This window comes from Tasmannia lanceolata, unplaced genomic scaffold (assembly GCF_043159265.1).
Source record: "Tasmannia lanceolata isolate RefF3 unplaced genomic scaffold, GAP_Taslan_0.1 ptg000013l, whole genome shotgun sequence".
Taxonomy (NCBI): Eukaryota; Viridiplantae; Streptophyta; class Magnoliopsida; order Canellales; family Winteraceae; genus Tasmannia; species Tasmannia lanceolata.
The window spans coordinates 13,186,680-13,330,858 of NW_027518690.1; the positions used below are offsets into that span (position 1 = coordinate 13,186,680).

General features: G+C 38.5%; 7 protein-coding genes across 14 annotated transcripts; 5 read left to right on the forward strand and 2 right to left on the reverse strand.

Annotated features, from left to right (window-relative positions):
* The first annotated feature begins 14,369 nt into the window (after positions 1 to 14,369).
* Positions 14,370 to 16,852, forward strand: LOC143889834 (SWI/SNF complex component SNF12 homolog). Its single transcript, XM_077394198.1, has 2 exons — positions 14,370 to 16,283; positions 16,464 to 16,852. Exons 1-2 carry the CDS (start codon positions 14,776 to 14,778, stop codon positions 16,534 to 16,536), a joined length of 1,581 nt encoding a protein of 526 aa, XP_077250313.1. The 5' UTR covers positions 14,370 to 14,775; the 3' UTR covers positions 16,537 to 16,852.
* A 10,779-nt stretch (positions 16,853 to 27,631) lies between these two features.
* LOC143889836 (3beta-hydroxysteroid-dehydrogenase/decarboxylase-like) lies at positions 27,632 to 41,329 on the reverse strand. Of its 3 annotated transcripts, none has more exons than XM_077394203.1 (13): positions 41,175 to 41,329; positions 40,736 to 40,990; positions 34,767 to 34,856; positions 34,517 to 34,650; positions 34,227 to 34,397; positions 32,330 to 32,455; positions 31,766 to 31,845; positions 30,709 to 30,907; positions 29,991 to 30,108; positions 29,554 to 29,728; positions 28,840 to 28,996; positions 28,343 to 28,409; positions 27,632 to 28,187 (listed from the first exon to the last, which is right to left on the reverse strand). In XM_077394203.1, the coding sequence occupies exons 2-13, from the start codon at positions 40,968 to 40,970 to the stop codon at positions 28,033 to 28,035; spliced, it is 1,707 nt and encodes a 568-aa protein (XP_077250318.1). In that variant the 5' UTR covers positions 40,971 to 40,990; positions 41,175 to 41,329; the 3' UTR covers positions 27,632 to 28,032. The 3 variants fall into 3 exon arrangements, with proteins under 3 accessions (XP_077250318.1, XP_077250316.1, XP_077250317.1); XM_077394201.1 differs by having other exon boundaries at positions 41,165 to 41,318; XM_077394202.1 differs by having other exon boundaries at positions 41,071 to 41,222.
* A 3,286-nt stretch (positions 41,330 to 44,615) lies between these two features.
* Positions 44,616 to 69,528, forward strand: LOC143889835 (P-loop containing nucleoside triphosphate hydrolases superfamily protein). Of its 2 annotated transcripts, none has more exons than XM_077394200.1 (13): positions 44,616 to 45,027; positions 57,350 to 57,488; positions 58,058 to 58,525; positions 62,646 to 62,893; positions 63,946 to 64,073; positions 64,188 to 64,306; positions 64,386 to 64,478; positions 65,850 to 65,951; positions 66,055 to 66,157; positions 67,324 to 67,407; positions 67,484 to 67,579; positions 67,710 to 67,844; positions 68,921 to 69,528. In XM_077394200.1, exons 1-12 carry the CDS (start codon positions 44,774 to 44,776, stop codon positions 67,796 to 67,798), a joined length of 1,923 nt encoding a protein of 640 aa, XP_077250315.1. In that variant the 5' UTR covers positions 44,616 to 44,773; the 3' UTR covers positions 67,799 to 67,844; positions 68,921 to 69,528. The 2 variants fall into 2 exon arrangements, with proteins under 2 accessions (XP_077250315.1, XP_077250314.1); XM_077394199.1 differs by having other exon boundaries at positions 44,627 to 45,027; positions 67,717 to 67,844.
* On the forward strand, positions 50,582 to 53,636 carry LOC143889837 (uncharacterized). The gene is made up of 4 exons (XM_077394204.1): positions 50,582 to 50,749; positions 50,826 to 50,956; positions 51,042 to 51,117; positions 51,185 to 53,636. The coding sequence occupies exons 1-4, from the start codon at positions 50,587 to 50,589 to the stop codon at positions 52,072 to 52,074; spliced, it is 1,260 nt and encodes a 419-aa protein (XP_077250319.1). The 5' UTR covers positions 50,582 to 50,586; the 3' UTR covers positions 52,075 to 53,636.
* Positions 69,529 to 74,704: 5,176 nt separating the features above from the next.
* Positions 74,705 to 101,273, forward strand: TAF15 (TBP-associated factor 15). Of its 4 annotated transcripts, none has more exons than XM_077394205.1 (9): positions 74,721 to 74,840; positions 75,001 to 75,037; positions 84,574 to 84,748; positions 84,914 to 85,299; positions 85,424 to 85,618; positions 94,230 to 94,313; positions 99,861 to 99,942; positions 100,023 to 100,149; positions 100,859 to 101,273. In XM_077394205.1, exons 3-9 carry the CDS (start codon positions 84,629 to 84,631, stop codon positions 101,095 to 101,097), a joined length of 1,233 nt encoding a protein of 410 aa, XP_077250320.1. In that variant the 5' UTR covers positions 74,721 to 74,840; positions 75,001 to 75,037; positions 84,574 to 84,628; the 3' UTR covers positions 101,098 to 101,273. The 4 variants fall into 4 exon arrangements, with proteins under 4 accessions (XP_077250321.1, XP_077250320.1, XP_077250322.1 ...); XM_077394207.1 differs by having other exon boundaries at positions 74,740 to 74,840; positions 75,006 to 75,037; XM_077394206.1 differs by lacking the exon at positions 75,001 to 75,037 and having other exon boundaries at positions 74,705 to 74,840.
* Positions 101,274 to 107,297: 6,024 nt separating this feature from the next.
* Positions 107,298 to 114,274, forward strand: LOC143890980 (putative disease resistance protein RGA4). The gene is made up of 3 exons (XM_077395644.1): positions 107,298 to 110,747; positions 113,239 to 113,333; positions 114,131 to 114,274. The coding sequence occupies exon 1, from the start codon at positions 107,336 to 107,338 to the stop codon at positions 110,723 to 110,725; it is 3,390 nt and encodes a 1,129-aa protein (XP_077251759.1). The 5' UTR covers positions 107,298 to 107,335; the 3' UTR covers positions 110,726 to 110,747; positions 113,239 to 113,333; positions 114,131 to 114,274.
* Positions 114,275 to 117,583: 3,309 nt separating this feature from the next.
* LOC143889839 (sulfite oxidase-like) lies at positions 117,584 to 136,635 on the reverse strand. Of its 2 annotated transcripts, none has more exons than XM_077394210.1 (12): positions 136,443 to 136,635; positions 133,459 to 133,574; positions 133,302 to 133,364; positions 133,184 to 133,220; positions 132,918 to 132,999; positions 131,145 to 131,263; positions 130,844 to 130,939; positions 124,265 to 124,375; positions 123,482 to 123,583; positions 119,744 to 119,791; positions 119,353 to 119,529; positions 117,584 to 118,047 (listed from the first exon to the last, which is right to left on the reverse strand). In XM_077394210.1, the coding sequence occupies exons 1-12, from the start codon at positions 136,515 to 136,517 to the stop codon at positions 117,919 to 117,921; spliced, it is 1,155 nt and encodes a 384-aa protein (XP_077250325.1). In that variant the 5' UTR covers positions 136,518 to 136,635; the 3' UTR covers positions 117,584 to 117,918. The 2 variants fall into 2 exon arrangements, with proteins under 2 accessions (XP_077250325.1, XP_077250324.1); XM_077394209.1 differs by having other exon boundaries at positions 117,592 to 118,047; positions 119,314 to 119,529; positions 136,443 to 136,630.
* Positions 136,636 to 144,179: the final 7,544 nt, after the last annotated feature.

A 144,179-nucleotide genomic window follows, 5' to 3' on the forward strand; every position in this document is an offset into this window, starting at 1 on the left:
ACATTGTCTCCAACGATTGTCATTGTTAGGCACCGACATTCAATAATCTAGGGATACTTAAATTCTTGCCGATTTTACTTGTAGGGTAGAGAGTTATGCCTAAGTCACCTTCACCATTGGTTTTTTCTTTGTCTTTCTCGTCATTAGCTATCGGAGTTCAAACCTCGAGATAGGTGTTTCGCTCACCTTCACAGTTGATTTTGTTAGTCATGTAAAGAGGGCAGAGATGGTATTGAAATATGCACTCAAAATCGATATTTCAATACCCCCCTTCCCCTTGCACAATTGGCAAAATTGACGATCTCCGACAACCACGAAGGGGGCATCAAGTATTCTCTTTCAAAATGCCTATGGTTGAGGAGGAAGCGAAAAACGATTTGATGGTTTGACAGATTGGCAAAACCGAATATGGTCATTAGGTTCTACCCCTTCCACATATTTCCTTCGCACATTCCAACATGTAGAAGCCAAAGTATTTTTTTCATCCTGTTGAATTAAACGCAAACAGTAACAACAACAAGCTATGGCTGGAATAATGTTAATATAAATTCAAAAGACAACTCAAAGAGAAACTCTGGTTGCGGAAGAGATTGAGACGGGAAACCCCCATCTCAAAAGAAACATAGAGGGTGATCTACATCAATTTTAACAAAAGGTTATGAGAGGAAATTCTGTAAGACGTATGTGGATATGAAAGAGGAAGACAATACGAGGGAACCGGCATTAGACCTGCCAAAAAGTGACCCGGTCCTGCGAGTCCACCCAGCCTGCCCGTAATTTATGGGTTCAGCTCACTAAATCATGACCCATTGAAAATTTGGCCAGGCCCGAACCAACCCATAAAAACTGGCCCGGGTCGGGTGGATCTGCGAGTGCCCGTAAAAACCCAAATGTTTGAGATTTTACATTGTGTAAGCCCTTATAGTACCATAATTTTTAGAGAGTACTGTACTGACCACACCATTGGATGATCTAAACCATCCATGTGATGGAACACACCGTAAATAGGTCACCCACCAAAAGTCATTTCCATAGGATGATCCTAGCCTTCCAATCAATAGAGGTTTCCATAAATAATAATATGCATTTCCTCCATAGATCAGAGGGCTGGGATCATCATACGGAAATGATTTTTTGGACACAACCTATGTACATTATGGTGCATCACATGGATGGCTTGGATCATCCTATTATTGTGAGGGAATAAAAACAGCAAAAACAAAAAAAACGGGTAACCCGCAGGTCCACCTGCCCGGTACGGGTGGGGTCGGGGTGCACCAAATTTCGACCTGTCAAATTCCGGGTCATTTTTTGCCCGACCCGTGGGGTGAAACCCGGCCCTGCCCACCGTTTGCCAGTTCTGGCATATAGACAATAACGTACAACATTTCTGTAAGAACCGGTAAAAAAATATATATATATAAATATAAAAATGGCCTCATAGGTGGGTAATCATCGGCCATTACTCATTTTCCCCAAGTTAATCGGGCATGAGGACATCTGGCATAATGGGGCGTACACGATTCGAACCCAAGTCTAAGCTAAGATTGAACGGCTTCCTACCACTAAGCCACCGCCCCAGATGTCAACAAAAACGGAATAGATATATATATATGTTAAAAATTTCCAATAGTCACTATTCACAATAGTCACTATGCGAGATTACTATGCAGAAATACTATGCAAGTTCACTATTGAGATACACTATTTAAAAGTATTATTCACAGTAGGACCCACCGAGTACTATTTACAAACGAGTCCCACCATCAGTAGGTCCCACATCAGCGGGCCCCACACCCGCAGGTCCCACATCAGCGGGCCCCACATCAGCGGGCCCCACACAAGTAGGTCCCACACAAGTAGGTCCCACACAAGCGGGCCCCACGACCAGCGGGTCCTACCACCAGCGGGACCCATCCCTAGTGGAAACGAAAATATCATCGCACCGACGAAAATAATAATAAAAAAATGCAAAAATACTATTGACCGACAAAATTAATAATAAAAAAATATTATTAACTATGCAAAATACTGTTAACCGACGAAAATAATAATTTAAAATAGTAAATAGTTTTTACTATGCAAAAGTACTATGCAAAAATACTATTGACCGACAGAAATAATAATTTAAAATAGTAAATAGTCTTTACTATGCAAAAAGTACTATGCAAAAAAATGTCTATAAATAGAGGAGGAGGAGGAGAAGAAAAGGAGAAGAGAAGAGAAGAGAAGAGAAGAGAGAGAGAGAGGAAGAGAAGAGAAGAAAGAGAAAGAGGAAGAGAGAGAGAAGAAGGAAAAAGAAAATCCACTACCAAGTAAGTCTTTTATAATAGTCTCTCTTTCATGGTTGGTTCTACCACCTAAATTATTTAATGATCTCTTTCAATGGTTGGTTCTACCACCTAAATTATTTAATGATCTCTTTCATGGTTGGTTCTACCACCTACCTATATTTTATTTGAAGTAATGGTTGGTTTTACCACCTATATGGATAAAGTAATGGTTGGTTCTACCACCTATTTACTTAACGGTGAAATACTAGCATAGTAACCGTAAAGTAAACTTTATCAACTTATGGTGAAATGAATAGTGACATGATGGGGCCCACATAAATAGTGACATGATGGGGCCCACATAAATAGTGACATGCGGGGCCCACATAAATAGTGACATGATGGGGCCCACATGAATAGTAGCATGTGGGGCCCACATGAATAGTGAACACAGGGAACCTTATTTTAGGACATAAATGGACACAGAAAGGACAAGTGTTGTCTGTGTGATATTAAAAGGACCTAGACTAAAATAAGTTGACCTATTTCACTTATTTGCCTACAGGAGCCATCTCGTCCTACTGCGACTATAAGAAAAGGCAGGTGACAGCTAGACCTTGTCTTGTAATGGTGTTCAATATAATTGTCTATGCAATGTAGCTCTGCTTATAAATTGCCTGATAAATACCTGCTTAGTGAATTTATACTCGCTTGCCTGGAATCAAATGAATTGAAATGAATGCTGGAATCAAATGAATTGAAATGAATGCAGGAAGAAAGGCAAAGGTAAGTAATTGCATACATGTTGCATACATGGGGGAAAGTGAAGGGGAACTTAAGGGTGTGGTGGAATCATCCTGGGACCTAAGGTCCAAAGGCCAACGCGAGAAGCGTGTACTGCCTTTCGTTGGCAAACCAACCAAAAAGGGAAAGTATCCCCGAGGGATAGTATCCCCGGCTCGGCAAAATGCGAGACCGTAATCCAAGTCCATAACGTCACTACCTTCAGACAGGGGTAGTGGTTAGCCGTGCGGCAAGGACACCGGCAGAAAAAAATAAAATAAAATGAAAAAGTCAGAAAAGAACTGACAGAAAAATAATTGGGGGAAAAGCCGGATGTACCTGGGGAATGTGCTGTCTCATAATTATTGCATGCATAGCATACATTGAAATTATTGTCATTCCTTTTATTTATATTGCCATGGGCATTGTAATCTTTATTATATTGTTTCTAGACATTATTGAGGATGTGGATTATATTGTATGCACTGTTATTATTGTCTCTTTTACTTTGCTCGGTCTTTGGATGACCCTGCTTTGACGTTGATTCCTCCACCACAGGGGTTGAGGCATTAGATGGCGGAGCATTTGCAAATGAAGGAACCATGGGATAAGGGACTGTGTGATCAGAGAGTTCGTTCCTGGAGTCCTTGCATTTTGACGTCTTACGTCATGTATCATTTTTAAGTTGTAATAAGATTCTATCGGGATCGTCGTTGATGCTTGTATAAAAAAAAAATAAAAATATTTCCATGATTTTTACTTTCTTTTGCTCGTAGCGACACGACGGAAATCGGGTCGTTACAGTTGTGGTATCAGAGCCCGGGTTTACGGAAACCCTGGTGCTTGTGGGTTGTGTCGTTAAGTAGGGTTAGATAGCTAATAGGTGACATATGATGTGTCACATTTCAAGGGTAAACTGGAAAAAAAAAAAAAATTGATAGTGGTCCACCATCAAAGAACTTGTGCCCCCACTGTGGAAGGATTCACGTTGGGCAATGCTGGAGAAGAAGGGATTGCCCTAAGGCACCAGCCTTCATCCAAAACCGCCCACCTCCGCCACAATATCAACCGGTGCAAACAATCAGCAGAACCAGGGAAGAAGAAATCAGTACCGCCCTCTGACCCAAGATAAGAACGCACAGCCAGGAACTGAAAAGCGTTTCTTCGCCCTAATCAACGAGGTACAGGATGGGGCCTAATCAACGATGACAACGAGGTACAGGATGGGGCAACAGAAGGTCAGAAAACTTATTTATAAATTATGGATTATGGGAAACAAGGGAATTCATAGGAGTAAAATGTCTGCCTAGAATAGAAGATTAGTAGTATTTAAGAGGCAGTGCAGATTATAATGGATTTCACAAGACGTTGATTTCTAATCAAAATTAAGATTTACAAAGTAAAGGAGATGATCTTAAATTATCATGTGTCGAGATTCTGATTATCAAGATATCTAGGTTATGGGCGTAGGAATTTCGGGGACGAAATTTTTTTTAAGGGGGGTAGAATGTAAGAACCGGTAAAAAAATATATATATATAAATATAAAAATGGCCTCATAGGTGGGTAATCATCGGCCATTACTCATTTTCCCCAAGTTAATCGGGCATGAGGACATCTGGCATAATGGGGCGTACACGATTCGAACCCAAGTCTAAGCTAAGATTGAACGGCTTCCTACCACTAAGCCACCGCCCCAGATGTCAACAAAAACGGAATAGATATATATATATGTTAAAAATTTCCAATAGTCACTATTCACAATAGTCACTATGCGAGATTACTATGCAGAAATACTATGCAAGTTCACTATTGAGATACACTATTTAAAAGTATTATTCACAGTAGGACCCACCGAGTACTATTTACAAACGAGTCCCACCATCAGTAGGTCCCACATCAGCGGGCCCCACACCCGCAGGTCCCACATCAGCGGGCCCCACATCAGCGGGCCCCACACAAGTAGGTCCCACACAAGTAGGTCCCACACAAGCGGGCCCCACGACCAGCGGGTCCTACCACCAGCGGGACCCATCCCTAGTGGAAACGAAAATATCATCGCACCGACGAAAATAATAATAAAAAAATGCAAAAATACTATTGACCGACAAAATTAATAATAAAAAAATATTATTAACTATGCAAAATACTGTTAACCGACGAAAATAATAATTTAAAATAGTAAATAGTTTTTACTATGCAAAAGTACTATGCAAAAATACTATTGACCGACAGAAATAATAATTTAAAATAGTAAATAGTCTTTACTATGCAAAAAGTACTATGCAAAAAAATGTCTATAAATAGAGGAGGAGGAGGAGAAGAAAAGGAGAAGAGAAGAGAAGAGAAGAGAAGAGAGAGAGAGAGAGGAAGAGAAGAGAAGAAAGAGAAAGAGGAAGAGAGAGAGAGAAGAAGGAAAAAGAAAATCCACTACCAAGTAAGTCTTTTATAATAGTCTCTCTTTCATGGTTGGTTCTACCACCTAAATTATTTAATGATCTCTTTCAATGGTTGGTTCTACCACCTAAATTATTTAATGATCTCTTTCATGGTTGGTTCTACCACCTACCTATATTTTATTTGAAGTAATGGTTGGTTTTACCACCTATATGGATAAAGTAATGGTTGGTTCTACCACCTATTTACTTAACGGTGAAATACTAGCATAGTAACCGTAAAGTAAACTTTATCAACTTATGGTGAAATGAATAGTGACATGATGGGGCCCACATAAATAGTGACATGATGGGGCCCACATAAATAGTGACATGCGGGGCCCACATAAATAGTGACATGATGGGGCCCACATGAATAGTAGCATGTGGGGCCCACATGAATAGTGAACACAGGGAACCTTATTTTAGGACATAAATGGACACAGAAAGGACAAGTGTTGTCTGTGTGATATTAAAAGGACCTAGACTAAAATAAGTTGACCTATTTCACTTATTTGCCTACAGGAGCCATCTCGTCCTACTGCGACTATAAGAAAAGGCAGGTGACAGCTAGACCTTGTCTTGTAATGGTGTTCAATATAATTGTCTATGCAATGTAGCTCTGCTTATAAATTGCCTGATAAATACCTGCTTAGTGAATTTATACTCGCTTGCCTGGAATCAAATGAATTGAAATGAATGCTGGAATCAAATGAATTGAAATGAATGCAGGAAGAAAGGCAAAGGTAAGTAATTGCATACATGTTGCATACATGGGGGAAAGTGAAGGGGAACTTAAGGGTGTGGTGGAATCATCCTGGGACCTAAGGTCCAAAGGCCAACGCGAGAAGCGTGTACTGCCTTTCGTTGGCAAACCAACCAAAAAGGGAAAGTATCCCCGAGGGATAGTATCCCCGGCTCGGCAAAATGCGAGACCGTAATCCAAGTCCATAACGTCACTACCTTCAGACAGGGGTAGTGGTTAGCCGTGCGGCAAGGACACCGGCAGAAAAAAATAAAATAAAATGAAAAAGTCAGAAAAGAACTGACAGAAAAATAATTGGGGGAAAAGCCGGATGTACCTGGGGAATGTGCTGTCTCATAATTATTGCATGCATAGCATACATTGAAATTATTGTCATTCCTTTTATTTATATTGCCATGGGCATTGTAATCTTTATTATATTGTTTCTAGACATTATTGAGGATGTGGATTATATTGTATGCACTGTTATTATTGTCTCTTTTACTTTGCTCGGTCTTTGGATGACCCTGCTTTGACGTTGATTCCTCCACCACAGGGGTTGAGGCATTAGATGGCGGAGCATTTGCAAATGAAGGAACCATGGGATAAGGGACTGTGTGATCAGAGAGTTCGTTCCTGGAGTCCTTGCATTTTGACGTCTTACGTCATGTATCATTTTTAAGTTGTAATAAGATTCTATCGGGATCGTCGTTGATGCTTGTATAAAAAAAAAATAAAAATATTTCCATGATTTTTACTTTCTTTTGCTCGTAGCGACACGACGGAAATCGGGTCGTTACAATTTCAAATAGATTAATCACCATAGTCTCCATCAACTGTATAGCTCCTGTATGATGATTGTTGGGTTTTTTTAATAGAAAAGATATGTATTAATGAGATAGAAAAAAGGGAGACAGCCCGTGCCCAAGATGGTCAGAGCAAGGCAGCACTACATAACAAGGACACGAAGAATGCGCTATTGCATGGTGATTATATCTACCATAAAAAGGGAAGTGATATTTTCGCCCATTTCGATTACTAGGGACACCCAGTGCCAGTGTATCAATGACTAAAGGGGGCTAATGTACTTTACGTCAAAAGAATCAAGTGGGTTTGATTGCCACGTACACTGGCGCTGGGTGTCCCTGGTGATCAAAAGGGGTGTAAATATCACCTCCCCTTAAAAAAGGTGTATGGTGATTATTGGGTTAGGTGCCTTGTTTTCTACATACGTAGGAAGAGAGGACTTTTCCCTTTTATAGGCTTCCTAGCATGACTAGAGTCGAAGAGGAACTTAGCTAAGGTAAAAGTGACTTGAATTTTATAGGAAGTTTTTAAACTGTGATTTAGAATTCAGACCCATCAAATTGGTGCCCCTTTCCATTGAAAAACTATAATATCACAATTTAAGGGCATGTTTGGATATAGGGAAGATAAAATTGTGGGAAATACTTTTATAATTCTTTCGATGATTTTTTCTGATTTTTTGTTCTTATCTTTAAATTTTCTAGAATTTTAAAATATATTGTTTGGGAGTAAAGTTGTGTTTTACAGAAACCCATGTTTTGTTTTCTAGGAACCCATGAATTTCTTTAACCAAACCTTTAAACCCATGGTTTCCTCGGTTGCCGATGACGCTAAGCAGTAACAGTAACAGGAGCCAACATTTTTTTCTTCTTCATCAGACGGGAATCACCATCTCCTCTCTTCGCAATTATGATCATCCTAGAAAACACACATATGGAGATCTCAAAACACATCTTCCAACCCTTTTGAAGAGATTTGAAGGACGACGCCAAAATGCTTTTTATTTCATATAGTCCTTGTTCCTTCAATAGCAACTCCATCAACGTTGCAGAGTTTAATAGTAGCCACTTCTTACATGTGTTACATAGCCAAGTTATAGGTACGTCTCCCTTAATCCCATGTTTAATTCACTTCAACTAAATCCTTTTGGTAAAGCCGATTGCTATAAATGGTGGGCCAGAACATAAAAGCAAACCCGTACAAGCATGCTACAAAAGGTCCATAGAATAGAAGTTCAAAGCCATAGAAAATAGTAAAATTGGGTGTGAAGAGAAACCCACCTCTTAAAGAAGACGGGCCTTTTGTGCGGGTTCTTCTGAAGTGGAAGCAACTTCTATCTCTGCAGAAACTTTGGAAATAGACATCATGTGTGATGGTTTTTCTCTAGGATCCATGGTGCAAAATGAAGGTTTTTCATCCCAAGCGTCCCATCAAAAGATGGGTATTCTGGAGTCGAAGCAGGTTTTGTTTTTTAAATGATTGGAAGTAGCTTATATTTCTGTAGAAACTTTGGAAATGGAAGCCACATAAGGAGGGTTTTTCATCCAACAACAAAAGGAAGACACAAAAATACCTACGCAAAAAAGAAGAAAAGATGAAGACAAATAGAAATCGATGCATCATCACCTATGGCCCCACCAAAGATGTCTGCAAAGAAAATAGTGAGGTGAGGAAGAAGCTAAGAAAGGGAACAAAGAATCATGCCCGAAAAATAGGCATTATACATTATGAGAAAGAAAAATTGAAGGTCTACTTAGGTTTTCTTCTCTCCATATCTTTTGCGGAAAGTTTAATGCGAGAACTCTAAATTCTGAACTAATAATCCCATCCAAACATTGAAAAACTTCCCATTTTGCATGTTTGGACCTTGGGGAAAAAACCATCTTCCCATGGTGTCCATTTTCAAAGTTTATACAAAAACAAGCTACTTCCACTTGCACAAAAAGAACATCTGCCCCCATATTCTCTTCAAACAGCTTGGAAGATGTGTTTTGAGTTCTTCTTATGTTTTTTCTCTAGGATGATCATAATTGTAAAGAGGGAATACGGCAATGCCCGTTGATGTGTTGGACGTTTCCACATATTTGAGTTTCCAAATATGGAGTTTCTATTTAAGATTGGAATTCTAGAATATCATTGAATGTTCTAGAGTTGCCAAACTAAGGTTGTGGCTTTGCATTCAAGCAACCTTTCATCGTGTTTTAGCAATACTTCATGTTTAGCAATATTTGGAAAAGAAAGTGACTCAAATTACACTTTTTATATTCATGGAAAAGAGCCAAAATGAATTGGGCGAATTTAGGAAGTTTTATGGGGACTTTTACCTATATAAGGAGACCCTTGGTCCCTCTTTTCATTAGCACAAACAAGTGAGCTCTTCCCTTGAGAGAATTCACTAAAAGTAAGGCTTCCCATTAAGCTTAGTGGTGAGGAAGAAAAGAGAAGAGCTAAGGGGTGTTAATGAGCCTATTCGGTGCTCGGAAAAGCTACAAGGATCGTCGGAGTACACACATCTAAGGAGAAGCCATGGCACAAGGTAATTCTAACCCATCTCATTAGTATTGAATTTTTCTTTGTTTTCAATGCCAAAGATCCAATGGGATCATTCAAGTAATGTTTTAAATAACAAGATGAAGAAGACAAAGATGTCAGCTCCTATTGCTGCTTGGCGTCGCCAGCAAGTGAGGAAACCAGGAGTTCAAGTTTGGTTAAAGAAATTATTGGTTTCTCGAAAATGGAACATAACTCCCAAACAATGTATTTTAAAATTTTAAAAACCCAAGGATGTAAACCAAACATTAGAAAAAAAAAAGCCAAGAAAAAAGTTCATAAAAGTATTTTCCATAATTTTCTTTTTCCACATATCAAAGCATGTTTAGGAAAAAATATTTTCGGTGGAAATTTTTGTACCTAAAATTTATTTTTGTTTCCAGAGATAAGATTGAAATGATAAATTTAAGTGATAACAATATAAATCACATGTCCCTCTAAATAAAATCTTCACTGCGGTGGTTTAAGTTACAGTTTTCCATGTGTAATCAAACACCGGAAAAGAAGGATATTTTGGAAAATCTTTATTTTCCAAAAACTTTGTTTTGCAGGATTTTTTGGGAAAGCTCTGAAAGGAAAATGTTTCTAAATCTGATACTTTTTGGGAAATGATTTATGCGCTCCAGTGTTTTGATAAACATGCGCTCCACTTGTTTGTCGTGTAGTATTTTAAGGGATGTCAGAGGATATTACGGTTCTCAAAAAGCTCTTATAACCCTTTTAAATACTACACGACAAACAAGTGGAGCACATGTTTATCAAAACATTGTAGTACTGAAATCATTTCCCTACTTTTTTTAGGGAAGTGATAAATGTGCCCCAATTCATTACTTGGGACACCTAGCTGCAGTGTATCTATGCCCGCAGAGGGGCTGATGTACTTCACATGGGAAGGATTCGACTAACCTGATTGCCATGTACACTGCAATTGGGTGTCCGAAGTGATGAAAAGGGGCGCATTTATCACTTCCCATTTTTTACACACTGAAAAACTTATCTTAAATCAAACCCATTCAATTTTTACTTATCCGGATTGCAAGAAGTACTGGGAAAAGTTACGAAAGGATTTTTTTTTCCAAAATTTCCTACTTTTTAACACACGAAAAATATAAATTTGACCTTCAAATTATGATAGTATCCCTTTAAATTAACCATAATCGATAACTTCCTTCTAAATCACGGAAAGAAAAAAATTTCCAAATAAAAATAAATAAATTCCGTCACAAATATTTTTCTTGCAATCCAAACAAGGCCTTAGAGAAACCTTCTATTTATCATATTATCCCTATAAATTAACCATAATCATGTAATTTCCTTCTAAACCATGGAATGAAAAAAAATTTCCAAAAAAATTTCTTTTCTTGCAATCCAAACCAAGCAAGGGTAAAACAGAAACAAATAAAGCATTTCTGTAACTTCCCATGAGCCTAAAAAGTAACCTATTTCTCGCCATTGGAAAAGAATTCTAAATCCGAAAACGTTCGCAACGAACTCCAATCGTTACATCAAAATCATAAGTTTTTTTTAAATTTGTTTCTCTCTCACTCTCTCAATGGAATCCGAAAATCCAACACTACATTGGTCCTTGAAAATGATGAGTTTTTTTTTCCAATCAAACCCTAGATTATAACCTCCGTTTCTATGTTTGTAAAATCCTCCATCTTTTCTCACTGAAACGGTTCCATCAAGGGTTTTAGCTCTCTTTAGGTTTTCACACGGACTGATGGTTCGCATTAAAGCAGAAAGTGCTTTAAATGAGATTAGGGTTTTGGGTTGGGAATGCTATCTAGTTTTTATATGTTAGGGTTTTGGATCTAGGGTTTGCTTCAAAACAGAAAGTGCATTAAATAAGATTAGGGTTTTGGGTTGGGAATACTCTGTAGTTTGTTGATGTTTGGATCCTGTAACGACCCAATTCCCGTGACCGGATCGCTACAAGCAAACACCTGTCAAAATACTCATAAATTTTTTTTGTTTAAACAACCATCGCTCTTATTCTATTTCCGAAATGTTTCCTTACAATAACATAAACATTTCAATAATTTATTCAACCAAATAGAGTCCAACTAGGCCATCTAAATTAAAACCGAGACATCGACGAAAAGTATCGTCTTCTCAGCTTATTCGCTCTCACCATCATATCTTCTAGACATCCTCGTGCACAAACGCACTCTCGTTAGGGTTCTCTAGTCCTGGGGAGAAAAATATGGTCAGCAGGATGATAGAAACTAAACCAGAATGAGAGTTCAATTTAAAACAACAGATCAAGATCCATATATAATAAATAAGACAGTTATAATTTTTCAGAATAATGTTTTACAACTGAATCTTCTACAACTGAATAGAAAAATCATTTTAAAATGAACAATGTACTAATAACTGAAAGAGAAAAATTCAATAACAATAGGAACAATTATAAATCTACCACATTCTTATCATAACAATTTCATTTAAACCCAGGGCACTCCAGCTCCCACTAGCTTGTTGCTCTTGCCGGCACGGCCGACTCCCCGTGGACTTATTACGGTAGATCATACCGCCTAAGGACTCTTGGTCTCCGCAGGATTCCGACATCAACTAGGAGTTGCACGGTTTCTCCTAAGTTGTATACCTTTAATTACGGGGATAACTCAAGGTTTCCCATCACCCTTTCCCATTTCCTCTTTGGATATTTCTTATATTTCCATACTGCTTCCCAGTTATTCCATCTGATTGATAAATACAATTAAACTGATAATTCTTTATTAGAAATCAGATTCCATTTTCACATGTAATATAAGAGACAAAATTTCATTTATCGTAGAATAACTTAGAAAACCATAAAAATTTAAATACTTCACCATTCTTGTTGCATGAATTGAAAGCCATACGAGCAAAGTTAGCTATCACCTGCCTTAATCTTACAAACGCAATAGGATGAGATGGCTCTTGTTAGAGAGTAGAGTGCAACGATCCTGAAGTCACATAGTTGAGTGTAGAGAATGACAGTTTAGACTAGGTTCAAGTTGCTAAAAATTTGTACACTAATTAATCTTGATCCTGTCCCGTAGTGGGACTCACGCATACTCTTAATTACACCATATTGCTGCCTTGTTCGAGCATACTGTCACACTAAAAAACACTAATAGCTGCCCTGTTTAAGGGCATAAAACTCGTACATCAAAACATCATATTGCTCACCCATACTGTTGTCCCGTTTTAGGCATAGAAATACAGTCATGAAAGACTCTATCGCTGCCCTGTTTTTGGGCCGGAAAATATACACATCAAATACCTTATTGCTGTCCTGTTTTGGGGTTACAAAACACACACTACAAATCATTATGTTGCTGTCCTACTTTGGGACGGAAAACACATACGCAAAAAATTAAGTTGTTGTCCCATTTTGGGATGGAAAATACATACGCGAAAACATTAAGTTGCTGTCCCATTTTGGGACGGAAAAATACATACGCGAAAACATTAAGTTGCTGTCCCATTTTGGGACGGAAAATACATACGCGAAAACATTAAGTTGATGTCCCGTTTTGGGACGGAAAAAACATACGCGAAAACATTAAGTTGCTATCCCATCTTGGGACGGAAAATCCATACGCGAAAATATTAAGTTGTTGTCCTGTTTTGGGACGGAAAATACATATGCGAAAACATTAAGTTGCTGTCCTGTTTTGCAACAGAAAATACATACACGAAAACATTAAGTTGTTGTCCCTTTTTGGGACGGAAAATACATACGCGAAGACATTAAGTTGCTGTCCTGTTTTGGGACCGAGAACAACATACAAAACAACGCTTAATTTGGTCCATTTTGGGACCAAGAATAACACACAAAAGCAGTGTTAAATCTGGTCCGTTTCGGGACCAAGGAAAACTACCCATTACATCGTTAAATCTAGTCCATTTTGGGAACAAGAGAAAACACAATAAGACAAGGAAGGTAATAAGGGTACTTACTTATTTAGTCACGAAAAGTACAAGGAAGTGAATTCTTCTGTTAAGGATCTACAAGACTTCTCTTTCTTCTCGAGTGGGGTGTGGGTTTTTTTTTTTTTTTTTTTTGCATGATATGGGGGATTCACCTATATTCCTTCCTTTTTGTAACTACAAGATCTTTTCCATAAAGTAATTTGCTACTAATTAGGGAATTTGAATTTGAAGTGAATCAATCTATCCCACCAAAAGAGTTTATCAATAAAGGTAAGTTGCCTAATCTTATAACTACAAGATCTTTTCCATAAAGTAATTTGCTACTAATTAGGGGATTTGAATTTTAAGTGAATCAATTTATCCCATCAAAAGAGTTTAGCAATAAAGGTAAGTTGCCAAATCTTATAACTACAAGATCTTTTCCACAAAGTAATTTGCTACTAATTAGGGAATTTGAATTTTAAGTGAATGAATCTATCCCACCAAAAGAGGTGTGCAAGATCTCTCTCAAAAGTGGAGATCAAATCTCCAACCTATCTTATTTATCTCATCATTTCTTTATATTTTACTAGATTTTCATTTAATGAAGGTAGGTTTCCCCTAATATGACCTTTTTTCTTATTTAATATGTTTCAAATGATTTCTTATTCCGCGGAAAACTTAATCCCCAAGCTACCGAGACAAGTATGTAATAGATTAATAAGAGCCATTGATGTTTAGACCGATTGATCTAAGTAGATCAAGGATGAATAAGACAATTTCGGGATCAAGGGTTGGTCTAAAGTGGATCTCGATCTCGATCCTCGATATACGATCTAAAGGTCTAAAATTCAAAATTTAAGGGAACGAGAGAAAGGGTCAAAAAGTGGTCGTTACATATCGAGGGTTTGCTTCAAAGCGGAAAGTGCTCGAAATGAGATTAGGGTTTTGGGTTTTGAATGCTCTGTAGTTTGTAGATGTTAGGGTTTTGGATCGAGGGTTTGCTCCAAAACAGAAAGGGCTTTAACTGAGATTAGGGTTTTGGGTTGGGAATGCTCTGTAGTTTGTAGATGTTAGGGTTTTGGATCGAGGTTTTGCTTCAAAACAGCAAGGGTTTTAACTGAGATTAGGGTTTTGGGTTGTGAATGCTATCTAGTTTTTATATGTTAGGGTTTTGGATCGAGGTTTTGCTTCAAAACAGAAAGGGCTGTAACTGAGATTAGGGTTTTGGGCTGGGAATGCTCTGTAGTTTGTAGATGTCGGTCTGTTAGATATCAATGGCGGCCAATAACAATATTCAGGGCAGAACTGTTGGGGGTAATTCTCCTCTGGGTAATGCCAGTATGGTTTCACCCTCTATGAGCCAGTTATCTCATCTTCAATCTCAATCACAAGGTCAGCCTCAAAGCACTTCTCACTTTCAATCTCAGTTTCAGGCTCCTTTCCAATCCCAATCAGCACATGCTCAATTTCAAGCTCAGTTACAGGCTCAAACCCAAACCCTAAACCTAACCCCTGGGCATGGGCACATTGTTGCCTCATCACCATCCCTCTCCACACCTAGCACTGCAAGTGCGAAACGCATTCCACAGAAACCCCCACCACGGCCCTCCGGCCTTGTCAATACCAGCACAGCTTCTCTCTTCAAAACCACTGAATTAACCCCGGCCGCACGGAGGAAGAAGCGAAAGCTTCCCGAGAAGCAGCTTCCTGATAGGGTGGCCGCACTTCTGCCAGAATCTGCCTTATATACACAGTTGCTAGAGTTTGAGGCTAGGGTTGACGCAGCTCTTTCAAGAAAGAAAATCGACATACAAGAGTCTTTGAAGAACCCACCTTGTATTCAGAAAACCCTTCGAATCTACGTTTTCAATACTTTCTCTAACCAGACTCGCACAATTCCCGAAAAGCAGAACTCAGAACCCCCATCTTGGTGTCTGAAAATAATTGGCCGGTTAATGGAAGATGTTGCTGATCATGATCCTTCAGGAGGGATTCCGAAACCAAGTCCTTTATACCCGAAATTCTCTTCTTTCTTCAAGAGGATTATCGTCACACTTGACCCGATTTTGTATCCTGAAAACCCTACAATTATATGGGAGAATGCTCGCTCATCAGCACCACATGAGGGGTTCGAGATTAAAAGAAAAGGTGATAAGGAATTCACTGTGACTATACGTCTTGAAATGAATTATGTTCCTGAGAAATTCAAATTGTCACCTGCTTTGATTGAAGTTCTTGGCATCGAGTTTGATACACGCCCTAGAATCATAGCTGCGATTTGGCACTATGTGAAGGCAAGGAAATTGCAAAACCCCGCGGATCCTTCATATTTTGTTTGCGACCAACCTCTACGTAAAGTGTTTGGAGAAGAGAAGATGAAGTTTTCCATGGTTTCGCACAAAATCTCTCAGCATTTGTTTCCTCCTGTACCAATACATTTGGAGCATAAGATCACGCTGTCGGGGAGCAGTCCAGTTGGCAATTCCTGCTATGATGTACTAGTTGATGTACCTTTCCCATTACAGAAAGAAATGTCAGTCTTCCTTTCTAATACAGAGAAACACAAAGAGATTGATGCCTGTGATGAAGCAATTAGTATTGCTATAAAAAAGATTCATGAACATCGTAGGAGGAGAGCCTTCTTTCTTGGGTTTAGTCAGTCTCCAGTTGAGTTTATTAATGCCTTGATTGGTTCACAAAGTAGGGACCTGAAACTTGTTGCTGGTGAGGCAAGTCGTAATTCTGAAAAAGAACGCCGTTCAGACTTTTACAACCAACCATGGTAAGCCTCTCTATTTCTTCAACTTTAATGTATCCTAGTAATGATTTTATTTATTTATTTGTTTGTTTGTTTTTGTTTTTGTTCCTTTTGTTTTAACCTGGCTTGGTTGGGGAAATGCGATAGGTCCTTCATATGGATGCTGTTACTAACAAAGTTTCCTTTCTTGCTGGACTTTAATAGGGTTGAAGATGCTGTCATTCGTTATCTGAACCGCAAGCCAACTACAGGAAATGATGCTCCTGGGAGCACATGAATAGTGGGTTGTTGGATTTCGTAGATGTGGAAATTAGTACTTATTCTTACTTCCCAGCACTCATCCATATAACTTTTAGTTTGTGGTCTCAAGCAATGTTGCATCTGTTTTTACTTTTTAGAATATTCGATGGGGAGGAATTATGGGCAGTGTATGGAAAATCAATTTCTGACTAACTCAGTTAGGTTACATTTTTCTCAATTGAGATTTGTTTCAGAGTCATGGTCTGATTCAGTCAGCCGACATATATTTTCATAATATATTTTTTGCAAAATTTGAGGGCTGAAATGATATACAGATTTACCTGTGATGGCGATATTCATTGCTACATTGGAGTTCTGGGACGTGGTAAGCAATCTTACTCACAAATCTTGAAAAAATACAGTATGTGGCTGTTCCTAATTTTTATGCTTTTCTTCAATGAAACTGTTATGCACATCCACAGACATGAGGTGTACTCGGGCATTGTTGCCTGTACTTATCTTCATCTTGTGTGGAAGTCATTCACATGATCTTATATGATTATATACTTTACTTATGCATTTTTTTTCATGGAGTTATGTGTTTTATTTTCATGTAAAAACCCATGTAGGTACCATTTACGCTGAAATTAGATTAAGGTAAAATGTTGAATAATTGAACAAACTAGGGAAGAAGATATAACACATTAAATAGAATTTCATATGAATGTAATGGAGAACCACAATGGATAAGAACATGGGCTCCTGAAAATAGGCCTTCTGTAGAGGTAGAGAAATGTGTAATATGTGCATCAAAGCATCAGATAATGTACACATTACAAATTAAATGTCTGAAGTCTTAACAGTTCCACAAAAATTTGAAGGTAGTGACTGAGAGGGAAAGCAAGCCAAGTTATGGATACAGCACATTGGATGCATGGCAGAAATAACGCTCATGAAGATCTCATCAAATGACGCAATGCTTAAGACCTGATTTTCTCACTAACATTATGTATATTCTTAATGCAATACAAAAAAATCCAGTACTCTTCATCATGGACATTGATTAGGATGCAATTCTAGATCTGTTAAACATACACATTCGATGATCTTGCATTGTTACCTTTTGAAAATACCCAACAATAGATTCTTGTGGTTGATGATGACAACCTATGTCATCCGTATGAAGGTGATTGTAATCCTTTATTTAGTGACTTTGATGGGAAGCTATCCTCTTTATTGGCATGGATTATAATAAACTTCCCCACATGCACACTTGATTATCTTGTGTTGAGGCTATTTTAAAGACTGTTATTATCATTATCTCATTGTGATTGATGAGAGTGTTGGGCCTCACGATGGAGGTGTTAGGCCATTTATTATGGGTATAATTGGTGCAGTTTAGAGGGGAATTTTTTATCCAATGGATTGGGAATCATGCATTCGGACTTCATGGATTTGCATTGTTGACTTGACCTTTTTGGGAGCTGACCTATGTTGATGGACAGTCAATGTTTCCATATCCTTATTCACTTGATCACTTCATTATTTCCCTCAATAATCCATCAAACATCATGAAATCAAGGTCTATAGTAGGAGATCGCCACTACAAATGGAACCAGTATGGAATTTACCGGAGCACAAATATTCACAACGGATTGGGGCTCAGATAATCAGTGAGGCTGAAGGTAGGCGAACGGTGGCATTTGGTCGGGGTTTGTAGGGAGTTCGAGGATGACCCTATACTGGTGGTGGAAGAAGCTATAAGAGAGTGGGATTTCTGGCCTTTTTCAGATGGAAAGAACGTACAAAAGCTTGTAGGTAGATCGAAAGGATCAGGACCATAATTCCTCCCAAGGAAGGTGATGACATGGGAACCGTTGGATGAGAGTGAAAGTCTGTAGCCGTCACAAATTCCTCATCAGTTATCTTGATATCAACCCCTAGCTATTAGGATATATGAACTTTGATCGCCATAAGATTCCAATTGAGAACTAGTTGGCAGCATCACATGCATTAGCAAAAGTTCGGCAAATTTATCTGATATACCGGCCTACATTTTCCTCTCAAATAATAATAAAAAAGAAATTAATTTCTAGGATAATAAATCCCAAGACATTGGATTTATCAGTATCATCTGTAGGCCAATGCACTTGAAATCCTTGCTTTCCAACTGTGGCCTCTCGTAGTACCATATTGGTCATTCTCAAGGTTGATCTTTCTTCCCCTTCAATATATTCATGACCCGATATGTATACTTACAAAAAGCCTTCTTATCTAGCTTGATTTCATTTTTGTTAGACTTTGGTGTGGCCTTTCAGTAATTTTACATGAACAAATTTTGTAAACTCATTTATGTGGATATTCATTTTACTTATTTGCATTGATTGTTATTTATGACCTTTGTTGTCCTAATCAAATATAATATGTGCATAAACACATAAGAACTATGATGAATATTGAATGGCTATCCTACAATCCCAAGATCAGTGAAGGGATAGAGAGGAGAGGGGTTTATGTTGGGGGGAGGGGGGGGAGTGGGGGCAAAAAAGATGTCTGCTAAAGGAAATTGGGGATCCTGGCTGCAAAGAAGAGCATGAACCTCTTTCGGAAAGTGAACTTCTAGATAGGGTGTCTTTAAAGGTTGAGTTTAGTAGAATGATTTAAGAGGAACTTACATGGAGGCAATGATCCAGAGTCAAATGGTTGATGGAAGGGGATAGGAACATTGCTTATTTCTATGGTATTGCTAGTGCCAGGAGAAGAAAACAAAATTCATTTGTTGGTGATTAACGGGAGCGATAACAGAGGATAAGGATAACATCATCAAGGAGTTTATCTCCTTTTTATCAGAAGCTTTATCATGCGGACTATAGAGTGATGTGATCTAGGGAGGGAGAAATAGAAGATAGAGGGGGAAACGGGAGAAGAAGAGGAAGAGAAGAAAAATAGAAGAAGAGAAGAAGATAAAGGGAAGAAGAAGAGGGACAGGGGAGAAACTCGAGAAACTCTGTCTCAATTCATTAATTCATCATCAAAATCTAAAAACCCTAATACATGAGGCCTATATATAGGCAACTAAAATAACCTGGAAATAAAATAACATGGAAAATGAAATCCCCGAAAAACGAAAACAAGGAAATAAAAATCCTAGAAACTAAATGACATGGAAATAAAAATCCTAAAAGTTCTAATGGGCAAATATGCCACTTATTGGGCTACTATACGCATCATAGGTGACAAAGCTCCGTGTCCCCGTGGCTTCTGCTTGGCATTTTCCCACAGGTTCTGGGAGTTCATTAAAGGATATCTTTCTTTGATGAATTTACTGAAGGCTTACAGTTAGATGGGAGCATTGGGCCTTCTTTTATTTTGATTATCCCCCAAAAGGATGATGCTGATAGACTTGGTAAATGTTAACTACCATCCCATCAGTATCGTAGGGAGCATATATTAGTGTTTTGCCATTTTGGAAAATAGACTGTGAAAGGTCTTAGGGGGATTTGTTTCAAAAAAGCAGTGTGTTTTCATTGTCGTCAGACATATCTTAGATGGTGCTTTGTTGCTAGTGAATGCATTGTCTATTACAACAAAAGCATAATGAAAGGCGTGTTGTGTAAAATTGATATGGAAAAGGTTTAAGATAAGATGGAACAGAGCTGCCTTAGACTGTATTATGAGCATGATGGGCTTTGGTTTGCGATGGAGAGATGGATGAGTAGTTGCATCTTCTTTACTTGGTGCTCGGCGGCAGTTGCGTCTCCTTTACTTCGTGCTCGGTGTTATTCAATCGGTCGCCCAAGGTTTTCTCAAGACGTCTAGAGGTATTCATCTGGGCCCACTCTATGCTTTCCTATTCTACTTTAGCAGAAACATTAAGCAAGCTTTTGGATAATGAGAGGAGTCTTAAGTTGATTGAGGGCTTGAGGATACTGGAAATTTTCATCTACAACATGCAGATGATACTTTATTGCCTTTTCTTTTTGGGTCAATGTGTTAAGTTGTCTAAATCAGTCTCGATAGGGATTAATTTAGAAGAGACTGGCTTTGCTAGAACTTTGGGATGCAGTCTGGGTTTTTTTTACTCAACTTATGTTTGGGATTGCCGTTATACTTTGGTTGACCTTCAAAGAACTCGCGGGACCCATTGATTGGAAGAGTGGAGAGGAGGTTTTCTACGTGGAAGAAGAATTTGCTTTCTCTTGGAGGGCGTATTACACTAGTTAAGGTGATTTTTGCTAATCTTCCGTCGTATTACTTCTCCTTGTTTTGCTGCTCTGTATTTATAAATTATATATTGGATAAAATTCAGAAGAATTTTTTGTAGAATGACTTAGAGGATATAGTCCACTTAGTATGTTGGGAAGAGGTGCGTCACCCAAAAAATGAAGCGGGGATTGGTATACACAAACCTCAAATATGTCAACAATGCGTTGCTTGCTAAGTGGCTTTGGAGATTTGGAGAGGAAACCAACCTGATTTGGAGGGAGGTGATTGTGGAGTATGGGTCAGATTTTGGGGGATGGACGTCCTTGGATAACTTCATTTGGAAAGGCATTATCATCGAGGAGGTTATCTCCTTTTATCAGAAGCTTTATCATGCGGACTATAGAGTGATGTGATCCAGGGAGGGAGAAATAGAAGATAGAGGGGAAAACGGGAGAAGAAGAGGAAGAGAAGAAAAATAGAAGAAGAGAAAGGGAAGAAGCGGGATAGGGGAGAAACTCTGTCTCAATTTATGAATTCATCATCAAATCTAAAAACCCTAATACAATGAGGCCTATATATAGGCAATTAAAATAGGGAAATGATATGAAGCGGGATAGGGGAGAAACTCTGTCTCAATTTATGAATTCATCATCAAATCTAAAAACCCTAATACAATGAGGCCTATATATAGGCAATTAAAATAGGGAAATGATATTTCCACTACCGTATTTGATGATCGCACTCCTCACTTTATTAAAAAGTACGGTATGGCCCGCACCATAGGATGATCCAAACCGTCCATTAGATGGGCCACAACCTAAATAGGTTGTGCCCCAATAATTATTTCCATAGGTTGATCCTAACCCTCCCATCTATATAGGGACTGAATATTAGAGGGTTGATCCTAACCCTCCGATCTAATATTCAGTCCCTATATAGCTATGAGGGTTAGGATCAACCTATGGAAATGATTTTTGGGGGCACAACCTATTTAGGCTGTGGCCCATCTAATGGACGGTTTGGATCATCCTATGGTTCGGGCCATACCGTACTTTTTAATAAAGTGAGGAGTGCGACCATCAAAATACGGTAGTGGAAATATCATTTCCCTTAAAATAACATGGAAAATAAAATCCCCTAAAAACTAAAACATGGAAATAAAAATCCTAGAAACTAAATGACATGGAAATAAAAATCCTAAAAGTTCTAATGGGCAAATATGCTACTTATTGGGCCTACAATGCGCATCATAGAGTATAGACACCATGCGCTCCTTGAGATCGACTTCTTCAAATTGGAGGTGGCGGCTTGTTGCGATCTTGAGAGACAGTTTAATGAGGTGGAAGCTAGAGTGACTCTTTTTTCCCTCCTCAGAGGTGACAAAGCTCCGTGTCCCGATGGCCTCTGCTTGGCATTTTTCCACAGGTGCTGGGAGTTCATTAAAGGTGACAGTATGTCTTTCTTTGATGAATTTACTGAAAGCTTACAGTTAGATGGGGGCATTGGGCCTCCTTTTATTTTGATTATCCCCCAAAAGGATGATGCTGATAGACTTGGGTAAATGGTAACTAGCATCCCATCAGTCTCGTAGGAAGGAGATATTAGATTTTGCCATTTTGGAAAATAGACTGTGAAAGGTCTTTGGGGGATTTGTTTCAAAAAAGCAGTGTGTGTTCATTGTCGTTAGACATATCTTAGATGGTGCTTTGGTTGCTAGTGAATGCATTGTCTATTACAACAAAAGCATAATCAAAGGCGTGTTGTGTAAGATTGATATGGAAAAGGTTTAACATATGGTGGAACGGAGCTGCCTAGACCATATTATGAGCATGATGGGCTTTGGTTTGCGATGGAGAGATAGACGAGTAGTTGCGTCTTCTTTACTTGGTGCTCGGCGGCAGTTGCATATCCTTACTTTGTGCTTGGTGTTATTCAATCGGTTGCCTCAAGGTTTTCTCTAAGACATTTAGAGGTATTCGCTACTCTCTGCTTTCCTTTTCTACTTTAGCGGAAACATTAAGCAAGCTTTTGGATAATGACCGGAGTCTTAAGTTGATTAAGGGATTGACTGATTGAGGGTACTGAAAATTTTCATCTACAGTATGCAGATGATACTTTATTGCTCTTTTTTGGGTCAATGTGTTAAATTCTCTAAATCAGTCTCGATAGGGATTAATTTAGAAGAGACTGGCTTTGCTAGAACTTTGGGATGCAGTCTGGGTTTTTTTTACTCAACTCATGTTTGGGATTGCCGTTATGCTTTGGTTGACCTTCGAAAACTTGTGGGATCCATTGATTGGAAGAGTGAAGAGGAGGTTATCTACCTGGAAGAAGAATTTGCTTTCTCTTGGAGGGCGTATTACACTAGTTAAGGTGATTTTTGCTAATCTTCCGTCGTATTACTTCTCCTTGTTTTGCTGCTCTGTATCTATAAATTATAGATTGGATAAAATTCAGAAGAATTTTTTGTAGAATGGCTTAGAGGATATAGTCCACCTAGTACGTTGGGAAGACGTGGGTGACCCAAAAAATAAAGTGGGGATTGGCATACACAAACCTCAAATATGTCAACAATGCGCTGCTCGGTAAGTGGCTTTGGAGATTTGGAGAGGAAACCAACCTGATTTGGAGGGAAGTGATTGTGGAGTATGGGTCGGATTTTGGGGGATGTACGTCCTTGGATAACTTCATTTGGAAAAGCATTACGGTATGGAGGGACATTACTAAGATCTAGCCCCAGTTCTAGAGAGGTAACCGGTTCATAGTTGGGAATGGTAGTAGAATCATATTCTGGATAGATCGATCATTGTTTTGGATCTAATGCTCTTCGGGAGGAATTTTCTGATTAAGTCAGGATTGCTCTAATTGTTTTGCCACCGTGAAAGATCACTTTGTTAAGCAGAATAACACGGCGGTTTGGAACCTTCACTACGATATGATTTTTTTTTAGAGAGATTGATAGAGTTGGCCTTGTTTAACATCAAAGAAAAGGCAAGGACTATAGGATTTGGTTGTGAGAGTCGGATGAGTTGTTATTGGTTTGAGCCTTCGATCGTTGCTTCGTTTCTTCTGCTTACGCCTCTCCCACTTGTAAAGCTTGGAAGATTCTTGCACCTCAGGATTTATGTTCTGATGGACCACTTCTTGAACAAGATCTTAATTGTGGTTCATCTGCATAGTTGTTAGCGTCTGATTTTTTATCATTGCGCCTTGTGTGTGGCAGGCGGTGAATCTGTGAATCACATCTTCATTCAGTACTGTATCGCTGACAAGGTTTGGTCTTTTTTTTTGAGTGATTTTGGGATTTCTTGGGTTTTTCCTTGCCACATTGTAGAGTTGTTCGAGCAATGGTCATTTGTCCCTTGGCCGGTCAGAGTCCGAATTTTGTGGGATCTTGCTTTGACGATGATTGTTTGGGAAGAGAAAAATACAGGCGTGTGAGGGTGCCTCAAAGATGTAGCCCATCCTCCACCCAATTCATCTCACGATTGTCTAGTGGGCAGCCATTCTTCCCGAATTTAGCAGATTTTTTGTGTTTTACTTCAAAGATGTTGGGATGAGGTTCAGTTTAGCAAAGCTCTGTCGGATACCCCACACCACAACCCATCTCGTGGTTTCCCAAAACTGAACATTGATGCGTTCAGTCCTTGAAATCTAGGTCCGGCTGGTGTTGGTGGTTTACGATAATATGGCGGAAGTGCTAGCTCTCCCAACGGGTATACGTTTGATTGAGCAGGAGCTGCTGGACACCCATGTTTGGTTGCACGAGGGTGGCTCGGAGAGTAGTAGAATAAGAAGTCAAAAGGAAGGAGACCACATTTGGTTTCTCTAGAAGAATAGTGGAATAGTGGTACCATTCAAAAAAATAAAATAAAAAATAGTGGAATAGTGGTAACTATTGTTTGGTTGCGTGGCAGTTCTCTCGAAGAGTAGTGGTGTCATTACCAAAAAAAAAAGAGTGAAGAGAGATAGGGAACAGTGAGAAAGAAGATAGAAAAGACAAGACCTTTTCCACTATTCTTCTACTAAAAATTGATCATTTTGGTAGAATTTGGCTGGAAGATGAGTAGAGGGGATATTAGTGCCACATGGACGCCACATGTGCAAAAAAGAATGATGATGTCTGGAACATGTTGGGGGAGTGAAACGGAACTTCAATGCAACTAAACAAGGAATCGACATTTATTGGCATTTGAAATTCCAATGAATGCCGAGCATTTGTGCAACTAAATGTTATGGTTGAAGAAGGGAGAGGGGTATCCCTCCTAGTTGGCTGATGCCATTGAGAAGAAATGGGATATAGTGGAGGGATACTAAATGTTCTTTCTGGCGGTCTGTTAACTCATGAAGCAAATGCTCTTGTTCATTTGGTGTTGCTACGTGGAGTTAGAAATGTAGTTACACCTTGATAGGGGGACGTTTGTTTTCATATCTGTTTGTTTGCTTTTTTATTCTCTTCAATTTGTATAAACCATCTCAGTCTTCCTCTTTTTGTATGAACCTTCTTGGTCTTCCTTTTTATTAATGCTGAGAAAAAAAATTGAGGCTAGTCCGATAGTCAAAAGTACCAAGTAATTGCATCTTCACAATATGGCATTTTTAGTAAGGTACTTGCTAAGGCCCTTGTAGTCTAATATGGACTGCCCTTGCACTATGGATTATTGAACAATATTCCTACTTTGTTTTTGCACTGTGCATATTATGTATATTCTCTCTTCTTCTTTTTTTAATTATATCATATGCTTTTAGGAACCATGGCTTTTATAGGTATGGGGTTGAGTTTCAACAATGAATCTCAGCACAAAACAGGGCACTGTCAATTCAAAACACAGTTAAGACTTCACTAATCTGAATGTTCACATGGATTAAAACTCCACAATCATAGGCAATCTGATGCCATTTTGGAGGAGAGTACTTAGCAATGTGCGCTTTTATGTCACATCTTGCAGTGTTTTTAGTGGCGTACTTGATTTCTAGAGTTGTTCCGCAATCGTTTTTTTATTTTGGGTCAGTTCAGGACTCGCAATCGGTTTTCAAAATCCAAATTAAACTAGGCCTAACTGTAAAATGTATCGATTGTTTGAATATTTTGAGAGGGAAATGATATTTCAACCTTGTTTATTTTTTCCAAGAAATGACTGGCCATTCCCTTTTAGTTGCTCCCCCCCTTGAAGATAACTTCATGACTTCATTTTCAGGAAAAGACAAACAAAAAGGGGGTAGAAATATCATTCTCCCTTTTGAGAAAAGCTTATAAGTAGAAAAGGGGTTTTAGGATAAGGTAAGTAGTAGATACGTGAAAGATGATCTGAGTCTTTAGGAAGAAGTGAAACTTTATTATGGTAAATAGAGGCATTCCTTCAAGGATTAACAGTAAAACAAGCTTATCTTGGTAATTTTGCCACCATTACAAAGATAACCCTCAACCCTTTTCTGTTCTTTTCATTTTTAACGCTTTTCATACCATTGGGGCGTTTTGTACTGTTGCTAGTGGAGCTTGTATAGGGCATTACCAGATTACCTGTTATCCACTGTTTGTAGTGCCATTTAAATTTAGGATTGCTAAGCTCTTGACTTTAAATATTGAAGACCTAAGGTGGGCCTGGTGGGTGGATGTTCTGGATTGACCCACGGTGGGCTCACTGTAAAAGTGTTATCCCTAACCGCGATGCCGAATTGAAAAAATCACACCAACTAGACGGTTCAAAATTCCTAATCATCTACACTCAAAAAAGACTTTTCATATGATGTTAGGATCATCTGACCACCATGTGTTTATGGCCAAAATCAATGGTCTCGTCTCGATAGAAACCGTTGAGTGATAAATTCTAGTTTGAATATGATCCAAATTGCATTCCAAAATTGAATTTCAAACAATGATCACTCTCCAATGGTGGAAGTTGAAGATCAGCACATGAGAGCATACCCATAAAAAGTTATGTAAATAATTTTGTCAACCGATTATACCATGTCCTTGGACAACAAATTTCATGATCTGATGACTACCACAAAGGAAGATGAGGGTTCGAGGCTACACATCCGTGTTCATCAAGCTGTCGATTACTGTATGTTTGAATGGAACAGATGAACAATTGACGACTCATTTGCTGTTTAGTCTGATAACATCTTGGTATATAGTGGTAGTAAGAGTGACCATTTAGCGCATTTGCAGCAAGTCATATAGGTTCTCCTCAATGAGAAGCTCTACACTAACATAAAGAAGTGCTCATCCTTACATGGCAATGTCGTGTCTTTAGGTTATGTTATTTCAGTTAAAGGGTTAAAGGCCGATCCTTAAAAGGTGAAAGCCATCACCGAGTGACCAATCCCATAATACTTTAGTAATGTCTGTAGCTTTCATTGGACCAATCTCATAATATTTTAGTGATGTGTGTAGCTTTCATTGACTCGCTACTTTTATTGGCAATTTACTTAGGGATTTAGCACCATCATGAGTCCTATTACAGAGTGCCTTAAGATATTACTTCCAAATAGACTGAGGCAGCAAGTCATATATTTGACAAGATCAAGCAGTTGATGACCAAGGTGCCAGTCCTTGTGTTACCAAATTTTGAAAAGATATTTTTAAAGGAATATGATCCATCTCATGCAGGGGCTGGTATTGTTTTGAGCCAGGAGAGCAGACTCAGAGCACTCTTCAACGAGAAGCATTATGAGTGAAAATGCCTATGTTTTGGGTAGTATTATCGGCCTCCTTATAAAATCAACTTCTTGATCAGGTACATAGTGCAGAAAGTTTCCCGTGCTACAGCTCCAAGCAGTAAGTCAAGAAGTTTACAGCAAGAAACTGCAGTAACTGTCTGTTTTATTTTGATACCACTAACTTTTGTGATGTGTGAATTTTTTCTTGCAAATTTCAAGTCGAACAGCAAACGTTAAGCTGCTCAGAAACCCATAACATGCCATTGGTTGTCATCAAAATTAACATAGCAACAAAACCACATAAAGGTGTATGCGTTGATATGTTTTAACACTGTTTACAAAATAACCGCTTCAATAAAATTTAAAACAAATGACGCCTCAATTTCAAACTAGTATAACAAGCAACGAAAGAATGGTTCTCTGTGTTGGCTTGCACCAAAAAAAAATCCAGTCTCTTAAAGACCAGCCAACACATATTGGATTTAGTGTGATATGCATGAGTCAACCAGACCCATACGTAATATTGGGTCATACATTACCATGGTATCCCATAATGATATCTTAAACATAGGCAAAACCACCCGAAAATCACCATATGGAAACAGGGTTTGCGTGATAGGACTAGATGTCCGATGGGAAATGAGAATCAATTAGAAAATTCAGGCTAATGCATTGCTGAAGATTGCTTGGATGTCAGGAATTTACCAGCGATTTCTGCCTTCAACTTCAATGCGAAAGAAAAGACTTCGAGGACTAGACCATCGATTTGTTCCTCTCTTTTATCATATGCATAGAAAGATATAAAGGCAAAGGGCAATCCTGCATTGTAAGTATAGCATGACTCAGTTTAAAGAAGCTAAAGCTGATGTGTAAGATGAAAGTTCCAAGTGGAAGAAGGGCTAGGGCTAATGCCCTGGTGATAGACATTATGTAAGAAAAAGGAAGAGTGTAATAGGAAGGGAGATGATTCAAACCTATTAGAAATATACTGTGCAGTGACATGCGCATTAGTAAGTTCACAATCAACAGGGAGATAACAACCTGGTGATTCAACAGTTACAGAAGAATATCAATAAATAATCGAAGCAGCCCATAAAACGAAAGCATGGGTCCATGTTGCAATGATTTAGACACGGCCAGCATCAGAGCAAGTTTGTACAGTTAATGGTAGTATTGAAGAAATTATTGAATATATATTAGTTAATAAAATCATGAGTTATACAAATAGAATATAAACAAGAAAAGATAAATTAAGGTTTATAATTTATTCCTAATAGCTTTGTCAATGCATCAGATGAGCACGTCGAAGAAGTGTGTTCAATGTTGAAATTTTTAAAAATAGGTGTCCTTGTTACATAGATTAACATGTTCTACACACACAGATGTATTGATAAATAATTATTAATTAGTGATAATTAAAAGATATGGGGTATAGATGATAAGTGGACATGAAAACATGCAATGGCAATACCTTGAAGAATAGTGGCCAGTCCTTCCCCTGGCAAAGTGATTTTAGAACACCCACTGTGGAATTGTATGTAAATCCCATTGACAAAGCAACACGATGCATCTTCTCTTCTGAAAACTTAAAAGATGAAGCAGGAATTTTCTCGAGTTTATAGCCAAATCTGCACAAATACTTTTCTGTTTGGATCACGTTTGAACGACGATCATGACAAAATAAAATGTCAAGGATTAGTGGTGGTATATAAAAACTTGGCATCAGGCCAACTTGACCACTTTGGCCCCAAAGTCATGGACCATACATTGGCCCCCGCAAGATTGCCACTTTTAAGGTGTCTTGGAGCACTTAATAAGCCAATGATTAATTGGCTGACTTTCTAATAAACTGACCTCTATGGCTACCCAACCTTTAGAAATCAACCTAGCCCAATATCAAAGAAGCAACTCTTCCTGCTCGGTGACATTGTCACACCGCTCAAATATTTAAATTTAGACTTAAGAAGTAGATATCATATACCTACCACTTCATTTTATTTTTTCATATTTTTTCCATTTTTTATGGTTTTGACCATTTTCCATCAATGTGGCCAAGTTACCGCATTTTGAAAAATTCAGTGAATTTGAATGCGGAAATCAGCAAGTCAATTTCACATTGCATTCAAGTTTTTAAACATGAGTCAGTTAATGAAATTTTAACTGCAGAGAAGAAGAGTCGGCATACATTTGTGCAGGTAGAATACTGTGGATGAACAAGAACAGTGTTGCCATCAGGAGAAGCTTTGAAATGGCAGTGATCATAGTATAGCCAGATGTAAAGAAGTGATGGTAGACAGAAATCAAGACTGATAATGTTGTGAGCGTCTGCTTTGTATCTTTCCAGAGAAGTGTGTCCGCAACTGCAAAACAGCGTAAGCACCACTTTAATAATTATAAATGAGAGGGATGCTAGATTCACAGGCACCTTTGCAAAAAAAGGAGCAAAGGGCGCCCTTATTGGTCAAATAACATTAAAGATGGCACAGAAAATTACAATCACAACTGCCTTTAATGATATTTGATCAATAGGGGCGCCCTTTGCTCCCTTTTTTCAAGGGCACATGTGAATCTAGCATTCCTCTATAAATGAATACAGACAGCATATGAATCATTGATCCATACCCTTCCCGCTTCCAAGATATATGGAAGCTTTAGATTGTCGATCTGCTCCTACACTTCTTTTAGTGTGCTGATCAGCCCTCAGATATGAGTAGGACTCTATTGTCCTTTTTAGACCCTCCTACAATCATTATTACAGGACAGTTAAAAATCATAATATTAAAATCCATATCTACTCATCATAGGCATGGACGCCTATGCCACGGTCAGACCTGGTGATCTTGAAAAACTCAACAGGCCAACACATACGTACGCGAGTATGATATTTTATAATAGGGAAATTATATCAACACAACCATATTTTGATATTTTCACAAACCATCCTGTCTTTTAGTATTTAAAAAGATGTCAAAATGTTATTAAATTTCCCAAAAAGCTCTCAGGAACCAATTAAAGAAAAAAAGACAGCTGGGTTTGTGCAAATATCAAAATATGGTTGTGCTGATAATCCCAAAAAGCTCTCAGGAGCCAATTAAAGAAAAAAAGACCGCTGGGTTTGTGCAAATATCAAAATATGGTTGTTCTGATAATATTTCCCTTATTTTATAGCTATTAGTACATAGAAATATATGATATAAAACTACTTGGCTAGAGGAATAGCCTTACATTAAAGTGCATAAATGGTATATGAATAATATCAGAAAAAGGAAAATTGATGCTAGCAATTATTAAATAGCTAGCAATTTTAGCCTATCGTCGGCGAGTACTGATAGAAACAAACCTTAAGTGATACAATGGGTGTATAGCCGAGCCTTTCCTTGGCTTTTGAACAATTAAAAGTCCTGTTAGATGAAAGAAGTCTGATTCTTGATGGTGTTAGTTGAGGTACAGGCATTCCATATGGGGCTAGCAACCTATATGTCAACTCCACTATATGGACAATTGGCATCATAAAAGAGGCAGGGATTTTGATTCTTGGCCTGCATATAAGAGTCAAGTTGGCCACGAAGATGAAGGGCATTCAGTAGCATACAATATAGCAACCTCGTTATTACCAAAATACAGAAGAAATAAACTATCAATTCATTCCAAAAGGACAGATGATCTATTTTATTTATTATGCAATGCAGAATTTGCAGACTAGTTGAGGCTCATTTCAGTGTTCAAGACATCAACTAAGAACTATCTAACTCAAACCAGTATCTCATCTGATCAATACCAAATGAAAGGACAAAGTAATTAATTCTATTATGTTAAATAAATTTAGGCCCTTTTCATTTTAGATTGTGAAAACCGATTGTGGGCCCCAAACCGATTATTGGACCCCAAATTCGGTTTGGACCCCAAATTCGGTTTGGGCCCCACAATCGGTTGCAACAAATCTAAAACGAACATGGCCTTAGTATGATATATACAACTGAGTCAGTATTAAAAATTGCTAAACAGCACATATGGACAATTACTAAATGCCTTCACAGAAGAAAATGAATTCAGAATCAAGAAATTACGTAACAACCTCTCATAGTAGCACATATGGACAATTACTAGATGTTTTCACAAAAAGAAAAGCATGCAGAATCAAGGAATTACATAACTACCTCTCATAGCTTTATCAGACAAAATAATCAATTATTTGTGCGTGTGTGTGTGTGTGTTTGGGGGGGGGGGACTATTTGTGAGCTTGAGCTCATATAGCTTATACAAGCTAGAGTGCCACAAAAACATGGGTCCCACATTACTAGATGCCTTATTAAAAATTGCTAAAAAGCACATATGAACAATTACTAGATGCCTTCATGAAAGTAAATGAATGCAGAATCAAGAAATTACATAACTACCTCTCGTATCCAAGACCCTCGAGAATCAGTGACATGAACTCCCAAAACTTTTTTGGTTCCATATTGGTAATCAAATATGCCTGCATAATAAGCACGCTATAAAGCTAGTTAATAGAACAAAACATTTGAAAATTGAAAACCCTTGAAAGTGGCTTTTAGTTTCCAAATTCTGAGCTCAACTTGGCCATAAAATTAGCCAAACTAATGATGGAAGCAGTGGAGATGAACTAACTATTGAGAGTGTGGTCAGCTTTCAAAATGCGTATGCAGATCAAAACACGGTTGAAGCAAATCCTACTCGACTCGGCACAACACGGTCGAGTACTTGGTTGAGGGCGGCTGAGTACTTGGTTGATGCGGTCATAACTCGGGAGAGTGAAAGAAGTTTTGATTGACTTTGTAGGGCAAAATGCAAATTTGGACAAGAAAATGGCCAAGGTAAAAGGGAGTTGACTTGGGGGAGTCCCTGATGACGCGGGGGAGTTTTGAAAGTATGGGCCAAACCAGTCAATTAGTGAGTTCCTAAAACACTAAACAGAACCTGAAAGCAATAGAAACCAGTACCTGCCCTGCTGCTTTCTTGGCACTGTCACCATCCGAGGCTAAAACTTGCTCAGCACATATATGGGCATGTGCCACATTTTCGACATATGTGAAATCATACAAATTATTGCCATCACCAATAATAAACTGGAAAAGAGAAATAAACATTAAGTGAAAATCAGTCACTTATACAGCCATTATGTGTGCATTACGTTTAATGGAAGTAAGGAAGCATGGATCAACTACAAAATGAAAGGAAAAGAAAAGTGATGAATAAGGACTCAAAGAACAACTTTATAATAAGCAATAAGCAGCTGATGCTCAATAAAAATGACATGAGCTCATATCTCAGTTGGAAGGCACTTTATGAGGTAACCATAATGTTGAGGATTCGATCCCAGCTTACCTACCCGAAAAGGACAAAAGCAGCATATGTTACTTTGTTTCCGTTTTCCGGAGGATTTTTTTCGTGGCTACAAAGAAGTTAAAGTTGGCTGTGTGAATCTTTAACCATCTTTTCTTTTTGTCCCAGAAAAAGAAAAGAAAAAGCATGCGAGCTTCTTAGAGGATGGAAAAGATTTCATGATGGAAACGAATGATTCCAATGAGCTCCAATGCTGATTCTTACTGGGTAAGCTTGATCATCCTAAATTCTCTATGTTTTTCTTGATTTTTTCTTTCTCAATTATTGGTTTTTCATGTCTGCTTGTGATTTTGTGAACTTATCGTAAAATCATTCGCAAGGACGATTATCATTTCTTAGTAAGTTCTTTGTCTTGGGATTCAATTTGAGATCAGTCTTTTCGTATCTATACTTTACTCGGTACAAGCAACGTCTGGTTTCCCATCGCCACTGATTTTGGTTTGGATCTGATTGTTCTGTACTTTCTGTTCAGGGTTTGCAAAGACTTGGCAGTGGCTTTGAGGCCTTATCTTCTTTGCAGCTTTCCACTTTCTACCTGTACATGATTGCAATGTATGGTATAGTAAGCAAATAAAAGCAGCCTTTCAAAAGTTTGCTCTTTAAGGCAGCTTCAAATCAAATCTAATTTCGCCTCACCTTCTTCTAAATCCAGTTCAGTTTCTTCATCTCAAAGTTTGAAGAATGTTGTCATTCACTCAATCATTTCAACAGAAGCTACAGCAGAAGCTTTGTCACTACGGAGTGGATTGAAGCTTATAGACTACCACTATTTCATCATTCAGAAGAAAAAAAGACTACCACTATGTCCAACACGGATTTGGGGATGCACTAGTAAACATAATTGCTAAAATAAGCATACTTTTTTAGTGCAATCACAAGCTGGAAAAGGGTAGCAGCAATATCAGGTAGTGAGGAGGTGTCTCTTCTCTTCTCACAATAGATTTTTTCTATAGATTATAGGACCTACTCCAGGGCCTGAACACCCATGACTTGCCAATTAGTGCATGAACTCCCTAGAGTCTAGGTCACAATTTGAACGACCAATATGAAATTTTGCTTTTGAAAATGTGGTTTTCCCGACAAAAAGGAAAGGTCGAAGTCATGATAAAAAGAAATGGAAGGTTTTCTTCAACCAAGGATTGACTTGTGTGAACCAACAACAGATCATTTTGGAATCTTTCGTCCGAAACAGGGACGTACATTGGGTATGCTTGTTTTGGGGTGTCCGAAACTGATCCATTTTGGCCAAAACTTGAGACCTTTCTTTCAGGCCCAATCAATTGAGTAATTAAAGCACAGTAGTACAAAATTAAAGCATATGAGACAACCGAAGGTTCTAATTGTTAATCAAAAGGAACATTATTTTCGATACAGTATATGTAAATGAAACTCGGAATTATATTCAAACATACGCACAAGAAAAGAGCAACTGAGCAAGACAGAAAACATGTCAGATGAAAACAGATAGTAACCGCAGTCAAAATACATTTATACCTTAGACTTCCCAGCCCTTGCGGCAGAAATCAGAGATGGCACCATCAACTTATCACCAGGACCAAAAATGCTACTAGGACGTATACAACATGTTAAAAGCCCATTCGTACCATTTGCCTTTATGACCAATGCTTCTGCCTCAGCCTTAGTTTGTGAATAGGAATCATTGTACTGAAAAACAGTTGACATCGAACAAAAGCCAAACTAAGGATGAAAATGTCATGACATAGTCTCTAGAAATAATCACACATATGAGAGATCTTAAGAAATAATCTATTCCAAATCAAGACCTTATTTGGGTAGGGCATCGACTCATCCCCATTATATATTCCATGAATGCCATCGAAAACCACGCCAGGAGAGCTAGTATAAATAAGTCTCTTTACTTTGTACTCAATGCAGGCATCAATAACATTCTTAGTTCCTGTAAAACCACAGCAACACGAAAGAACATCAAAACAGTCAAGAAATTAGAACATTTTCTTAAAAATGCATTGATAAGTGAATCTTATTTCGTCATTTACAGGCACAATACTCTACCTTCAACATTGACTGAATGATGAAGCTGGTAATTATTGATGGATGAATCAGGAGCTGCCATGTGGAAAACAGCCTGTGCACCTTTAAATGCTGCAGAATAGAAGAAATATGTTTAAAAAAAGATCAGACAAAGTAAGAGACAGTGTTCCATTGTATCAATAGGTGGTACTCGTAACCATGAAAGACCACACACACCAGAATGTTCCATTACATCATCTTATATTACGTGAAGAGAAATGAAAGGAGTATATACACATCTTGTCAACATGACTATTTTATATAAAGGGTATTTTACAGTCGTGGTCTATGTTGGAAATTTGTGGAATGTTTCTTTTGCAATGCATTGATATTTGGATCATGGATAACAAAGAAAACACATGTAAGAGGTTCTTCTTTTTCGCAGGCTTTGGGCTTAGATGGACTCTCTCCAAATCGCTGCTGGGAAGAGTAAGGAGGAGCTAGCCTTGGAGCATCTCATTATTCGATGGAGAAGCCTTGAGCTTCTCACCTATTTGAAGTTCAAAGGTTCCTCCACTTCTTGCTCTTAGGTGAAAAGTATGAGCGCTATAGGCCCTCTCTCTCTTATTTGTAGGGAAGCCCTAAGAGTCAGGCTATGAAGAGGGGTCTACTTGGATTAAGAAACTCATGGGATTTGTCCAATACTTCAACAACCTTATACGCAAGGTAATGCCCTGTAACACTATGCTCCTAAGAGACTGTTCACACCAAGGCTAGTCATTAATTATTAATCCAATTTTATCAAATATGTTTATATTGTGGTCTCTCTCCTCTCACCTTAAAAGCTTTTGCTCAATATTTAACTACCGGGCCTACACAGAAAAACCATGCATTCCAAGTTAATTCAATTCTCTTTGACAGATGAAACCATTTGTTAGATTTTACAATATGAATATATAAATATATAATACCTTTGGAAATGTATATCACTGGAAAACAGTAAATCAAATTAAATCAACTGGAATACACTTACAAAGGCAAAAAATTATTTAAGGAGATTCTATTTTGATAATTTATGCTCTAAGTACAATCTAGATGTGTACCCAAAACACGATATTTTCCTTCTTTAGGATCACACTTCCGGGGCATGACAAGAGATGAATCAATCTTTTTCCTTAGTCGGTACAGAATTCTTCAAGTAGCTTACACAAATATAAGAAGCTTAGCCACTAGGAAGTATCAACACACAAAGAAAATGAGTAGATCAACATTGTTTTTATTCGGAATAGGGCAGAATGGCAGATAGCATTTTAGTGTCGACAAAGAAAATGATCCATCTCATCTATTAATTAGGAGCAAAACAAGTGCATGAAAGAAATTTATACCTCTCTTTGTGATAAGATCCCCAATTGAATAAGACAAGGAAGATGACATATTCTATTAAATATAGCTGAAAGTTACATAAAACGTTCTCTTTGAGGGGAACGATTCCTCCAATTCACCTTTCGGCTATATAAGATTTGAATAATGGCTAAGAATGGTTAGGTGGTAAACTGATAGTAATTAGGAGGGAGATTAGGAGAGAATCTATCTAGTAGTTAATTTGAATTTGAATAAAGAGAGGATAATATAATAAAGAGAGTATGATAGGAAGCTGAGAGAGAAGTAATCTCTCTATTCCACCTCCTAATTACAAGCCATTATTCAAATTAACTACTAGAGTCATAGTTGTCAACCCGTGACTCGACTCGTGACTCGATTTCTTAATTTTATGACTCGTGACTCGACTTGACTCATGACTCGTAAGAGTTTTTTATAAGAACGGAAATTCAGTTGAAAAAATATAATTATATATCAAAAGATAAAGTATGTAAAAAGTATAACTCAATAGCACATAGATAAAGCACTAAGCCACAAATATAAATAAGTATATGCTTGTAACTTGTACGCACAGAAATAATTAAGTTCTGGTTGAAACTTAATCCTGGGTGAAAACCCTTGCTTTTAGATTTGTACCCGCCCATGATTTATGGTATGGTTGGAGATTTATGGTATGATTGGAAGGAGATTTGTGGTGGTTCAAGCCAATAACCCAAGATTGTCCAAGACTTAGGAGCCTCCCACACATGGTTTTTTGAAGCTAAACTTTGATGGGTCTAACATGGGGAACCCTTGTCCTGCGGGAATTGAGGGAGTCTTGGGGGATGAATTTGAAGCTATGAAATGGGCCTTTGCGGGTCCCATGGGAATCGTAGACACTAATGAAGCTGAAGTGTGTTCTATCTACCAAGGAATAAGGTATCTTGAGAATGAAGATTTGAATAAGATAGTGGTAGAAGGAGACTCGCACAATGTGATAAAGTGGCTTAGTGGCTCTCATTCCTTCCATTGGAGATTTGCCTCTTTCTTCAACGAGATCCAAGACAGGGTGGGGGATGCATTGATTTCTTTCCATCATGTTAGGAGGTCGGCTAGTGGTGTGGCAGATAGTTTTGTTAGAGATGGTGTCTCTAGGGAGAGGATTGAGCCATTTGATTTCGTTCCTCCCTGACCCTTGCAGTGGGGCTTGTTCTTGACTTTCTTTTTCTTTTTCTGCTTCTTTATTTTTATAGACCCCAGTCTGTTTTTGTATTTCATGCAATTGCCTACCAATAAAAAAATTAAGTTATAAGTTCCAACTTCCTAGTTTTCAACCATCAAAACAAGAAAGCCTAAGTCCAACGACTCGACTTGACTCGTAAGAGTCTTATTTTTCGAATCGACTAATAGCGACTCGTAAGAGTCTTCAACATAGGTAAGCTACTCATGCGACTCGACTTGAAAGCCCAGCAACTCGACTCAACTCGAGAGTTGACTCCTACGGCCCGTAAGAGTTTGACAACTCATGCATTAACCTTGTCTGGTCATTTCCCTTCGATAAGAAATGTTACGTTCCATTGGAGATGAAGACGAGAGAGAGAGAGAGAAGAGAAAAACGAGTGAATGAGTCTCACCGCACGCACTGTTTATTATATATATATATATATGTGTGTGTGTGTGTGTGTGCATGGGAAAAGACAGAACTGACCCTATAAAGGGGGGTGCGCACATACATAGCCTTATTCAACACTCCCCCTCAAGCTGGAGTTTGTATATCATACATTCCTAGCTTGTTACATAAATCGATCAATCGAGCTCTACTCAATGGTTTTGTAAACATGTTCGCTATTTGATTATTTGACCTTGTAAAAATAGTGCAAATCTCCCCTTCTTGGATCCGATGACGAATAAAGTGACAATCAACCTCTATATGTTTTGTCCGCTCGTGAAAGACTGGATTCATGGCTACATGAATGGCGGACTTGTTATCACAGAAAAGCGACGCAGGAGATGTGTAGGGCAACCCAATCTCTAACATGAATGACCTCAACCAGATCAACTCGCAACTTGTATAGGCCATGGCTCTGTACTAAGCTTCTGCACTTGACCGTGATACAACTTCCTGTTTCTTGCTTTTCCAAGACACTGGGTTACCTCCAACAAAAGTACAATAGCCATTTGTAGACCTCCTATCTGCAGGAGATCCCGCTCAACCTGCAACTGAATATCCCTCAATCCTCATGTGATTATGTTTTCTGAAGAGGAGACCTTTACTAGGAGCTTTCTTCAGATATTTCACTATCTGAATAACTGTCGAACAATGAGATATAAATAAGCACCAACACCATGAGCAAACATGATTATCATAAGAAAAACACTAAACAATTCCCGGAACCAACTACAAGATGAAAATCATCAACAAAAGGGTATCTAGAACATGAATGGGACGGGATGGAAGTTTAGTGACTGAATTTAATAGATATGGGGACAAAAATTGATATGAAAAAGGACAAAGAGACAACAAATTGATGTTAGGGTTGGTTTAGGGGGTTGCGGCAATGGTAGGGACAGCAAAATGATGCTAGAGTTAGGTTTTAGAAGGTTGCGACAAAGGGAGGAGCAGTAAGGGAGGTCTGTAAAAAAAAAAAAAAAGGGTAGGTTTAGGGTTAGGGTCTGTAGGTTTAGGGTTTGTATTATGTACCTTTGATCTTCATGGCTTTGATACCATGTTACGTTCCATTGGAGATGAAGACGATGGAGATTGAGATAGAGATAGAGAAGAGAAAAATGAGTGAATGAGTCTCACGCCATGCGCTGTTTTTTATTGATACGTATGTGTGTATATGTGTATACATGGGAAAAGACAGAGCTGCCCCTATAAAGGGGGGTGCGCACATACACAGCCTTATTCAACGAGAAATAATTGTTGTGTTTTACAATGATGCCCTAGACTAAATTTCTTATCGCAATTGTAGCATTTACCTTATCTCGATTGGTGTTTTGATGATTACTTGATCCAGTTGTAGTCTGCATATCTTGGTGCCATGGTCGTAGTGTGATGACGTTGTGCCGCCAGCTTCTCCTCTTGAAATCGAGCAAGGGCAAAGACGTTCATCAAGGTACTCCGACGTAGCACTTGAACCTCATGACGGATGTCCTCTCTAAGGCCACTAAGAAGTAGCTCTTGAAGAAGGATTCCATGAGCCCATAGGTGCAGTTGGCAAGTCTTTAAAACTGGAGTTGATATTCTTGAACGATGGTCATTTGAAAGAGCCAAATCAATGATCCGGTGAAATCTTCAAATTGGCTTAGTCCAAAACGAACACATAGAACCTTGACAAATTCAGGCTAGGATGATGTGCCTTCATCTTCCCGTACCATTGGTACCATTGGATGGCCTCCTTCTCCAGATGGACGGATGCAATTTGTACTCGGCCTCCCTCTTGTATCTGATTAAATGAGAAATAATTCCCTACCATGTAGATCTAGTCGGTTGGATGATGCCCATTGAACTTCGGAAGGTCAATCTTGGGTGGGCATGGACGTCCATGTTGGTGAAAAGTGTCTTAATATCGTGGGGTTGGCAGCGGAGGCTGTGATTGAGGTTGGGGGCTTGATTGTCATGATCGGTTCTTTATCAAACCAATCTTCTCTTGCATTGATGATGCTACTTGATCAAATCGCTCATGAATCGTTGTTAACTCAGCAAAACCTTCATGTGATCAACCTCCTTTGAAAGCTCTGCATCAGTAACCTCTGATACAAGATGATAAGATACCCAATTGAACAAGACAAGGAATATGATGTATTTTATAAAATATAGCTAGAAATTACATAAAACGTTCTCTTCAAGGGGAATGATTCCTCCAATTCACATTTCGGTTATATAAGATTTCTCATGATGGCTCTCTTCTCTCTCTGCTTCCTATTTATCCTTTCCTTATTCAAATTCAAATTCAAATTCAAATTGACTACTAGAGAGATTCTCATAACCTCCATCCTAATTACCATCACTTTACCACCTTACCATTCTTAGTCATTATTCACAGACAAATTAACTAATAAAGAGATTCTCTCCTACCCTACCTCCTAATTACAAGCCATTATTCAAATTCAAATTAACTATTAGAGATATTTTATCCTAATCTCCCTCCCAATCCCTATTAGTTCATCAACCTACCGTTATCAACTATTATTCAAATTCATAAAATTTAGATCTAACAAGTTGAGATGACTGGGTTGTCGCTACATGGACGGCTAAGATTAATCATGCATGGATCCTGCCTGGGTGTGTATCACTTTGCCTTTTCCAACATGTGAATCTACATTGAATGCATCACATCAACAAAATCTAATGGCAAGGAATCCAAAATATTTTTATCAATCAACCCATATCCTTAAAATTCTACCCGCTATCAATAACAAATCAAACAACACTTGGGAATGGAACTCAACAATACAAATAACATGCAATTACAAACAATCAAACACGCACCCCAATGTAAATTCCAACAAATACTCAAGTTCCAAATAAGTAACTATCCATCTAATGACAAAATTAGTAAATTCCAACAAATACTCAAGTAATTAATTATCCATCTAATGACAAAATTAGCAAATGGGCAATGAGATTTATTCAGTTAGGAGATAACCTTGAACTACTTGGGCCTTGTTTCGCAGATCGGCAGAGACATAGAGAGCTCGGCCTGATCGAAGAGCGTGCCCTAGGTCACTATCCTCTTCGTTGGGATCGAGTTTGATGGTGGGGCCCAAATCGGCGATTCGAACAGACCATTTTCCAGATCGAATGAGCATTTCCACTAAATGTCGTGCTGCAAAACCCCTTCCTCCTGTCACCACACACCATCTCTCTTCTTCCTCCACCATTTCTGCTACAAACCCTAACCCTAGAAGAGAAAAAACGGCACCAAAATTTCAAGAATAGCCGAAAATAAACTCAGGTAACGAATAAAAACGAAAGACATACTTATTTTTTGAGCTGATTGAAACCTAGCGATTAACTGATTCGTAGAATTTGTTCTATGAATCTGGGAAATTGAAAATGAAGCTGATATTCACACCTTTTTTCACCTTTTGTTTTTAAAAAATCCTTCTTCTGTTGCTATGGTGTTCTCGTGCGCCTATCGAATCTGTTGGTTCACAACTTCACATCAACTGAAATATATTAGCTTATTTATGCGGCCTCTATTTTTCATAGTCGCGCCCCTCTCTATGTTGTCTAACGATATGAAAGACTAATTTGGAACTTTCGCACTTCCTTTTCAAAAAGCGTAATGACATATTTGCCCACCATTTAGCCCCCCCTACTACAGTGTATTTATGAATTATGACTACTCTTTTACACTAGAGAGGGTCGTCCTACTTCCCCTACACACTGGAGAGAGCTGTCCTAATATGTCACCTCCCTCGGAAGTAATATATTCACGCCCTTTTATTCTCCGGCCCATGGCCCCCTCCAGCGTATTTATGAGTTATAAATTATAACCAAGGTTTTAAATTTCGTCCAGTCAAGACCGAGACCGAAATGGCCCGGAATTGAAATTGGCGAATTGTACCAAATTTCGTTAATTTCGGCAAAATTTTAAAAAAATATATATTAATTTTTTATTACTTTATGAAATTTCCGCCTAAAAATTCAAAATTTCATGGCCCATTACCAAATTTCCTCTGAAATTTCGGTTTCAGTGGGTCTGAAATTACCCCCGAAACCGAAATTTAAAACCTTGATTATAACTACTCTTTTTACACTGCAAGAGGGTGGCTCAGGAAGAAAAGGGGCGAATATATCATTTCCTTTTAAAACAATACAGTGGGATGATCCGGACCGTGCATATATTGGGCCCCTACATAAATAGGTCGTGCCTCAAAAGTCATCCCCATAGGTTGATCCTAACCCTCCAATTTGTAGAAAGGCGAATATATCATTTCTCTTTATAAAATACAGTGGCCCCCACTCTGTTCAATGATCCAGACCAGACATTTGTTGAACCCAGTGTAAATAGGTCCTGCCCCGAAAATCATCTCCACCAGATGATCCTAACCCTCGGATCTGTCAACTTGGTTAAGTTACCAATCGGAGGGTTATGATCATGCGTTGGAGATGATTTTCGGAGCACAGGACCCATTTACGTTGGTGTCAAACAAATCAATGGCTTGGATCATGGAACAATGCGGGCCCCACAGCCCCCACTATAATTTTTTTTGCACATACGTATATATGTGTCTGCAAACTGAAAAGGGAAATGATATGTTCATCCATTTTCTTCACGGAACCGAAATTTCAGTTGAAATCCTGAAATTTCAGCCGAAATTTCGTAAAGAGGTGCGAAATGTCATTTTTTTTGGGCGAAATTTCGGCAGAAATTTTGTAAAGGAATAAAAAATTAATATTGTTAATGGAATTTCACAGAAATTACCGAAATTTTGTGCATTTCGGGAATTTCGGATTTCGCTCATTTCAGTTCAGTCAAAATTAAAACCATGGTCATAAATACCCTGGAGGGGGGTGTCCCTGAGAAGAAATGGGGACGAATATAGACAAAAGTACAAAACCCTTTTTTTCTTCGTTGTAATTTTGTGAAACAAAATAGGGCATTATAGTAAATAAACAGTCGATCCCCTTGATTTTAAACCCTTTTCTTTCGTGGCGGGAAAACACAAACAACAGTTCCACATAAGCTAAAATCAGCAGTTTAGAAAGTAAAAGGACGAGGAAGAAAGGAGGAAAGGTGTGGACGAAAACCTAAACAGACTCCAATCTCTCGTATTCGGAGCGATCTCGCCATTGAAAAAGGGGATTTCTCATCCGCCCTAGTCCTAGGTCTCCGCCTTGTTGGATTCCTCGATTCCCATTCCCATGACGCCATTGATTCCGCCTTCATTCATCCAATCATTAGGGAAATCATGTCAAAGATCGACACAGCTCATCAAGTGGATACGCGAATTTTGGAATCCGGGATTTCTTCAAAATTGTAGCTAAGAGACAAGAAAAGAGGCGGGCTAGCCGTCGTTTCTGACTTCTCGTCCGTCTTTCCGTCAGCAAGAAAGTAACAGATCCTCCCATATTTCCAAGTTTTAGAAATCTTGGGATGCAAAAGAGATTTTTAAAACCTGAATTTCTCACTTAAAATCCAAGAAACGTTGTGAGGACAGCGGTAGTAGCATGATCATGAACCCTCTTTTACACTGTTTTCAAACTAAAAACCTGGATTCTAAAATCCGTGTATCCAAACGGTCCCTAAGTCTTTAAAACTTGTAACCTTGATCAACCATGATCCTTCTTATCTTACTTGTAACTTTAACTTATATAAACCCTCCCTCTACATCCTATACCCTCCTCGTTTGCTTCCAATAACACCTTCGTGTTTACTTCCTATGATGCTTCCCACACACTTACTCTCGGCTTTCACACCATTTTCTTGGTGAGAAATTAGAGAAGATTTCACTAATCTTTGAATTTCTTTGATGATTACAATCAACCCTAATGGGTGTTTATACAGAACACTCAAAGGGATAAACATAGCATGAGATTAACATAATAATAGAAAGTGATAATAAGGGCCCGTTTGGATACCCCTTGGACTTGGATTTGGAGGTGAATTTGGATTTCCAAAATCCATTGATTTGAAATCAAGAATTTTAAAATTCACAAATTTATAAATAATGCAGTTTGGATGACCACGTATAGATTTGGATTTCAAAACTAAATTATTTTTTTTTTGTTTGGACGCTCCTTGGATTTGAATTTGAAATCTAACAAAACGAAAAAGCCCTAAAATACTTGATATAGGGGCATTTCAGCCATTTTCCATGATCCAGGGGTATTCTAGTCATTTTACCCTATATGTGGGTATTTTGATAATTTTTTATGTCATAAGGTGTTTTAGTCATTTTCCATGACTCAGGGTATTTGGTCATTTTCACCCGGTATAAGTGTATTCCGGTCATTTTGCATGATACGGGGGTATTCTAGTCATTTTACCTAATATGACGTATTTTTATCATTTTTATCTCATGAGGGTATTTTTAGTCATTTTTCATGAGCCATAGGTCATTTTTACTTGATATGAGGGTATTGTGATAATTTCCCATGATCTTGAGGTATTTTAGTCACTTTACCCTATATGAGGTTATTTTGATGTCATAAGGGTATTTTAGTCATTTTGCACGACTCGGGGTATTTTGTCATTTTTACCTGGTACAGGAGTATTTATAGTCATTTTACATCTCTGCTGCACTCATCTATGCACATGCTACTTTTTGGTGGCCTAGCATTTTGAGCCGTACAGCATGACTGGCCTCATAGGGTGATCCCAACCCTCCAATTTGTAGAAAGGTGAATATATCATTTATCTTTATAAATATAGTGGGCCCCACTTTTTTCGATGATCCACACCAGACATTTGTTGGGCACCAACGTAAATGGGTGTATTCATTTGTTGTGCCCAACAAATGAATGGCTTGGATCATGGGACAATGCGGACCCCACTATATTTGTTTTGCCAGCAAAGGGACCCCACTATAAACAGTCAATCCCCTTGATCATAAACCCTTTTCTCGTGGCGGGAAAACACAAATAACATTTCCACAGAAGCCAAAATCAGCAGTTTTGCAGAAGAAGAAGAAGCGAAATAAGCAAAAGTAAAAGACGAGGAAGAAAGAGGGAGATTATGGAGAAAGAAGTGTGTTGGAGAAAAGGTCTGGACGAAAACCTAAATAGACTCCAATCTCTCGTATTCAGAGCCGATCTCGCCATTGAAAAAGGGGATTTCTCCGCTGCCCTAGTCCTAGGCCTTCGCCTTATCGGATTCCTCGATTCCCATTCCCATGACGCCATTGATTCCGCCTTCATTCATCCAATCCGTAGGGAAATCATGTCGAAGATCGACACAGCTCGTCGTTCCCTTGCTCCAGATTCCGATCGGTACGTCTCCATCTCGGAATTTGCTTCTATTTCTTTTCTTTTCTTTTTCCTTTTTTTGCTTTTGTATCTGTTTACTTTATCATTTATAGAGAAATCAGAAGTTTAAGCATTAATTGGAATTTAGTTCATCATATCTGGATGTGTTTGCAATGTATGTATGAGTTTGGGTGTGGCAAAATAGCCAAAATGGCCTATTACCCACAATCAGGGTTTTAAATTTCGGCTTTAGTTTTGGTTGACACGAAAACAGAAACATTTTGGTTTCGGTGGAAATCTTGTAAAATCAAGGAAATGTATGGAAACATATGCACATGATGAAATTTTAAGATAACATGTTGGAAAATGCTTGAATAAGCACAAATACATACTTAGAAACCATCACATAAGCAAGAATGCCATACATAATGGCTTAATCTAGGGGTACAACTCGGGTTGGGTTGAGGCCAACCCGAACCCGACCCGAGGAAACATTTACTCAACCCGAACCCGACCCGAACTCAACTCGGGTTGGGAAAATCAACCCGAACCCGACCCGGCTTCTTTTTCCCTGGGTTGAACCATGGTTTTAAATTTCGGCCGAAATATTTCGGTTTCGCTAGAAAACGAAACGAAAAGAACATAGAGTCGGAAAAGTGCAAAATTTCGCCGAAACGTTTCGGTGAAATTACCGAAAATTCCAAAATTTCGGCTTGAATTTCGTTTCCACACCGAAATAGTAAAAAGAAACCCTTTTTAATTTGAAATTTCATCAAAATTTCAACGAAATCTAGTGAGATCACGGGCCATATAGAAAAAGCCTCATAAAATTTCAAAATCTTTGAAGAAATGTCACATTTCATCAGAAATTATGACAAAAAAACCAAAGAGGCCAAAAAAAAGTGAAAAAAGGGGAAGACTGAGGGAATCTAACCTGACCTTGCATGTGAATTTGTGATTTCTTGCCTATAAAATTACATCACCTCCATCTGCCTTTCATCATCTTCCCAACAAAGCTAAAGTATAGCTTCTTCATCTTCCCAACAAACCCAAAGCAAGCTTCAGCCTCAAGCTCCTGTAGCTTTAAGTAGGTTATGTTTCTAGGGCTTTGCTTCTTCATTTTCCTGGAGGGTTGCAAGATTGAGCCGAAGCCACGGAGCTTGAGCCGAAGCCACGGTTTGTAGGGCTTTGCTTCTTCATCTTCCCGGAGTTTCATTTGCAGAGGTAAATGGTAAGAAAGTAAATGGGTTATGTTTCTACTTTCTACTTTTCTAGGGCTCTGCTTTTTGGGTTAGCAAAAACCAGTGTTTCAAAACTCGGCGACTCGACTCGGAACTCGGCTGAGTTGACGCGGAAATGGAATGGCTGCGTTTTGGAGTCAAGAACTCGGCGAGTCCGCGTCAAGTCTGGCCGAGTTTGGCTGAGCCTGGCCAAGTTTGGCTGAGTCTTGGTGATTTCGAGAATCTTGCTGATTCGTGACCTTAGACTCAACCATCCCGCAATCAAAAAAGGGAAAAAAAAAAGATTTTAGGCAAAAATCATACATGAAAATATGCTTAGGTTTCTTCATTCAAGGTAGAAAGAAAGAACCCTAACTTGAGGGGGATGGGAGAGGATGGGTTGGTGATAAAACAATATAAAATGCTTTTTTGTCTTGTTTAATGCTATTTTGATTTTTTTTCCAAAAAACGAAAGAGCTACTGTGATCTTACAGATTTCTAGAAAAAGAGATGGAGATGACAGGCTCTGCCCAACAACCTCATTATTTATTATAAAAATGAATAGTTTATTATAAAAATGAATAGTTTATTAAGAAAATGACTTTGGCAGATTTTGTCTTCTTCATTTAATTCATAGGTGGCTGGCTGTTCTCACGTCCAAAAGCAAGACGCGAAACTGGGTAGCAAATCCCTTATTTACTATCTGACAGATGCAACTCTTCTTCATAATAAATATGAGGAAGTGATATGTACACCCCATTTTCTTCCCTTGGCCACTCCCCTCTTGTTTATTTATGGCTACTCATTTATACTACAAGAGGGTAGCCCAGGTAAGGAAAGGGGGCTAATTTATCATTTCTACATTTGCTTTTCTCCCACTTTCCTAGGACTGCCATTCGGCTGTTTGATTGAGAGCTTCTTGGTAACTGCTATACCACTCGACAGCTGGTTAAATAATAAAGACATAAGGGAATTGTTATTAGCACAACCCTTTTTGATATTCTCCTTACTAAATGTAGGAAAATATCAGTAAAGTAACTCAAATCTAAAGTTCTAAATTAACTGTAAAGAAGAGAAGTGATATACTTGCCCCTGTTTTTTACTTTGACAACCCCCTTTAGTGTTTTTATGACTACCCTTTTACACTAGAGTGGGCTGTCCTAAGAAAAAAAGAGGTGAATATATCATTTCCAAGCATACTAAATTTTTTATAAATAATTACGACTCATCTGACTTGGCCGCGTCACCCGCGTCAACCGCGTTCTTGACCGCGCCCGTGTCGAGTCGACAAGGATTTTCTTCGCCCGCGTTTTTAAACACTGGCAAAAACCCTTAATAAAAGACTCATATAAAGCTATTATTTTTGGGATAAAAGTAATGCCCCCCCCCCCCCCCCCCCGCGGTATAATTCGCACCCTTTTAGCATGAATTGACGGGAAAAAAAGGAGGGCATTTGGCAGACTTTTAACACCTTTTGACGTCAATTCACGGTCAAGGGGTGTGAATTATCCTATAGTGGGTGCCAAACTGCCAATATATCAATGCCCATAATTTTTAACTTTTTTAAAAGTATTGTACAGCCCACTTCATTAGATGATCCGAACCATTCATCTGTGGTTTAGGGCCACATTGTAAAGAGGTTGTGCCCCATTATTTTTCTAAAAGTACTCAAGAGCCCACTTCATAAGATGATCCAAACCATTCATTTGTAAGGGACACAACATAAATAGGTTGTGCCCAAAAAATCATCTCCATAGGATGATCCTGACCCTCCAATATTTACATTTTCATTTTGAGGTCCCTAAATATATCGGAAGGTCAGGATCATCCTATGAAGATGATTTTTGGGGCACAACCTATGGGTGCCAAACTGCCAATATATCAACGCCCATAATTTTTTTAGAAGTATTGTACGTCCCACTTCATCAGATTATCCGAACCATTTATCTGTGGTTTGGGGCCACAATGTAAATACTAAATAGGTTGTACGTGTGCGTGCCCCATTGTTTTTCTAAAAGTACTCAACAACCCACTTCATAAGATGATCCAAACCATTCATTTGTAAGGGACACAACATAAATAGGTTGTGCCCCAAAAATCATCTCCATAGGATGATCCTGACCCTCCAATATTTACATGTTTTCATATTTTGAGGTCCCTAAATATATCGGAAGGTCAGGATCATCCTATGAAGATGATTTTTGGGGCACAACCTATTTACATTGTGTTCCTACAAATGAACGGTTTGGATCATTTTCATAGGTCATACAGTACTTTTAGGGGACAACCTATTTACAAATGACTCCACTTTTATACTACAAGGGGTTTTATTAGGGAGAAAAGGCGGTGGATATATCATTTCTCAGTTTTTTAACTTACACAGAACATTCTTGAACCCACCCTGTACTATATCCACCCTCTTTTTCCCCTGGACAGCCCCCTCTAGTATATTAGTTACTACTCTTTTAGACTACAAGGGGTTGTACTAGAAAGAAACAGGGGGCGACAACATTTCTCGAGGAAAGATTTTTCCTTGGAAAATTTGTTTATTTCCACAAATTATTGGAGAATGGTAGACTTTAGGAATGTCATTTATTTAATTAAAGGTCCCTGTACATAAAACATGACTTCTTTGGTTCAACTGTTCAAGTCACTTATATTCTTGTGTAATCAAACAATGGAAGACTGTTAAAGTTTGGAATAGTTTTTCATTTCTTAACTTTCCCAGAAAATTTTGAAAGGAATAATATTGCTAAAATTTGCTACTATTTTCACAACCTATTTACATTATCTCTTTGATCTTTCAAAGTCTTTACTGTCACCATGCCACGACATCGTCATGAAGAGGATGGGGATGGGGATGGGGATGATGCTCGAGATATTGGTTGGCTACATGGGCGATCTAATGGCAGCAGGCAGAAGACTATATGCAATTATTGCGGAAAGAAAATAGGAAGTGGGGGTGTTACACGATTGAAACACCACCTGGTAGGTGGTTATGGAGATGTATCAGTATGCCCATCTTGCCCTAAGGAGGTTATGACACTCATCTCAAATTCATTGAAGGGGAGCAAACAAAATAAGCAGGATAAAGCGAGGAGGAGAGATGAGTTTATCGATGCTGTGGCGGGAAACTATGATGGAGCAGAATGGATGGATGATGATGATGATATTGCATATCCATCTGATGTCGAGACAAGCAGACAGATGATGGAGTATAGACGAGCTATGGCAGAGTCTGTGGCTATCGAGAACGAGAGGCGGCATATCAACAATCTTAATGCTACGAGGCCAAATTTTGGCCGATCCATACACGAGGCGGGTGGGGGTAGTTCGAGGGGAGCCGCAGGTGAGGGTAACATAGGAGGAAAGCCAATGCAGATGGGTTTGACATGTGGGGGCAGCCTAAGGGATCCAGCAAGCATGGACCCAACGATATGCACAAAGGGAAAACAAAGGGGTATCAGGGGCATGTGGGGAAATGCGAGGGAGAAGGTTGGACGAGCATATGCAAAATTTGCCTTCCACAATGCCATCCCAGCAAATGCTGCAAATAGCCCATACTTGCAGCACTTTATTGATACAGCTGGCCAACACGGGTCAGGAGTGAAGGCCCCCACTTCATATGAGGTTATGAACAAATACTTGCCCATGGAAGTGGCTGAACTGGAGGAGTACATCAATGGGCTGAAGAAGCAGTGGGCCGAGTATGGAGTGACAATCATGTGTGATGGTTGGACTGGTCCTACAAGACAGTCTATCATCAACTTTATGGTATATTGTGATGGTAAGACTGTCTTCTTGAAGAGTATTGAGGCATCCGACGTTGTAAAAGATGCAAAATTCATATATAAGCATATGGTCGAAGTGATTAAAGAGGTTGGAAAGAAGAATGTTGTTCAAATTGTCACTGACAATGGGAGCAACTATAAGAAGGCAGGACAAAAGATTATGGAGAAGTACAGTATGTTCTGGATTCCGTGTGCAGCACATTGCATCGACCTTATGCTGAAGGACATCGGAAAGAAAGCGACGGTGAAGAAGCTAGTTGATGAGGCCAGATCAATGACTAACTTCTTATACAATCATGGGTATATACTGGCCCACATGAGAAGCTTGTGTGGAGGAGACTTGGTACGCCTTGGGCTTACTAGGTTTGCAACTAATTACGTCGCTCTCCAGAGTATGTTGGATAAGAAGGTTGGTCTAAAGCAATTATTCTCTTGCAAAGAGTGGAATGAGTTTAAGGAGAGCAGGAGTGTAGCTGGGAAGAAGGCCGAGGAGATCGTCGGTAGACCATCCTTTTTGGGATCATTGCAGGACTATAGTTGGTATATTGGAGCCAATTGTAAAGGTATTGAGGATGGTAGATGGGGACAAAAAGCCTACCATGGGTTCTTTGTATCACGCCATCCAATTGATGAAAGAGGCAATAATAGTAGCTGCTGCTCGATCCTATCAGGGCTACCATAAAATCATTGATGATAGATGGACGAAAATGCTCCTTCACCCACTCCATTCGACTGGTACGGTCATCAATTTATATTTATTATCTCTTACGTCATTATTTACAATATACTAACAAATTATTATTTTATTTAGCATATTATCTCAACCCAAAGTACCAGTACTCGCAAAACCTTGGCACTCGAATGGATCTCATTGAAGACTTAGAGACTGTGGTAGCCAAGTTGGAACCGGATGCGACTGCACAATCCGTTGTTCTTGGACAGGTGAGCATTTCATTATTTCAACGTAAATAGATGGATATGCATTAGAATTTTCTACTACTAACTATTGGTGTTAATTCAATTATAGCTCAAGTGGTTTAGGGATGCAACTGCCTCCTTTGGACGTGCAGCTGCTATGGCCGGGCGAGCTACGACATTGCCAGGTAAAGGCTTGCTATAAATATTAGTTGTCAATCGACAGTAACTAATTAAAATATTATTATTATGCAGCTGAGTGGTGGGTGTTATATGGGTCAGATGCTCCTAACTTAAGAAAGATAGCGGTAAAAGTGTTGTCTCAGACAGCATCTTCTTCAGGTTGTGAGAGAAATTGGAGCACATTCAACCTCATTCACTCAAAGAGACGTAACAGGCTTGGACATCAAAACCTACACAAGCTTGTATACGTCCACTACAACACACGTTTGAGGATGAAGCACGTCTCTACAAGCAATAATCGGGAGGACTACACCGACCCTATTGATCTGACGGACATATTCTGTGAAAATGATGAGGATGACCCTCTATATGAGTGGGTGAGGGAGGTTGGAGAGCCGCTGATTGATGCCCTGATAGGTAGACCGAATCCTCTAATCATTGCAGAGATGGGAATAGATTCGGATACATTGCCAGAGACACAGGGCCTCTCTCAACCCGTTGCCATTCCAATACGGAATAGTGATGATGATTGGTCGACAGATTCGCCATCAGATGATGATAGAGGGGGTGGCAATGCTAGTGGTGGTGGGGGCAACATGGGAGGTGCTGGAACTTCTGGTGGTAGAGGGGGTAGTGTGGGAAGTGTGGAAGGTGAGACTTATAGACCACTTAGCCCATTCACAGTGGAACAGGAGTTTGACCATGCTACACAAGACCAAGATCATGGTGCACGACCACAGCCAAGGCATGGGCAAGCATTCCAACGACGACGGAGGTATCAACCCACCGATGAAGAAAATGACTCCCTAGATGCCCATTCACGTTATGGAGTTGATAGTTTGACAGACACATTCGACGGTATGAGCATGGAAGGTGGGATTTCGCGGAGTGTTGTGATTGCCAACTCTACCGATTCTGGTCCATATGGTTATGAATTGATTGATGCATCTTCTGAGAGTTGACAAGGTTCGACTACTCCTTACGGCTATGGGTACCCATATGGCTCTAATACACAGACGCAGTCATAGACTGAGTCATATGGCTATGGGATGCCATATGACCTATACGCAAATGCACATGGCGAGGCATCATCTTCTTACGGAGCAGCATTGACAATACCTAGCCCTAATGTCATGTACCCACGTTTGGGACTGTTGATGCAAGTTGAGCAGTATGTCTTTGATTATTATGTCCAGCAATACCAACAAATACATGTGGTTAACATGTCCTGGCAGGAATACTACTTGTTTATTGAAGATCAAATTCGTCAGCAGATGCACCGTGCCCATCATGAGAGAAGGAGGGATGATGAATTTGAACCGCCTCGTAATTCAATGTGGTATTGACATAGAGGGGGCCCCTTAGAGAGATAGTTGGTGATTGTACTTTCTTTACATTACACTTATTTCATTGTACTTCTTTCCTTTGACTTTAGAATACACTTCATTGTTTCCAACATATGCGATAGCGCATGTTTCTAAATTTTGATGTTGTTGAACTACCATAGATGACTTTCATGCTTAAATGATGGTTTCTATGTGTGTATTTGTGCTTATTCTAGCATTTCCAAAAGTTTCATCTTAAAATTCCATCATTTTCATATGATTTCATTCGTTTCTATGATTTTACAAGATTTCATCCGAAATTTCGTACCGAAACCGAAACGTTTCGGTTTCGCTGATGACTGAAACCGAAACCGAAACCGAGATTTAAAACCTTGGGTTGAACTTGATCCGAGTTGCACCCCTAGCTTAATCACAGCGAACACTTAGTGACATGCGTTGTTGCACATGTCAAAGTCTATAAAGAAGTACAACATAATGAAGTATAAGAAACTACAATTACTTGTTTCCTCTCAAAGGACCCCAACTTTACGTCAATACCACATAAATTTATGAGGCATTCTTGGTCCCATGCCGATTTGACATCCCATACATAAGATACAATTACTTTGATGTGCAGTCAATGATGCTGCCTACCAAATAGCATTCTCTACAATAATGAAATGAAATGAAAATCATAGCATCTTTCCAATTTTCACCATTAAAAAAAAAACATCTTTCCATTTTTTTTGTCGTTTCGACCATTTTGGTTGAATTTCGGGAGTTTCGGTAAAATTTTGGGAATTTCGACGGAAATAATGACATCGAAGGAATTCATTGAGATTCTATTTCGATGGCGATGAAAACGGAAATATTTCGGTCGTTTGCGAGAAATTTCGGGAACATTTAAAACCATGCCCACAATTTATCATATGGGGTTTCATCTACAATGTATAAATGCATATGCTAGAGATATGTTGTTTGTTTTGATGCGCGTAAGATGAGTATTGATAGTCTAAATGCAACTTATGTTTAAAAGATCAACTGATGTCTAAATTTCCAAGGGCTTCGTGGTGAAGTTACAACTCATTCTTTGTTGCACATTGCGGGTATACCCATTTTCTAATGCAGTGCGTTTTAGCAAAATAAGTGCTAACCCTATCCTATTTTATAAGCGAAAAGATGTGATCAATTGGGGATTTTTAAATATTAATAAATAAATAATTTTTGTACAAAAGAAAAAGAAAAGATGTGATATATTTGGGATTTTTAAGTATAAATAAATAAAATAATTTTTGTACAAAAGAAATTACAAAATCAACTAGACTCTTTTACTTGAACACGTCTTAGCTTGTAATACAAGCTAGACAGAAAAATATGATAAGAACTAAGGCGACAAAGGTAATTTTACAATACAATTTAACATGGAATTGAAAAGATTAAAAAGTCAAAATTGTAAAACTATGTCTTTAAAACTTGTAACTTTGATCAACCATTGGTCCTTCTTATTTTATTCGTTACTTTAACCTATATTAACAACCCTCTCTCCCTAACCAATCGTAGCCCCGTCTCATCCTATACCTTTCTCTTTTGCTTCCAATGACACATTTCATATTTACTTCCTATGATGCTTCCCATACACTTCTTCTCGGCTTTCCCACTATTTTCTTGATCCTTGTGTCCTGCGTTTTCTTCATTTTAGACTTATCATTTTGTGCTTTCCCTTTGCACATTCAGTCCTTTGATAACTATTATATGAAGTATCACATTAACATATTTCTAACAAGTGAATGCCAATTATTGTAGTAGTAGCTGTTCTTTATTCTGATTTTCTCATTATAGATCTAATGGATTGCCATCTTCTGAACCATATAATGCTTGAGGAACTCAAAGTTTCCTTGTTTTGGTTTTTCCATCTTTGAATATTTTATAGAGATATGCAGGGGTCTCATTGCCTATGATCGAGGGTAAAGAACCACGGAGAGAAAGAAACAAAGACGAAATCTTTTCTAAAGTTTTTTCTATTACTTCTTACTAAAAATTCAAACTTTGTTTTGTCTGCATATTTTTGAATGGTTGGTTATGTTTGTAAATTTGTATTATACTTGGGTATTTTTAGATGCGTATTTCTCTCAAATTAATACATAGGCACTAGGTCTCAAGTCCTTGTGGCATCATCCACAAAATTTCGGGTCTCTTTTCCCATGTTACATGGAAATGCAATGAGAAATAAATTTCCTGCCTTCCAACTGATGTTTATTTTTCCATTATATCAACACTTTGGTTTGATGAGCACAAATGCCCTATTTGAGTTGAAACCCTAGATCCAAAGTATGATATCATAATAACTTGGAAAAGCTAAACGACGAGAATGAGGGAATAATTGTCATTAAAAAAATGAGGGAATAATTGTAATTAGACTAATGTAATCTCCATTTAGGATATAGACTGTCGCTCAAAGAAAATAACTAAAAGAATACTGTAAGCCCTAAGGTTCAACCCTATCTATGTTTTGATGATCCACAAACTCAAATTGATTATATGTTGCTAATGGCTTTGCTAGTGTTGTGATTTAGACATGATTGATCAAAGCCAACACTATGTGCAAAGTGCTAATGGCAAGGTTGAGAGAACTCATGTTGGTGATCTTCTCAAGAATTCAAGCTGGAGGAGTCACATGCATTCAAAGATTGATAAAGAAGTTCCTCAAGCCCAAGAGCCCAAGAAGATCAAGATAGTTCAATCAAGAGCTCCAAGATTTACATTTTGTGTTTTAGATTGTACTGAAGATCTCTTCATATGTGGTTTTGCATTTCAAAGCATTTTTCAGACCATTTTCAAAACCACCTTTGAACCCAATTTGATTTCATGAAAAATCACTTTCAAAAGATCCCAAATATTGCTAAAACAAAAGGATATAGCCCAAGGACCCATCACTTAAGTTCGAAGTAAAGTTTAAAAGTGAAAAGACATGAAATTAGCACTTGAATGGCAGACTATAGACTATAGATCTCATCGTTTTCGTTTAAATCGAGTATAAGAACGTCAAAATCCGATAAGACACGAGGGAGATATGAATTTTACAAGTTCAGTGTGCACCCTTCTGTTACGAACCAGAAGTCTGACCAGACATCTGGCTAGATGTCTAACTAGATGTCTGGAAGCGTAAAAAGAGCCACTGTGCTCTAACGGCTAGTTTGATTTATGACCAATGTGTTCCCATTTTGCCCTCCAATGGTCATATCATATTTTTGGCTATAAATACAACATTTAATGGGTATTTTACTATTTTTAGAGAATTTTAAGGGATTTTAATGATCTACAACTACTCTTGAATTCAAACTTTCAAATTTTTAGTGTTTTTGAAAATCTTCTAAGAACTTTGAACGTGCACACCACTTTGAGGAAGATCTCCATAGGGATTCATTGTATCTTGTATTTGGAGTGTTTTGTCAGCCTTCAAGTTGTATCAAGGCTTCCAAGAGCCTAAGAGCTTTCTTCTTTGTTCTTCAACTATTGTAAAGAGGGTCTTCGGTTCGGCCCACTAAGAAAGGTGAATCAAGCATTTGAAAAGGGTCTTCCGATCTGGCCCGGTTTCAAGAAAAGAGGATCGTGATAGTGGAAGCGCCAAGAAGGTTTGGTAGAGTGGATGTAGGTCTTGGTGTCGGATCCAAGTATCAAACCACTTAAAAATCTCTTGTGTTCATTGGCTCTTTCTCTCACTCTCCTTCTCCTTGCAAACTGGTAACATCTTTACTTTGCTTGTTGTGATTTAAATTTCAACAAGGGTTAGTTGCAATTTTAATTTCTAGGTAATCACACTTAACAAATTTTAAATTCCTATTTAGACCCAATTCACCCCCCTTCCCCCCCTATTGGAATTTCAAATACATAATCTACTCTTATGAATACAACTAATATTCACAATACCAAAATACAAAGTATATTCAAGGTATATTTCTAACAGTAGTTTCCCTCTTTTTGAGCAGTTCAGAAGTTTCCGTCTATAACTGGAGTTTATTTTACTATCAGTTCACTTGGTAGGCTACCGTTTTATCTTGATGCCTACTGTTTTGAAACTAAAATACTTTATAGTTTCAAATGTCATGCTTATATATGGTTCCACCAGAAAATTATTCACGATTCAAATCCAACATTATTTTGACTCATAAAGAAAATTGAAAACGGGGTTGATTTTGATTTCCATGATAGTTAATGGTGTAAAATTATTTTTCTCAATCAACTAAGGAGACATGAAATTGAATTGCAGGTAGCATTATATTACCAAATTCTTTCCTGTTTGCCCTAGATGCTCTTATAGTGTGTTACTACGTAGAAATGCATGAATGTTATAATCTAAAATTTGATGTGGATTTTGGGAATATTATTGATTTGCTCATATCTTATTTTTCCAATATTTCAAATATATATTTATATTTTTGTTTTTCATAAAATAAAAAATTTACAATTTATGATCTGATTCGATCACCTCTTCATACAGTTTCATGATATGATTTGATTTCCGAGTGTTGTTGATGCCATTTATTCTCAAGCCTATCTCTTCAGTAGTTTATTTGTCATATATCCCTTTTATTTAAATATGGGGATTTGGTATATTGGCTCCATTGTGTATAAATACTGTTACCAGAGCTATGATCGAACCGAGTTAAGTGTCTTTAGCGTTCAGGCCTTTATAAGTGTGTCTTTACCTTAAGTGCCCCTTTTAATTTGCTCAAACCTTGAAACTATTATGCTATAGTTATAGTCTTGAATGCCGTTGTTGATTGTAGTGTCGGCTAAGTTCCTTCTATGTTCTATTTTGAGAAAGATCTGCCCATTAATATTTATCGTCATTTGTTCCTCCCTACACATTCTAATATATAAAAATGATTGTTTGAGTTGCTTATGAATTCAGCCAGGCATTTGAACAAGCAAAAAGAGATGAAGGTTTTGTTTTTGCCAAGAGAGAGGTTATTGACATTGAGAAGGTTAAGCAGTCAAAGTACTTTCGGTCTTTGCTTCAAAAATCCAAAGGAAACCATGCTGATGGAGTGGTATGGGTGCTGACTCCAAGCTTCGTTATCATGTATACATGATGCTCAATGTTGTTTCAAACTATTCATAAATAGAACATTATATTAGTTATTTCTGTCATTGCTTGTTGAAGGCAAGGATTTAAATGTCGGTTTCGGTGTCTGTTTCGGCCACAACTGAAAATGAAAACTTTCGGTTTCGGCCGAAATCATGTAAAATTCGGAAAACCAATTTCGGTATCCTAAGAAAGAGATAGGACAGGTCACATGCCCAAGTAGAAAGTAGACAAGTGCAGTACAAATTTCGATGGAAATCTTGTAGCCAAAATCATGTAAAAAAACCGATTTAATGTACTTTCAGTGTCGGTTTGGACCGAAACCGAAATATTATCCCCGAAAATTCGGATTTCGGCCGAAATTCAAAACCATGGTTGAAGGTATTGGGCCCATTGGTCTAATACTTGAGCTACTTATTGTTGATACATGCTACATATGGAAGATAGGAACTGTGCGAATTGTTTATGTATCTGATCCCAAAAGCCTTACTTGATTCGTTAGCATCATTAATGAAGTTGTTTTTGTATCTTCAGATTCCTGATGCATCAATAGATGCCAATATTGCTGGTCCTCAAAGTTCAAGCTTCAGGGAAGAGCACCAATTGCCTCAAGCAAGCCAATTGGATAGGCAGAATGACAAGTTTAGCCTCAAGGCTTCAAAAGTTATGACACAAACGAAACTAACTTCAATGTATGGTAGCCGGGGTTCAAAGCCAAATGGCAGTTCGTATAAGAAAATTTTGAACCCTGATATTCATGGCTCTGAGGAAAGCATTGTTGTTGAAAAGGCGAACTCATACACCCACAACTACCTGAAAAGTCGTGGTACACCTGTACTTGAAGAAGAAGAAGAAGAAACTCTTGGGAATTGTTTGCGAACAAAGCGTCAGCACATGGAAATTTCAAGCCCAAGACAAGAATGTTCGAAGTCTCCATCAATCCATGAAGAAGCTAATGCTAATATTTCTGGGAATGGATTTGTTACTGCAAGAATAAAATTGGTATTTGTTTTATTTCTCCTGTTGTGTATTTTTTTTCTTCTGAATTTACCAATTATATTTGAAAACCATGACGAATGATGCTTTGACTGAGACATAAAGTTTTGGCCTTCCTTTTTGTGAAGGGAACCCATTAGGTTCTACGAATTTATTTAATTTATCCTGTTGAGTATTTTTTTGTTCTGAATTTACCGATGCTATTTTAAAACCATGGTTAATGATGCATGGCCTTAGGCATAAAAGTTTCGGCCTTCCTTCTGTTGAAGGAAGCCCATAAGGTTCTACATTGTATATTCCCATTTATATCATGATACTTCTTTTGTTTTTCTTTCCCTCGTGCTTATAGATGTACATTGATATTTGTATGTGTCTGCTATTTGTTGCTTTATTTTAATCTTACCCATGGTTTCTTACTGTCAAAAGTTAGGCAGAAGTTTATGTTAAGAGTTACACTGAAGTTTTAGTGTAATTCTTGTAAGTTAAAGAAGGTTTATTTCATGTTAGGATCCATGAGAATACCAATAGGCTTAGACCCTAACATACTTGTTTCTGACAATAACATACTTCCTCTGTGATAGGCTGATACCAAGCTTCGAAAAGTGGGTGAATTTGTCATTCCCCTACTTTTATATTTTTATGTATGGGAAGTCCATTTGACACTGATAGAACCATGTGGGTCCCATAATTGCGATCTATCAGATCAATGGTTCCGATTATAGAAAATATGGACCCAATACTTTTGTCCTTTTGCAAGAATTTTTTGGAAAAGTTTGGAAAGGGATTTTTTTCTAAAATTTCTTACTTTTTTAATTACACGAATAAAGATAACTTGAATCAACCTCATATAATTTTTTTGTAGAGGAACCTTCAATTTTTGATGATATCCATCTACATTAACCAAACGAAATTTAAAACCTTGACTAAAATCACCTTTTGTTGTTTATTTGAAGATGTCAATGCATACTCATCCCCAACAATGTGATGTGTGGACCTTTAAATTCCAACACACTGGAGTTGGAAATAAATATTTTCTAGGAAGTGAATGAAAGATTTTTGTGCTTATTAGGCATTTTAATTGCAATTTCAGTAATGCCCTTGGAAAGTCAATTTTTTTATTAGGATAGATGCGATTTCACATTAAACACTCAAAAGAATAGACGCTATTTCACATAAACGCTGAAAGAACAGAGTTAACTGATACTACTAGAGGAAGCTTACATCCAATACATGAGAATCGTGCTTCTCATCAAAATGAAGCACACTTCTCATAGTAATAGAAGCGAGAAATTTAAAATTTGGAAGCCCAAACTATGTCTACGGGAGGCATGAAGTTGCAAAAACGTGAAGCACAAACCACATAACCAAGAAATGCGCTTCCCATGCTTCGGAAGTGCGCTTCCCCATTTTTGAGGAAGCAAGTCAAATTATGCTTTGGAAGCATGCTTCCCTCTTTGCTAGGGTGCTTCTGGTAACCATGGTCTCTTCCATTCAAGAATGATCTGTTGCATTTGCTCGCAACCATATTTGGATTTTTGTTGCTCATGTTTTAATAGGGGTGAGCATTATTCGCTTATAACCGAATAACCAAACCGAACCGAACCGATTTGGTCGGTTCGGTTTGGTTTTTTTCCATTTCGGTTCAGTTTCGGTTAGTTTTTTTGGAAATTCGGTTATTCGGTTTCGGTCATCTATAAAAACCATTTTTTCCAAAAAAAAGTGCTATATGTGCACTCCGTAGGATCATCAAAACTGTCCATTTGATTGATCACAACTTAATTAGGTTGTGTTCAAAAAATCATTTCGATCAGATGATCCTAGCCCTCCGATCCAAACCTGGATTTTGCTTTTTTCCCTCTTTTTCTATAACCGAATAACCGAATTTTTTTTCTGTTCGGTTTTGGTTCGGTTTGTAAAAATTTCGGTTCGGTTTTGGTTGCCGAAATTTGGTAACCGAAATTATTTCAGTTACCAAATTTCGGTTCGGTTATAACCGAATAACCACCCCTAGTTTTTAATGGATTTTCCTCATTGCGTGGCTAACTTTTCTCCTTATTAAGCTTGCAGCTTTCCAGGTTATCCAGGAAATTAAGAAAACGTTATGTGCTAATCCATCTCTTCCAACAACTCACATTCGTACTTCTTTTCATGATTTAGTGAAGGGGTTCTGTCTCTTTGTAGAAATTTTGAATCAATGGGGTTTGTTCTTCGTTGATGAGTTTATTGATTTTACTATGGAAGTTACAGATTCTAAAACTAAGATGAGTCCTGTCTTGAGTTTGGACTTTGGGGAGGCTCTGTGATGTGTAAGTCAGTACTGGCAACAATATTATGAGCTCTTTGATGAGAACTCTGGAACTGACTGAATACAAAAGTGATTAAGTTGCTTACGTTGGAGATTGTGCCTCTATTTATAGTTAGGATTAGAGTCCTTGCTATTGGTTGGGGTGCCAGCCACATGTCCGCTCCCAATTGGTGCCACGTGTTCACTCCCGACTGGTGGCGAATTTTGCCCTCAACAGTATGAAACACTCATATATAGGTTGGTTGTGATTAGGAATGCCTATGAAGCACGGATACGGGTATGTGGATACGTGATTTTAAAAAAAGAAAAGGATAGGGGTATGTTGGGTGCATGCTGAATATAATATATTTTTTGTATTTTATTATATATTTATTCTCAACTCAACTCAACAAAGCCTTTGTCCCAAACTAGTTGGGGTCGGCTAAATGAATCCTTTATAAAAATTTCATGAAGAAGGTGAAAGGAATCTACCCGGCTTTAATCCTGGTTCTAGTTGGGTTCTTCTACGTGGATATATTTATAAAAATTAAAAATTAAAGGCCCAATTTGTTTGGGATTGTCCCAACTCCCAACCGAATGCGAGCCCCAAGTAGATTATTGGACTCAAAATTAAACATAATTTTGACTCCAATAATCAGTTTTGAGCTCTCAATCGGTTGTCGATGTCACAATCTCAAAGAACAGGGCCTAAATGTAATTTTGTGCCCAAAATGTGAGCCCCAAACAGATTATTGGACTCAAAATTAAACATAATTTTAAACATAATTTTGACTCCAATAATAAGTTTTGGGCTCTTAATCGGTTGTAACGATCTCAAATGAACAGGGCCTAAATGGAATTTTGAGCCCAAAATTGAGCCCCAAACAGTTTTGAATTGTTTGTTGTTTGGGTGCGTACCTGGTACGCATCCAGGGAGTACCCGGGCGCACCCAATACGCACCCGATACCGGTGCGTGGGCCTCCAGAGAGTACCAGTGCTTCTTAGAGGGTTGCAACTCGGGTCAGGCGGGTCGGGTTTTCAAGAACCCTACCGTACCCGAGAAATTATTTCGGGTCGGGTTTAGTTTTCTTTGAGAAAACCATATTTCTCAGGTTGAGTCGGGTTGTTATTATTTAGCGTTGGATATTGACTAATTTCAAAGATTGTAGAAAACGACAAGTTTTCACGCCAAAAATCTCTAAATTTATATCATCAAGTGCAAAAATTTAAGAAAGAAACTATTTTTTTCACATCATAGACATGATCAGCCCAATGAAAACAATTATATTAATATATTATAAAATAATTTGCCATGTTATTCAAGAGATATTTAAGAAAGTCATAGTACACCTATAAGAGTTGTGTCGGGTTTCAGGTTTTTTTTCTTTAAACCCTACCGACCCGAGATTGGGTCGGGTTTTTCAACCTAAAACCCTACCCAACCCAAAACCCATGATTTCTAAACGCGACCCGGGTTATTTTCGGGTCGGGTTGATGTGGGTCGGGTTTTTGCAGCCCTAGTTGTGATTTAACTTGGGAGTTTGTTTGTCATTCTTCGATTCTCATTGAGAGATCAGATTGGACCTTTTTTACTGAAGTTATTATAAGTAGAGATCATCATTAGGCCCAAACCTTGTGTGAGAGTGACTTATTTTGTTTTTCAAAAATTCTTGTTGAACCAGACTGAAATCTTTATTTTAGTTGTCAATTTACACACACACACACACACACACACACACATAATTTTGATGTTCAATTTCATACAACCTTGTTTCTAAGTTGGACATGTTAGTAGTTGGAGTCAACTCATCCTTTTTCTTCATTATTATTATTTTTTGCAGGAAATGGATACAAGACAAAAACATGGCTTAGTGGGCTCTCCAAGTGCTTCTGTTTCTCCACAAAGTGATAACAACTCTATAGGTAACATCAGAAATTATGGCGTGAGGTCAGGTGGTATTTCTCGTCGTGGTATGCGCGGTAGTTTTGTCCCCCCCATCAGATCCAATGGAAACAACATGGGTAATATAGCAAATTCACGAATGACTGGGAAGTGCGATGATGCATTAGAAGATTCAACAAAAAGATGGTTAGTGTGAGCATATGTTTTGAACTTTTAATAGTTTTAGATAGTCATGCCAAAAGTGTTTCAAAACTCAGATTCGGACAAGAACTTGGCCATGGTAAAAGGGTGGCAACTCGAGTGAGACAATGATTTACATGTTCATTTTTCATTAACTCAAGTGTGTCAAAGGAATTTTGACTGGTAGGGCAAAACTTGGACTCAATGTGAACTTGGCCTAGTTAAATGGGAGCCAACTCGCGCAAGTCAACAATTGATGTGTGGAGATTTTTAACAGCGGGTTAAAATTTATGTGGCAGAGTTATGAAGAACTTAAGCTGAGGCCATGTTTTTCTTTTAACTTGTTAAATTATTTATAAACAATGTCCTTCTAAGCTGAGTTTATGTTCTTTAAACTTCTTGAATGATGTTTTAGTATGGCCATACAGATCCATACAAAAGTGTGATCCCAAGAAATACTTCAAGCATAAAAGAAGCTACAATAGTCTATTATACTCTAGGGACTGATATCTGCACTACCAGATTTTGATAATCGCACCACTGACTTCGTTTTACACTTTTTTGATTGGATATCGGTAGCATCTTGAGTATTGTAACAGCCGTGAAAAGCTAATTGAAAAGTGTAAAACAAAGTGAGCCATGCCATTATCAAAATATGGTAGTGCAGATATCAGTTCCCTATCCTTTTTGTAGCCCCTAAAAACAAAATGCAATGCCCTGCAAACACACTGACACACACACACACACACACACACACATGCACACGTGCACGCACAAACTTTTGTAGGCAATGGTACCTTTCATTTCATTGGTAAAAAAGAACAACTTTATTCTTGCTTCATAATATACTTATCTTCAGCCAGATGAATTCTTAATATTCTGTTTCTTATACGTTAGATGTTTCATCTCTAGGCTGCACTTTTAGTGATCAGGAGATCTGAATGTCCCTTTTTTCGTTTGGTTTACAATTGGATAAATGTGGTCTGTTATAATTATACATAAATGCGTTAAGGGTTATATGGATGTTTTAGATTTTTATTTCTATGTTTTGGTTTCAGCTTGGAAATGTTATGTGGTCCTGACGGTGAGCTTCCTGAGAAATTGAGAAATCTGGAACCTCGCCTTATTGAGCATGTTAGTAATGAGATAATGGATCATGATCCCAATGTTCGTTGGGATGACATTGGTAAGTATTTACGGTGCTTTAGGTGTTGCTATCTTTTATGTTTAGGTTTGTTCTCTGAGTTATTTGTCATGAAGAGTTTGCCCTAATCTACTGTCATTTTTCCCAATATTGCAGCTGGCTTAGACCATGCCAAAAAATGTGTGACTGAGATGGTTATATGGCCTCTCTTACGCCCTGACATATTTCGAGGTTGCCGCTCTCCAGGGAGAGGCCTTCTTCTATTTGGTCCTCCTGTAAGTACTTGAACTGCTGGAATAGATACCACATGCTTAGATTAGTAATTAGATTTACTGAATACTTCTCGTGTCTTAGGGGACTGGCAAAACAATGATTGGGAAAGCTATTGCTGGAGAGGCTAGAGCAACTTTTTTCTATATATCTGCCAGTTCATTGACAAGCAAGTGGGTATGTATTTCTTTATTCAACTTTTATATCATTGATTCCCATATAATGGATCATAAGGACTGTCCCTTATAGATATGCATACTGTAACTTGGGCGCAAACTGTGGACCATAGTTGACATGTGTGTGTTTATCATGACATGGTGTATATAAGTCGCATGTAAGGATACATATATCTCTAGATATATACATTCTTGTGAGTTTCAAAGACCTGTGATGGTCATTGGCAAACAGCAAACCTTTGTAATCCTTGCTATTCTCAATAAATTTTGAGTTTCAAATAAAAAAAATGCTTGGAAGGAGCCATTTGTTTCCTAATTGTGTTTTTTCTTGCTTGGTAAGACAAATTTATCAAAAAACAAGAAAAAGGAAAGTGCAAATATTGTCGGGCATCCCCGAGGAAAAGAATACACAGGCAAAGAATTAGTTGGTAGATTAGCTAAAGCTGGTGTATTGAGATAATCATTGATATTCTAAAGAAGGCAATCTCAGCCCATGATGTAATTCCATTCTCCTCAACTCAACTCAACTCAACTAAGCCTTTGTCCCAAACTAGTTGGGTTCGGCTGTAATTTCATTCTCCATAGGAGAGAAATGTGAGAGGACGTACTTAAGATTCGCCCGTCTTATTTTGAATTCACATAAAGAAAGCAACCGATGGAGGAAGGTCCTCCTAACTGAGGAACTTGGGAAGAAACATTAATATTGTCAAAACCATCTGCAACAACCATTCAAAAACAAAAAAAAACAAAAAAAAACATTTGCCTCTATGGATGGAGTAGATGGACCTCGCATCCTTGCAGCAGTACAAATATCTCTCCCCAGATATCAATTAATTTCCACTAACCTACCCTTTTCGAGAGATAAGTCTCGAAAGGGAAATGATATCAGTGCAACCATGTTTTGATAATTGCACAATCTCAGCTCGTCTTTTCTTTTTTAATTGGCTTGTCAGAGCTTTTTGGGAACTGTAATAACCTTTGACAGCTCTTTAAATAATGAACGACAAGATGGGTTTGTGCAATTATTAAAATACGGTTGTGCTGATTTCATTTCCCTTCTTGAAACCATCTGAGTATCAGTTCCAATGGAGATATGACTGATTTTGAGAGCTCAGCATGCTGAATACCTTCTTTAACTACGGAGTTCTGCATTGTTTGTTCGCATTTGAACCTAATCCTTAGTGAGAAGATGAATGCTTCCCTGCATGCTTCAAAAGACCAGTTCCTAATGATGCTAGGCTTGTGTTTTTGACAAGTCATCTTAAATCATCAATAGATTGTTAGAGGTTATGTGATTAAGATTTTAACTATTGCTGCCTGTTTGTAATGTATCTGGTTTGTCCAAGTATTGATATGTTGGTGATGATTGTAGATTGGTGAGGGTGAAAAGTTAGTGAGGGCACTTTTTGGTGTTGCCAGTTGCCGTCAACCTGCTGTGATATTTGTTGATGAAATAGATTCGCTACTATCCCAGGTACATCTGGATATTTAAATAATTGCATGACCTGGTTATTTAATTAATTGCACGAACTCTAAACAATTATTATCTTGTGCTGAGTATACCATTTATATTGAAGCGCAAATCTGAAGGCGAGCATGAATCAAGTAGAAGGCTTAAAACACAGTTTCTGATTGAGATGGAAGGCTTTGACGGTGGAAACGAACAGATTCTCTTAATAGGTAATTGATGAACTATGCTCAATTGCTACCGTATTGTTTTTAATAATTATTGGGATTGAAAAGATTAATTAGTGAAGCCGAACAAAGTTCGGTTAAGATTCCAAGGCTTTTAAGGTTGATGGCTCCCATCTGTTTCTTTGTTACAGTTATAAAGTGGTAATGCTGCATTACCATGAATAAATTTTCACTATGTTTTATGAAAAATGCTAAACTGAGGGGCACCCTTGCAGAAATGGGATGAAAGGGCGCCCTCATCGGATCCACGTCACCATAGAGCAATTAACATCTTTTGACTTTTATGCCATTATAAATGCTCTATGGTGATGTGGATCCAATGTGGGCGCCCTTTCGTCCCATTTCTGCAAGGGCGCCCCCTCTGTTTAGCATTCCTCATGTTTTATTATTAAACTTTGTATCTTCTAGGATGTGCTTGTTCTAATGTTTGTTTTGGGGGGATTAAACTTATATTTATTAGATACATGGCCTGTTTGGCATTGTATTGAAGATCTAAAGCTGTAGAGTTCCTTTCTTTACTTATTCTTTGCATCATTGGATCAGGATGTCCTTAACACTTTTCCTGCAATAAGAATTATTGGAGTCTTCATGAGCTTGAGCATTCGCCTGTTGATGAAAATGATTCCTTTTTTCTTCATCTCTTTCTTTGCTCTTGGAGAGAAGGCAAATGCATTAGAAGGGAGAAATTACAAAATATAAAAAATTAGAAGGGAAGTTAACAATACCTGTCAGAAAAGCCGAAATGCAAAAAACCTTGTTTCAGAGGTTGAGGCCTCTCTTAGTTGAAATGAATGATGATCTCCTATCAAATTATTGAGGACTCTCAAACACCATGTTTATCAATCATGATTTCTCACTACTTTTTTAGGGAAATGATATCAGCACAACCATATTTTAATAATTGCACAAACTCAGCTTGTCTTTTTCTTTTTAATTGGTTTGTGAGAGCTTTTTGGAAACTGTAATAACCTTTGACAGCTCTTTAGCTAATGAAAGACGGGAAGGGTTAGGGTAAATATCAGAACATGGTTGTGCTAATATCATTTCTCCTTTTTTAATCTCCAATTCGCTATTTTTTTCCTCTGTGAACAATATCATAGCTGTCAGATCAGTCCATTCCATTTGTTTTGATTATTGGATATTAAAAACAGGAGCAACAAATAGACCCCAGGAGCTTGATGAAGCTGCACGTAGAAGACTTACAAAGCGATTGTACATACCTCTCCCTTCTTCAGGTGAGGTTTTCAATGTTACATTGATTTTGGACCATTAGAAAAACAATTTTGTAACATTACATTATCGGTGGTGAAGAAGCAAGGGCCTGGATTATTCGTAATCTTTTGGATAAGGATGGACTGTTCAAGCTTTCAGCCGAAGATACGGATTCTATTTGCAGGATGACAGAGGGTATATACACAGTCTACTTTGAACCTACCCCTATATGTGTGATTTCTCTCGAGGATTGTGATGTTAATGTGAAAAGCAAACCTTTCCTTCAATCATTTTCTGTCCAAATTCTAACTAATCTCCTTTTTAGTTTTCAGGGTATTCTGGTTCAGACATGAAGAACCTAGTGAAGGATGCATCCATGGGACCACTGAGAGAGGCTCTGAGGCAAGGCATTGAGATTACAAAGCTGAAAAAGGAGGATATGAGGCCGGTCACTCTTCAGGTAACATTGCATGATCTTGAGTTTGTGGTTACATGCCTGCATGCATACCCACATCTATAATATATACTAAATGTCACTTGTCATTCTTTTTCTTGCAATGAAAATTTTTATTGGCATTTTTTCCATAAAAAACTTTATTGAAACTTTTTCCCATCGAAAATTTTTGTTGGAAATTTTTCCATGAAAACTAACTTTCCATAGAAATTGTTTTCCAAAATAATAAAAAAATCCGTTTTCAAGGAAAATTGCAAACCTACCAGGCCTTGGATATTTTTCCCATGGAACATTGTTTTCCCCAGAATTTTTTTACACCCACTGCATAGCATGGTGGGGCTCACCATTGTAAACCTCATGTTTTGATGGAGTGGGTGGGGCCCACCATAATATACCCAACCCAAGCATAGGGTGGGCTCCACCATTTTACACCTCATGTTTTGATGGGGAGTGGCCTGCCATTGACACCTCATGTTTTGATGTCGTGCGTCCCACTATCTCCACCCGAATCCATGCATTAGCTAGGGTCCCATTGTTTTACACCTCATTTTTATATGGTAAGGCCCACCAGTTTACCCCACGCATAGCATGAACCGGGAATGCTAGTATGTTATGTGTATGTTCAACAAGCTGAGCCTATTACTAGGTTCTTGGTTGGTTTTGGGGTGCCATGTCATCTGCTAATGGTGTTTGGTTGCATGTTTTGATTCAGTAGGAGATTACTTGCCACGTCTCTACTTTGTGTACTCATGTGGCATGACTTTTGTCCCCCACCATACTATTTGAAAAAAAGGTTTTTTGCTAGCAGTCTTGAAATTCAGTGCGCACTCTCTCTCTCTCTCTCTCTCTCTCTCTCTCTCTCTCTCTTAGTAATGACACCCCTACTGCCCCCCTTATTTCGGTAAGCACTAAGAAACTACTTAGTTTACAACCAACTGACCAAGCACTACTTACCACCACTCTATGAGGAGACTACTTCACTGCTATTACATCTGTGGACTACTACTTCACTTATTCACAACTACTCTACCAGGCAACTATATGCAACCAAACTGATCCTTAGTTTTCTTACCAAATTGTAGGACTTTGAGGATGCATTGCAAGAGGTGAGGCCCTCCGTTTCTGTGAATGAACTGGGAACATACGAGGAATGGAACAAACAGTTTGGCAGCTTGTCGATCTAATAAATCTAACATAGAAGTCTGTGAATCTAACAAAGTAAGCACTTGAAATCTCACTATTTTTTTACTTGTGATAGCTTGGAACCTCACTAACTTTCATCAATACTTCTTTCACTACTTTGTTGATAATATGATTCTTCTGTACTTTGTGAGGGAGCCAATATTGTCGCCACCCTCAAAATTAGGCACTTCCACCCATGTCAGTTTGCCGCCCCAAGGTTAGGCATGCAAAAATGGGGGATTGAAGATGGTGTTTTGGAAGATTTGCATTTCTGTGGTTTTGATTGCCATCAACGTGAGCCATGTGCAAGGTGGAGATGTTGGGTCCAATTTTTCTTAGGAAAAACTACCAAAAACCTCATTGATCAAAGTATATAAACCAAAATATCCCTCAACATCTTCCATAATTATCAAAACCATTGCCTAAGGGGGTGTTGGATCTGTGCAAAAGGAAATTATGGAAAACAATATTGTTTGGAAATGTTTTTATGGGGTTCTTTTTTTCTGGATTTCCTTCTTCTAGAGGTTGGTTAAACGCTCTTCATTGACTTTGACCTTTAATTTTTAGAATCAAAACCTAAATTAAGTACTTAAATTTTCTTGCTAAAAAATTATCAAAAATAAACTTGGTTGAGATATTTAAAAGGGTGCATCTATAATAAAAGAATTTAAAAGTGAGATTAGTGGGTTTGGGTATGGAGGTGATAAGGGAATTAGATATTCGCCTCATTTTTGTCACTTGTGGGATATCCCCCTCTAGTGCAAAAGGGTTGGAGGCTGTCCCAAGAAAATGGGGCAAGTACATCACTTCCCTTAATTTTTGGGGAATGATAAATGCGCCCCTTTTCTTTTCTAGGGACATCTAGCTGCAGTGTACGTGGCAATTAGATGCATTGAATCCTTTGCATGTAAAGTACATCAGTGCCTCTGCAGTCCTTGATACACTGAAGGTAGGTGTCCCTAGTGAAAAAAGGGCGGATATATCACTTCCCTAAATTTTTTTTTTTTTTTGGGAAAAATACAGATAGACTCCTCCCTCAACTACATGACATTTTCACTTCTAACCCTATAGTTTCGAAGTCACCAACGACACCCGTGAACTTTCTGACACATTTAAGTACACCCCCTCCATTGACGGTCTGTCACTTTAACCTGACGGAATGAATTAAACTAACCTAGGTTAATATTTTGAGGACAAAAATATGCTAATCACTGGTTTTAAGCAATTTGTAAAGGGATTAGCGTCATGCCATTTCCTTCTAAGCTTTTTTCTTCCTAGTTGACAGTTCCTCCTCAATGGCATCAAGTGGATCTTCTTTAAGACATCCCCCACTACAGACAACAAAGCCCCACTCCATGTATTCATCAAACTCACATTTTAAGAAAAAACATTAACAGAAAAAGCCCTAAAATATTAGGGTTTATGCGCAAAACATGATGATGACGTGAATGAAGACAAGTAAAACCACTACATCAAGGGTTTGTGCTGATAAATAAATGAGGGGGTTTGATTTAATCAAACCCTGATTTTCAGTTTTCAAGTATAAAAATCCTAATTTTTAGTTGAGGAAGACGAGGGCATTATTGTCATTTCCTGCTCTTCGTTGCTCTCTGTCCACTCAGTCACGTTAGAAAAACCCAACGAAACATCAGGGGGTGTTGTTAGTGACTTCAAAATTGTAGGTTAGAACTGAAAATGTCAGATAGTTGAGGTGGTCTATTTTTCCCTTTTTTTTATTTTTTATAAAGTGATGGGAGATTCTAAGATACCCAGAGCAAGAAAATTGGCAGTACTCAAATTTAAGTGTGCAACAATCAGTTTGGGTCTCTCACTTTTCGGTTTTCAAAATCCAAAACAGGGCCTAAAGATATTTTGTTTCTTCTGCTTTCTAAACCAAAATCATTCAAAACCCTAATCATGAAACTCGAGTCTGTGTGCAAATACATCCAATTTTTTTTTATATTTGTCGATGTATATAATAAAGGGAAAATTATTAAAAAAATGTAAAGTTTTGTCTAAATTGTGAATAAAGGGTAGTGATATGAAAATTATAAAAAAGGTGTTGTCAGGTGAGAGAAGATGGCTTTTAGGACAAATATACCCCTCCTAGTGGTTCCGTAGTATAAAATGTGGTTCCGTAGTGGTTCCGGGGTAGAAAATGTGGTTCCGTAGTGGTTTCGGGGTATAAAATGTGGTTCCGTAGTGGTTCCGATGTATAAAATGTGGTTCCCTAGTGGTTCCGGAGTAGAAAATGTGGTTCTCTAGTGGTTTTGGGGTATAAAATGTGGTTCCCTAGTGGTTCCGATGTATAAAATGTGGTTCCGTAGTGGTTCCGTGGTATAAAATGTGGTTCCGTAGTGGTTCCGTGGTATAAAATGTGGTTCCCTAGTGTTTCCGGCGTATAAAATGTGGTTCCGTAATGGTTCCGGGGTATAAAATATGGTTCCCTAGTAGTTCCGGGGTATAAAATGTGGTTCCCTAGTGGTTCCAGGGTATAAAATGTGGTTTCGTAGTGGTTCTGGAGTTTAGAATGTGGTTCCGTAGTGGTTCCGAGGTATAAAATGTGGTTCCCTAGTGGTTCCGGGGTATAAAATGTGGTTCCCTAGTGGTTCCGGGGTAGAAAATGTGGTTCCTTAGTGGTCCTGGAGTAGAAAATGTGGTTCCCTAGTGGTTCCGGAGTAGAAAATGTGGTTCCTTAGTGGTTCCGAGGTATAAAATGTGTTTCCCTAGTGGTTCCGGGGTAGAAAATGTGGTCCCCTAGTGGTTCCGAGGCATAAAATGTGGTTCCATAGTGGTTCTGAGGTATAAAATGTGGTTCCGTAATAGTTCTGGGGTATAAATTGTGGTTCTGTAGTGGTTTTGAGGTATAAAATGTGGTTCCCTAGTGGTTCCAGCGTATAAAATGTGGTTCTCTAGTGGTTCTAGGGTAGAAAATGTGGTTCCCTAGTGGTTCTGGGGTAGAAAATGTGGTTTTCTAGTGGTTCCGGGGTATAAAATGTGGTTTCCTGGTGGTTCCGAGATATAAAATTTGGTTCCCTAGTGATTCTAGGGTAGAAAATGTGGTTCTCACGCCGGGCCCGTACGGGCCGGGTTGACCCGCGTGTCACCCGGATATTTGCCGTATTTTTAAGCTGTTTTTGGGAAATGTTATTTGCACTACCGTATTTTGATGAGGACACTCCTCACTTTATTAAAAGTACGGTATGGCCCGCACCATAGGATGATTAAAACTGTCCATTAGATGGGCCACAACCTAAATTGGTTGTGCCCCAAAAAGCATTTCCGTAGGTTTATCCTAACCCTCTGATTAGAATGTTAGAGGGTTGGTCCTAACCCTCTATAGATCGGAGGGTTAGGATCAACCTATGGAAATGATTTTTGGGACACAACCAATTTAGGCTGTGGTCCATCTAATTGACGCTTTGGATCATCCTATGGGGGGCCATACCGTACTTTTAATTAAATGAGGAGTGCCCTCATCAAAATACAGTAGTGTGGATAACATTTCCCTTTTTTTGTATGGGAATTTGCTAGCCACCTTTGCCGAGGCAACTTCTCAGCTTGTGGCCCATCCTTTGATGCAAAGATTGACAGAAGTAATATGGGTGCAAAGGTGACTAGCAAAAGCATAATTGCAAAAAATAGTAGTCATTATTTGCAAAAAATAGTAATCATTACGGATTTGTGGCTGAAGTGCTAAGTTTTAAATGAAAAATTACGAAAAAATGGAAGTAAAGTATTAAAATTACGAAAAAAATACCAAAAGGATGCACTAATATATGACAATTACCGAACTACAAAGTTTGACTGTCTTCTGTCGGAAGTCCGAACAAACCTTCGGACTTCCGAATGGAACCAATATTTTAGTTATGTATACTGGCTTCCATTCGGAAGTCCGAAGTTTTGTTCGGACTTCCGACGGAAGCCAGTAGAATAGGGATAATTCCAAAGATTTTTATTTTCAAATTGAGTAAAAATTCGAAGGATAATAGGGATATACATTGTGATCTTAGTGTCATGCAGGCAACCATAAATTGAAGCTTGATTTTGATGTTTTAGAATAAAAAAATGCAAAAAAATGGGGAAAACAACAAAATTCAGTTTTAAGCTCAAAAATCATTTTCTTTGCATTTTGTAACACTGCTTCGATAAGTTTATCATGAATAAACCGTCATGATTACCAAACCTGTTGTAAATGGCAACCTTCAAAACCCTTCCATGGAGTTTTTCAAGTTAGAAAAGTCTTGAGAAAGAAGAAGGTGGTAGGTGAGAAGGTAATAAGTGCATAGGGATAAGTGCAAAAAGGTGGAGAGAAAAAAGAGGTAGGAGGGGTGTATTTGTCCTAAAAGCCTTCTTCTCTCACTTGACAACACTTTTTTTATAAATTTCAAATCACTACCCTTTATTTACAATTTAGACAAAACTTTGCGTTTTTTTAATAATTTTCCCTATAATAAATCATGGCTACTGATAGTGGCACTACCCTATCTTGACAATTGCACAAACTCGACTTGCCTTTGCATTTTTAATCAGCTTTTGAGAAGTTTTTGGGAACTGTAATAGCCTTTGACAGCTGTTTAAATAATAAAAGACAAGATGTGTTAGTGCAATTATCAAAACATGGCAGCACCAATAGTGAACTAAAAGGTCTCGCAGCTCTTAGAAAAGAGCTTGAATAGTAGAAAACTTCATCTTATTCCATATGAGTGGTTAGAGCACATAGATATTTGCCATGTCTACTTCATTAGACACAACAAAAAGAAAGCGACTGATATCTGCACTACAATATTTTGATAATGACACTACTCTAAGTTGTTAGCAACTTGGGGTATTATGACAAAAGGTAAATAACAAATGCTACTGATATAGGCACTACCTTGTTTTGAAACTTATGCTAATTCATCTTGTCTTTTTCGTTCTTAGTTTGCTTTTGAGTGTTTGTTTTTGGGAAATTGTGATGACATTTGAGGGCTTAGTCAAATAGTAAAAGACAAGGTTTGTTAGTGCAGCTATCCAAAGATGGTGATGCGAATATCAGCAGCCTAAAAAAGGTGAAAAGTGAGCGAGCGGTGCCATTAGCAAAATCAGGCACTGCCGATATCAGTCAACAAAATATTATAAGGGAAAAATACAGTTACACCCCCTCAACTTTTTGACACATTCAACGATGACCCTGTAGTTTCAAACTCAACAACTACACCCCCTGACTTTTCAACGTGTATAAGGTAGACCTCTCTCCGTCCACAAATCGAAAGGCTAGGATGACCCTATGTAGTTGATTTTTTAGGCACACCCTATTTATGTCAGGGCCCATCAAATGAATGCTTTGGATCATCTAAACAATGTGGGCCCACTATATTTTTAGTCGGCCGACTAGAGATGTGATATAGTGTTTCAAAAGAGGGAGGGGTCTACCTTGTACACATTGAAAAGTCACTAGGGGTGTAACTGTAATTTTCCGATTAGAATGCACCACTGCGTCCTATGACATTGGAATACTAAAGTGCCCTCACCACTAACAAGTAACAACCAATGAAAACACGTTTTGATAAAAAAAAAATTCAATATTTCAAGGGATTGGATATATTCTCCTCCCTTTTTTACTTAAGACACCCCTATTTAGTGTAAGGGGCTGTACTAGGCAAAAAAGGGGTAAAGTATATCATTTCCCTGGGTAAATAATAGGTTTTTTTTGGAACGCAACGCTTGTTTTGTTTTATCAGAACTCTAGGGCAAAAAAAAACCCCCAAACCTCCGTCTCCGTTCTCTTTGATCCCCCCAGACGTGATTTCTTCTCCATTTGATCAAATTCATCTTCAGGTAAGTTTTAATCTTCTCTTCCTTTTTTGTCTCGATTTTTTCCCGTGGAGTGATTTTGATTTCTCTTTTTGATGTTTGGGATTTTTAACCGTTGGTTGGGTTGTCAATGGAAATCTATACAATTTTCCCGTTTTTGTTGTGTAATTCCTCCATCCCAAAGCCCAGAAGATGTCCACCCACGCTAATATGTTCAAGAAGTGAGTTCCCTCTATTCCTCTTTCATTGGGTTTTATTTTTGTTTTGGTTTTCGAGTTCATATATTTAGGGTTGGTCTTTCTCGATTTCATGGTATTTATTTTATTGGAATAAGTGTTTATAAATTTGCATTTGATTGCTTGATTGATGATCTGGATGTGATTCACTAAAAACTAGGAAGACAGCGATTCATTTGAGTTTGGTCTGTTAAGTTATTAGAATTAATCATCATTTGGTTGCATCTATTGTAAAGGGCTTGGTGAGCGATGCTCGCTGATGGGTATGATCTGGTCTAGGGGGGTGCTAGAGTGGTACACTGTGATGATGTTGTACAATTTTTGGATGTGTGACCGTCCTCATGAATGACCTCATAAGCATTAGGAAATGGCTTGGAATTAGTGAATTATTTTCTACTCTTCAAATGGAAAATCTATATGTATTTTGAAATGGAAATGGAAAATCTATGTTGATTTCAGAAAAAATTAAAGTGGGAATGCATTAATTAGGATACAAGTATTCGATAGATCTATGGATTTTAGTCTGCGGGGGTTTTAGTAAATCGGTTTTTGATTCATCTGTGAAGAGTAGAAAAATAGATATATGGAATCTCCATATTTTTTTTTCCGAACAAGTAAATTTTTTATTAATAATAGAAAAGTGAAATATAAAGGCAAAAAACTAAAACCCCATCAAAGAGAACATTATGCATACCCTACAAAAATGGTTTTCATTATAAAATCTAAACCCACTACAACTGAACCATTAAAGCAAATTAAAAAAGCTCAGAACTTTCCTTTGAAACACCCTCTCGAGCCAATTTGTCAGCCTCCCCATTGGCGGACCGTCTGACATGGAGGAAAGAGACCGATGCCGAGCCCAATCTATTCTGAATCTCGTCAAATAATCTGCAAATCTCCAAGGAAACACTTTAGAACCTTAGTCACCTGATAATGTTGAGAGAGTCTCCTTCAATCTCAACCTCAACCTTATTCAAATCCGCATTGTGGAGCAATTTAATTCCTTGATGAATAGCACGAACTTCCGCCTCGTTTGCATCAGGGTAGCTGATCGGTCCTCTGAAAGCCCATAATACTCCTCCTTCATCCCGCAGCAAACCTTCAATTCCAGAAGGTCATGGGTTACCCAAGCTAGATCCATCAAAATTTAGTTTTAAAATTTCGTGGACCGGCAGTTCCAAGATTGAATAATTTTGGGCGCTATGCTAGAAGCGCCACATATCTCCTTCCAACCATGCCATAACTCATATGCTAATAAAAATCTGAAGATTTCTAAGATTTTACCCATGAAATAGTTAAGAAGATTACCTTATTGAAAAGGAAATCGGCTCCTTTAGAGAACCCCTTGAATATTCCAGAGAATTTTTCCTTTATTTCTAATGGACCCAAACGTTGCCAGAAAGGAGACATTCCAGAGAATTTTTCCTTTATTTTTCCACGGCGCCATTGCCCAACTTTCCAATAATTCTAAAATTTTTGCCAGAAACACCCAATCTATCGCAAATAGATAGTAATACGTCCATACGTCTCTAGCCATCTTGCAATGGAGTAGGAGATGGTCCACAGACTCATCAGACTCAATGCACAGTGGACAATGATCAATGATCAACATTTTCCGCTTCCTGAGGAAAGTCAATTGCTTGAATTGAATATGATGTCAGTTTAAACCCACAAAGACATTAAATCATAACATTTTTTAAAATGTCAACATAAAACGTAACATTATCGTTGAATATGAAATGATGACCTTAAGAAAAAATTATGAAGCAAATGGTAGGAAAATGAAGTTTGGAATAAGAATAAGTCATAAAATTCAGCCAGTCCCTAAAGATTAAGATAATGTTTGGTTAGGTTCGATGATTTCTCCTTTTCTACATTACTTAAGAGGGGTCTTTGACATTCTTTTCAAATTTCTATGTGAAGAAAGAACTTTTCATTATTTGATTGGGAGGTTGGAACTTAAACAGCTTATGCTTGTGCGCATTAGCAAATTCATTTTTATCATTTATTACACAATTTTTATATATTTTTCTTTCTTACTAAACTTTTTTTTTGAATGGTAACCTTTTCTATTAAATGTTTTTATTAAAATTTCAAAGCACCCAAGTCACCGTATTGACTCTCCGGACTTATATCCTAGACCTTGACCCAGTCGAGTCCAAGTGTCGACATTTCCAACCTTGGCTAGTAGGAGTAAGGTGCATCTTCGCCTGTGCTCATAGGGCTTATTGGTGGATATCAAAGTTGCCCTTCTTGATTTTCCTTGTTTGGCCAACAAGGTTACTAACCTTCCTTGGAGGATGGTTGATACCGTTGCAAGTATCTGATATCTTCTTGATCTCTTAGATGTGGCTCTGGTTATTTACACGACATGGGAAGCAAACTTCTTGGCCTTTTGTTTGGACTTTGGATAATCAAGAAATCAAGTCTGCCAACTTTGTAGGAGAGGGTGTCCAGTGCTCTTGTATATTGATTTTACGGTAATAAATTCTGATTCAGTATTCACCCAGAAGAAAAGATGCTGTTATGATCATAAGTATTCTACTGTTGAAACCAAAATTTTGATGTAGCATCAAGATTCCATGTTGGACATCATGATTTATATGGACGTCAAAATTCTGTGTTTTGTACATAAGACGACTTATGTGTCATGTGCAGCATGCATCAAAGGGTCTGCGGATTGACTCTTGTTTCTATGGTGAGAGTCTCAGTTCTGTGGTGATTCTCAATTATTTGATGTGGACACCCAGTGGTTTTTGAAGATCTTTAGGAAGGAGGAACAAGGAGACTGGAAGAGAAGGGTTTTTTTTTTGGGGCCGCGGGGGGGGGGGGGGGGGGAGGGGGGCGGGCGGGTGGGAGAGGGAGGAGATTAAGAAGAGGATGGTGATACCTACAGCTTTTTTTCTATTTGTCTTCTTCTGTCTAAGTCCTGCCTTAGATACTCCTCAAGGAAATGTAGGATAGAGAATCCATTTTTGGCCATCCCAGAACCTCTTGGGCGCTCTCGTTTATGGATACCTCTATTTGATTTCAGCGGAACCACCACAAATGTGCGGCTTGTCACTGACCTACAAAGTGTGGAACAATTCTCTTGTTTTTCAAGTTTTATTTCGTTAGCTTATTTGTAGCCTATTTTTTAGGCATAAGATCTTATTCATTTGGCTTGGTTTTGGTATCATTGAAAGGTTTTTCGACTACCCATCTAATGAGTCCAAGATCATACGATTTGGACGTGATTTGAAGAATTTGTGAGCGATTTACGGACGCAGTACTTGTCTATTACATGATTGGGGTTAGTTTAGTTAATTTTTTGGCTTTTATTTAAGTTACTTTGGATAGACGATTGAAATTAATTGCTTAGGTCTTAAGTTAGTGATGTAGAACAGGGAGAGAGAAATAGAAGAAAGGGGAGAAAAAAGAGAAGACGAAGAGAAGAGATAGGGGAAAAGTAGAAGAGGAAGGAACTTGATGTGGGAAGAAGCCAATCAATTCAATTAATCATCAAAACTTAAAATCTCAAATACATGAGGCCTATTTATAGGCAACTGAAATAAATTTCCATGGAAAATAAAATCCCTAAAAATAATATGGAAAATAAAATTCTAGAAACTAAATAACATGAAAAATAAAAAACTTGTAAATAAATCGTAATGGGCAAATATGCCACTTATTGGCCTACTATCTGCATCATTCTCCCCTGCTTGAAAAGAACTTGACCTCGAGTTCTAGTCCTCCTGGATCAAATATGTACACGACCCAATCAAGCAGTAGGAGTCGTAATCCGTCAGAAGAACTCGTGATGTCTAATGTTCGCGACAATCGTGAGAGTAGTCTGACATGCCGACGGAGCAATAGGGAAGTCGTCGCCCACGTAGAATCATAAGAACACAAACTGCACCGGAGAAGTAAACTGGCTCGGAAGATAGCAACACACTCCTCTTGGATCGGCATGACAACTATCGGAGTACCAATCCATGACTAGTCTCAGTAAGGTCATCATCTGCTAGTATCAAATTTGCCTAAATGGAATCAGGAACAAAGCCAACTGCTAGAACCGTATCTGACTCAATGATGTCAGGCTGACAACCTCCTGATGATCGTCATATGAACTGTGATCCTCTGTCTCAAACTCCACAATCATCTCGAGCAGAACATCTACCATAGAATCAATCCTGTCATTGTGCTCATGTACTGATATGGAATCAACATCCTCTCGTGCTCTGCATGCTCTGGCAATGAATCATCAATCACTGGAATCTTTGGCACTATCTTCCATCTTCAATTCTGTATCTGTCATCATGGACTCTGTATCTGACATAAGCAAGGGCACAACAACTATAATGGTCTCATCCACAATGTCATCTGGATCATCAGGCGGCTCCTCTGTAGTGGTAGCAAAGTACTTCTCATGCATGCAACGCTCCAAATATTTGTTTTCTGCTTCAATTTCGGCGTCTCGTGCACGACGGGCTGCAACTTCACATCCACGGCTAGCTGCGATTATTTTCACACTTCAATCGTAGTTCATACCGATGTTCCAATATCGCATAAAAACTCATATACTCATAACGAATCTCTTCCCATAGACGAAATAGAGGCCCACCTTTGACAGGACACGCCTGCACCATGCGAACCCAGAACGACTGGGCTTGTCGTCTCGTAGTTTCTCTTGCTCGGTAGATAGTCGCTCAATGATCATAGCCACAATACTCATGATATGCGTTTAGAGCATCGATACACTGTATATATTCTGAATATTCAGATGATTGATATTTAATCGTTGCTAAATGTTTAGATAGTGAGTGATTGTCTTTATTGTGACAAAATGACCGACGAATCACTTAAAGCAATGATTGATATGCCTTATGAAATTATGAACGAAGGACCCAAAGAAATTGGATCGGACTGCATATTAGGTTAACCGATGTAGATTGAAAGGATTGGTTAATGGAAAATTATGACATCGATTTTTTCATGTTGATCTATTTTTTTTAGATCTAGTTTGGGACAAAGGCTTAGTTGAGTTGATCTATTTTTATTAGATCTTACATTGAATTCAAGCCTGTTCAAGATCAGGAAAGATTATCTTTTCGTCTTAAAAGATTATGTAGCAGGATTGATCCTCGAGAGTTTCAGTTGATGCACATTTTTGGACACTTCAAAATTCGAGGACGAGTATTTTTGAACTATGAGAGAATGATGCAGGTGAAAAAAAAATCAAGAACGGGTGGCTTGTTGTTGACTATTAAGCATGTAACGAGTCTCTGATAAGTTTTATTTTCATCATCTTATTTGTAGCATATTTTTTTTGCATCAAATCTTGTTCATTTAGATTGATTTTGGTAGAAAGATTTTTCAATTACCTATTTAACGAGCCCAAGATCAAGCGATTTGGATGTTATTTGAAGAAGTTATAAGTGATTTACGTATGTAGTACGTCTACTACAAGATTTCTATTTTAGAGTTATTTTAGTTAAGCTTTTGACTTTTATTTAAGTTACTTTAGATGGACGACCGAGATTAATTACTTATGTCTTATGTTATCTTTCGAGGTTTCTTTTTCTTATAAATAGATGTTATCAAAGTATTTCAAAAAGGGACTTCTTTGAATGATTGAATGAAACATGGCCTTTAGACATTTGAGTTCTTTGAGAACTTTTGGGTTGCTAGGATTAGCCCCTATTTTCCATTTTCGCTTTGAGAAATTTGACTTCGATAGGATCGAAGTAAATATCATCCTCTTCGACGGCGATCAAAGTATTGTATTCCCTACGATGGTGATCAAAAGGTCCATTTTCTTCTCTATTTTTATGTATTTTGCCTCTGCTGCTAGGAAACGAGGAACCTTCAAATTTTTCGACTGCATTGCTAAAAGTTTAGATAATGAGTCATTGACTTTTGATGGTGACAAAGTGATCATCGAATCACTTGAAGCGATGATTTATGTTCCCTATGAAATCATGAAGAACCAAATGAAAATCGGATCTGATAACACACATTATGTAGACCTATAGAGATTGAAAAGATGGGTGAATGGAAAAATATTACATCAATTTTTTTATCAATTTATGTTGATCCATTTTTATTAGACTCTACATTGAAGCTTAGAATTGATATTTATGAATTCGAGTCTGTTCAAGATTACGACATATTATTCTGGAGAGTTTCAGTTGATGAACATTGTTCGATACTTCAAAACTCGAGGACGAGTTTTTTTTGGAGAATGATGCAAGCAAAAACCACCAAGAACATGCAGTTTATCATTGACTACAAAGCATGAAACAAGTGTCTTGTAGCCTACTTTTTAGGCATCAAATCTTGTTTATTTGGCTTTTCTATTATCATTCTAATGAGCCCAAGATCACACGATTTGGACGTGATTCGAGGAAGTTATGGGCAATTTATGGACATGTTATATGTCTATTATGGGATTTCTATTTTAAGGTTATTTTTCTCAATTTTTTAATTTTTATTTAGATTACTTTGATGGACGAAAGTCTTAAGTTAACTTCTAGGGTTTCTTTTTCTTATAAATAGATCTTATCATTTGGGCTTTTGCTGGTCTTATCAGTATCACCGATGCATCAGAGGCGGAGGTCCGTGTAGTTCATCAAGGCATAAAACTGTCATCCCAAGAGTTGCTCTGGAATTTAGTGGTGGAAGGGGACTCCCTTAATGTCATTTGATGGTTGACGAGATCTTCTAGAGGTTTGATAGATATTTGGGAAAAATACACTTAAACCCTATAGTTTCTAACGCATTCAACGATGACCCTATAGTTTCAAAGTCATCAATTACACCCTCGACTTTTCAATGTGTATAAGGTAGACCCCCTTCGTTGACGGTCCATCACTTTAAAGTTTAAATTGACGGAATGACTCAAACTAACCCGGGTTAATATTTTGAGGACAGAAATACCCTCACTGGTTTTAAGACATTTGCAAAGGGATTGGGGTTACGCCATTTCCTTCCACCACAAGATCTGCCGCCGTCACCATCTCCGTTTTGGCAGAAGGGCTTCTCACATTTTGGGAAGAGGAGGTTTGTTAGGGTTTTTGAGAAAGCTAGAAGAAGAAGAAGAAGAGAAGGAGGAGGCTTGGCCGGTGCCGGCCACCACGACAACCATCTCCAAACCTGTCGGTTGTCCTCTACAACCTCCAAATCCAGCCCCCTTTTCTCCATGGCCACCCCCACAGCCAATTGCAAGCTCAAGCCATCACCATCTTCTCCCATTCCCACTGCTACCACCAAGTCCCCCACCGATTCCATCACCATCTCCCTCCAATCCATCCATTTCCCTTCATCTCCGATGTGAAGAGAAGAAGGAATTTTCTTATTGAAGGTTGAAGCAAGAGTAAAACAGAGATATTAGGGTTTGGAGGAGAAGGGTTCAAGGCTTTTTAGAAGAGAAGAAGATGGGTTTGCGCTGGGGACTTTCCAATCTAGGGTTTGTAGCAGAAATTTGAAGGGGGTTTGAACATGGAGGGTTTCTGTGAAGAAGTTGAGTTGAAGTCTTGAAGAAAGGAAGGAGAAGAAAGGGCTGATGTGGGGATTTTGTTATTTGATCTAGGGTTCTGCTAATTTGGAGAAGAAGGGAGAGGGTTTCTAAACTCTTCAACTAGAGAAGAAGGAAAAGGGTTTGGAAGTCTAGAGAATACGAGTTGAAGAGCCGAGATGTTCGGAGGGAGAAGGATTCCAGCGAGGTTTTCCTTTAGCTGTAAAAGCCCTAATTTTTGGGTGAAGAAGAAGAAGACATTTTCATTAAGATGGGTGGGCATTACATTCATTTCCTCGTTTCCGTCCACTCTGACACGTTAAAAAAACCCATAGAAAAGTCAGTGGGTGTAGTTGATTACTTTGAAACTATAAGGTCATCGTTGAATGTGTCTGAAAGTTGAGGAGGTGTAAGTGTCTTTTTCCCTAGATATTTTGATGAAATCAAGGACCGTATTGGGTCATCTGCCTTTGCTTTTCGGCATGTTTGCAGATCCCCTAATGAGGCTGCAGATCGGTTTGCGAGAGAGGGGGTTGCCATGGATTCTCTTGCACTGTTCGACCATCTCCCTCCGCGACCTTTTGTCTTCTATTTCTTTTTCTTTTGTTGATGTATCTTCCCATTTTGATTCTCTTCTATCTTTGTATTTGACCATCTCGGTCTTGTTTTATTAATAAAATCAGCTACTATTCAAAAGAACAAATAAATAGATCTTATTATCAAAGCGTTGTAAGGGACATCTTTAAATGATTGAATGCAATCTGGCATTTAGGCTTTTGAGTTCTTTGAGAGCTTTTATGTTTCTAGGATTATCCCTTATAGGAGTATTTTGCAGTTTCGCTCTGTGAGACCCGATTTCGTCAGGCTCGAAGTAAATATCATTCCCTTCGACTGCTATCGAAGTATTGTATTCCCTATGACGGTGATCGAAGGGCTCCTTTTCTTCTTTATTTTATTTTGCCCCGCTGCTAGGCAAGAGGTACATCCGTGTTTTTCAACTGCATCAGAACTGCTCCTCCATATGATCTACTTTGTTGACTCTGTGGATGTTGGAGTGCTTGCTAAGGAATAGACGTCCTGCAATAGAACTCACATTCCCTAAAGGCTTCCTGCGCAGGAGGCGAGGCTCTTCAGATTGTTATCATCACCGAGACCAAAATATTCCTCAACCTGTGTCTAGAGACTTTGATGCACGAATCAACATTTGGCAGCGATGGTATTTCGGATTGGCGGTCTTTTTGGAAGACAAATAGAACATGAAGTGTTTCAAACTGCCATGGGTCAAATCCTCCTGCCTCATATTTCTTAGTTTATTGTTCAGCTTCATCCATCTCATCATTGGAATGGTTACTTCGTGTTATTTGCTGGGCCGGGTAGGACTTAAGAGTGTCATTTTCCTCATATGATAGTTCTATCTTTGATGTGATTGCTGGCATCCTGTCCCGGGTGGAGGTTAGATTATGTCTATTTGACATTTCAAAAAAAAATTTATGAAAGAAATTAAAAAAACATTTCAAAAAAAAAGATTATGGCTATTTGATAAATAAATGACTTGATTAGTGGTGAATCTGGAAGTATATTTACTTCTCAGATTCTATTAAGTCTAGATTGTGCTTCTATATTGGCATTCCTAATCTTCGAGATGTAGGCTGAGTTTTTTTAGTTCGATAACAAGGCATGTTTAATACTTTAATGATAGATACTGTTTAAGTGCTTCAATGTTAATAGATGGGGGAACCACCTAATCCTTATGGCTAATATGTATGGGGGGTTCCATTTATATTGTTTCTATGCAGATTAAATGTGTCCTCTATTTTATTTGAACCATTATTGGATTGGAGGGAAGTTAATATCCATGGTCCTCCGTCTATCATGCTTCTTAGGTTCATTTCTTTGCATCATTCATATTCTTGATGCTTTCAACTCTAAGATGGGTACCTGACTTTGCCCATAATGTTTACTTTGGAAAGCTATTGATTATTCCTGCATGAAAGTATTTTCAGTTAATTTCATTCTGAATGTCCAGAACTGGAGGCCAGTAATGTTTTCTGTGATTTCGTGAGGTGAGAGTGGCTGTTGACATGGCAAGTTATCAAGGAAAAGGAGCACCTATAAATGGTTCTGTGTACGTTTGTGATTTGCCTCCTGGTACCGATGAGAGTATGCTGGCTGAGTTTTTTGGCACCATTGGGTTGCTAAAGGTAGGGAGTTTTACCAGGTATCATTTTGTAACCATCCTTTATATTAATTTTGCTACACCGCTGGTATGCATGATTAATTTCAATTTATGAACGTCAATAATTCATGTTGTTTCCTCTTCTTCTCTCTCCTTTTATTTTTAATTTTATTCATCTTAAACTTTGTAGAAGGACAAAAGGACTGGTCGACCGAAGATCTGGTTGTACCGAGATAAAGTCACAAATGAGCCAAAGGGTGATGCGACAGTTACTTATGAGGACCCACATGCAGCATTGGCCGCTGTAGAATGGTTCAACAACAAAGATTTTCATGGAAGTACAATCGGGGTACATATGGCTGAATCGAAGACCAAAGATTCAGTTGACCATTCATATAACGCGCTTAGCACTGATCCAATGATTAATGTGGGAGATCCAAGTCTTTCTGGTGATTTTGGTGGGAAAGAGGAGGATCCTAGTGATTTGAATGGTGGTGGGGGAAGAGGTAGCGGACGTCTTGATGCTGCCGGCAAACCATGGCAACAAGAGGGAGACTGGTTGTGTCCAAATACAAGGTCTGTGATGTGACATTGGTGAGCAGCTCTTTCTTTCACTTTTAGACCCTTTTTACTTTGTTTTGATGCATTATTTGTTTTTTTTTTACTTTGCAACATATTTCACATACTCTTTTGCTAGCAGCTGTTCCAATGTAAACTTTGCATTTCGTGGTTCGTGTAACCGCTGTGGAACTGCTCGCCCTGCCGGTGCCTCTGGCACAGGTGGTGGTGCTGGTGGTCGAGGTAGGGGCCGTGGTAGCAATGACTCGGGGGGCCGTGGCCGTTCTGTTGGTGGTCCTACAGGGCTTTTTGGCCCAAATGATTGGTCCTGTCCGATGTAAGACTTTTTTTGAACCTTCTGTTTAAATTTCACACTCTGCATGTTCGCCTTTAGGTTTATCTGGAGTAATAATTTTATTTGTTTTCTAGAGATTATTGCACTCAAAATCTGTTATACTCCAGCTTTCTTTCATCTTTCATATCCAGATTTAGAAAAAAGGTGGTACATGTTCTTGGTGATGGTTCTATTTTTTATTTATTTCTGAGGAACTTTTTGTAGTTTCTCTTTACAACAGGTTGGCTACCAAGACCTACCAACTGAAGCTCTGTTGGAGCTTTGAATAGTAATATCAGCTATCTAAATAAGCAAAGGACATCATTCTTTTGTCTTCCTCATAGCCAATTCAATTTTGACTTTTAGGATTTTTTTTTTTTTGCATTTGCAGCCTTTTTGTCTGTTACAATTATATTTTCTTTGTTTTATCATTGAAATACATATGGTTGTGTATTTAGATGCGGACCATGGGTCATTTAAGATCAGTTTTACCTCAGAATTACTCAAGAAGATGTCTGAGTTTTATGCTGAAATACTTCTTCATTCTCTTTGTGCCACCTTTTTTTCTTAGTCTTTCTCTAATACTATATACTTTTTGAGGTGGCATCGTGGTTCTAGAGAGAAGGATTAGGCAAATATCTCAAAAGAAGACAAGAAGACAGTACTTCTCTCAAGAACATGTTGTCAAGATGTTCAGAATCCGACGAAGAGTCTAAGAAGATCATGGGACTTGGACTTCCTTCTTGGTGGTGTGGACTTGTTCGATGGCGACTTGCTGGTGGTTGGTAAGCTGCTCGGAGAGATTCTGAGTTGAGTGGTAGAGGAGAGGGGGTTCGCATCCGGCAATTTCTAGTCGAGGTTGTGGTTGTTCGTATTTCCTCCCTTGGCGCCTCTTCACCTATCCCTTCAGGCCTTGCATCCTCCATATTTTCATTTTGAAAATAACCTTCCCTTTCCGAATCTGTTTCTGAAGTTTCTGTTGAAGAGTCTTCTACCTCGTACACATAAGGTTCATCGTACTCTTCTTCGGTTTCTTCTTCTGTTTCTTCTTCTGATTCATTTTCTGTCTCTGAGTCTTCGCCGGTTTCGGAATCGGACCCTGGTGGATCTTCCCAAAGTAGTGGTCTGCACATTGTTTTGTTTCTTGCTGTGTGGGTTGCCTGTGTGGTTGTCTTGAAATGAGGAGACTGGAAGCTGGAAGGGTTTCCGGTTTGTTGCCTGGAGGCTTTAGAGTGGAAGGTTGGGATCCCTCTGTGGTAGCTACTGGTGCTAATTTGATTCCTTTAGGAGGAAATCATTTTCAAAGACCTTTGCCTGAGAATAACTGGTTTGTGGTAAAGGGGATAAGAGATCTAAAAGAATAGAAAGGATTTCGAAACGTCGACTGGACGGAGGTTATGGTGACTGGAGGTGTTGCAGATGTGGATTCAGAAATTTCCAATGTAGGAAGGTTTGCTGGGAGTGTAAAAAAATCTGGTCAGGTTTGGATTATAACTTTCCCCCTTTTCAGAATAGGGCCAATCAGGTGGGTGAAATCCAGGAAGAGTTTAATCAGGTGGGTGAAATCCAGGAAGAGGTTCTACCATGTTTGAGATCAGGGAGAGTTGAGCCGCAGACGTCGGAAGGAGTGGCTTTCAACCTGGAAGTTGTCCCTTTGAAATCTATAAGTAATGCTGATTTGGGTATTTGGGGAAGAATTAAACCAGGTTGGTCAAGTGATTTAAAGGCTATGGAAATTTGGTTGAGAAGCAGGAATGGTATTAATTGTGAAGTTATTGTGTATAGGATTGTAGACTTGGAGATTTTGATTACTTCCCAGTTGGAGGTTAATAGGAATCATATTATAAATGTTTGGAAATCTGCAATAAATTCTCCTTTTATTGAGCTTTTATTATGGGACAAGAAATTCAGTTCGGAAGGCAGCGCTCATTGGTGGAGCATCGAAGGTGTGCCCCCTCAAGCATGGTGTGAGGAGAATTTTCGAAGAATTGGGGAAAAAATTGGAAAAGTGGTGGAGTTGGGACAGTTGTGTCAAGCTGAAATGGGGTATGCTCTTGCAAAAGTGCTAATATTTGTTGCAGGGGTTATAGGAAAGGAGTTGCCCATTGCCCATCCAAGTATCCTTAGATGGGGCAGTTAGATGGGTGAGAGTGAGGAAGGAGGAGGAGAACGAGAAGATGGCTCTAGAAGGGGATTTCTTGGATAGTGAGGAATCGGTTTGTGAGGATGATTCTGAGGGGAGTTGTTCAGAGGATGTTTCTATTTTTAATGGTCTGGATTTAGAGGAAGAGGGGGTGTTGTCGACCGGCGAGGATTTTCTTGTTACAGAGGTAATCCTGTCGGAAGAGGAGGCCCACGTTAGTGCCGCCTACTATCCTGCGCTGCATGGGGCGCAAGATAGAACAGATCCACTTGGCGGTGAGTTTGAAATTCAAAATGGCCTGTCAGCTATAGAGTACAGATGGCGGAGTGTTTGTGGAGGTAGGTCTGATAACTTAGCATCGGTGGACCCCATCTGTCGGATAAATAGCTTCTATGATATTATCGACGCCATTACAACAAGGTCTTTTAAAAAAGAAACATCTTTTCCAATTATTTCTCATCGGGGTTCGGGTCAGGAGATTAGTGGTGGTGGGGACTGGGATATGGGCTTTCTATCGCCTGTAGATGTTTCTGGGCTTTGGGGCCGGGCCCATTTCTCAGAGGAAGGTAGTATTGGGCCCTTCACAATAGTGGTGGGCCTAAGGGCAGCAGTAGTGGTTGGCGTGATGTGGATTCCCCTGAATGCGTTTCGAGGGAGTGCAACTCAATCTCATTCGTTTCCAGTCGACCTTGTTTAAAGGGAGGAATTGGGAATTCTTTTTCTTTTTCTTGCCCTTCTTTCTCACTTGAGGATAGGTCTCGTCGTTTAGAGCCTTTATCCAAAGGTCGTAGCTCGGAGGCTTGCGCTTCTAGATTAGCGCTGTTAGATGTGGTATCACATCTAGATTTCAATTCGAAGGAGGAAGCGGAGAATTCCCTGGAGGTGGAGCCGAGTGATGTCGAGAATAGATCTCAAAGGGGAGTTGTCTTGTCTATGGGGGTAGATAGTGATGTTTGCGCTCTGGGTAACTAGGACTTTTTCCGTTTTTGTGTTTTCTCTGGCCCTAGGAAGGTTGTGGTAATGGGGTGTGATGTTTTCTGGGTGAATTTGGTGGTAGGGAAGCCAAACTTGGATATCAGAATCAATAATTTAGTTAAAATTGATTTGGAGAAGGTTAGCTCTTTTAAAAACCATAATGAGTGCTGAAGCTAAGATTCGGTCAAAATTATTCTCTGGAGGTGCAAAGATGAGGATGGATAGGAGTTTTTCCCCAAAGAAGTTTTATCGGAGTTATTCCAGGAAGCAGAAAATCTGTCAATTGGAAGATGCTCAATTTCTTGAAGATTTGTCGATGGAAACAGATCGTGATCTTCCTGATTCTTCGATGGACCCCCTGAAGTCTATATTGGAGGTTTCTGATGCCTCGACTGGTGAAAGGGCTGGGGTGGTTCCTAACAAAGTTGAGATTGAGGCCTTTGTGAATCATACTTTGGGGGTTAGTAGGGAGCTGGGAGTGGTTTATGCTGGGCCTGAGGAAACATATCGTGATCTTCCTGATTCTTCGATGGACTCCTTGAAGTCTATATTGGAAGTTTATGATGTCTTGACTGGTGAAAGGGCTGGGGAGGTTCCTAACAAAGTTGAGATTGAGGCCTTCGTGAATCATACTCCGGGGGTAAGTAAGGAGCTGGGAGTGGTTTATGCTGGGCCTGAGGAGGACTTCATATCTGAAATTAAGTCAGCTGAGTTAAGGGACTCGATGGATAAGGAGATTCTGAGCAAGGGACCCGTGGAGTCTTCAAGGAAGAAAGTCAGGGTACTTCAGAAATTGAGGATGGATATCAATTATGGAGGGGAATTGGTAGAGGAAGGTGACTCTCTTGTTAAGAAGGGAAGGAAACCTAGTGGTAGGAAGGGGAGGTCGTTTGCAAAATCAGGTTTGTGATGAAGATTGTTTCTTGGAATGTCAATGGCCTGAATCATCAGGATAAGAGAATTCAAGTCAAGGAGTTGGTTAAAAATTTGAAACCCGATCTTATTTGCTTGCAAGAAACAAAATTGGAGTCTGTTAATAAAATTGATATTAGAGGGATGGGGGTGCAAGCGGATTGAGACTTTTTTTTTGTGGGATCCTCTGGAGCTTCTGGGGGGATTCTAGTAATTTGAAATGAGAGTGTGTGGAGAAAGCAGAATGAATGGAGAGGTAGGTTCTCTTTGTCGGTGGCTTTGAAAAAGGAGGAGGACAATTCGATGTGGCTGTTTTCTGGGGTTTACGGGCCGGTCCTTAGGGTTGAGAAAGGGTTGTTTTGGGAGGAATTGGAGCAGGTCAGGGTTTCTTGCTCTTTTCCTTGGTGTATTGGGGGTCATTTCAATGAGGTTAAAGAACTGGAGGAGAGACTGGGTTGTGTGAGAACTAATTCTAATATCAAGGCATTCACTGATTTCATTGCCAAGTTTGAGTTAACTGACCTTCCTTTAGCGGGTGCTTCTTTTACTTGGTCTAGAGGTCCTAGTCAGAGTCGGCTTGATAGGTTTCTCGATTGTTCTGGGTGGTTGGATTTGGTTCTTGAAAGTTCCCAGAAAGCTTTGGTGCATTCGGTTTCGGATGATTGTCCTCTTCTTCTTGATCCGCGTCTAGAGTCTTGGGGCCCTCCCCCCTTTAGATTCGAAATTGCATGGCTTAGCTATCCCATATGGAGGACAGATTGGGCAATTGGTGGTCTTCGTGTAGTGTGGAGGGCCCTGCGGACGTGGTGATTGGGAAAAAGCTCAGATTCGTTAAGAATAAATTAAGAGAATGGTCCAAGGAACAAAAACAACAATCTCATGGCAGGAAGTTTTGGTTGGAAAATCGGTTAAAGGAGTTAGCTCTGGAGGAGTGCAGATTAAGCTCTGAGGAAGATTGGGAGGAGTTGGGTAAAGTAAAACAAGAACATAAAGGATTGTTGTTGCATGAAGAAATATCTTGGCGACAAAACTCAAGGGTGAAATGGCTGGAGGAAGGAGATAAGAATATAGCTTATTTTCATGCGATGGCCAGTGCTAGAAGAAGGACGAATAGAATCAAATCAATCTCAGTGGATGACATCTTGTTGAATTCCAAGGAAGATGTTTCCTTGGCTATTGTTGAGTTCTTTGCTTCGCTGTATGCTTCAGAAGGTATTTTGCGTCCTTTCCCTGAAGTTGTGGAATTTAATAGTTTGAATGTGGAGGCAAGTTCGAAGCTGGAGCTTCCTTTTGAAGAAGAGGAAATTGAGAAAGGTTTATTCTCGCTGCCTAAAGACAAAGCTCCTGGTCCTGATGGTTTCTACTTAGCTTTTTTCCAAGCTTGTTGGCCAGCGGTGAAAATTGATTTTCTAAGATTCTTTGGTATGTCTCTTGATAGGGGCACAAGGGCTACATTCGTTACTCTAATTCCCAAGATTAAAGGTGCATCTAAGGTGTCTGATTTTCGTCCAGTCAGTTTGGTGGGGTGCCTGTACAAGTTATTGGCCAAGGTGCTAGCTGATCGAATTAAAGTGGTGCTTCCTTTTATTATTTCTGATAGTTAGAGTGCTTTCATTAGTAAGAGGCAAATATTGGACTGTTCTCTTATAGCGAATGAAGTTATTGAAGCTTATTCGCAAAGTGGAGTTGGAGGTGTGTTGTGTAAGTTAGATATGGAAAAAGCCTGTGATAGAGTGAATTGGGATTGTCTAGATTTTCTCCTTGGGAGGATGGGTTTTGGAAATCGATGGAGAGGATGGATGAGAAAATGCATTTCCTCGGCTTGGTTCTCCATTTTGGTTAATGGGTCTCCAAAAGGCTTTTTCAAATCTTCCAGGGGCTTAAGGCAAGGGGATCCTCTCTCTCCATTTCTCTTTGTTATTATTGCAGAAACTCTCAATAGATTGATGTTAAAGGGAAGTAGTAAGGGGCTGTTTGAGGGTTTTATCATTGGTAGAGATAGAGTGGAAGTTTTGCTTTTGCAATTCGCTGACGACACCATCCTTTTATCTGCTCCTAATATGAACAAGATTTTAAATTTGAAGGCTACCCCAAGATGCTATGAATTGATCACTGGTCAACGATCAAACTTTCTGAAATCCAGCTTGTTTGCTATCAATTTACCCCTTTCAGAAGCTTCTGATTTTGCAAAAGCGATAGGTTGCAGGTTGGACTCTCTTCCTTCCTCGTATCTAGGGCTTCCTTTGGGGGTGGGAAGACCGAGAAAAGATTTATGGACTCCTATTTTAGAAAGAATAGAAAGAAGATTGGAAACTTGGAAAAGAAACCTTGTGTCTAAGGGAGGGAGACTGATTTTGGTCAAGGCGGTGTTGGCTAACATCCCTGTGTGTTATCTGTCGTTTTTTAATTGCCCGGTTAGTGTGGTGTTGAGAATTGAACATATCCAAAGAAGATTTCTGTGGGGAGGATCAAATAATACGAGTGGTATCCCCTTAGTGAAGTGGGATGAGGTTTGTGTTCCAATAAAGAATGGTGGTTTGGGGATTCGAAGATTGAAAGAGTTTAATCGCGCTCTTTTGGGCAAGTGGCTTTGGCCTTTTTGTGTGGAACAATCATCTTTGTGGGTAAAAGTGATTGGGAGCAAGTACGGGATCTTGCATGGGAATTGGTGTTCGGATGATATTTACAGTAAGAAATGAGGGACTATTTGGCGCAATATTTTGAGGTTTAGGCAAAGTTTTGAGGCGGGAGTTCGGTTTAAAGTTTACAAAGGGGATCGAATAAAATTTTGGTTGGATGCTTGGTGTTCTGATGATCCTCTGACGGTGCTTTTCTTCATGGTGGCGTTGAACAAAGAAGTGTTGGTGAGTGATTGTTTCGAGAGGGTTGATAGCAAGGTGGTATGGAAGCCTAGTTTCAGAAGGAATTTCTTTGACAGAGAGTTACTTTCTATTAACCATTTGTTTCAATTGATTGAGGGCTGCTATGTAAAAAGAAATGGGGTTGACAAAAGAGTTTGGTTATGGGATCCATCCGGAATTTTTCTCAGTGAAATCATTCTATTTTCGGTTGGTGCCTGCTTCCGGATCCCCTCTCTCAGCTGACATTTGGAAGTTTAATGGTCCTCCATCGGTTTCTTTTTTCAATTGGGCAGTGTGCAGTGGGAGGATTTAGACCATTGAATTTCTAAGAAGGGGTATGTGGCTGGTGGATCATTGCTCGCTTTGTTTGGAAGATGGGGAATCTATTGACCATCTTTTTATCTATTGTAAGGTAGCAAGGGAGATATGGGGGTTCATACTGAAAAGGTTTGATATTTGTTGGGTTTTCCCAAATTCTATTGCGGAGCTATTGAAGAGTTGGGATTTTGTGCCTTGGAAAAAGAAGGGAAGGTGCTTTGGAGATTGTGTTTGTTAGCTATATGGTGGGTTATATGGAGAGAAAGAAACTCGAGAGTTTTTGAAGGAGTGGCAAAGTCCTCATACTGGTTATTCATGAAAATTATCGCTTTGGTTATATTTTGGGCGAAGAGTATCCCTCAGTTTAAATATGTGTCAGCCTTTGATCTTTGGGAGGGGTGGCGCATTGTGTGCTTTGAAGGTGTGAGGAGAGAAAGATACTCCAGAAATGGGAAGCACCTCCTGAAGGTTTTCTTAAGATATATTTTGATGGCTCTAGTTTGGGTAACCCGGGTCCAGCGGGGGTTGGAGGTCTTTGTAGGGACTCTCTAGGGCTGGTATCTTCAACTTTTGCAGGTCCAATCGGAAGGAGTGATTCATCTGAAGCGGAAGTTAGAGCTGCTTATCATGGGATAAAGCATCTGAGTAGAGAGATTTATGATAGGGTGATTGTGGAAGGTGATTCTTCCAATGTAATTAGTTGGCTACCAGGGAGAGTGGTTCCACCTTGGAGATTCCTTAGTTACTTCGAGGAAATCTGTGACCTCATTTCAGATTCGTTTATGGTGTTTAAACATGTTAGAAGATCAGCTAATGGCGAAGCTGATTCCCTTGCTAGATCTGGAGTTCATAAAGTAGGGTTGGAGTGGTTCGACTTTCTTCCTCCGTGAGAAGTTTTTGTATTTTTTTTCCTTTGTAATTTTCTGTTTTTCCTCTTTGTATTTTTCGAGGACCATCTCGGTTCTCTTTTTCAATATACTGCCATTTCAAAAAAAAAAGATGGGGAAATTTCTTAATGACTTTGCACAGATTTTTAAGTTACAAACTCCATACCTTTGGAACGGTAAGGTTGCTCCTTGTGACCTGGTGGTCACGGCTTCACGTCGCAAAAACAGCCTCTCTGCAAAGCAGGGGTAAGGCTGCGTACATCTAGCCCTCCCCATACCCCGCAATGTCAGGAGCCTTGTGCAGTGGGCCGCCCTTTTGAACTCCGTACCTTTGCAAAATGGAAATTCTGATATCCTTTCTGAGAACTACTTCTCATGAATTTGGCAGAGGCACAATTCTATGACTTTTATGTCTGAAATGGAAGAACCAAACGGATGAATATTTCTTGAATGATTTGTTACTTCATACTCATTAAGACTGCGTCTTCGTTTACTTATGCCTTACATTGTTGTTCCAGGTGTGGCAATATCAACTGGGCAAAGCGCACAAAATGCAATATTTGTAACACCAATAAGCCTGGTCACAATGAGGGTGGTGTGAGGTAAGTGATTTTGAATCCTTATTTTACAAGAAGGCTAAACATTCATTTATCATGTCTCTGTTGTTAAAAGCCAATGATTTGTATTATTCCCTAGGGTATTGTTGCAATTCTTAAAATTTTCGTAATATCTCTGTGTGGCCTATTTTCAACACTCATAACTCTAAGAACTTTAAGTGATTTTGATGGAAAAAGCCTCTACTACCCTCCTATGACTTTAAACGACTTAAATAACCCTATAAAAACTGATTAATAACTTTAAGTTAAAAAAAGTTAAATAAATTTTTTTTACCATTAATGATGGGCACCATCTTCTTAACTCCTTAATTCTCCATGGCATCTTGGCTGGTCCCCCATCAGCCACTTTTTTTTTCCGAAAGATAACTTTGTTAGTGGCAGTAACCGGATTACAATCAACTGGGGATGAGTTGTCCCACTCATGAATAAGGGAGAGTCCAAATCATAGTGGGTTGGAGTCCTATTCAGATAAGGAGTCTTGTTTTTCATGTTTCTTTAACAAAAGAGTCGAAGTCATAGGTAAATAAGAGTCCCAAGTATTAGGCAAGTTTTATTTTTGAAAAAGTCAGTTAGCCTTGTCTATGTGGCAGTTATTGATTTTTGTTGTTTTGGAGTAGGATAAAAGTCCTAAGATACCACAACAAAATTTTCTTGGGTTTGCTTTGCTTTTATATATGTAAGGCCCACATAACTGGTGTTTTCTGCTCAACCAACAGTCAGCTTCTCCCTACTACCCAACTGACCCTTTAACATTGCTCCCATTTTCCTTTCCCAGCATATTTCCTTTCCTTTAGACAGCTGATAGTCCTGCGCTAACCCTTTTCTTGAAACTGTTCTTGGCCTGTATCAGATTCAAGAAACAATCCTAATGTCTCTTTTCTCAGTCCTAAATACCTACCCGTCCTTGAGCACCCTACCAACAGCCATAAACCGAAAAATTCCCATTTTTTCAACCACGCAAGAGTCAATATCCAAGAAAAACCCATACACCAGTCCCCTTTCATGATCTGCCTGGAGATCAAGAACCAATCTGCAGTCCGTTATTCTCAGCTTATTTCTCATCATCCATCCCATCGGTCAGTCAGTTTTACCTTATTTACCCATTGACTATCACAACCAATCCCTTTGGACTGTCCCTGCAATCCTTTTCTACAGTCCTTCCTGTCAGCTACAACAGTTTTGTGTGAAGTGTTTCAAAAATCCACCAAATCAGTCCTCACAGTCCCATCATTTTATCCCAATAGTCCACTCTTTTATCCCGGCAGTCCATCTTGATTAATTCCTCAGTCCATCTCATCAATTTCTTAACCCTTTAGAACCAAGCTTTTTATACCTCGATCACATACCCTTTGCTAGGCCTCTAAACCTTAATCGAAAAGGAAAACAGTTGAGAAAGATGTTTTTTTTATAAAAAATTAATCTAAACCTTAGCATTTATCCTTATCTCATTGCTGTAATTAAATTCAGCAGACTTGAGTCTATCTTCCCTAACCAGTCCTACCTGAGCTACCAGCCAAGCCCCTGGGTCTTTAGTCCTTAATTTCAACTGCTCCTTGCCATTAAAAATAAAATAAAAATAAAATTAACTGCTCCTTCAGAACAGAAATCATGGCATTACATTCCTTGTTGATCACACATCATCTGAAGATCTCTTTTAAAACCTTTGTAAGGTTTTATTTAATTGATTCCCTCTTTTCTTGGAAGAAAGTTGCAAAAAAGCCATCTGGCCCTTGCTCTTTAACCCTTCCATCTATAAGACCACCTTCTTCCTCGAAAGCTTCTCAAGCCCATTAGATCGCCACTCCTTTAGAGAGCCTTGTTAAAAGATATCTTTTATCTCTTTAAGTTCTTCCACAAGATTGCCATTCCACACTAGACCTTTTGTATGATGTGTCTTTTCATTGGCATTGACATGTAAGAAAAGCATGTTCTGATCAGCATTCTGATCAGCATGTTTGACTGATAAAACTTTAAGACCTTTGTGAAGGCCCGTTGATATATTTTTTTTCTTATTTCTTTTTTTTGAATGGTAAAGGCCCATGGAGGTTAGCCAAATTACATTGATGATACCCGATATATGTATTAATTTAGCATGTGATTTTACCTTTGCAAAAGAAAAAACCTGATATATGTATAGAGATAGAAGCACAGGGGCTTTCTTCCAATCTTGTTGGCCGACTGTTAAAAGTGATATCCTTCGTTTCTTCAAGGACTTCTTTGACGGTATGGGTCTTGATAGGAGCACAGGGGCTACCTTTATAACCTTAATTCCCAAGGTTAAAGGGGCCTCTAGGGTGTCTGATTTTCGTCCAATCAGCCTGGTTGGATGCCTGTACAAGCTGTTGGCCAAGGTGTTAGCTGACAGGATTAAAGTTGTGCTCCCTTTGATAATCTCAGATAGTCAGAGTGCTTTTGTTAGTAAGAGGCAAATCCAGGACTGTTCTCTAATTGCGAATGAAGTCATTGAATCATATTCAAGAAGTGGATCCGGGGGAGTTATATGTAAATTAGACATGGAGAAAGCCTATGATAGAGTGGATTGGGATTGTCTGAATTATCTTCTGGGGAGGATGGGTTTCGGAAACCGATGGAGAGTTTGGATGAGGCAATGCATTTCCTCGGCATGGTTGTCTGTTCTGGTAAACGGGTCGTCAAAAGGTTTCTTCAAGTCTTCCAGAGGGCTAAGACAAGGGGATCCTCTCTCTCCCTTCTTTTTGTAATTATTGTGGAAACCCTCAATCGATTGATGGTAAAAGGAAGCAGCAGGGGGCTGTTGGAGGGCTTTATCATTGGTCGTAACAGAATCGAAGTGTTCGCTCTTGCAATTTGCTGATGACACCATTTTGTTCTGTGCTCCTGACAGGGTGAAGATTTTAAATTTGAAGGCTTTGCTCAGATGCTATGAGTTGATTACTGGTCAACGATCAAATTTCCTGAAATCCAGCTTGTTTGTTACCAATGTTACTTTATCAGTTGCTCTCGAGTTTGCAAATGTGATGGGTTGCAGGCTGGAGACTTTACCTTCATCTTATCTTGGGCTTCCTTTGGGGGTTGGAAAGCCGAGAAAGGAGCTCTGGACTCCTATTGTCGAAAGAATAGAAAGAAGGTTGGAAACCTGGAAACGAAACCTTGTGTCGAAGGGTGGAAGATTGGTGTTAGTCAAGGCGGTTTTGACTAACATTCCTGTTTACTATCTGTCCTTATTTAGCTGTCCAGTGAGTGTAATTTTGAAAATTGAAAAGATTCAAAGAAGATTTTTTTTTTTTTTTTTTTGGGGGGGGGGGTCAAATACGAAAGGAGGAATCCCTTTAGTAAAGTGGGATAAGGTTTGTGTTCCTATTAAGAATGGAGGGCTGGGGATCCGGCGATTGAAAGAGTTCAATCGTGCTCTTTTGGGCAAATGGTTATGGCGTTTTGGTGTGGAACAATCTTCGTTATGGGTAAAAGTTATTGGGAGTAAGTATGGTTTCTTACAAGGTAACTGGTGTTTGGATGATAAGTATGGTAAGAAAGGAGGGACCATTTGGCGTAATATTTTGAGGTTCAAGCAAAGTTTTGAGGCGGGAATTCGGTTTAAAGTATACATAGGTGATCGTATCAAATTTTGGTTGGACTCATGGTGCTCCGCCGAACCTCTGGCGGTACTTTTCCCTGTGTTGTTTTTGGTGGCCTTGGACAAAGAAGTGAAGGTTTGTGACTGTTTCGAGAGAATTCAAAATAAGGTGGTGTGGAAAGCGTGTTTCAGAAGAAATTTTCTTGACCGAGAATTACCAGATATCTCTCAGTTGCTTCATCTTCTTGAGGGATGCTATATAAAAAGAAGTGGGGTAGACAAACGGATCTGGATATGGGATTCAGTTGGCTTCTTTTCCGTAAAATCCTTTTATTTTCAATTGCTGCCTGCTTATGGATCCCCTATTTCTGCTGCTGTTTGGAAGTTTTTGGGCCCCCCATCGGTCTCTTTCTTCAGTTGGGCAGTGTGCAACGGGCGAATTCAGACCATTGATTTTCTAAGAAAAAGGGGTATGTGCCTGGTTGACCACTGCTCGCTCTGTCTGGAGGATGGGGAATCGATTGACCACCTCTTTATTCATTACAAGGTATCAAGGGAGATCTGGGGCTTCATTCTAGACAGGTTTGGCATTTCTTGGGTCTTCCCAAGGTCTATAGCAGATTTATTTCTGAGTTGGGATTTTGTACCCTGGAAGAAGAAAGGTAAGGTGCTCTGGAGGTTATGTTTAATAGCATTGTGGTGGGTCATTTGGAAGGAAAGAAACTCGAGAGTTTTCGAAGGAGCGGCAAAGTCATCGTATTGGTTATATAATAAAATCATAGCGTTAGTTATTTTTTGGGTAAAAAGCAACCATCTGTTCACTTTCGTATCAGCATTTGATATGTGGGAGGGATGGCGCATTGTGTGTTCTGAAGGTTTGAGGAGAGAGAAGAGAAGTCAGAAATGGGAAGCTCCCCCTGAAGGTTCTATTAAAATAAATTTTGATGGGTCCTGTCTAGGTAATCCGGGTCCAGCCGGGATTGGAGGTTTCTGTAGGGACTCCCGAGGGGGAGTATTGTGGGCTTTTGCAGGTCCAATTGGAAGGACTGATTCCTCTGAAGCGGAAGTAAGGGCTGCATATCAAGGGATTAAGCGACTAAGTGATAATTCTTATGATAGGGTAATTGTGGAAGGAGACTCTTCAAATGTAATCGGTTGGTTAACGGGGAGAGTGGTCCCTCCATGGAGATTTTTGAGGTACTTTGAGGAAATTTATGATCTCATTTCAGAGTCATCTATGACTTGTAAGCATGTTAGACGCGAAGCAAATGGGGAGGCGGATTCCCTCGCTAGATCTGGTGTTCTAAAAGAGGGGCTGGAGTGGTTCGACTTCCTTCCTCCATGAGATGTGTGGGATGTCTTGATGTCTATGGTCCTGTCTTGTTTTTATTGTTATTGATGTTCTCTCTCTTTGTTTCTTTGGTGGACCATCTCGGCTCCCCTTTTTTAATATGTATAGAGATAGAAATGTTTCTTTTGTCTGCATTCCTTGGGGTGTCAACGATATGAGTGATCAGTTGTACAAATCAGGCTCTACTAGAGGATCTTTGTATTCCGGGTAGTCATTGCCTTATCATGTGCACTTGTAATATTCTCCTTATTTAATCTATGTTAACTTCATAAAAATAAAATAAAAATCATCCATTTTCCTCTTCAATATGTTTCTAAATTCCTCATAAAAGCAATACCAATTTCCCCCAAGATATATCTTTTTCTTTTGGCTAGAACCAAATGAGTTAACTTGTGTACTTCATTATTCCTTGTATAGACCTTCTCGGTCTTTTAAAATCTTGGAATGAAATTGTTTTACCATTCAAAAGAAAAAAAAAAGAACCAAATGAGTAACTTTCCATTCTTTAATTTTCTTCCACCTTCCTGTATAGCTTGACAGCCTCCCTTCTAAATCTATGCAAATTCCTAATCAATGTCATTCTTGTTCTTGTCCATGCTTTCATTTCCTGTACATTTTCTGTTATCAGAGGAGGACGTGCTGGGGGCTATAAAGAACTTGATGAAGAAGAAATAGAGGAAACCAGACGGCGCCGCCGAGAAGCGGAAGAAGTAAGAGCCCTTATATGCTCCTTATCTCTAATGATAGGAAGTTTACTGCAGTTATTAAATTTTGCCTGCTTCAATTTCAGGATGATGGGGAGATGTATGATGAGTTTGGAAATCTCAAGAAGAAGTTCCGTGCTAAAATGCAACAAGCTGAATCTGGACAAACGCTTCCAGGTTCTGGGCGTGCAGGATGGGAGGTTGAGGAAATAGGTATGTAGCCATTTCTCGAGAAATCTGTTTTTCCTGTATAATGGTTTCCTTCAAAAGATAAATGAAGCTATTTTCCTCTTATCCATGTTCATCTAAGTATGTAGACATTTCTTCTTTCAAAAGATTAGGCCATGTCTTGCAACTAGGAACTTTTTTTTAATGATAAATTAGTTTCTCCAAGTGGTGAGAGGAAGGGTGGGTGCGTGGAGAGACTTGAGAGGGCACGATTGAGTAGAGGGTGAGGACTGGCTAAAAAACCAGCAAAATGTCAATCATATTTTGAGTGGAATTTTTTGTTTCTTGGTTTTTCAGGCTTTTCTTTCCCTCTCCTCAGTCAATCCCTCTCATATCTATCCCTCTCCCACCCTCCATCACCTTTGCAAAAGCTAATATTCCAGGGAAACGTGCCCTAATGGTGAGGAACAGTGGGAGAGTGATAGATAGAATCGACTTTTTCCTGAGTTGTAGAGGGACTTAGTGAGGATGGGGCAAGAAAAGCCGTCCTGATTTTTAGCCACTTCTCACCCTAATCTCTCAAATCTCTCTCCTCTCACCTGCCCTATCCCTCTCACTTTGGAGGCACTAATTTGTCATGAAAAAAAGAGAGGCATACATGGCCTAAATGAAGCTATTTTCCTCTTATTCATGTTGAGTTGCATCTGTTACTTATTTGCTATTCTGATTAATGATTGTGTTATGTATGACACAGAGAGAGATGGTAGGGAGAGAAGCAGAGATGGTGGGAGAGACCATAATCAGAGAGAGAGCAGCAAAAGCCGGGAGAGGGATGGGTACACACATGAGAGGGAGAGGCGCCGAAGCCGGAGCAGAGATAGGGAAAGGGACCGGGAGAAGGAAAGAGGAAAAGAGAGAGATAGAGACCGAGACTATGATCACGATAGAGGTCGTGAACATGGGAGGGAGCGTGATCGCCGCCGAGAATGGTAGCCTTTGTTATAATCCCAAGCTTCCTTTCCCATACATTTTTGGTTAGTGTTTTTAAGATTGCTAAGAAACTGGTCTTTGCCTTCTTTTGGGGATTGAATTTGAACTGTCTTCCAGCGTTGTATGGAATCCATGAGGAAACAACTTGTGTTGAGGAATTCTAATGCTTTCTTTGATTATATTGTTTAGTAGAGTATGCTATGTGGAATTTTGCACAGGATCCATACCGTCTATCTGGTGGGCCCCATCACAGCCCTAAACTTTCATCCATTGGTGAACTTCTGAGGTCTGCAAATGGGAAGTGAAAAAATTGATCAGCAGCCTACATCCAACATGTAAAAGCAATCCAACAGCTAGGATTGTTAGTGTATGATTTTGGTATTAGGCCACCTGTAATCGACCCCACCAGATGTACGGGCTGGATCTCTTGCCTGATATTGCGATAACATCCCCGTCTTTTTATTCCTATGCATACCCTTTAGATACACCCCTGTTTTTAATGTTGAACCTGCAGAGGTTACTCCATATGAATCGAAAGATGTAAGAAGATGCAATGAAGAACATTGATCATGGCAAAACGGGATTGAGGAGAGGGTTTTATCTTCCTCCACAAGGGGCTTTTTCTGTAGTGTTCTATGGTAATCTGCAAATGGGTAGGAGGCGATTCTTATAGAACAGCCCCAAAACGTTCAATCGGTGTGCCATTCACATGGATTGTGTGTTTTAAACCCTTCCTGAAATTGGAATGGCCGAGTTTATAGTCACTATTTGTATTTTACCCTTGCAGTAGATGCCGTAATGGTTTTCCACCACTCAATCTAACCTTCCTTTTGTCTGCCCAAAATAAAGAAATAAAAGAAAATTGAAGCCAAATAATACATGCATTGGAAAAACAAAAGATTATCAAGTTTCTTCAGTCTCCAACACCCAACATTCTGCTTTCCACATTTCATTTCTTAATAGCCTGATGTTTCTACAAGAAACATTGGATTACAATCTTTCATGAGCAAATGCCAAAACTAAAGCTGACAAAGGATCATTCATATACTTGAAAACAAGACTACATTTGTCTTACTTTATATTGAAGATGATATTTCCACACTCTTTCTAGCCATCTACCTCAATGTTTTGGTCTCCTTTAGATAGACACGCTGCCTCTCAAACAAAAAATAGATAAAACATGGAGCAGCTCACATAAAATATGGAAAGGCAGATTTTCACAGGAAAAATCTTCCAAAAGAAGTGGAGATGATAAAGATAAACCACAGTCCCTTGCCATCCCAACAAAATCTTCTCTCCCTCGTCTCCCTTTAGATGAATGAGAGAGGGCTTCTCATTTTAGAGGGCCTATATTATCAAAACTCTTTCCTTATATTATTATATACATAACAAACATTCTTGGCCCATTCTGCGTAAAATAGTGGGCCCTATATAGTATATACCCCATCAAAGCATAAGGAGCAAAACAGTGGGCCCGTCATATCAAAATATTTCATATAACCACCCCATCATAACTAGATTTAAAATGGTGGGCCCTTCTTTGGGCTTGAATGGTGTTGGTGGAACCCACCTCATCAGATCATGGAGTAAAATGATGGGCCCTATCCCTATGCTTGGACGTGGGTGGAGATGGTGGGCTCCCCCTCAGGTGTAAAATGGTGGCCTCCACCACATGCATGATGGGTGGACATGGTGGGCCCCATACCATCATATAAAATGCAGGGCCCAATAAAATAAAAAATGAGCTGTAAAATGATCGGCCCTAACCATGCTGTGCATGGGTGTGAAATGATGGGCCCCACCCATGCAAGGCATGAGATGTGAAAAATTAATCCACCGCAGAAATTCAATAGAAAATTTTCACGAAAAAAGTTTCGGAAAAAAATTTCCATGGAAAAAAAAAAGAATGACCAAGGAAAGAAACACATTTAGTTCATATCATAGATTACTACATGTAGTTTGTTTATAGCTACTAAAATACCATACATAATAAATTTTTGATCTATTTTTACCATATAAAATTTAGTCATACTATATTTGGTATGTATAGTGTTTGTGCGCGGTTGGGTGCTATATTTTTGTGCCATAGAGAAAATTACACTCATAAGATATTCAGCACCTATTTAATTAGGGAAGCACTACTGTATTTTGATGAGGGCACTCCTCACTTTATTAAAAGTACGGTATGGCCCGCACCATAAGATGATCCAAACGGTCCATTAGATGGGCCACAGACTAAATAGGTTGTGCCCGAAAAATTATTTCCATAGGTTGACCTTAACCCTCCGATCTATAGAGGGTTAGGATCAACCCTCTAACATTCAGATCGGAGGGTTAGGATTAACTTATCGAAATGATTTTTGAGGCACAATCTATTTAGGCCGTGGCCCATCTAATGGACGGTTTGGATCATCCTATGGTGAGGGCCATACCGTACTTTTACTAAAGTGAGGAGTGCCCTCATCAAAATACAGTAGTGCTGATAACATTTCCCTTTAATTAAATTTACATACATTAGTTGTGTAATGGTGTCCTCATCATTGAACTTTTCAAAGATTTTTAATATTGATATAAATAAAAATCCAAATATATTGGCTCATAGGTGTTTGACTTGGGCTTATTAAATTGGTTCAGTATAGGAAGTGTCTCAATTATCTCAATCTATCTCAATCTTTCACGATAATTTAAGGGGCCGTTTGGATGCACAAATTATAGAATCTTGGATTTCCTCAAAATTGTAGATGGGAGACGAGAGAAGAACGAGACCAGCCGTCGTTTTTTGATTTCTTGCCCTTCTTTCCGACAGCAAGAGAGCAGGCGATCGTCCCATGTTTTCAGGTTTTAGAAATCTCAGTATGGGGGAGAGATTTCTAAAACCTGGATTTCTTAAAATCTAAGAAACGCCGTCACGACAACATACAACAGCTTGATCATGAACCCTCTTTTACACTGTTTTCAAACTAAAACCTAGATTCTAAAATCCGTGTATCCAAACGGCCCCTAAGAGTTCCTCACAAATCCAAATATATTGGGTCATGGGTGTTTGACTCAGGTTTATTAAATTGGCATATAAAGTGTCTCAATCTATCTTAAATCTTTTACAATAAATAAAGAGTTGCTTACAAGTTGCGCTCTTACTCTTTCCTTATGTTGTTTCCATTCAATTTAATTAAGTCTGTGCCGATGCAATCAAAAGATATAAAGAAATAATGAAAGTTAGCCGCGGAGAAATTGCCTAGCAAATCCCTATATTTTTTTTCTGGAATGGGTCATTGGTTGTCCCGGAAATGGAATTTTTAAGACGGGAAGTGATATATTTGCCCCATTTTTTTCTTGGGACAACCCCTTCTAGTGTATTTATGACTACTCTTTTACATTGGAGGTGGCTGTCCCCACTTAAAAAGGGGGCAAGAATAAAATATGGCTATGAAATTTTCACACCCTGCAGTACGCATGCGCCCCCTTTTAACGTAATTTGACGTCAAGTTAAAAGGGGGCGCATGGGTACTGCAGGGGTGAAAATAGCATCTATCATATAATATTTTCCTTGAAGACTGTTACTTCTTTAATAAAAGGCAATAAAAGGCAAATAGGAAACGAGTCGACGATGGCAAAGTAGTTACGAATTTGCTGGGCCCACATTCCGGTCTAACAAGGTAAGATTTGGCAGATTTGATTTTAGAGGGTATTTTAGTCATTTAAAGTTTTTTTGAAAAAAAAGGGTTTCCTAACTAGCTTTAACGTAAAGCCTTTATGGGGGTTGATTTATCACCGCCCTATTCTTTTAAGAGTTAAATACCTTGCAAATGTGAATTTCTCCATAGCTACTATATAGATAATAAATACCTTACTAAGCTTCATTATCTATTTTTACCTTAGAAAATTTACTCGTAGTATATTTGCTATGCGCGATGCTGTTCGGCATAAGTCACGGGTTTACCCCCCGGAGACGACGAGTGATCGAATCCCACCCGGGCTCACCCGATGGCGTGGTTTACGGGCTATTGCTTGCATCCGTAGGGAATAGTCCTTCTTCTAAAGGGGGTGGGGACAACGTGATGCATCCTTTGTTGCTATGGAGAAAATTATTTTTAAAAGATATTTAACTTATTTAATTAGGGATTTGCTAGGTGATTTTGTGGAAAGGCATTCGCGGCTCACTTTTGCAGGAGAGAACGGCCACCTTGTAGCATATTTTGTCCTATTCATTTGATTCATGTGAGGTTGCCATTCTCTCTTGCAAAAGTCAGCCGTGAAATAGTATTATGTGAAATTGCCTAGCATATCCCATTTAATTAAATTTACATACATTAGTGGTGTACTGATGTTCTCATCATTAGACTCTGTAAGATATTTAATATTGATGTAAATAAAAATCCAAATAAATTGGGTCATGAGTGTTTGACTAGAAGTGTTTTAATCTATCTTAATCCTTCCCCTACTGACCCAATTTATTTAAGATAGATTACAATTTATTTAGACTAGGAAGTTTCCTAGAAAGAAATCAAGAAAATGTGCTGACCTTTTCTCTCTAGTTTCAGGTGAAAGAGGTTCGAATTCGCTAGGCCCTAACAAGGTAAGATTTGGCAGATTTGCTTTTAGAAGGTATTTTAGTCATTTAAAGTAAAAAAAAAAAAAAGGTTTCCTAACTAGCTTTAACGTAAAGCCTTTAGTGAGGGTCGATTCACCATTTAAGGGGGTTGATTTATCACCGCCCTATTCTTTTAAGAGTTAAATACCTTGCAAATGTGAATTTCTCCATAGCTACTATTAGGGCTGCAACTCGGGTCGGGCGGGTCGGGTTTTGGAGAACCCAACCCTACCCGAGAAATATCTCGGGTCGGGTCGGGTCGGGTTTTTTTTCCGGAAAACCCACGATTCCCAAACCCGGCCCTACCCATGATAAATCTCAGGTCGGGTTGGGTTTTTTCACGTTGACGCAATTTTTTAATGAAAATTCTTGTTTGGCAAGGCAACTCAACTCATAGAAGTAGAAATTACACTCACATTACACTTGAATCAAACAATGATGTAATTACACTCACATTACACTTGAATCAAACAATGCTGCAATCAAACAATGTTGTAATCACAATCAACCAATGCTGAATCAAACACTCGAATCAACTCAACTCATAGAAGCATAAATTACACTCACATACAATAACTGTGGGTGCGTGGGTTTTCACTTTTAACTTTTAACTAACAATAGAAAAAAATGTACATACTATAACTTATGTAACTCGGTCGGGTCGGGCCCCTTCAAACCCGGCTCGACCCGAGATTCATGCGGGCTTTTGAATGCTCAACCCGGCTCGACCCGAAACACATGAAACCTGAACCCAACCCAGGCTATTTTCGGGTCGAGTAAAACCCGGCTCGAGTTGCAGCCCTAGCTACTATATAGATAATAAATACCTTACTAAGCTTCATTATCTATTTTTACCTTAGAAAATTTAGTCATACTATATTTGCTATGCATGTTGCTGTTTGGCATAAGTCACAGGTTTGCTCCCCGGAGACGAGTGATCGAATCCCACCCGGGCTTACCCGATGGTGTGGTTTACGGGCTATTGCTCGCATCCGTAGGGAATAGTCCTTCTTCCAAAGGGGGTGGGGACAACGTGATGCATCCTTTGTTGCTATGGAGAAAGTTATTTTTAAAAGATATTTAAATTATTTAATTAGGGATTTGCTAGGTGATTTTGTGGAAAGGCATTTCGCGGCTCACTTTTGCAGGAGAGAACGGCCACCATGTAGCATATTTTGTCCTATTCATTTGATTCATGAGAGGTTGCCATTCTCTCTTGCAAAAGTCAGCCGTGAAATAGTATTATGTGAAATTGCCTAGCATATCCCATTTAATTAAATTTACATACATTAGTGGTGTACTGATACATTAGTGGTGTACTGATGTTCTCATCATTAGACTTTGTAAGATATTTAATATTGATGTAAATAAAAATCCAAATAAATTGGGTCATGAGTGTTTGACTAGGGTTTATTAAATTGGGTCAATAAAGGAAGTGTCTTAATCTATCTTAATCCTTCCCCTACTGACCCAATTTATTAGATAGATTACAATTTATTTAGACTAGGAAGTTTCCTAGAAAGAAATCAAGAAAATGTGCTGACCTTTTCTCTCTAGTTTCAAGTGAAAGGATACTGTGAATCCTTCTCACATTCAACACCATCATCTCTTGTTGTTTGTTAGGATTTTTCTTCCCTTTAGGAAGAAATTATGGGAGATGCAGTGCTGTCTGGTTTTTTGCCAATGTTGTTTGAAAAGTTGGCCTCCCTTGCCAAAGAAGAGATTGGGTTATTGTGGAATTTTAACGATGAGCTTGATAACCTACGGAGCACATTAAGAACAATTCAAGGTGTGCTTGTAGATGCGGAGAATCGACAATCAAAGGATAAGGCATTGAGAGATTGGCTGGGAATGCTTAAAGATGCGGCTTATGATGCAGATGACATGTTGGATGAGTTTGCGACAGAAGCTCTTCGGCGGCAAGTCGAGATCCAAGATTGTGTGGGGTTTCTAGATCGCTTGGCCAACAAGGTACGCAACCTTTTATCTTCAAGTTCAGTTATATTTCGAATTAGGATGGGACGTAAAATAAAGAAGATTAAGAAGAGATTAGAAGACATTGCAGGAGAGATGCCTAAGTTCAATTTGAGAGAGGTACTTGAAGACAACGAAAGAGAAACCCACTCGTTTGTACCTGCGTCAAAAGTTTATGGAAGAGAAGGTGATAATGCAACGATACAAGCCTTCTTAACTGACAAGAATAGTGAAGAGGATGATGTTTCCATCATTTGCATAGTTGGTATGGGGGCTCTTGGAAAGACTACACTTGCTCAATTGGTCTACAATACTTTGAGTGATGAGAATTATTTTGACACAAGACTGTGGGTCTGCGTGTCCGATCGTTACTTTGATGTTAAAAGAATTGCAGGACAAATTCTACAATCTGCAACGAAGGAAGAAAGTAGCCACTTAAGCATGGATCTATTGCAGTCCCGTCTTCGAACGGTGCTAGATAAGAAGAAATATTTACTCGTCTTAGATGATGTGTGGAATGAAGATCATGAAAAGTGGGCCAAGTTGAAAACGTTGTTAAGTTGTGGTGAAAAGGGAAGCAAAATAATAGTAACCACTCGCAATGAAAAAGTTGCCATGATCATGGGTACAGTTTTACCACACAAACTGGAAGGATTATCAGAAGATCACTGTTGGACGATATTCAAGGAACGAGCGTTCGGGGAGGGAAGATTAGAAGAGACTACAGACTTGGTTGCAATTGGGAAAGAGATTGTGAAAAACTGTAGAGGTGTTCCCCTTGCTGCCAAGGCTCTTGGAAGCCTAATGCACTTTAAATACAAGGAACACGAGTGGTTGTCCATCAAAGAAAGTGATATTTGGAAATCTTCAGAAGATGAGACAATAATTTTTTCAGTACTAAGATTAAGCTATGATCATCTACCATCATATTTGAAGCAATGCTTTGTGTATTGTGCCATATTCCCTAAGGATCATGAAATTGAGAAGCATAAATTAATCCAACTTTGGATGGCGGAAGGCTTCCTTCAACCGTGCACAGGAAGCCAAATAGTGATGGAAGATATCGGTAGTCGATATTTCAATGATTTGATGTGGAGGTCATTCTTCCAAGATGAAGAGAGAGATGATTTTGGCAATATAACAAAGTGTAAGATGCATGGTCTTGTACGTGATCTTGCAAAATCAATTGCGGGGACTGAATACTCTATGGTGAAGGGTAAAGAGACAGATAACATTCTTAAAATAATCCGTCATTCATCTTTAGATTGTGAGATAGAAGTATCGTTAATGGATTTGGAGGCTCTACAAAAAGCAAAGAAACTACACACATCCCTTTTATTTGGTCAAACAATCTATAGGAAGGTGGTCCCTTACAATATTTTCTTCAGTTTTAAGTTCTTGCGAGTGTTGGACTTAAGATGGACCAACATTAAAAAGTTGCCGTTTTCAATAGGCTATCTGAGACATCTTAGGTATCTAGACCTCTCTGAAACTGATATTGAAACATTCCCTGAAACTATTTCTAGCCTATGTAATTTGCAGACATTAAAGCTATCAAATTGCAGATTCTTGCGGGAGTTGCCCAAAGACATGAGGAAGATGGTTAGTCTCAGACATATTGAAATCAAAATCTCACAACCATCATGTAGGAGAACTTCGATTGGACGCCTAGTTCCTTTTGAAACAGTACGATTGACTAAGATGCCTGCTGGAATTGGACGACTACATTATCTTCAAACTTTGGAAATATTTGTTGTTAGCAAAGAGAGTGGATGTGGAATAGAAGAGTTGAAAGATTTAAACCTCCGAGGTTACCTGAAGATTGAGAAGCTTGAGAATGTGAAGAATGCTACGGATGCCAACAAATCGAATTTGAAGTGGAAACCAAACCTACACCTTTTGTACCTATCATGGAGCAACGATGTAGATGCTTATAATACATTAGATAATGATGGCAACATTCTTGAAGGACTCCAACCACACACAAATCTAAGAAGGTTCGGCATTTTTAACTATAATGGCTTCAAATTTTCAAGTTGGATGGTGGATCATTCATTGCTCCCAAATTTGGTCGAAATCCGACTGGTAAGATGCAGAAAATGTAAGCATCTCCCACCACTTGGGCTACTGCGCTTTCTCAAGGTTCTCATCATGGAAGAATTGGATGATGTGAAGTACATGATCAACGAGTCCTATGGCAAAGAATCTGTAAAACAATTATTCCCTTCGTTGGAAATACTCCATCTTTTATCTATGCCTAATTTGGAGGCATGGAGTGTAGAAGTGGGAGGGGGAGGAAGGCTTCTATTCCCTTGCCTTAGTTCCCTGTGGATCAACGAATGCTCTAAGTTGACGACTTTACCACAACTGGATCCATTGTCTTTAACATATTTACGGTTAGTGGGAACTAATGTGTCATTAAGTTCATTGTCAAACTTCACCTCAGTCCTATATCTTGGCATTGGTGGATTTCTAGATATGGAGTCTCTACCAAAAGATTTGCTGCGTAAGCACATCATTCTCAAGTCATTGGAAATTAGCAAATTCCCAAAGCTAAAGTCTCTTTCAAAGGAGCTAGACTTCCTTACTACTTTGGAAGAATTAAATATCGAGAACTGTGACGAGGTTGAGGCTTTGCTAGCGGGATTACAAAATGTCCCCTTCAAAATTTTGCGTATCACACGCTGCAATAAACTGTTTTCTTTGCTGGGAGATGAAGTGAGAGGCTTGACTTCTATTACAACTCTCACTATTCGTTCATGTGAGAATCTACAGTTTTTGGGTGAAGGATTGAAAAATCAAGATGCACTTCAATACTTGTATATTTGTACTTGTCCTCAATTGGAAACTTTACCAGAGTCACTAGGCACACCCATCTCCTTGTTTGTTGAGGACTGTCCCTCCTTGACTTGTTTGCCAGCAAGCATTGAAGGCCTCACCTCACTCCGTTACTTATCGATTAGTGGATGTCCCCAATTGGAGAAACGATGCGAGAAAGGGAGAGGCGAGGATTGGGACAAGATAGCCCATATCCCACTCATCGAGATTGGCGGCCTAAGGGTATAAAAAATGTCTTCAATATTATCAGGTTCGTCAACCCTTACTCCTTTTTTCTTTTTTGCAATCAGAGTAACATTATATGATATGTTCTTCTATTATTGGACTAATATTAATTTTTATTTATCTATATTTACGGGATTATAAACTGAAGTATTATAAAGTGAAGTTCTCTCTCCTCTCTCTCTACACACACACATCTTCTTACCGTCATACCATCTCCTCCTTCTCTTTTGTAAATCATTTCGCACCCTTACTCTCCTTATTCTCCGCTATTGAATGTTAACTTACCAACTTCTCCAAAAGCTTAAGCTGTTGGAGAAAGACGTTATTTATCTTTTATACATAACACTCCCCCCGCACGTGTGGCACACTGGGTAAACACTTGGCACATGTGGTCCCACTTTTGGCTGACCATCGCATGCTGATTTTTGCTATCTAAGAGTTTGAACTCGAGACCTTTGGCTTTGAGACCATGTTAACTTACCAACTTCTCCAAGAGCTTAAGCTGTTGGAGAAAGGCGTTATTTATCTTTTATACATTAACATTGAAAAACCAATTGATTGGTATTTGCAACAATTGAGGGAATAGATCAATCATAAGTTACACATGTTATTTTCCAATTTTCTAACTTCTTTTTCTCTAATTGAATCCTTTTTCTTTTGGTCTTTTAGGTATTGCCGACAAATAAGAGTTGATAAAAATAAAAAATAAAAGAAAATCAAGATAAAAAAAATTTTTTTTTTTCAAAAATATATGCATATCTAGTAATTACATTGATGTCAAGTGTTAACGGCAACCACAACTATGCACTTATTCTCTATATATCTAGTTGCTTATTTCACAGATTCGTTGCCTATTTCACAGATTCATTATATGGCTTATTGCATGTTTCACTCATGCAACACATGCCCTGTATAGTTTCTTACTTATTTAGGATGTAATTCTCTTTATTTGATTTCCCAAATCAAGGGATTGTATATCTATGAATATGTAACTTGTGAATACAGAAAATACATTCGGTGAATGCAATATACCCTTCTTCTCTATTTGCACAGTACTTGACATGGTATCAAAGCCATAAGGCTCGATATGTTCTTCTCTCCGGCAATCCGTTCTTCTCTCTGGCAATCAGTTCCTCTCCAGTAATCAGTTCCTCTCCGGCAACATCCATCTCTTGTTGCGAAATCTGCCCACTGTGAGAACCTGCAACATCCATCTCTTGTTGCGAAATCTGCCCACCGTGAGAACCGGCAACATCCATCGTTCCAGCCCTCTTGATTTATTAAAAGCTTCCTATCTGTCCCCCCACGGTGCCAAGGAGATCTAAAGGCTACTTGTTGTGAATCATCTCATTTCAATTCGGGTTCGCTCTACAGTACTCACTTGCTCAATTTATTGAATTTCTTTGAAATAATGACTTCTGAAATCACCCCTCTTGAGTTAAATGTAAAGCTTAGACCTTCTGATGGCAACCTTCTTCCAAATCCTACCTTGTATCGCCAGCTGGTCGGGAGTCTCAACTATCTCACCATTACCAGACCTGATATCAGTCATGCCGTTCACATTGTCAGTCAGTTTATGGCCGTACCTCGCTCTGTCCATTATGCCGCTGTTCTTCGGATTCTACGATACCTTAAGGGGACGTTGTTCCAAGGGTTATTTTACTCTTCAAAATCGCCGCTTACTCTTCGAGCATACTCTGATGCTGATTGGGGCGGTAATGTTGCTGATCGCCGCTCCACAACTAGGTTCTGTATATTTCTTGGTGATTCTCTTATCTCTTGGAAAAGTAAGAAAAAAACAGTTGTTTCTCGCTCTAGTGCCCAATCAGAATATCGTGCACTTGCTCACTCTACTACAAAAATTATTTTACGCTGGCTTCTCAGTGACATGGGTGTTCTTCTCTCTCATCCCACTCCCCTCTTCTGTGATAACAAAAGTGCTATTCAAATCGCTCACAATGATGTCTTCCATGAGCGTACCAAACATATTGAAATTGACTGTCATTTTGTTCGGGATTTGCCCTTCATACCATCAGAAGAATAGGTCGCCGATTTGTTTACCAAATCTCATTCATCCCCTCGCTTAAGATTTCTTATTTCCAAACTTCAAATGCATTCAAAAGCATCTTGAGTTTGCGGGAGGTTGTTAACGGCAATCACAGCTATGCACTTATTCTCTATATATCTAGTTGCTTATTTCACAGATTCATTATATGGCTTATTGCATGTTTCACTCATGCAACACATGCCCTGTATAGTTTCCTACTTATTTAGGATGTAATTCTCTTTATTTGGTTTCCCAAATCAAGGGATTGTATATCTATGAATATGTAACTTGTGAATACAGAAAATACATTCAGTGAATGCAATACACCCTTCTTCACTATTTGCACAGTACTTGACATCAAGGACATATTTCCTTTTCCGTTCAAGCATTATTGACATCATCTTGATATTATTGAATTTTGGATTTCATTTTGAATACTAATATCCACACTTCAATACTTTGATAACAGGGCGAACTCACCTCGTCTGTTACCCTCTAACCGGTTGTCAACTATTGCAATTCCCAAAAAGCTCTCACCAGCCAACAAAACAAGAAAAAGACGAGGTGAAAATATTTTACTGTTCATCAGGGAAATCTAAGCACCAAATTGTGTTTACTGAGAGTGGATAAGAGCTTTTTGTTTTGATTTCTTTGTTCTTTTTCTTGTTTTAACTGCTATTTGTAGGAAAATAGACCGACGGTTAGGATTGCTCGGATGTCGTAATTTAACGATGGCTTGCATCATTCCCACCATCCAAATATAAAGCTTATTCATACACGCACATTAATGAAATTACTTTGGTTATTAATATTGGCACTACCATGTTTTGATGCTTGGACTAACTCACCTTGTATTTTCCTAGTTAAAAAAGAAAAGACAAGGTGACTATTGAGGAGTGGACAAGGGCTTTTCATTTTGATTCCTTTTTTTTAACCTTTTTCTTCTTTTAACTGCTATTTGTAGGAAAATGAATTGAGGGTTACGATTGCTCAGATGCTGTAATTTAACTATGGCTTCTTTTTTTACCTTTTTCTTGTTTTAACTGCTATTCGTAGGAAAATGTATCGATGGTTACGATTGCTCAGATGCTGTAATTTAACTATGGCTTGCATCATTCCCACCATCCAAATATCAAGCTTACTCATACACACACATTAATGAATTTACTCTGGTCTACTGATATTGGTGCTACCATGTTTCGATACTTGCATTAACTCGCCTTGTCTTTTCGTAGTCAAAAAAGAAAAAAAAACAAGGTGAGTTAATGCAATTATAAAAAAATAGTAGTGCCAATATCTGAAGCCTTGCACGTTTTATTGTTTCTACATGTATGGTGTATTCATTTTTCATGACTTGGCAGGAACAGACGATGCAAAGAACTTCATCCTTGTGAAGGCTTTTGACAAGTTGGAAGAGACCTAAAGAAGCTCCAAAATAGGTAAAAGGCTTTGTAAAAAAAAAACTTAATTTGAAGTTTGGTATTAAGCATTAAGCAGCTATGAATGTTCTTTATTTTCATTGCAAGATTTGAAATAGTTGTTATAGTTTTTGTACTTAAAATCATAATAATATAGCCGTTAGAACACACTCTGAATCTCCTATCAATTCAATTAGAGGTTGTTTATGTTGGCAAAACCATAGCACTTGCTTATTTATGTATACTTTTGTTTATCAAGCTTGTAGGGTTTACATTTTTGTGTGTGTGTTGCGGTAAAAAATTGGAGATCTGTCGATGTGGCTATTGAAGAACTGAGGTGGCTTAGGAAGAGCTGATGTGGACCTGCGCGAGGTAGCAAACTGTTAGATGACCGACCCGGAGTGGTTGCCCCGGGAAGGCACTCCGATGCTTAAGTCAATGATTTGCAATAGATAAGGAAAGTAAGCTATGAATAGTAAATTTCGGGATTTGAACCCTTACCTTTGAGCCTTTGAAAGCTATTTATAGTTGGGGCCTGAGTGTTAAATTACCCTTCTATCCTTAGACAGGTGTCGATCTGTGATAGGATAGAATTTGCTCTAGAACATCCCTTAGGGAGATAATCACTCTATTATCCCCTGCCATGTGGCGCTTTGCGAATGGGTGGCTCGTTTTAGGCCCCCATCACTGCGCAAGTGAGGAGACCTCCCTTTGATTTTGGTTTCCTAATATCACTAGAATAGAGGGAGTGTTAAATTAGTTAGTCATTAGTCTAGGGCTATGTCTAGGTTAGGTGTGTTAAATGTTTCATGGTTAGACTTGGAGAAAAAGTCCTTGAATAAGGCACACATAACCAAGTGTGTTGGATGTGATGCAGTGCCAACTTGACAGTCATGTCACGCTTAGGTGGCTTGGGTGCAGTACCCAAGGTTGTTTTGAAATGGTTTGTGTTATTGCTATTAGAAATTGTCTCTGCAATTCTTGGTAGCTTGATATTATTGAGAGGGATTTGCTAGCATCCATAGCATAAGGCATTTCATGGATGTTCTGTTGCATGTGAGAGCAGCCACACAGGCTCAGTTTTCAGCAGATTTTGTCTCCATTCATGATGTGGCTGCGCTCACATGCAACAGACCATTTGGGAAATGCCTTCTACGATGTACACTAGCAAATCCAATTGAGAGAATGAACTCTTGAGAGCACAAGATGTGTGGGGGAGTGCCTTGAGTGCAATAGATTAGCATAGAGATCAATGAGCTTGGGCAGGACGTTAGTAAAGAAGTGAGCAAGTTCACATATATTTTGGGTTCCTTTGCACGTAATGATTACAAGCTACCCATTGATGCTATTACTGGAGGAAAATGCGGAATGAAAAAAAGGAGGTGTGGGCACTTGTTCAGGTACTAAGAATTAACTTAAGAGAGATGATAAATTCACACCCCCTGTAGGATGATCTGCACCATTGTAACATGAATTGTAACATGAATTGAAGTAAAAAAAGTGTCAAAAAGCGCCGGACTAATGCTTTTTGACGTCAATTCACGTTAAAGGGGTGCGGATCATCCTACAGGGGGTGAGAATTTATCATCACCCATAACTTAAATATATGTTTGGTTCTTTCATATTTCGACTATTTGATTGTATAATTTTTTGGGATTTGCTAGCATCCATCGCATAAGGCATTTCGCGGATGGCCTGTTGCATGTGAGAGCAGCCTCCTCGTGAATGAAGAGAAAATCTGCTGAAAAGTGAGCCTATGTAGCTGCTCTCACATGCAACAGGCCATCCGCGAAATGCCTTTTGCGATGGACGCTAGCAAATCCCTAATTTCTTATAGGATTATTCGCACCCTTTAACCTGAATTGACGTCAAAAAGGAGGGTAACGTGAATAGACTTTAACCCTTTTTGATGTCAGTTTACGTTAAAGGGGTGCGAATAATCCTATAGGGGGTACGAATTTATCATCTCCCTACATTTTACTTATTTATCAATCCTCATGAACCCTTTGGGGGGACACACCTCAGTACAGCGAGGCTTGTCCACTTCAAGGGGGTCTACGGGTCCCATCGTAGATTGATCTGAACCGTCCAATTTATATGCATTGGTTTGGATCTCATTTGGCCCAAAAATCACTGCAATTATGTATTCCTATCGTCCAATAATGTGTTTTCATTGTCCTTGAATATGAACTCTAGCTTGTGTAGTTTTTGCCTGTCACAAAAAATACACAATGGGCATCATTGAATACTAGTATTGTATGATTGGTGTGATTTTTCGGCATAGAACTGAAGGCCTTTGAAATGAACGGTCCAGATTAATATGAGGTGGGACCTATTATGCTGTAGTGGGTGCACCCTTACAGGCTCTAGGAGTCCTCTTTTGTCCTCCTTGGTTCTTTACTGTTGTTACATCCAATTTCCACACATGTGTGCATGTTGTGGGCACAGGAAAACATATGAAGAGGAGACTTCCATAACAGAAAATGGCCACTGGATCGGCACACTTACCATGAATGTTGGGATTTTGAGAATCGATTGCCGAGTCCAAAACTGATTATTGGACTCAAAATTAAATATAACTTTCAGTCTAATCAGTATTGGACTCATAATCAGTTCTCAAAATCCAAAACAATCAAGGCAATAGTGACTCTTCAATCAGTTCTCAAGGATCGATGGTACCAAGGCCCCCCTTTTTCATTGGCCTTGTTTGGATTGGATGAATTTTCTGGAAAAGTTTAGAAAGGAAAAATAAGAAAAGATGACTTTAACCAACCCTATTTAATTTTTATTTAAACAGGACCTTCAATTATGATAATATCCTTTTCAATGAACCATAATCATATCATTTCCCTCAAAATGATAGAAGGAAAACCATTTTCTCAAGAAAAAAAAAAATTCCATCAGAAATATTTTTCTTGCACTACAAACAGGGCCTTAAGAGGTGGCCATTTCAGTTTTCCTAAACTAGAGGTACTATATTAATAAGGACATTTAGAAGATTTTAAACATTCTTCACGGTTTTATCTGCTTTGGATTCTGACCCTTTTCCCACCATTGAAGTAGAGATATGATCTGCACTACCCATTTGGGTGGGCCATGACCGAGAAATGACAACGATTGGACGAACCCGGAAATTCCATAGGACTGAGGACTACAAATGGATAGCTAAGAAAATTTGAACTCCAAAATTCAACAAGTATAAAACCTGAGATTAGACAGTAGATTCAAAAAGAATACAGTGTATAACAGAGTATATTATCCCTAATTCCCTACCAAAGGAAAACAAACAATTACATAGTAAATCCTGCCATCATTTGCATATGATCTTATATGTAATTTGTTTTGAAGTATAATTATTTGTAAATAACGGTCATAATAGTTTAAGAAATGAGATGGTTAATGGCTTCCAAAGAGGCATTAATGAATTTGCAAATAAGATTAATTAAAATAATCTTGTTTGTAAGTAAGGACCAATTTTTGTGGCATCCAAAGAGACCCAAAATTGTTTTTCCTCTTTTCATTCACAACTTTTTTGAGAAAAATGATGCAAAGGCAATCACCATTCAGCTGCATCTTCTTATTATTAACCTACATGATAAGTCACCGGAATAGTTTCAGTTACCATCGTGCCACACAAAGTTATTCTAGTCTGAACTTACCCAAGAAAGGTTGAACACCAACAAAGATCACTTCACTGTTGTTATTAGATACTCTGGCATTCGGTCTCGGATTTACAGATTGGAGTGTGCTACTTGCGGGCTACTCTGAATTTGGACTCGATGCCAAGACGTGTTGAGTATTCCTCTCAGGTTCCAAATGCCCTCCACATTTTCAGGTTGGACGTTCGATGCCGAATCAACCTGCCAATCAATAGGGGTGGAGACAAGTTAAGGTTTGGTAACACATGTAAAACGCAAAAATATTTCAAGAGAAACAAAATCACCGAGTTGAAATGATGGGGACTATCCTTCATGAGAGAGAGAGAGAGAGATGATGATGAGATCCATTAGAAGTACAGTACATTAGGTTGTTTTTCTTTATTTCGTAGAGGTATAATTGCCTTCTATTTTTGTTTTTGAGGTTGAAGGGCAGTTCTGTAATTTTGCTTAAGTAATTTATAGTCTTGAAAGTAAGAGTTTAGATTAGTTTTTTAAGTTATCGAGGAACTCTAGGGGGGCGTTTGGATACGCGGATTTTAAAATCCAGATTTTAGTTTGAAAACAGCAAGAAGCTCTTGTATGCTGTCACGACTCACGACAGCATTTCTTGGATTTTACGTAAGAAATCCAGATTTTAGATATCTCTCTCCCATCCTGAGATTTTTAAACCTGGAAACATAGGACGATCTCCTGCTCTCTTGCTATCAGGAAGAAGGGAGAGAAATAAGAAAACGACGGCTGGTCTCTTTCTTCTCTCATCTCCCATCTACAATTTTGAGGAAATCCAAGATTCTAAAATCCGCATATCCAAATGGCCCCGAGATGTTATTAGTTACTTATGTTTCAGTATTCCAAAGTAATTAGTTGTGAAAGTTATTAGTCACTTAGACTTTTAGCATTTCAAAGTCTTTGGTATTCCAGACTTTATACAATTAAGGCTCTCACTTTACCTTGGGTTTACTAAAAAAATAAATAAATGAAAGAATATTAAAAGTATGGGATTTGCTAGGGACCATCGTGGAAGGCATTTCACGGATGGTCTGTTGCATGAGAAAGCAGCCACATAGGCTCACTTTATTCATAAAAAATGAATGAAAACAGATTAATTCAATATTATGTATAATTATGTGAAAATAAAATTTAAATATTCAATTTTCAATGAAAATAGCAAATGAATATATAATAAAATAACAGAAGAGGTGGTGAACCGATTGAAGCAGATTTGTAGATTAATAAGGTGTTGGGACCCAAATGTCACCACCATCTCATATCCACTGTCTGATCAGGATAAGATACATTAGTTGGATCATTTGTATCAATGCTATATAATAGTACATAAGACACATAAGTTTTCGTGGGTTTTGATGTAAAATTTGTATCAATGCTATATAATTGGCAATGGAAAAGCAATTATATATGGCATATAGTTTGCGTTTTCTGCAAATGAAAAAAGCAACGACTACATACTGCTTTAGCAACTATCTCAGCATTGGGTGGTATCTCAACCTCAGCCTTGAATAAAACCCATGCCCATTTGTCGCTGTCTACATCCTCTGCAACATATGGGACGCCACTTTTCTGATATCTAAAAGCTTCCATCCATGTCTTGCCACCATCAACAGAAATATCCACTCTCTCAATGCCACGCCCACCTCCAGACACCGCATACCCACTAATGGTCACCTGAAGCATGTACAATAGTACGAAAGCCATTCATATTTCATAACATAAGTTACGGGCTATTCCATGAATTTTGCAAATTTATAGATCTTTCCGGAATTTTCTACTGAAATGATTGATACACTGATTACAATGTGATATCTTGCCAACTTCCAGATTGATGGTTTGGAAATCCAATTGAGTTTGAGTAATAAATGGTGTAATACCAAGTACTAACCTTTCTGTCCTTCACCACAGAAACATCCTCCAAGGAACAGATAGCACACTGTCATACAACAAAACTATAATGTGTTATTAAGATCAGAAAATTGAGCTTGTTAAGAGCGACTTCCTTACAGTTACCACTAGTTGCCACTAAAATCTTGACAAAAGGGAGCACTACGATTTCCTAAATATTACAAATTCGTATCGTAAGGCATCAAATAGAACCATTCACATAGACAATCTCCCATGGCAGTTCGCCACAGTTACAATGCCCCCTGGCACATTGTATACAAGGGGTGGTTACTCGCTATGTGTTTTTAGCATGAGAAACCTGTTAGGTGAATATGGTCAAATATGAACCTTAGGTATAGCAGAAAATTATAAAAAAAAAATTTAATGCAGGCATATATCACTAGAAAGGAAGTGCATCTCAAATGCCAGATTGCAGGAAAAGAAAATAAATAAAAAGTTTCTTAAGACCGAGTGTCCTTTTTTCCTTTTTGGGGGTGTAACTAGATGATGAGACTCGTACATTCTAAAGGCCAGCATGCCAACATGCCATCAAAGCTGAGATTTGGTTGACTGGAAGGATCATTTAGGAAACACAGCAAGAGAAAAGACCCACATGATGAATAGTAGTTATTATAGTTCTCAAGCCACCAGACACCTTATCATGATCAAGTTCATTTTTCCTTTAACCCCAAGTGATGGGATATATTTAATTGAAAAATAAGGTACCATGTTCAACCCATCAAAAACTGAAAAAAAAAAAAAAAACATTAGCTGTGGTCACATACCATCTCCAAAAGAGGCAGTCTCTTAAAAAAAAAGGTTGTTGTCAATGAAAGGCAGACTAATATTGGTTAAATGGTTAATCCATCAAGTATCCCATATATGCACTGATTGTTTTTCATATGATCTGTGGACAGGGATTAACTACTGATTACTAATCATATTTTGCAACAAGATAAAAATTATATTCATTTAAAAAACTATGGTAAAAAATGAGATAATCAAATAACAGGTGGTAAACATTATTCAATAATAAAAACAAAAATTAGTTCAAGAATAGTTAATAATAAAACAGGAGGTAGACACTATTCAATGATGAAATAGTATTTCACACTTGACAGGTACAAAAACGTATAGGCATGCGCGCATTAAGTCTTGCACTCCTACCAGTACATTTACAAGTGTCAAAAAGAGAGCTGATAAGCATGCCGGCGGTAAATTCGAAGTGTCGACTATGTTGTTTTTTTGTAATACCCAAAAAGGATAATCTACTTTGCAAGAATCATGCTCCCCTTGCTATGTGCAGCCAATGGGGAAAAGTAAATAGGATATATCACTTGAGGAGAATTTTATAAGCCTAAGGAGGAAACCTTGGAATCTGAAGAATAAATGGCATAACTACTGTATTTATGATGAGAACAGACCGAGAGCAATGTTTGTGAACTTCATGCTTCCTTGTCAATATTTGAAAAGTTCATGAAAACTGAAAACTGTTAAAAGTATAGAAGATTAACTAACACCTCCAACAGCTTAAGCTTTTTGAGTAACTGGTTGTTTCACATGGTATCAGAGCAAAAAGGTCCTGAGTTCAAACCTCCTTGATAGTAAAAATCCACATGCAATGGCCAAACCCAAAAGAGGCGCCACATGTAGGCCAACCCTAAAAAAAGAGGAGCTCCACGTGAAGGGGAGTGTTAAAGTATAGAAGATTAAATAACACCTTATCCAACAGCTTAAGCTTGTGGAGTAACTGGTTGTTTCACAAAAACCTTATCTGGAAAAGTGAAATTGTTCTTCCTCGTGGAAAAACTGGAGCTATATGGAAGATAGGAACTGGGAAAAGGTAGTTTGGTTGCAGCCACAATACAGATCTTGTTTCTGGACTTTCCAAGAATAACACAGTAATGATTGGGAAAGCATCACACCATGGATACAATGCTTTTGAAAACCCATCTTACCAAATGACCAGCCATCCATGCCTGAAAGCCATAAGAAACATCATTTCTTTCCCCAAAGGGGCAAGACTGTCTGCTGATAGCAAAATGGTAAGCTTTTAATTAAGCACAAGTATGGTCAGCAAAATGATCAATTTATGTTCCATTCTTTACATCAATTTGATATAAAGGCCATTGTCATGTGGCAACAATAGCAATCAAAGTCTGAACTGTAGTGATTTTTGCCACTGGAGCATACATTTCTTCGTAATCAATTTTATATTCTTGCATATAACCTTGAACAACTAGACGATGACTCATGTGAAAGGCAATAAAAGTAAATGTTTCCAAGAAAATATATGGTGAGAATGTGAGATACAAGCATACGACACTGATCACTTTTAAGACAACAAAAGCTTTTCCGACCATTTTCGTATCTAAAAAACACATTTAGTACCATGGGATGAGAGTCCGTCCCTCTCATGAGAAAGTTGAAGAGAACAAGGCCAAAAACGTGGAGCAAAGAATAATATGGGGGTCTGCCAAAAAGACAATTGTGACCACTGTCAAGACAACAAAAGCCTTTCCAACCATTTTCGTATCTAAAAAACACATTTGGTACCACGGGATGAGAGTTTGTCCCTCTCATGAGGAAGTTGAAGAAAACAAAGCCAAAAACGTGGAGCAAAGAATAATATGGGGGTCTGCCAAAAAGACAATTGTGAGGGGTTTGTTTTGCAAGGTAACAGAAAACTCCAATCAACAGTTTGTCTCCCACAGAATATGAATGAACATTTTTTTAACCAGTCTCAAAATCTCATCTTTCAATCCAGCGACCTCCATATACACACTAATCTACAGTTCATCAATTTAACTACATTGGGAGGGTCCCACTCCACCAAAAATAGTCTTTGAAAGTGTTCAAAAAAATCCCTTTATGAAGCCAAAATTTCTGCCTCACTTGAATCCTTGAATCCTAACAACCCTGAGTATGTCATTCTAGCATCAATCGCACTTTACCTAGACTACCTAAATTCGACCCATTGAGATCCAATTTTTTCACGTTAACCAGGTTAGGAACCCATCTAGGATTCTCACTAGGAAGAGATATATGGGTGAGAACAGATTGCATCCCATGACCTTCACCGCTCAAAGCATGATACCTCATGAAATGTTTGCCCAAATACTATCAGCACAATGATGGTTCCTTGATGGCTGAAAGCAATACTTACCACAGAATATTGGATTTTTGCTTTTCTAAGGTGTACACGGAGAAGCTCGCATATCAAACTTTCAAACATATCTTCCCTGGCAGAAAGGAGGGAGAGAGCCCGTGATTCTCCAAGAGTCTGATAGAGCAGGGTGTTACCCTGTTGATTTCAGAAACAAGATGAAACCACATACTAATACATGGTAGAAGGAATTGACTATGAAGAACCCCTTTGGACACCACTTCCTTCTCTATAGTCCTGCCCAGAACACTAATCTAAAAAGATAGGCTATGTAAAAGAGAACTCTGGGAGATAGTATCCATGCTGATGACATAGACAAACATTATAATCTGAGCCATTAATCTTTGCCCAAAGGGCTTCATACGAAACATTTGCAAATTGTTATATTAAGGAATGCTTGCTCCATATCCTCAGAGTTGCTTCTTAAGAATTATTTCACATGAGAAATTCATTGCCAGTGCATTGCCACATCTGAATTGATGATCTTCAATAAGGTAATCGGCATATCTCTTATGAAATAATGGATCTATCACAGTGAAGAAAAAAAACCATAATATTGTAAAGGGGATATACCTGCACAGGGAAATCCATACAAGCACGCCTAGTAGACCAAATGATATTGTCCCAATTAACTGAAGGTGGAAACATCTTGTAGTCCAATTGCATAAAGAAACCCTGTTTGACAGCAATGTAAGCTCATCCCATAATATTGATGTTAAAGTATAAAAGATTAAATAATGCCTTCTCCAACAGCTTAAGCTTTTGGAGTAATTGGTAATTTCACATGGTATCAGAGCAAAGGTCCAGAGTTCAAACCTCCTTGATATTAAAATTCTACATACAATGGCCAACCCAAAAAAAGAGGGGGCCACATGTGCCACATGTAGGCCAACCCTAAGGGGCCATTTGGATACGCGGATTTTAGAATCTTGGATTTCCTCATAATCCTGGATGGGAGACGAGAGAAGGAGACGGTCCATTTCGCTTCTCTTTAGAATCTTGGATTTTAAGTAAGAAATCTAGGTTTTAGAAATCTCTCCCCCATCCTGAGATTTCTAAAACCTGGAAACATGGGATGATCTCCTACTCTCTCGCTGACAGAAAGAAGGGGGAGAAATCAGAAAACAACAGCTGGTCTCCTTCTCTCATCTCCCATCTACGATTTTGAGGAAATCCAAGATTCTAAATTCTGAGTATCCAAACGGACCCTAAAAGAGGGCCCAAACGTGAGGGGGAGTGTTAAAGTATAAAAGATTAAATAACGCCTTCTCCAACAGCTTTAAGCTTTTGGTGTAATTGGTTGTTTCACAATTGAGTCAAAGTTAACAAGCTAAAGAGATTCTTAAATTTTTTGACCTGGCATTGTTCTACAACCACGCTGACGCTATCCAACCATTTAACGGAACGTGCACCAATAACACCAGGAACAATCCCACGCAATGGATACCCATGATCACGGTTAAGAATCTTGTAACAGTAATGTCACAGTGAGCTACAGGCAGAAGAGTTGAATGCTAGAAACATATCATCATTGGCATTAAGAAAACATAGAGACAATTTTCAAAAAAATGAAAAAGAAAAAGAAAAAGAAAAGAAAACATAGAGACAGGTATTTTCTGAAGAAAATTGAAACCAGAAGAAGAGGTAAAAAAACACTCAAAAGGGGACATAAGAAATATTTTAGGATAAACCAGATGGATACTATCTGAAATATCAGTTACACTATAACTGGTTAACAGCAAAAATGATCAATCATAAACTAATGCAAGACTCATGAATAGTTATAGCTAAAAATATTTGGGAGTGTCCAAAAGAACGTTCAAACAAGATGTGCAAGTTTCAGTTCAAAAGAAGTGGAATTTTTCAATCAAATTTATAAACATTGTGGAGCCTCTGTGCATTGATATCAAGAATACCAACACAAATATAGAAACACATAGCAAGAATATGAGAAAAACAACATGAAGATTGAGCAAGAGAAAAAGAGAAAAGATTCAAAAGAAATGTCTAAGAAGAAATTTCCTAAAACATTTATCTACAAAAAAGTAGTCACACTTTATCTCTTATCTCAAAACCTTCTTTCTATACATATAAAAGACATAACAAAAAAACCCACAACTTTACTAAATCCCACTTAAATTTCCATTTTTCTTAGAAATCAGAAATTTATTCTAGTTTCTAATCCAATACAATTTATTTTCTTCATTTTTTGAGTGATATCAAAGGAAAGATATATTAGTTAAACTGGAAGTTACAGGAAAGGGTGAGGGAACGAGATGACTCAGCAATAAAAAGGATAAAAAAAAACCCAGAAAATTGAACCAGAGCTAAACTATGCCCAATTTGGAGTCGATTCCTATAGCTAGCATGTTTACCACATCATTTGCACTCTCGGAATGTGTTTACATCTAAGTTGTATATTTCGTTTCGTTTCGGCCGAAACGGACCGAAATTTCGGTTTCGGACCGGAAACTTGAACGAAATTCGGTCGGAATTCGTTTCATTCCGGATTTCATTCCGTTTTGGTCCATTTCGGCAAAGATTGTCTGAAAAGGGAGAAAAAATTAAATAAATTACAGGAATGCCATTATAGCTGTTGGGACTGTTTTTAGACCATTCTACCCTCATTTTATGACTGTTTATGACTGTTTTATAGCCATTGGAAGGGTATTTTCCGTCTTTTCGCATCCACAAGCATTCACACCGCTATATATATACCCCATGAACCATTGTTTTTCCACACTTCTCTTTCACCCTTCTCTTACAAACTTCATTTACACATTTTCCCACCAACTAAGATCTACTAAATTCTAAATCTTCTTCTAAGCTCTTCAAGCTTCTCTAATTTTCTAACAATTTCTGATTTTTTTGCATTTTTTTAACTATTTAAAAAAATATTCCCTCTGGAAAGTAGAACAAAAGGTTTGGACTGAAACACGAAACAAAACGGCCGAAACACCGAAGCGTTCCGTTCCGGTCGCCAAAACGAAACGGCGAACGAAACGAAACAGATTTTACAACTTAGGTTTGCATAGAAGAGTTAAATCTCTCCTAAGATGAGGAACCCGTATAAAATTTGCTAATCTTTATAGTCCTAGGTTCGATCTCTTACCACTGCGAAGACAACTGTCAAACGTTCCACCACCAGAAAAGATCCCACCAACTCCTTGAAGATGCAAAGTTCCATAAGAAATGCCTCACTTCACCTTGTTCGAGTTTGTAAGTGCCTCATCAACCTTCTATCTGCCCGTGTGAAACTCAAGGAGATTCTCTTCCATTCCTGAAGTGCCAGATCAACCTATATGGACCAAAACTCTTTCCTGGTGGGTGAGCACTTAATGATAGAGATTCTAGTCTCCGTGATAAGTTTCCAACAAATTGTTATTGCATAAATCTGTATGCCATCGTTTTTTTAATTCACTTCATTCACAAATCGTTCAGATGGACCTCTTGATGCAGTGCCAACATGGCAGCCATGTCATGCCTAGGTGGTTTTGGTGGAGTTCCAAGGTGCAATCCCGCAATAATGTTGCTGGCCTGTTTTTGAACCTATTTTTGGGATTCTAAATGGCAGAATCATGGAAAGTGGTAAACTACAAAGTTGTAGGTCTCTTTGAGATCTTTCCAACAAGTATTTGTGCTCGAAAATTGGTCAAGTGGTTAAAAAGTTAAGGCGGTTTTAGTGGACTGTGTCTGTGGGTTCCCAAACCAGTCAAAGTTAGTGAGTTCCAATGCAATTAATGTTATGTTAGTCCCTAAGTTAGCTTGTGGAGAAAGTTGAAGGAATTTTCTCTTGTTTTCTTTCATTTAAATAGATAGAAATCAGTTGTAGTAGGGGATTTTGGATTTTGATTAACTTATGTAATTAATGGAATATCAATTGGGTTAAGCATTGCTCCCATTTTCTTCTTCTTCTCTTGCATGTGATCATATGTTCTAGTTTCTCTTCTTCTTCCCTATTAAGCACCCGCATTACCTCTGCATCTGTCCATTGTGCTCCAGCTCACTCCGATGACTTAGTCTCCTATCTTCGCCCTTACCTTAGAGCTTTGCCTTTACCATCGATGAGTATGGATCCTGGATAGGTCGAACTATTAGAAGCATATGGAAAAGGAAAACCGAGTGGGATCAAAGAAACTAGCGGACTGATGGGTTACTTAATACCATGAAAGTTCGTCCTATTTCTTTCATTCCTAACAGACAAGATTAGCGAGTAGGGGGTTACACTCCATAGAATGTTTCACTAGCCTCCAAGGCCTCTAATCAGAGTGAAAAGAAATGCCCTACCGAACACCCAATGGATGTTGAATTTTTAGGATTCCCAACTAAATTTTGTGTGTCCCCTTAAAACAAATGAAAATATGATTGTAAATGCCTCCTCTTTCGTACAAAGTAAATACATGTTAACCAACCTAAAATCCTTCTTTCTAAGCAACTCAAAAGTTTGAGTTTGTCAGCTGTTTTCGTCCAACAAAATGCTTCGATGAGGGTGGTATGATATGACCGCACCACACCGCACACACAAGTATAATAGAAGATGGGTAATCAAGTGCCACAAGGGATGGATACAATTATTTCATTGAAAAGAAACATCCGAGTCTAATATCCAAATCCTGTTAATGGGCTCAAAGGGGGAAACATAAAAATATCTAGACCTAGGTAGCACAAGGAAAATCTCATACTCATCTTTGAAGTTTCTACTAACATTAACTCGCAAAACACCCCTCCGCCTAACTCTAGAATAATAATCTATAATTACCGCCTATGTAACTATCTAAATGGCACAAACACCAATAAGCATAGCATACTAGACATACACCTAAAATTGATCGCATGCTCCTAAGCACCCAAGGATTGAAATTTCAGTTTTGGCCTCAGCCGAAAACAAAATTCCGGTGGAAGTTTGGGTGGCAATTTCGGTTTTGGTGGAAATTTCGGTGAAAATCTTATAATTTCAGCCGAAATTATGACCGCACTGTACACACAAGTATAATAGAAGATGGGTAATCAAGTGCCACAAGGGATGGATACAATTATTTCATTGAAAAGAAACATCCGAGTCTAATATCCAAATCCTGTTAACGGGCTCAAAGGGGGAAACATAAAAATATCTAGACCTAGGTAGCACAAGGAGAATCTCATACTCATCTTTGAAGTTTCTTCTAACATTAACTCCCAAACACCCCTCCCCCTAACTCTAGAATAATAATCTATAATTACCGCCTATGTAACTATCTAAATGGCACAAACACCAATAAGCATAGCATACTAGACATCCACCTAAAATTGATCGCATGCTCCTAAGCACCAAAGGATTGAAATTTCAGTTTCGGCCTCAGCCGAAAATGAAATTTCGGTGGAAGTTTGGTTGGCAATTTTGGTTTTGGTGGAAATTTCAGTGAAAATCTTATAATTTTGGCCAAAATTTAAAACCATGTAAGCACCTACCCTTAGGAAGACCCACCAAGACTAATTCCAACTTATCACATATTTATCCCTAACAATTTTGTTGCATACGGCATATTATTCTTCACTAAATCTCTAAAAACAAGTTCCATAGTAGGGCCATGTGTCTCAGCTTAACATTTTAAATGCCCCGCTCCCTGATTCATTAGGCTTGCAAGCCTCTGTCCAATCTATACGATGCTTGGGCTTCTTTCCTTCCTCCTTTTGTTCCCATAGAAAATCCCTTTGAAACTCTTCCAATCTAAGTGCTATTATGATGCAAGATGGAAAGGAAATACACTAGGTATTATAGCTATGATACCAATTGATGTAGGACGGAGGACGGACAAGGGAAAGGTATATCTAGGGTAAGAATTAGCCCAGATTTTAGTCGATTAGAGTATGGAATTAAAGATGGGTTAAGGGAACAGGTTATGCAGGCTCTGAGGTATTAAAATAGGAGTGAAAGTGGACTACTCTGACAGATGTAACAGATCTGAGATTTATGGTGAAAGATGGCCAATATAAGGTAGTCCAGGTCGTGTTAATAAAACTCCAATAGAGATGACATATAATTCTGCAAGTCTGGATGCATAGTAGAGGATGGTTGCATGTTAAGATTAACTGTTACAGATTTCTGAAATTGAAATTTCCTTGCAGTCAATAGGAACTGATATAAGGGACTGTTGAAGGTATGGACATGGGGAATACTAGGGTTAAGATAGGCATTAAGGCAGTAGAAAAACCGAGAAATACCTTCTCAACACAGATCGAACATGATATGCAGCAGAAACATCAAGAAGCGATGGAAAGAACACAATCACACAAGAAACACAAGATTTTACGTGGTTCGGCAGTGCCTACGTCCACAGGGGAGGATTTCCACTATTTCGGTCTAGGGTTATGAATTGTCTTCTTCTTGGCCAAAAAACACAGAAAAAAACCTAATCCCGTAACCTTAACATGTGGCTTATATATCAACAGCACTACATGTAGAGATTTACCAAAATACCCTTTAGTGAAAATCCGAAAATTAAAATTTTCTAACGGGACACTGCCCCACACCCCGGCCGGGGTGCATGTGCGTCCTGCTCATTAGTCCGTCAAGGTCCTGTATAATGCCAGAATACAAGGCATCTGCACAGCAAAGGCTATGTTTGGTTGCGCGAGGGTGGCTCGGAGAGTAGTGGAATAAGAGGTCCAAAAGGGAGAAGACAAGCATAGAAGATGTATAGAATTACCACTCAGAGAATAGTTGAATAGTGGTAAGTAGTGTTTGGTTACACGGCAGTCCTCTCGAAGAGTAGTGGAAAAAGTAGGGGTGTCATTACCAATATAGTGAAGAGAGAGATAGGGAAGAGAGAAAGAGAGAAAAGACAACCTTTTCCACTATTTTTTTTGAATGATCACCAATTTTATTGAAAGGAGACCGAGATGATCAGGGTACAAGCAAAGAGAAATACAAAGAGATAGAAGAAAGAAAAAAAAGAAATCAAGGGGGAAGAGAATAAAAAAGGGCCAAAGATTCTTTCGACACCCCCGATCTAGCCAAACTATCGGCCACCTCATTAGCCGATCGTCGAATATGCTTGAAGGATAGAGCCATATACCTAGTGCAATATGAAATCCCATCAAAGTATCTATCAAACCTTCAATGATTCTTTTGGGAACCTTTGAGTCACTTGATGACGTTTAAGGAGTCACCTACGACCACCACATTATCCAACCCTTTTGATGCCAATAATTTGATGCCCTGATGAGAAACACGGACCTTGGCTTCCGAAGCATCCGCTACTCCAATAGAACCCGCGAAGGCCCAAACGCATTCCCTCGATTATTTCTAATCCCCCCCCCCCAAAAAAAAAATTCCATCCAGTCCTGGGTTGTCCAAGCTAGATCCATCAAAATTTAGCTTCATAAAGCCTATAGTGGGGGTTCCCAATTTTGAGATACCGAATGCTTCTTTTATGTACTGAAACAAACTTCCTTCCAACCTTCCTACAGGCCATATGCTGAAACAAATGCAAAGGATGGAAGAGATTTCAGCCATGATATAGTAAGGCTATCACTTTAATGTAAGGTTACAATAAAGTGACAGGATTTGTTGAGGATGTCAAGGAGCACATGAAGAAATGTTGAAAAAATACTTGCCTCATTTCTCAATATTGGAAATTCATATCTACAAGCAAAAGGAACCCAAAAATTTGTCAAAGATATAGAGTGTGAGGAGTCGGAATGGGGGTAACAAATAGAGGATCCAGTGTAGGACATATAAGCACACATTTTTTTTTGGATGGAAAAACCAAAATAATATACAAAAGAACACGGAACATGAGAGAAGAATAATGATGTGATAAATGAAAAAACAGCGAAAAACCAGCTAAAACATCCAGTCTACATTTTTTCACAAAAATAATGACCAAGGAAAAAGCTACCAGATCCTTCACTTAAACAAGTAACAACATTCGCATGAAAGCAAGAATGATTTACCTCTCCATTCATTTCATATGCAAGTAAAACATCTGCTGCTGGATTTGTTGCTTGACTTAGTGGAATAGACGCCTTGTAGGGACCACCCTTTTCCTCCTAAAAATTTACACATGCAACAAAGACACTGAACAGAAGGAACTACTCTTAGAAAGTACAAATAAGAAAAGGAGGAATTGCTGCACAAAAAGTTCCTAACAGAAAACCAGCAATCTACAATAAGCACATCCACTGATGTTCGTATTCACACCTTACATATAACAAATAACTTCAAGGATAGAATTCAAAGGATCTGAATACTCACTTTACACATATCAACACTGATAAATTCAACGTGCTTTCCTCCCGATGATGTGATTTCCGTGTGTTTAGGTATCCCAACAAGTTCAAGGACATCTGATAATTTTGCTCCTCCCCAAGTTGCTGAAGAACACATTTAGGTCAATAGAACAAATATAAAAGATCCAAACAACATCCAAAGCCTCTAAGCTTTTAGTTTTCATGCCTAGATTCATTTTAACATACTATTAGTTGGCGCACAGTTGCACTTGCCTATGAAATTATGAATGTTTGGCATTTAAAAATTACAAAAATGAAAACAAAAACCATTTTTGGGGAAATATAATATGATGGTTTCTCATCAACAAATCGTATGAACACTGGCATACTCCGAACTCACTTAAAGGCAAAAACATGGAGCATTTCAATGAATGCCTCAAGTGTGCTCAAACTTATAGCCACAAACACTCGAGCAAATCACATTGCTAGAGAATCGAATACCCAACTCTGTGACGTCTCTAAACTCTGTAACCACACAGCATACGATGGAAGAGAAAAATATACTGAAAAATCGACTGTGTCGATTTAACAACCCCCTCGAAGATTCAGTGGTTCTCTCCTTCCATACCAACCATCGCACTGCTGAAAACGACAACTTCTATAAAACCTTTGCTCTATAGGCCATGGAGAAAAGGACTGAACCTCAATCATGTTAGCAACCCGACTCGGTAAAACCCAAGCCACCCCAAAAAGACTCAAAATGAAGCCCCAGATCTCCGTCAAAATCACAGTAGATCAAATGGTGATCAACCACCTCTCATCCTTTGTATTTGCTTTCCATTTAAATAAACTGATGCTATCAGTCAGAAAATAACAGTGAAAGCCTTTATATGGGTCAGTACTCAGTATAAAAAATATAGATAAAGATGCAAAGTTTGCAAGTAATATGATGATTCCATGTTGTTGCTACTTAAATTTAAATTATTTGGTGAACAACTGACTGCTATTTATGGTTAGATATATGCTAGATTCAAGTGTAAAAACCACGTGAAAAATAAACTACTACATATCTCCAGTATATTGAAGTAAAAGGAAAGAATTAGCTCTAAAGAAATATTCTACCAGTTCCTCTCCCAACTAATTAGGAAGGTTCAGTCATATGTCCAAGCAGTTCTTATGTAACAGTTGAAATGTTGAGGCCCCGCGTGTAGTCCTAGAGTACCAAGCAAAACAGGACAGGGTTGCACCAAAAGGGAAAAGAAAGATGTCTCAAATTTATAATGCATGTATCATAGAAGATCAGCAAAGCAAAGGGTGGCAGAAATGAAAATGTTTCCTACTAAAAAGTTGTAAAACCTTGAAAAGGGGGAAATAAGCTATTAGTTTTGATTGAGGTCTGGCTCAACCACCCAAAGGGAAGTCCTTGCTGGTAAAAATCATGAGTGTAATTTCACAAATCCAAGTTTACTACTTTCAATTTTCAGACTTCGAGGAGACCCTCTTGAAACCTCAGAGTGATTTTGAAAAGGTTACAGATTGAAACTTATACCGTCTAAATCCTGGTTATGAATCCTTTAGTCAGCTTAGTAGTTCTAAAGCATCTTGAAATGATGGATCTCTAATACTTTTCTTTTCTTTTCTGTCATGGATAGCATCATCCCCTAAAGCATCTTGAAATGATGGATCTTTAATACTTTTCTTTTTTTTCTATCATGGACAGCATCAACTCAGATTACATGTTTTCTGTATAAATAAATACAGAAAGAATGTACTTTCATTTTGATTCATGAAAACCCACCATTTCCAAGAGCAGCAACATCCCAGCCAACACCTTTCACTGTTCTAGTTTTGCTCATTGCTGTCCTTCTATTACCTGCACACTGTATTGCTTTAAATTTGTTAGACCAATGAGTTCAAATCCACCTCATCTCATTCATTACATCACAGCTTGGATCTAAAAGTCACCCAAAACAGGTAAGTTGTCACCAACATAAGGGAAACCTGGTGCTTATACCTGTAAGCTATGCACATAAAACTGATAAGGGCATGTGCAATACAACTTACCTGTAAAGTTGCAGTAACAGTGTATTTTGGGAGTTTCCTGTAAAATACATAATAATGTCAGGTTTTGTTCAAGAAAATTTAAATCTAAGACAAGAAATATCACCGACCCAGCTCTCACCTGATGTCGGCCATAGACAGCTCTTTTGGATGTTCCACCAAACCATTAATAGAAACACAGTATCTGCTCCACCAGAGAGATTCTAGAATTCAGTTTAAAAATAAGTTTTGCAGAAAATATAGAAACTTATAACAAAATCAGGGGGGCAGGATATGACTTCTCAATGTCATCAACTATTGGAATTGGACCATGATTTCTCTTGTAGAACATATCCACAGGAGTAATATATGAGGCAACCAAAGCAGAACGTGGTGGCTCAGCATTGAAGGGTTCCTGCAACAGAAATAAATGCAAAAGATCTAAATCCATGGATTATCAACTTAGAAGGAAATTCTAAAAGCTGGATTGATTGTCACATGAGCAAGAAAAATGTCATCCCTAAGACATACAAACAGGTAACTAAGACACTGTCCTTTACCATTAGAACTGAGAAACATTTATACCTTAATTAGAAAGATCAGTGGTGGATTCAATTATCATAAACTTTATAAACTAAGTACTTCAAGAAATCATTACAGTAGACCACAGTTGTAATCGATGCCTAATAAGAATCACTAGTGTTAATCCAACAATCACACCATTTCAAATATTGGGTTTGTGCAATTAATTGAGATATAATCGAGTACCTTAGCCTTGGCTGCTTTAAAAGTGAGGAAAAAAAGGAAATAAATTAACCGAACCTAAAGACAAACACGTGAAAAAGAATTCCCATTTAATTGAGATCTAATCTCTAGTTCTCCTTGTCATGATAAATTACTTCCCGGCAACTTGGAATAATTTCAGCATGCCTGATGAATAGCGTCCACCGACAACTAAAGAGCAGCAATAAAAACAAAATCTAAAGAAAAACTACATCCCATATTAACTGAAATTTCATCTATAATCCCTTAATAAGGGTCTCAACTTCTTGCAGTAATTTCAGTGAGTCTGATGCATAGCCTCAATAGATGAAAACACAACTGTGAAACAACCAATTACTGCAAAAGTTTAAGCTGTTTGAGATGATGTTATTTAATCTTTTATACCTTTAGCCAAGGAAGCAGGAATCTCTTCTCACAATGGGAAATCTTGATTCCCTGAAAATCGATTCGGAAAAGGGAATCTTCTCGATTACCCGATTTTTTGGAATCCCATTTCGGAAATGTGGGAAACACGATTCCCACTCTCTGGGAATTCGATTCCCACTATATGGGAAATGCGTATCCCACTCTATGGTAAGCACGTTTCCTATGTAACCCCCTTGGCTCTTGCTAATCCTCTTCTCTTCCACTTCTTAGTATTTACATGTAAAGTCATTTAAGTACTTAAGATTTACATGTAAATAAGGGAATAACCCTCATTTGAATCTATTAAAAATAGTTTCAAGACCCAAATCTAAAAGGATAAAAAGCCAACTTTCCAGTTCTAGTACAAAATTCGAAAAAAACGAGTCGGGTCAAAATCTTAACTTCCAAACGATGGGGTATTTTTCCAATTTTAAAAATTCATAAATTCTATCATGTCCAAACATTATTAAATCTTGTCCGGTTGAATCTCATAATTTGGTTTCTAAATTTTTTTCTGATCAAGCACCGGTCAACACAGGCATTTTAGCTGATAGTGATTTTTCGGATCTTTTAATAAAAGGTATTTTTTAAATATTTTGTTCATATAATTATTTCTTATAATTTTTTAGCAATTTTTTTATTTATTTAATTTTTTAAAAATATTTAACTATTAAAAAAATTCTCCGACCCTTCACGCTTCCTACATTCCTAAGAGCCTTCGCTTATCGCTTTTGCTCCCCGCTCTGGCAACCTTGCTTTTAACACTCCCCCTCACGAGTGGCCCCTTCCTTTTAGGGTTGGCGTACATGTGGCAGATGTGGCTCCTCTTTTGGGTTGGCCATTACATGTGGATTTTTAATATCAAGGAGTTTTGAAACTCGGACCTCTGCTCTGATAATATGTGAAACAACCAATTAGTCCAAAATAAGGGTGTCAATTTTGGCTCGGGCTCGGAAGCTCGCTCGAGCTCGGCTCGAAAAAAGCTCGGCTCGAATCCTTAACGAGCCGAGCCAAGCCGGCTCTCTAGGCTCGTTAAGCTTAACGAGCCGAGCCCGATTTAGGCCAGGCTCGGCTCGGCTCGGCTCGTTAAGGCTCGTTAAGAATTTAATATATTTAAATATATATATTATATATTAATATATACACTAAAAGGGTTGTCTAGGGAGTAAAAGGGGGAGGCAAAATATGTCACTTCATTTTAGGAACCCCATTTGTTACTTGGACCACCCCCATAGTGTAAAAAAAGTAGTGAAATTACACTATATAGGGCTGTCCAGGGAAGATGAGGGGTGTGGAAAAAAGCTCGGTAAGGCTCGCGAGCCTGGCCGAGCCTGACCGAGCCGAGCAGAGCCGAGCCTGATTCGAGCCCGAGCCGAGCTTTTGAGCTTAACGAGCCGAGCCGAGCCTGGCCAAGCTCGGCTCGGCTCGGCTCGTTTACACCCCTAGTCCAAAAGGTTAGGCTATTGGGGATGGTGTTATTTAATCTTTTATACTTTAAACTAAAATAAATTAAAAATCCACAAACCCAAAAAGGATTTAGGTGTTAGAATATGTTAGATCTATACACCGTTGGATTGCGTTTGTGATAGATTAGGGGAATTTTATTGTAATCAAACGTATGTCATACGCTGGGTGGGGGGCATGCTAGAATATGTTAGATCTATACAGATCTGACCGTTGGATTATGTGTGTGATAGATTATAGATCCATTACGCTTGATTAGGCAACTAAGTTAGATTTGGTACTAGGTTAGATAACGAAAATTCTATCTTTATCTCATTTCACAATCAATGCTTATTCTTTCTATGTTTATCCTTTTGAGTGTAAACCCTAATTTTACAATCCTCAAACCTCAGCAAAATCAAACTCCATCAAAATCTCCCCTTCAAACATATATAAACTAAAACGAAAACATCAAAAAAACCTGCAAATAGATATATGATACGAAGCCTCCACATCCAAAAACATTATAAAACGGTCATAAAGCACATAACAAGATCAATAAAATCGAAAAAGAGCCATGGAAAAGGTGGAAGGAGTAGGATGAACAGAAAACCAAAAGAAAGGGATGAAAAACAAGAAGAAAAAAATGTACCTTGGCATTGATTTTTAGGCTTCGATGGCGAGGAGGTTCTTGAGAATACTCTGAGGGGCCTGTTACACCTGGCATTTCTGAATACTCTTTCGAATGTTTGATGAAAAGGGAGAGGATTTCTCTTCTTAAGAGAGAGAGAGAGAGAGGGAGCACTACAATGCGTTGAACCGAATGGCTCCAAGGTTATGAACAATGAATGCCACGTGGCGCTTCGATTCCTAGTTTAAAGAGAGAATATGGGAATCGAGTCACTCTCCAAGTTTCCGATAGGTTTTAAATTTCGCCCAAAATTTCGGATCTCGGTTGGGACCGAAACCGAAACGTTCCGAAACCGAAACCGCAGAAATTTACCAAATTTTGGTCAAAATTTCAGCAATTTGGAAATTTCAGCGAAACTCTTTATAAAATATTTATTTTTATTCCTTTACAAAATTTCGGCCCAAGAAAATGACATTTGGAGCGCTTCTACCGAATTTCGGCTAAAATTTCGGTTTCGGTGAGGACCGAAATTACCCCCGAAACCAAAATTTAAAACCTTGCTTTCCACCCATACAATGGCTTAGAGAGAGAGAGAGAGAGAGAGAGAGAGAGAGAAGGAAAATGCCTTCATTTTCAAAGAAAAGACAAACTAAAGGGGGAAATATCATTTTTCCATACATAGTTTCTAAAGTAACATGTTTGGGAGGAACGTAAAATAATTTCGATGTGGATTGCACCAAGTAGGGGTCGAGAGGAGAGAGAAAGCACTAAAATGCGTTGAACCGAATGGTTCCAAGGTTATGAACAATGAATTCCACATGGTGCTTCGATTCCTAGTTTAGAGAGAGAATATGGAAATTGAGTCACTTTCCAACAAGGTTTTAAATTTCGGTCGAAATCTAGATTTCGGTGAGGACCGAAACCAAATTCGCCAAAATTTACCAAAATTTGGTGCAAATTTCGGAAATTTCAGCCAAATGCTTGATAAAATAATTTTTTTATTCCTTTACAAAATTTCTACGGTAATTTGTCCCAAGAAAACAACATTTCAAGCTCTTCCACCGAATTTTGGCCAAAATTTTGGGATTTCGGCTAAAAATTTCGGTTTCGGCTTCGGACCGAAATTACCCCTAAACTGAAATTTGAAACCTTGTTTTCCAACCATATAAGTATACAACGGCTTAGAGAGAGAGGGAAAATGCATTCATTTTCAACGAAAAGACGAACACAAAGGGGAGAAGTGGTGGAAATATAATTTTTCCGTACATGGTTTCTAACGTAATATGTTTGGGAGGAATGTAAAATAATTTCGATGTGGACTGCACCAAGTAGGGGTCGAAAACCTACTACTTGTCCGCCTTAGGAAGCAGACGGCGCTTTGATTATATCATCGACTCCTAATTATCAATTGAAAATCCTATAAATGACAATAAAGATTAGTTTCAGAAGACCGAGTTTTTATATGGTGTGAGCATGTAGAGACAGTAGAGTCCATAATTTTTCAAAAGAAGTCTTGTAAGGGCCGCCACACCATAGGTTGATCCAAAAACATGTAGGTCTTCATAGCAATAGGTCGAGACAGAAGTAGAAGTGGGACCCACTTGTTCTATACTCCTATGGTGTGGACCGTACAGTCCATTTTTAAAAATACTTGGTCACACCATATAAAAACTCTACTCTCACTGTTAGTACTCTCAGTGGGGCCCAACAATGAATGGTTTAGATCTTTGTTGGCTTACTTGTTCGAAGATTCAAACCATTCATTTGTCGACATCCAACATAAATAGGCCTTGTCCTAAAACAACATTTCCCTAGGATGATCCTAACTCTCTGATTTGTATCTGTTCATGGAGTGGATTTGATGCATGGCTCATCCATAGCAAGGCTTAAGCCATGAAGGGTTTGGATATCATACAACAAATGGGTGCAATTAAATATGAACGCCTCTGGCTATAATGATCAAATGACGATGCACTGCAATATGTGTGATCTGACCGTCAAAGATGGTCTCAATGAATACAGTCTGTCGATCGTTCAAGAGATCTTCCAATCTATCCAAGTTTAGATGCCGAGATCAATGGAATCTTTGAATTGGATAGATTAGGAACCACACAGAAGAACCCTAAATCATCACTATCAGTCTATTAATGTTTGTTACTCCCATTAAGCAACCACTCCTTTTATAAGATTAGGGTTTAGGGTTAGATTCCCCATGCACCGTACTTTTACTAATCTTGGACCCTCAAGAGAGATCGCCCTTAATTAGCATTAAACTAATGTTTAGAAAGCCATTGATCCAAATTAGTCTAAGTTGGCAACGTGAGCCACCTTATGGGAATGTTTCTAATACCTACAATCACAAACCACGCAAGGATAGGTATCAAGGTATAGTTACTCCCCTACCTAATTTTGATAAAATTAAGGCTTTGTTCATTTAAGATTATGAAAACCGATTGTGATTGTCAAACCGATTATTGGACTCAGAGTTATGTTAAAATTTGGGGAGTGATATATCCGCCCCTTTTGATCACTAGGAGTCAGTGTTTGGGGCAATCAAAGGCATTGCATTCTTCTGACATTAGTACAACAGACCCTCTTTAGTCACTGATACACTGACACGTTCCTAGTGATCAAAAGAGGCGGATATATCATTTCCCTAAAACCAATAAACGATTTACCACTTACAATCGGTTGTGACAATCTTAAATGAACGGGCTCTAAGAGAATCCCCTAATCTTAGTTGAATTACAATGAGCCTAATGAGTGTTTATATAGAACAAGGATAAAAATAGACAAATAAGCATTGATTGTGAAAAGGGATAAGGATAGAAACATAAAAATCTAGCCTAATTACTAATTTAATCTAGCTGTCGAATCTAGTTAGGTTACCTCATTTGACTCCCTTGCCTAATCTACCACTAAGATGATCCAATGGTTTATTTCAACTCAATCCAATCATGAGATCTCACATATTCTGACAAAATTGACGAGTAATCTTATCCAAGAAGGCATCTTTTCATTTTTCTATCTATGATTGTGTGCACTTGTACAAATACAAGTACTTATTCATGTTAGGCTTATGATCATGGTGTTCAATCTATATTCCATGATTATAACAAATTAATAAAAGGATCTACCATGCAAAGTACTAGGATACAAAAGAAAGATTGTGAAGCTTACCTTGATCTCCCATGTTGGTGAACCGAACAGGATGATCTTCTACTGCCTCTCTAGTTTGCCTGATCTCTCGTGGGGGAGATCTCCTTATGACAGGTTAGACGGCAGTAGAGACCAACCCCTTTACTTATAGATAAAGATCTCCAAGAGTCACACCCACAATAGAACTCTAGTTGACTTAATTTATTTAATCAACGGATACAATTGAATCTAGGGCTACACTAATCATCCATGTCTCGTTAGGGATGAGATGCACTGATTACCCTTATACCCTTAACTGATCACTTTGGAAATGGGTAACTCCAGTAATTTCACACTTAATCTCATTCTTCAATCTAGACCGTCGATCTTAGATCAATGATTGCCCACATAAGATCTTACATTCTCCCACTTGGGCAAGCATTGAGCATAGGACTAACCTTGATACGTACCTAGAATGGAAAACCTTTTGGCCAAATAAGATTAATGTGACAACATCTCACAAACTGGATCCTGTCTAACAAGATTCCAATAATGAACCATAGAGGTTAATACTCCATTTAACGGTGTACGACCAAGTATGATCACAATTATCAGAAATCTCGTTCACAAATGATCGCCGACAAACATGGAACGTGTAGTATGGAAGTAGCGTACCTTTATGCGATCCTTTTACGCTAAATCCAATGTTAGTCAACCTTTATGCTTCTCTCTTGAAGCCCTCATGTGACTAATAACCGTCATGCTTAAGTGTAAAACTTAAGGCTTTTTTGCTTCTTACCTGAAGCCCTTATGTGACTATTACCGTCTTGCTTAAGAATAAAACATAAGGCTTTAATGCTTCTGACATGAAGCCCTTAGGTGACTATTACCGTCATGCTTAAGTATGAAACTTAAGGCTTTCATTCAGGAATATTTTCACAATTATCCAATGATAACATATATTCCTAAACTGATATAAGAAATTTATTTTTATTAAATCACGCTACGCTCTAAGTAACTTGAAGAGCTGCCAACATACCAGGAAATGGAATCAAGCCGACATGTAGTTCTTGTTATTCATTACAATATATCAAATAAAAGAACAACTCCCACTAACCAAGTACATAAAAGGATAATCAACTGAAAACAGTCTTCGTACTTCAATAAATTATTTCCTACCAATTTATTAGCTCTAAGCAAACTCTCTCCATTTCCTAGTTAGATAGCGACTCCACTCTTAATTTGAATTCTCTGGCTTGTGAACATTTGTTGCCTTTTTCTTCTTTTCTAGCCAAGCTATATACTCCCGACACTCCAACTTCTTATGTCCCTTCTTCCTGTAATGGAAACATTTAATAACATAGCTCTTCTCAGTCTTGGGATCTTGTGGCAACTTCGACGTTTTCGACTAGAAAGGTTTCTTAAAGTTTGGTTTCTCACTTTGAAAAGAAAACTCGTTAGCTTTCTCATGTTGTACCAAGTGAGCACTCTCAATTCTTTCTTTCTTCAAACGATCTTCCTCCTGAACACACACGGAGATCAACTCATTCAGCTCCCACTTTTCCCTTAATGCATTATAAGTGGTCTTTAGTTATCCAAATTTCAATGGAAGTGAATGCAAGGCTAGGTGTACTATAAATGAATTGAATATGTCCACTCCCAGAGACCTAATCTTGGATCCCAAGTCTATCAATCGTAAGATGCACTTGCGCACACTTCCATTTCCATTATATCTCATGTTAATCAGTTTATCCATTAAAGTTCCATTCTCCGCTTTGTCAGATTCAACGAATTTCTGCCCCACAGCATCGAAGAAATCCTTGGCACTATCACACTTAGGAATCCCACCCCTGATTGCCACGGACATAGACCTCTGCATGATTAGAAGACACATTCGATTGGCCTTCACCCATCTTTCATACTTGGCCTTCATTTCACGAGAGCAATAGTGAATTGGTTTTGGAGGCTCATCCTCTCTAGGTGCCAAGTCAAAATCCATGATCCCTAGAACAATCTCTAGGTCCTGCTTCCATCTCTTGAAATTTGTCCTGGTCAGAGTCTCTATTGATGGTAGATGCATGGGAATGGATGAAGCGTTGATTACTGTGAAATTCAAATTAAAAATATGTTATTCACATATTTATCCTGATTCTTTTAAGAATCGAATCCACTGGAAGTCCTACCCGCATCCATGTAATCTCTCCTTTGGGATAAGATTACAACGTGCAACGGTCCTGTCCCGAATTTTACAACAATTTCTTTAATTAATTCATTGTGAGTCCTTCCTGCATCCAAGTAATCTCTCCTTTGGGATAAGATCACAATGTGCCACGCTCCTGTCCAGAACTTTATCACAATGACAACCGTTGAAAATCATAATAGCTTTCAAAAATGTCAACACCTTTGGGCTGAAGAGATATTCTAGGCCGTTAGGCTTTCTTTGATTGCATGTGTCGTCCTGAATTGAGCCAAGTAGGGCTTTCCTTTGGGCCAACCACTACCTGCTATAATTCAAAACGCAATTTCCTAACACGATTTGGAAAGTTCTTTAGTCTTCGTGAATGGACCACTTTGGTGGTTAACCACCCACTCCAACTCTTTCCAGATCATGTGAATAGGACAAGCATTTGAATATTTAAAGGTTTTCTCACTTTATCAATGACAATATTTCATCTACAGTGAAATTGTTTTCTTAAATTTCTCTAGTTTACATTCACATGCTAAAGTTATCATTAGAAGGTTCACACCCTTAAATTGCCAACTTACCCTTAGATTAATTATTATAATTATCAAACTACCTTTGGGCAGTCATGATAATTATTAGATTTATCTAGAGCACTTGTGTGATAGTCTCAGAATGAAACATTCATGTGTGAACAAATAATGGGTATCATTATCTAAACAAAACAATAGCAAATAAGACATGCATATGTGTGGCAATATCAGAACTGTAAAATCACATGCCAAAACTTCTAGATGTTATTAACCATAGAAGAAGAATTATAATACTTAGAAATGAGACAACCAATTAGGGTGCTAGTACCACTTTAGCTGCCCATAGTTCAGAATTCATAAATAACCCAAGAACAATTTAGTACAATTACTAGAAAGATCTTTAATGATTTATCATAATTTCTAAATCATTGTTCAATAATTTCAATATTACTTAATTGCCTTTGATCAATTTTTAAAGTAATATTAAATTCTCTAATTCTGGGTGTCGATATTAAAGCAGAAAAACGAGTTTGCAAAAATTTGTGTGTCCAAATCAAAATACAGTTTTGACCTATCAAAAAAATAAATAAATACAGTTTTGGAAGTAACAACAATGTTCGGTGCCTTTATTAAGACATGGGATATTAAAATAAATAGTTTGGCCTTTAGGTTTAGGTGTCCTTATCATAATCGGATCGTAATTGTCTTGTTTTAAACTCTTATATCTCACTTTATATGAGGTGATATTATCAAAGGAAAAACCCAAGACTCAACTACGAGCTTTAGCTTATATGATTGGCTGTTATTATCAAATACGAGTGATAAGAATTGTAGACCCCGATCTGAGAGGACCCGTGCGACGAGGGACGCGAGATCCCCCTGCAATCCTCTGAGATCTCCACAATATGAAGGAGAGCTCTGCCAAGGAACTCTCGAAACGGTTGCCACCCTCACAGCATAGTACGAGTGAAGATATAAAATGAAAGAGATACATCTTGATCCAAGGATGAATCCCCAAACCAAGACATACCTAAAAATAACTCAGAGTCACCATCCATGGATACACCATGGAACCAAAACAAATTCTCTATTTGCAATGGATAACCAAAGATACAAAAGGTCCGTGCCTGATGACGAATGGAGAAGGTCCGAAGAGCACCCCCAATTCGTCCGAGTGCGAACACTTGGTCTCTTTTGCCGTTTATTTACTAACTTCGAAGAGTTTTGGGCGAAAATCATGTGAAATGAGAACACGCATCTCCGAGAAAACGTTTATCTAATCATGCATGTCTCGGAGATGAAAATAAGCACACATGAAAGAACCGAAAGAAATGTCACCTAAATATAGCTAGGTTACTAGTGACATGCCTAATAGGTGTCTAAGTTCTGGTGGATGAACACATGCATGCTACAGCTAAAGGTATAAGGTCTCCATAAGATGAGAAATATAAAACTAGCAGTTAATCACGAAAAGAGTAAAAATATAATAAAAGAAATAAAGAATAAATGGAAATACAGGTAGATAAAAAAAATAATTAGCAAAATAAAGCCTAGGGCGAACACATAGCGCCTATCTACCTCAGGGCGAATACATAGCGCCTAATATGATATAAAATCCTAACACATCTCATCTAGAAAGCAGTAAATGACAGATAAGATAAGTAGTAAAGCAGTAAAGCACTACAACTAGCTGATAATCAAAGAAGGTAATTACTATAGTTAAGCATGTAGGTAAAACAAGCAAACAGGATAATGCTACAGCTAAGCATATGAATAAGCAAAGAAATGAACGCATACTATCATGATCCTATGCAAAAATCATCATCAATATACAGACATAAGCCCTAAGTGCTAACAACAGACCCTAAGACTCTAATGCTTAAGCCTGAGCCTTTAGATGATCTG

Coding starts and splice junctions, on each gene's coding strand:
- LOC143889834 (XM_077394198.1), top strand. CDS start 14,776: ATGGCGGCCAATAACAATATTCAGGGCAGAACTGTTGGGGGTAATTCT. Junction 16,284..16,463: donor GACTTTTACAACCAACCATG/GTAAGCCTCTCT, acceptor GGACTTTAATAG/GGTTGAAGATGCTGTCATTC.
- LOC143889836 (XM_077394203.1), bottom strand. CDS start 40,970: ATGGTGGAGGAAGAAGAGAGATGGTGTGTGGTGACAGGAGGAAGGGGT. Junction 34,398..34,516: donor CGATGCCCTACCCAAATAAG/GTCTTGATTTGG, acceptor ACTGTTTTTCAG/TACAATGATTCCTATTCACA. Junction 28,188..28,342: donor GCACAGTATATTTCTAATAG/GTTTGAATCATC, acceptor CTTACAATGCAG/GATTGCCCTTTGCCTTTATA.
- LOC143889835 (XM_077394199.1), top strand. CDS start 44,774: ATGGAGAAAGAAGTGTGTTGGAGAAAAGGTCTGGACGAAAACCTAAAT. Junction 64,307..64,385: donor TTCTTCTATTTGGTCCTCCT/GTAAGTACTTGA, acceptor CTCGTGTCTTAG/GGGACTGGCAAAACAATGAT. Junction 65,952..66,054: donor TAGATTCGCTACTATCCCAG/GTACATCTGGAT, acceptor TTTATATTGAAG/CGCAAATCTGAAGGCGAGCA.
- LOC143889837 (XM_077394204.1), top strand. CDS start 50,587: ATGGTAGATGGGGACAAAAAGCCTACCATGGGTTCTTTGTATCACGCC. Junction 50,750..50,825: donor TCACCCACTCCATTCGACTG/GTACGGTCATCA, acceptor TATTTTATTTAG/CATATTATCTCAACCCAAAG. Junction 50,957..51,041: donor AATCCGTTGTTCTTGGACAG/GTGAGCATTTCA, acceptor ATTCAATTATAG/CTCAAGTGGTTTAGGGATGC.
- TAF15 (XM_077394206.1), top strand. CDS start 84,629: ATGGCAAGTTATCAAGGAAAAGGAGCACCTATAAATGGTTCTGTGTAC. Junction 84,749..84,913: donor GCACCATTGGGTTGCTAAAG/GTAGGGAGTTTT, acceptor TAAACTTTGTAG/AAGGACAAAAGGACTGGTCG. Junction 100,150..100,858: donor ATGGGAGGTTGAGGAAATAG/GTATGTAGCCAT, acceptor TGTATGACACAG/AGAGAGATGGTAGGGAGAGA.
- LOC143890980 (XM_077395644.1), top strand. CDS start 107,336: ATGGGAGATGCAGTGCTGTCTGGTTTTTTGCCAATGTTGTTTGAAAAG.
- LOC143889839 (XM_077394209.1), bottom strand. CDS start 136,517: ATGCCAGGTGTAACAGGCCCCTCAGAGTATTCTCAAGAACCTCCTCGC. Junction 133,575..136,442: donor GCCTAAAAATCAATGCCAAG/GTACATTTTTTT, acceptor TTTCTGTTGCAG/GAACCCTTCAATGCTGAGCC. Junction 118,048..119,313: donor CTGAGATAGTTGCTAAAGCA/GTATGTAGTCGT, acceptor ATTGATTGGCAG/GTTGATTCGGCATCGAACGT.